General features: G+C 41.6%; 2 protein-coding genes and 1 long non-coding RNA gene across 5 annotated transcripts; 1 reads left to right on the top strand and 2 right to left on the bottom strand.

Annotated features, from left to right (window-relative positions):
• The first annotated feature begins 1754 nt into the window (after positions 1–1754).
• RNF13 (ring finger protein 13) lies at positions 1755–58858 on the top strand. Of its 3 annotated transcripts, XM_063132113.1 has the most exons (11): positions 1767–1842; positions 9816–9943; positions 13287–13413; positions 15859–15939; positions 25609–25734; positions 35215–35302; positions 38243–38333; positions 40516–40621; positions 43961–44054; positions 54982–55062; positions 57428–58858. In XM_063132113.1, coding segments are annotated over exons 2-11 (1167 nt in total). In that variant the 5' UTR covers positions 1767–1842; positions 9816–9941; the 3' UTR covers positions 57799–58858. The 3 variants fall into 3 exon arrangements, with proteins under 3 accessions (XP_062988184.1, XP_062988183.1, XP_062988185.1); XM_063132114.1 differs by lacking the exon at positions 9816–9943 and having other exon boundaries at positions 1755–1842; XM_063132115.1 differs by lacking the exons at positions 1767–1842; positions 9816–9943; positions 13287–13413; positions 15859–15939; positions 25609–25734 and having other exon boundaries at positions 35261–35312.
• Positions 22083–52129, bottom strand: LOC134402584 (uncharacterized). Its single transcript, XR_010025721.1, has 3 exons — positions 52030–52129; positions 23671–23762; positions 22083–22946 (listed from the first exon to the last, which is right to left on the bottom strand). It is a non-coding gene; the product is annotated as an uncharacterized LOC134402584 (long non-coding RNA).
• Positions 58859–65255: 6397 nt separating the features above from the next.
• On the bottom strand, positions 65256–71910 carry PFN2 (profilin 2). The gene is made up of 3 exons (XM_063132076.1): positions 71603–71910; positions 68576–68768; positions 65256–67292 (listed from the first exon to the last, which is right to left on the bottom strand). Exons 1-3 carry the CDS (start codon positions 71732–71734, stop codon positions 67195–67197), a joined length of 423 nt encoding a protein of 140 aa, XP_062988146.1. The 5' UTR covers positions 71735–71910; the 3' UTR covers positions 65256–67194.
• Positions 71911–121896: the final 49986 nt, after the last annotated feature.

Here is a 121896-nt window from a genome sequence, read left to right as displayed (position 1 = left end):
CTAAAAAACAGATATGGCGGAGCTGGACAAAGTGCAGAAAAGAGCCACTAAAACAATCAAGAGGCTGGAGCATCTTCCCTATGAGGGAAGGTTATTACAGCTGGGATTGTTTAGATTGGAAAAAGACATGATAGAGGTGCACAGAATTATGCATGGTGTGGAAAACATAGATTGGGAGACATTTTTCTCCCTCATTGAAAATACTAGAACCCAGGGTCATCCCATGAAGCGAATTGGTGGGAGATTCAGGACAGATAAAAGAAAGCACAGCCCACATAGTTAAACTATGGAATTCCCAGCCACAAGATGTAGTGATGGCTTGAAATTTGGACGGCTTGAAAAAAGGGGTTAGATATATTCCTGGAGGAGAAGGCTATGAATGGCTACTAGTCCTGATGTCTATGTGCTACCTCTTGTAACATGGGTAGTATGCCTATGTACACCAGTTGCTGAGGGACATCAATGGGAGGGTACTGTTACACTTGTGTCCTGCTTATGGGTTTCCTGTGGGTAGTTGGTGGCCACTGTGTGAACATAGTGCTGAACTAGATGGTCCCTTGGTCTAAACCAGCATGGCTTGTACATTCTTAAGATCCTCCGCATCTCAGTGATCTTCAACAGCATCACTGCAATGGGTTGGAGGCTTTAACTGTATCCCCATCCCACCAATACTACTCAATATTGATGGGATGGGGGAGGCTAAAGCTTTCTCTCTGCACCTCTGGAACCTGCAGGAGGATTTGAGCTGTGTGTAAACTGTACGTGTGTGCACATATGTGCCACATGCAGGTGTGCAGCCCCCACCTACCTATCCAATACATCCCTCAACCTGAGGGAAGTTTCTTATCCGTGCTCCAAAATATTTACTTTCTTAATATATAGCAGCCTTCCCCAACCTGGTGACCTCCAGATGTGTGGGGCTGCAATTCCCCATACCTGCTAGTTGGGGATTATGAAAGATGTAGTCCCTCACATTTCAAAGGCACCAGAATGGGAAGGCTACTCTACATTTTCAGTTGCACCTGTTTCCACTCCTAATTTTCTGGATTCTAAACTTTAGCTTGTTCTCTTGCTACTGCTGCACTCATCAGCATTTCCATCCCCATGTTACCACTTTCCCCAGCATCCATTCCTCTTTGCTCCTACAACTGCTCTATCAGTAATCTCCTCCCCTACACTTGACCTAGCTTAATTTCTAGAAGTTGCTTGTGGCTTAAGACACCGTTTTTCAGCTGGAAGCAGGGCTTCCTAATCCCATATACCTTGAGAGACAAGCAGGATGGTGATTTCCTTGACAAAACACTCTGCACATGCTCAAAAAGCCAGTATTATTGGTTTATATTAAAATACTGCATATAATAAATAATTATACTGCATATACTAATAAGATCCTGAGGATTAAATAATAAAAATAAATAAATCCATATCACTGTGTTCCAGGATTAAACTTCTGGCATCGAAAAAGAGGCTTCGGAGGCAGCTCACCTTAAGCTTAACAGCCTCCCTTTCGTCCCTTCTCCCTGTGCCGCCGCCGCCTCCCTACAGCCGCGTCCTTCTCCCAGGGCCCGCCCCTGGGTAGCCGCGCCTTCCCTCTAGCTCCGCCCATCCCCAGCAGCCATCACGTGCGGGAAGCCGTGCTCAAACAGCGCCCACCCCGCGAGTGGCGGCGGAGCGGGCCAATCCACACCGCCCGCTTCGTCCTCTCCGCCTATGCGAACGCGGCGAGGGTGGGCGGGATTTCCGCAGCTCCTGGGCTGGCTCGCTGACGGGCCGGGAGAGGTCTTGGTTATGGATTCCGCCTGAGGTGGGCTTTAGTCCTTCTGGCTCTTGGCTCCCTTTCAGGTAAGAGGCGGTGAGCCTTCCCGGCCTGGCGCTTTGTGGCTGGGGACCGGCGAAGGCGGGCGACTTCAGGACTCCTCTCATGGGCTGGGGGGGGGGTTCCCTTGAGCCCGTTGTTGGGGGAGCCAACGGATCGGTTGCCTTTAACGGCGTGACCTTGTTGCCGCTTTCCCTCCTCCCACCCGCGTCACTCTCCTCGCTGAACCATCTGGAGGGTGGGGGTCACTGCAAAACGCGGGCTGTGCGCACGTCTGAATAGGCTGAAGGGATGGGTCAGCGTTGCCAGCCCGCGTATCGAGAAGTGTTTGAGTTGGCCACTCTCGCTTCACCTTTCTTTTGCTTTCGTCTCTTTCTTGGCCTCGTTTCCCGTTTTCTTGCGGTTGACGTCGAAACCCGCGAGTAACAATCACGAGTTTCACGACGCTGCTCGACACAGCAGCATTTCCAAAGATCCTCTGATACGCAACCCTTAAATCACTTCCTCGGGATTGCCGAGCTTTCGCAGCGTGTAGGTGGTGGTCTTCTCTTCCTTGTTGTTGTTGCTGTTGCTAAAGGGTCCCGCACGCGGCTGCTGGTGTGGTGCTGGCTGGGTTTGTGATGTAAGGAATGCTTGTCATGACTTGACTTCGTTTTCAGACCTTTTATTGGGTTTAACAGATGCGGGATATTAGGTGTGGACGCACTTCATATATCGTGTCAAGCGGTGGCAAATGAGGCTCGCAGCTGCTCCTGCAATGCTTAGCTGTGTGCAGGCCCGTTGGCTGCCGAGTTCCGTGCTTGCGCTTTCGTCATGCCAAACGGAGAGCAAGTTAAAAATTTAGGGTAAAATCCAACCTCAGCCTTACTTAAAGTAGTTCAATTGGACTGAATGGGACTTGAGTTAATCATGGCTAGCTTACCCTTAATGTAGTTTATTTGTGGCTCCTCGTTTCTTCCCACCCTACATAGCTATTCACGTGTAAAGTTCATTTGTTCTCAGCATTATGGTAGGTACCCAAGAATCTCACACATATGGCTTGATTTCTGGTGCCTGTGACCTGAATCGGTTGTGTGTGCACACACCCAAGGTTAGGGTCTATGAAGTGTGGCTTCAGAGCTGTAAAGTGGTCTACATGAGGCTGCACTTGGTGCCTTTAGGAAGTGCTGGCTGGTGTAAATTGCATCCTAATAAGGAGGTTGAATTGTACTGTAGTGCAGCTGTCCTCAACTTGGTGCTCTAGGGATGTATTGGACTGCAACTCCCATAATTCCCAGCCAGCATAGCCAGTGGCATAGTGTTTGTACTGCCATCCTGTTGTCTGTCAGGCATGACTGAAACTACTAGTTTTGACCTATAGCTTCCTAAATAGCTTGAGGTCAGCTATTACGGAGTGCTTTCTCCTATGTGTTTTTTCAAGAGTAACTGAGAATGTCCTCTTAACAGTACTATTTTATGTACAGTTTGGCAGCAAGGGTATTTAGACTAGTATTTTAGGTGACTGCTCTGGAAGTATCAAATTTCCTCTTTGGAAATTTGGTAAAACCTGAGCCTGTGTATCTTGGCTGAGTCTCCAAGCTTTTTCTGGTCAGGCGCATTTGAAGTGGATAGGGTTATAGCTAAACCAATACATTAGGGTGGTTACTTTTTTTTTTTTTTTTTAAAAAAAGATGCTTAGTTATACTGGGATAACTTGAGTCCTTATTCTGATGTTTATCCTGAGCCTGTGAGATGGGCTTGGTTATTAGGTTCTAATCCTTACTTGGGAGCAGTATCATTGGATTCAGTGGACTAACTTCTGACTAGACAAACATAGGATTGCATTGTGTATGACAAATTTCACCTTGCAATTTTGTTGTTAGAGCCCCATAACCCTTTAACATGCTTTATAAGAGGGTAACTTCTTGTACCGACTACATTGTTACATTACCAGCATAGATGCATGTTACACCAAAATATTGGCCATTCTTTTCTGGGGTGATGAGTTCATTAATTCATTTATTATATGTCTATAACACCCAACAGCCAAATCTCTCTAGGTGGTTCACAGTATGATTAAACACAATCCAAACCCTTTAATGTTCAGAAATTTAAAAATGTTTAAAAACAAGCTAAAACCAATTGACAATAAAACTACCAGGGCCTTCCATTGCTAAGAATCCCACCACCTGATCACTGAAAAAATGTCTACAGACTCTTGTTTTCATGGCATAGTAGATATTATATGTATAGTAGATTTCTCTCTACAACTAGACATTTGTTTTATACTGGAGCCACATCCTAAAAATGTCATTTGGCTATACAATTTTTCTTGGAAATGTTTTTTTAAAATATTTATTATTATTGATTTATAAGTTGCCTAATATTTACTAAGTGCTCTACAAAGGTTACAAACAAGACCTGAATCCCTGCCCTCAGGCTTACAGTAAAATACGTGACAGAAAAGGGAAAAAAGGATAGGGCGGGAAGGGAAATTAGCAAATTTAGAGTACCTGTTCTTAAAAGTTATAATAGTTCTTATAATGATTAGCTTGAATTTAAACACTTCACCTAGGGGAAGAACCAAAACATAGTTGTGCTCTCTGCTGAACTGGTGAAGTAGACTATGCTATCTTAGCTCTTCTGCTGCACATTCCAAATTATAGTAGTTTAATAAGATTTAAACAACAGTAACACTGAATTCACTAGACTCTGAAAGCATTGAAGAAATCAAGCACAGAGTGTTTTTGATTTGCAGTGTCCTACAATTAAATACTTGAAGGTAATAAAAGCACCCATCACAATAAGAATGTAATCAGAATTTAAATCACTTACTTCCTAGATGAGTTTCCAAGCAATTTCAAATTCTAGGCTGTATTTCTATACACATAGAAAAAACTATATAAATTGTTACTCAGTAAAGGAAGGAAGGGTGCTGAGAGACACTGACATTGACCCATTATGTTACAAACAGATGTAGACTGTTGTAGGTATTTATTATTTCACATGATCAGCATGACTAACATTTTTTAAATGTATCTTAGAGTGCAAAAGTCAAGAACTCTTCATTTAAGTTCATTTAATGAAGAACTCTTCCTTCATAAAGAGCCAACATTTTACTTGGTTTTCCCAAGTTTAAGTGGTTGTCAAATTAAGCTTCTGCCTTTGAATACCGTATTTCTTCGATTGTAAGACGCCATCGATTGTAAGACGCACACTAATTTCAGTACCACCAACAGGAAAAAAAAACACCTAAGACACACCTGCGATTCTAAGACGCACCCCATTTTTACAGATATTTATATGGGAAAGAAAGTGCATCTTAGAATCGAAGAAATAGGGTAAGTGTTCTCCCTAAACATAGTGGAGTTATTTTCCTAAACAAGGTGATATTGTTTTGTACTATATGGCTATAGCATGTGGATGGATGTTGCTCGTTAAGTATTGCTGGAATATTGACCAAACCAAGGGGGAATTCCTCCCAACCGTGATCTGAATATTTTCGCACAGGCTCACGGATCTGTGCGAACATATCAACATATCAGGAGTATTATCACTGGTAGGGGAGTTCCAATGTGGGAAAACTATCAGTGGCAGGCAATGAAGGATAAGACAGAAATTGAGAAAAACAAAGGTCAGAGCCAATTATGTAGCCAATGAGATACACAAGAAGAGGAAACATTCTGTGACTGCAATCAGGTATTTAGAGGCTAGATAGTACTTCTGTCGTTGAATCAGGTACCATCGTGAAGCAGGGAATTGGGACATGTTCCTCAGAACAAGGATTCAAGACCAATAGGGCTCCAGGTGACATTCCCTTCTCTTGAGCAATCCACACTACTGCTTTGTTACCTGCTTCCTAGGCAGCTTGAAGCAACTTAGCCTGAATCAGGAGGGTGTGGTGCAGGGGCAGGATTTTTGACTTACCATAACATCACTTGAATAGCAAGTGGCTAGAGGTTGTTCCCTTGCAGGAGTATGTAAGGTATCAGAGATATTGGCAATCATTGCCTCTTGATTGAGAACCTCCATATCTAAGCCCCAAGCAATCTGAAGACTTGTATACTCCTCTGTGTTCAAGGTCAATGATTTCTTGATAATAACAACATTTAGCACTTACGTAATGCTTTTTGTGTGTAAAAAGCACATCACATACATTATCTGCCTGTGCAATACACAAATGGACTTGTAAGGGAAGATAGTCTTATCCCCAAATTTAAGATAGTTAATGACTTATTGAAGGCCACCCAGTGAATTCATGCGTGCTAAAAGACAAACTGGGAACTTGCTCACAATACTCCTACCTAGTGTGATATACCTCTGCAGGCTGTCGGGTCTGGCAGCATCTAAGTAAAACATACAAATGTTTTTTTAAACTGTTGGGTTTTTTTCTTTTTTAGCTAAGATCATTATAGTTCAATGTTGCAAATCACTGTTCAGGGAGTAGTTGCTCTTTCCTTGCTTTTGCCTGTGCTACTTCCACTTTCCCCCTCATCTTCCTCCTATTATTGCTAATTACCTTTCTACTGCTAGATGCCTGGTAGTAGAGGGGAAAGAGATATACGCACAACAGCCACAGCGCTGCACTGTGTTGCTCTCAGTGACACGGTTCGGATGATCAAATTTTGGGTTGTCAGTATATGCATACACTTTGTGCACCAGCATCAGCCCCTTTGGCTCCACTTTGCAAGCAGGAAAAAAAGCCAGCAAGCAACAGTTAACCATAGCTTCCTGTTATGTCTGGACTGGGAAACTATTTAATGGCCTCCAAACAAGCAAGGATCTGAAGCCATGGTTTAAAGTTGGCTTGTTATACTGTTTTTGATGCCAGGTGAAGACCTTTTTATTTTCCCAGTATTTTAACAGTTTATCATCTTAGTCTTTTAACGTTGTTGTTTTAAATCAACTTAATACTCTGAGTTTAAAAAAGCCATAAAGACTTATCTTTTCTGGCAGGCCTACCCAGATGAATTTTAAGATGTTGGATTGTTATTTTAATATTGTATCAGTTGTATATGTTTTTTAATCAGTTTCATGCATTTTATTATATTTTTGAATTTAATGTTTTTCCCTGCCTCAATGCAGAGGGAGAGGCCAGTAAGAAATCATCCATCATCATCATCATCTTCATCTGTATTTTAAATCTGTATAAATCTCTGAATTGCTGCTTAGATTTATCCTGGTTGTACTTTTATATTGTGTTTTTATACTGTGGTTTTTTTTTATACCTTCAGTTATACTTGCTGGTTTTAATTTTTGTGAACTGCCCAGAGAGCTTTGGCTATTGGGCGGTGTAGAAATTTAATAAAATAAATAAATAAAAAGAATAAATAAAAAGAAATTCTACTGTATTGAATAGGACTTTCTCCCTATACATGTGGTTAGGATTACAGTCAAAGATGTTTTAAGCATGATAAATAAATACCTCATTTTGGAAATGTTTTCATTATACAGATAGACATGGTAGGTAATTGTGGGTTAATTAACTCAATATTAGCCACAGCGTGTGCAGACTGTATGCCGCCACTGTTTTGAATATGCAACCTCCAATCAACAGCAGGAATTGCGGCCAGTCATGTGAACTTGGCCATTCTGGGTTTATTGAAGGTTAAACAATCCACAACGAACTACCAGTTAAGGGATAAGTGTGGGTTATTTAATCCTTCATTAATCCAGGATTGCTGGGTTCACATGATATGCCACACATCCAATCACCCCCGATGGGAGGTTGCATCAGGGCTGATTAATTTACCCACAATAAGCTGCCGTGTCATGTGAACCAGCCTATTTATTTTTTAAGAAGCTAGGCTTCTTAAGTCTGCCCAGGGAATGGCAAAAAGATGTGGGTGGTGGTCTTACTTTCCTGGTAAGAGCTTTTTATCAGTTATTTAGCAAACATCTTTGAGAGCAGGTTCATTCATCTGGTTAGAGTAAGCTGATATTTCAGTTGCCGTGAGCATATCCTAATGCAATTTGTAGTGCACAGGCTTGGTCTGATCTAGTTTCAGAAGAGGCCTGTCTGATGAGTAAGTATCAGAGCTGCCTGGCCTTCTATATGGGGCACGCATATTATAGTTGTATTCTTTGCTTTGCCTTAGGGAAAGGTGTATAGAGAAGCAGGAAGTTGTCACACCCCTATATTACGAGGCTGGGAGAAATAATGCCCCTAGTTTTACAAGATTGCACAGTGTTCCTTCCTCTGAGACATATAAGAACTTCCTTTGTGTGGTAAAATTAGGTGTGATGGAGTTTTATATTCCAATGGTGGATGGCCAAAGGCAAAAATGGTGGAGCCAAAAATACCAGTATATTTTAGCTTAAAGAACATAAGACCATGCTGGATCAGACCAAGGGTCCATCTAGTCCAGTACTCTGTTCACACAATAAAACTCTTCTGCCAGTAACTAAGCCTTAAGAGAGATGTTTCAAGCTTTTGAAAAGTGGGGAGAAAGAGAGAGATGCACAAAAGCCAGGGAAGAGCATGGCCATCTGTAGAACCACAGACTGCCAGATTTGGCCCCTGGGCCTGAGGTTCTGCACCCCTGCTCTTAGTATAGACAGTCTCCAAAAATGGTACAGGAGCTAGCCACATCACTTTATAGCATACTAGTCTACAAGTTTTGTTTAGTTTTCATTAAAAATCTAATGTAAAATTTAAATTAGGTAGGGAACCTGGTGAACACTAATACAGGTACCCTAAAGCACATATACTCCCCTGGTTTGCCTCTGCATGTTTTTACCTCCATTTCATAAGTGCGGCAAGCGTTCCTCTGTTTTACGATAGTTGCTATACTGGTGAAATCTCTTTTCACTTGTTTGTTCTGCTGCTGCTATTGCGCCTGCCCTGCCCCGCGTCTTCTCCTTCCCCCTCCAGTTCATTGGTTCTTGTCATTGATGGACATTGTGATCAAGTGGCAGCCTTCCCTTCTTACTCATTGGAGTGCCAACTTTGTGTTCCTTTTGGTGCCTCCTGAAAACATCATTGTTCCAGGAAGATTCTACATGTCAACTGTCTTTTGTATAGAAATGAATTGTTCTGCGATTCAAGCTCATCTGACTTGTGGTTTTCCTTCTCATGTGCTTCCTCAAGTTTCAGAACCTTCTGAGGCTTAGCAGTTTTATGGGACTTCATATATTTATTTATTTATAATATAAAGTGGAATAATTAAGTTAATGACTTTGCTTGTGTTAAGCATTAGATGGTACTGTCTAGCAACATTTTCCCTTACATTACTGTCACTGGACTAGGGGGACGACTTAAAGATTCAGAAAACTAATCTATAGAAGAATGTGAAAAGAAGGGCAGGAGGTGGGTCGTGTTTTGGGACTCCTTTCAGAATATCATTTAAGCTGTTCCAGAGTCAACAGGGGTTTTAAAAAGGTAACATTTGATAGTAGTTGTCTGTCAAAGTGAAGAAGCTACTCCTACTTTTAACTGAGAAATTTGCCACAGTATAAGAAGAACTAGGGTGATTGGATGACTGAGCATTTGACTTGCGGGTAAGTGATGATTACTTCAGGATGAGAATATCCATTAAGGATGTCATCCTATGCATATTTAGACAGAAATAAGTCCTACAGCTCCCAGGATCCCCCAGCCAGCCATGCAGACTGGGGATCGCTGGGAGTTGTAGGATTTATTTTTTGTCTAAGCTTTTATAGGGTTGCACTCTAAGCTGCTGCTAGTTAGTAAGCTTAAGGGGGGATGAAATTTGGAAAGATAAGCTAAGTTTAGATGGACCAATTCATTCCAATCCAGGCAGGTTCCGATACTCATGATGACGACTGGGATTGTGGCCTTGGTAGCCATGGGCAATAATTTCCTCAGGAGTGCAAACGTGGGAGTAAAGATGTCCACCCAACATTTGGATTAATTGTAGCTTAAACTCCTGTAGCTTACAACCAACCAGTGCTTGTCTATATAGCTGCTTTTATTCCAGTGTTCTGCCCTGTCTATGTGATTAAAAACTCCCCAAGGGCAAGTTCAGTCTTCTGAGATGGAGTTTTTTTTTCCCTACAGTCAGTATAGCTGGACTGCCAGTGTGTGACCAGAATAAGAAGCTTCAACAGATGGGAAAGACTGATTCCTTGCTTTCAAAATCCAGGGGGTGGAGAAAGGGAAAAGAATCAAATATTGATCGCTCAAATGTATGTATAATGTGTGCTTTGGACACTGTAGCCCTGTGGGTAGACAATGCAACTGTAGATGTCTGGCCTGCAGCTTGCTTTTGAAACCTCTTGAAAAAAGTTAATGAATGAGAGCCAAAAAAAAAAAACCCAAAAAAGAGGGAGGGGGGGAGTCAGTATTGCTATTACCTGCTTTCAGTAAGACTGAATAGTCATAACTATTAATTATTAAAATCTACTAAAACTCCCCAATTGGCATCTCTTATTATGTGGCTAGCTGGGCAGTATTGGGTGAAGAGACCATTGCAGTGTTACAGAATTCTTTTTAAAATCAGGAGAAGGTGATTATTTCGCCATGGTTCCTCCCGCCCCCCCCCCCCCCCATAATTAGATGGAAGTGTATTTTCGTTCAGAGAGGGTTTTTCCTAAAACACCAAATGCACACCTGTGGCTCTTCACCAGAAGAAGAGCAGTAGTGGTGGGCAAGTTGTTGTCTTCTGGAAGCTGTGAAAAGGTGGGGGACCCCATATCTTTACTTTTTGGAGTTTTGCTGGAGTCTTGGGGACTGGGGGAAAGGATGACACTGACAAGTGTCAGTTCAACACTTAAAAGTGAGAGAATTACATTACCAAATGGAAGATACTGTCCCCTCCCATTTTTGGTGCACTTACTATGTTAGTCTCGCTTCACCCCACCCCACTTTCAGGGTTTTTGAACTGTGCTACTGAGTCCTTTTCTCTTACAATTTTCTCTCCCCCACCCTGTGTGCACGAATTAGTCTATATGCAGCCTTATCTTGTCAATTTCCTTGTATGTGAGGCTTCAGTTGCATACAAGCACATTGATGAAGCAAGAATACACATACTGGACAGGCAAAAGTGCAGTCTTGTGCATTTGTGAAAGAATGGGAAAATAACAATAAAATTGCAAACACATTTGCATGATTCCCGAAGCACACACCCACACACCCAAAAGGTGACAAACAATTGAAGAAGGGAGCTGGCCGGGACAAGGAGACAAGATGAATTCTGCTGCAAAGGCACCTGGGATATGTGCTAGAGCTGGCTGGAGGACTGAAGGGGAAGGAAGGGGAGAACAAGCCATAGCACAGCCAATTGCCTGTCCAGGGTACCATAGGTTGTTCAGCAAACAACCAAACTACTGTGGCTTATTTGTAAGGTGCCTTAATGTGAACTGCGAACTCACCCTCTACATCAGCCACACTCCAGTTAGGCAAGAGTATTTGGATGTAGTCCCTGAATAGTGCTAAATTTACTATTGGCTTGCATGTGACTGCCTCTGTGCATGGCACCAGTGGCTGGAAGTTAGTGCAAGACACAGTTGCCACACTGTGTATAGTCATGAGAATTGAAATGGAGTTCATTCATGATTTCGACCTCAAAATGTTTTGTAAACTAAAATTTAGGATGGACCATCTATCCCATTGCAGTTTGTCTCTCAGACGTTTTCAGCTTTGCTGTTTGCTGCAGGCCGACCAGCTTTAGTTCAGTTCCGCAGTGATTTGTGGTAATGTGGACAGTGTACAAATCTTAGGTAGTGAAGCAGATGGTAGCAGAGCACTGCAATTTCTTGAAGCTTCAGTGATTCTATTACCATGAGTAGATTTCTTTTAATAAAGCAATATTCAGAAGACTGAAGCCATTAGTCTATATGAAAGCAGAAGGGTGGTGAAGTGTATATCATTTGACTGTTAAGTGCCATGATAAACTTAGTTTACAAGCCAGTTTGCATAGAGAGCAGTTGGCTTGCCTATCTGCAAAAGCTGGTTTGTTATAACTTCTTTAGGAATCCTAAGCAAAAGAAACACACACACACCTTGCAGGAGTTGAAATTCTAAATGATTGATTATTGCATCTTAATAAAATGAAATATTTATTTCAACATATTTTTGGCTGACTCTCTTTTTATGGCCTTGTTTCTATATTTTATGGCCTTGTTTCTACTCACTGTGAAGCTCATTCTTATCAAAACATTCAGCTTTTTCCCTGTGTTGTCATTTGGCTTGGTATTTGCATTAATTGAAAAGGAGAGAATGGTGCTACTCTGTGTGCAGTTTATTTAATTATTTATTTATTAGATGTTTATACTGCCCAATTGAAAAATGCCCTTGGAATGGTTTACAATAATAAAACAAAACAACAACGATAACAATAAAGCAACAAAAATAATAACACAATATATATAGCATTTAAAACATTGAGGAGCAAGCAGTAAAATTAATAATCAAGCCACAGTTTAAAGATTAAATGTCTGCTTAAAAAGGAAGGTGTTACCCTAAATACAATGAAGATGCCAGGTGGATCTCCCTCAGTAGGACATTCCACAGACAGGAGGGTCACGACAGATAAGGCTTTTTCCTTGGTAGCCACCCATCACACCATTGTCCTTGTACCCACCCTTAATGTGATGGAGCAATCCTATGTGGATCCACAGGTCAGGTAGTGTGTGGAATGAGAGCGAGGAGGATGCGGAATGTGGCAGCTCACACTCCCTGAGCATTTCATCAACACAAATCTATGTGCCTGACATATTGTTGTAAATAAGACTTTAACAGAAGGGCTTCAAATAATAATTAGCCAGAAAGGTAATTTTGCTCTATTTGCCTTCCATAGGACGAGGTTAAATTTTAATAAGTCTGTGTTGCAATGCTTCTTATGAATTCATTGCAACACTACCACATGTGAATGATTCAATGTACACAATCCCACTGCTATGTCTGCATGTGAAGGATTAGGGGTCCTTATGGTCTCATTAATAACACTGCAATAAATGTACTTGCTTTGCTTATCCCTACATTTCTGCTGCTGTCGTCCAATTCTTAAATATCCCAATAGCTGGATATAAGTATTAGCAGGGGTGCAGAACTCCTGGCCTGTGGGCCTAATATGGCACAAAGGGCACCCTAATTTGGCTTGTGCGACCTCTTGGGATTCCTTCAGGGGGCAGCGCTTAGGCTCAAAGCCCCACCCCCTTGGAGGAAGCCCCTCGGAGGGCATACCACTTTTGGCTCTGACTGGAGATAGTGGAAGGGATGTCCCATGGCAAGGATTAGCACTCACCCACATGTGGGGAACAGCAGCTGCCTTTCCCAATGTGTGGGTGAGTCCGGCCGCCTCTCATCCCTGCTGTTACCTCCGATCTTGGGACTCACTCTAGGCATAAGACAAACAGATTGATAAAATAAATATATTTATTTAAAACTTGATTTACATTGTAATAGATTGCATTTTGTAACTAGCTGTGCTCAAGCCACTTTATGCACTGTGGTGGCTATATATATCTATTACATCAGGGTGGGAATTCATGTTGCATGTCCTAACTTCCTTTTGTTTTTTTCTTGCAGGAATTTAATTAAAATGCTGCTGTCAATAGGAATGTTAATGCTGTCTGCCACTCAGATTTACACCATTCTCACAGTTCAGCTGTTTGCTTTCTTAAACCTGTTGCCTGTGGAGGCAGACATCTTAGCAGTAAGTGTTGTAAAAAAACTTGTGCCTGTGTATAAAATATTCCTAAAGAAATGGGATTGTCAAAGGGAATTCAACAAAGAGACCTGGTTCGCACAATCACTGCAGCCTACCATGGCTTATTTAAGGCACAGTGGGTTGTAGTGCCTATGCCAACCAGGTTGCTGATTTATGCCCCTGTCGCAGCTTCATATGTCATCTGAACCCAGCAAGGGTGGCTTTTTGGTTGGTTAACAAACCATCTCACAGCTCAATAATAATAATAATAATAATAATAATAATAATAATAATAATAATAATATTTCTTACCCGCCACTCCCTTTGGATCGAGGCGGGGAACAACATTAGTACAGGAATCAATACATCTTAAAAATTATTGATTTTACATTGATCTGGATAGGCCTGCGGGAAAAGGCTAGTCTTTAAAGCTGCCTTAAAATCACAGAGAGAGTTAATTTTACGAATCTCCCCCGGCAGGCCATTCCACAATCCGGGGGTGACAGAAGAAAAGGTCCTCTGGGAAACTGATGTCAGCCTAGTCTTGGCTGACTGAAGTAAGTTCTCCCCAGAGGACCTGAGTGTGTGGGGTGGACTGTATGGGAGAAGGCGATCCCGCAGGTAACCTGGACCCAAACCATTTAGGGCTTTAAAGGTAATGACCAACACTTTGTACTTTGCCCGGAAACTAATTAGCAACCAGTGGAGTGATTTTAATGTTGGGGTTCTGAGTTGTTTGTTAACGACCCCAAAAAGCCACTCTCACTGGGTTCAGATGTCACAAGAAGCCACACCTGGCAAGGGTAATTGGAGAAATGAGCTGACCTGTCACACATGGGTTTGGTTAACAAGCCACTGTGGCTTATTAACCACCCTTGTGTCATACAAACAGGGCCAGAATTTTGTGGCACTGTAAAGACTAACAAATATATTTATTCTGGCATAAGCTTTTGTGGACACTGTCCACTTCATCAATTACATCTTTAAGGGCCCTCAACACTCTCCATTGTTTGCTGCCACAGACTAACATGGCTACCCCTCTGGAAATCGTCAAAGGAAATTGGCGCTCAACCCTTTAAAATTAACTGCATACAAATATCATTTCCTAAGCTTTTTTAAAAACAACAACAACTCAGCTGGCTTTTAGGCAGCAAACCGGGATGGCAATTAATCTTAGGCATGTTTTAATTACCATGGATGATTGCCCATTTATGGTGGAAAGGCGGGGTATAAATTAAATAAATAATACATAAATTAGGCAACAGTTAATTTCCTTCCCTGTACAAAAAGTCTACTCTAGGTTCTCCTTTCACCTCCTGGTCTCTGATGCACCCTGTATTAATGGCAAGGTTTCATTGCCACAAATGCATTACAATGTAAGATCTCAACTGTTTCTAGTTTTATTTCTCCAGATTGTGGGTTTTCTCCCCTGCAAAATCTTGAAAGCATCATACATAATTTTAATCTCACTTGACTGGATTATAAATCACTCTTCATTTCCTATGGTCAGAAGCAGTGGAAAGAACACATGGAACAAATGACTCCGGATTGCACAACTTTACATCTGTTCCATAATTCTTACATGTGTAGATTCTGAACTTCATAAAAAAGGAAACATTTTACAACTTTTCTGAATTTAAAAATTGATGGGCTGAGGAGATGTAAACATCTGTCCTAAGAATGAAAAACAAAACACACTTTGCCTGTCTGATGCATTTCAAAATTTTAAAATCAGAAGTGTCTTGGTTTTACTTCCTAACAGTTTCCAGCAGGGTAGCTGTGTTGGTCTGTTGCAGTAAAACCAACTAAGGGTAAAATCTTATACCTGACAGAAAAAAGTCCTATAACTCTTGGGAAAAAAATCCTACAATATGCCAGGAGTTGTAGGACTTTTTCCTGTCTGAACATGCATAGGATTGTGTCCTTAGACTCTTATGGCACCTTAAAAACACTTACAATTGTACTATGGCATAAGCTTTTGTGGACTAATCTTTAATGTGCCAGAGATTTTTCCCCCTACCTGGGTTCACTTTTTCTCCCCCCAGTGGAAGCAGACTTTATGGTGAAATTTTAGAAGGAATGAAAGTATTTTCTAACAGTTGTATAGAAGTGTGCTGATCACAAGGTACCATTTCCTACTTGGATTAGGAAAACAAAGGGGAGAAACTTGAGGGTTTAAATATAGATGAGCCGTGTAAAAGTTGAAACTGAAATGAATTGGTAGGTGCATAAAGGTGCTGGGCTTGGTCTGTTTGGTCCTTTGAGCATAAGGTGGGGCATACAATAGAACTTTCTTGACTTCAGGAGGAAGAGTCTAAAGTGTAGCTTTCAGGAATTGAATATTGTTGAACTCAGGAGTGTGCTATAATTTATCAGTTGTGTACAAATGGTTTTATGAGCCCCTTGTCAACTAGCACGTAATATATGGTTTCATATTTCTTTTGCATTTAGTTTAATTTTGAAAATGCAACACAGACATTTGATGACCTGCCAGCAAGGTTTGGCTACAGGCTGCCAACAGAAGGCTTGAAGGTAAGAAGCAGCAGCAACTAACAGAATGGGAATAAATACCAATTTAATTTGGCACTTTGTGAAGGCTTAATGTAAATCTTTTTCTTTCATGAAGGTATTAAATACATAGAGATGGTTCAGACTAAATCCGCTGAAAGAAATTTAGTCACCACTGTGGTTGGGGAAAGCTAGACAGAATTTCTGTCAAGCTCACAACTTCTAAGGTATAAAGCCCCTATCAGGGCAGGGTGGTAGTGGAGGTGGTATCTCTAGGTTATAGTTTACCTGTGTTTTGATTCCATATGATTTCTCTTAAAATAGATTCACATATTTAGAATTTCCTGGGTGGATTAGGAAAGCAATCTGTTGCCCCAGCTGGAGATCTTTTTTAAATTCTCACCCTCACACTTTCTTCATGCGTTGTATCTCATATTTGTGCCTTGTATGGGAATCCATCTTCAAAAAGCACTTCTGTAAAACTGGAGAAGTGTAGTAAGTCCTCTGACACCCCTTAAAAGCTGTAATCTACAAAGAGGGATAAGGGCTGATCCACTTGATCCAGATTTTTTTGAAAACTCATATGCACAGTGGAGTGCAGACAAATGTCTTTCCATAATGTGTTCATTGGACAGTATGTGCTGATGTCAGTATATCCAATTGCAATGATCATATGTCAAAAAACAGTATAAAAATTGGGCAGTATTTGGATATATGGCATGTAGGCATTGACATTTGTGCTTCATAAGCATATGGCATTCTAGAAGCATGAAATTGCTTAAGAGCCCTTGAATTACTCCAGAAGTCCAGAATCAGCTTAATACATGCAGACCTCTTTGCATTTGCACCACTACCATCAGGTCTATAAACACATTCTAATCTGTAGAAGTGTGAATCCTTGCAGGCAATACAATAATGTTCTTGCTAGGCTGCAGGCAGCTTGAAAGCCATGTTTTTCAGCTATATTCAAAAACTCTTATTTAGTATTGCAGAACAGATCTATATGTTCAGGAAAGCAGTTGGTACAGCCCTTTTTGAGACCATCCATGGTTTCTCCATATAGGAAATTGGGAGCAGGTTTAGGCTAAGAAGGTTAGGCTAGAATCCATCTCCCTGATGTGCTGGTTTTTCCACATCAGTCACATTTTGATGAGGCTTCCCTATCCACAGATCACTTTCCCCTATTCAGTTATTAAATAAATAAAATAAAGTATTATTTCCCACTTGCATTCTAAGGGGTGCATGTCTAGGAGGGCTGTGCCACATATTTTTTCTGAATGAGTAATTGGTTCCAAGACTAAATTCATTGAGTTCACCATTTGACAAAGGGATCATAGCGGAATAACGGTATTATGCAATATGAAGAACACAAGGCAGGGACATAGAGGTCAGCTTCACAAGAAAAAAACTATGCCTTGTTGGGGCCCTGTGGGACCAAGCCTACTGTCTTGAGACTGTTCACTGCCTCTGTGTTGTTCAATTTACAAAACAATCCAGCAATGCCCCTTTCCTGGATTGTTTGCTGCAACATCCAATCATGGCAATCTGGGTTGTTGAGAAGGAAATAATCCCTCCGGTATCAGAGGCAGTAAGCCAGTATACACTACGTTGTTGGGGAACATGGGTGGGAGGGTGCTGTTGCACCATGTCCTACTTATGGTTCCCTGGTCGACAGCTGGTTGGCCTCTGTGTGAACAGAGTGCTGGACTAGATGGACCCTTGGTTTGATCTTGCATGGCTCTTCTTATGTTCTTAACTCATGGTTTGTTGTTGGATTAAACCCCTGGGTTGTTTCTTCCTCAACAACCTAGAACACTGGGTTCGGACATTGCAGCAAACAACACAGGAAAAAGGCATTCCTGGGTTGTCTTGTAAATTGGAAACAAAGTGGTGAGTAGTTGTGAGTGTGACCAAATCTGTCAGATCTAGGATGATTGGTCCCATCAAACCTGGGATCTGAAAAGAGTTGGAGTAATGAGGTGGCACACAAGAGCTCTTCTAACCTTAAATTGCTTTATTGATTACACCAATAGCATATATAGAGTTTGTACTTCAAATCACAGGTATCCTATACAAATGGAGTTTGGTACCTATCCAATCATACCACTCACTGCAATAGGAGGCCAGCAATACTCATGGAGACTTTGCTTCAGAAGTTGCTTCAGAAGGTTTCATGATGCACACCTTCCTGATGTTATGAGTACTCCAATTTGGAATATTCTGAGACCTACTCTTATATCGATTAGCCCAACATCACTGCATTATTTCCCAGATGGTTTGGCCATTGACCCATATCCATTAATCCAGAGTCACTGTATTGCCTCACAGATGTTTAGCTTTCAACTCCCAATCAACAGACTGTCTTACTGCTGAGGGTGCACTGTTCTGGAGTGAGCTGGCCTATTTGTTATTCCACAGGATGTTACAATTGCTACTTTGAGCTGTTGTCCTACAGGATGCTGTAACTGTTGACACTGCAATTGCTGATCTCCGACTGTAAAGGCCTTTTCATCCAGTTTTCAGAAGTGCTTATGACATGATTTTGGAGATCACCAATGCGATGCTTAGTCTCACATGAGACAATGTGCTTGTTTGTGGTCCTGACAATCTGTGGGTTAAACAACCATAGGTGGTTGTTACATGCAAACTGGGTAAGAGGGAAGAAAAGATAGAAAAAGATGAGCCTTTTCAGTCCAAACTATCCCCCTTGCCAAGCTTTACTAAAGAAGGTTTTCTTTGTGTTATGTCTGTATCATCTTCAACCTCTTCCTTTCCTTCAAAATATCCTTTATTTTTTTTAAAAAAATAATAATCCCCAGTTTGCTTCCTGTATACTTCCATGTATTGGCTCTTGACCTTGTATTTCCTATTCCTTCTTCAAGGATATCTAATTTAAAGCTCCCTCCAGTTATGTGTTTCCTATTATCCAAGAAAGTGGTTTGCTAGTTGGAGAAAGAGTACCAACAGAAACCTAGATATAAATTTATTTTTTTATTTTATTACATTTATATACCACCCCATAGCTGAAGCTCTCTGGACGGTTTACAAAAGTTAAAAACAATGAACATTAAAAACAGATATACAAAAATTTAAAATCATCAAAGGCATAAAAACAATATCTATTTAAAAACAATATTGATTTAAAACCTTTATAAAGGGAATGAGGAATGCTTACTCTTTACAGCTAAGTTAATATAGAACTATCCAGACTTCTCTGGATAAGCATGACTCAAACTAGAATTATATCAAGAATTTCCAGTTGCAAGAGAGTATCGGAAAGACTTTGGGTCAAGTGAACAAAGATCAGTACTACAAGGAAAATGGCACTCAAGGAGGCTGTATGTGATGTATCAGAGACTCTAATGAAGGAAGCTTTAATGGCTGGTATTGAGTTATATTTGACACCTATATGAAGTTGCCATATTGAGTTGGACCATTGGTCTGTCTGTCCAGTACTATATTCTTACTATCAAGAGCTCTTCAAAACCTCAGATGGGGATCTTTCCCGATTTTGTTTCCTTTTAAGTTTGGATGTTTGGGATTGAGCCAGGGATGAACCTTCTGCTTCGCCACAGAGCTGTGGGACTTCCCCATTTATTTCTCCTCTTCACAACCCTTTTCTCCAATAAATACATTTGAGGAGTTGTCCTAATACAACTGATTAATTCTGGCAAACAATAGGTTTCTGGGCAAGGAACCGAGTTTAGCCCAATCTAAAATGAATGTGTCTCTTTCTATTGACGCCACAAGTTTTACGGCTTATGCTGCAATCCCAAGCACACCAGTTTGGGAGTAAGCTCCCCTGAACTTAGTGCAATTGAATCCTGAGAAAACCTGCATGTGTTTGGCCTTTTAGTAAATGATTGCACTTCTTCTCATAATACATCTGATATGCAACTATTTCTCAATACTGAGGCTTGGATAAGCTATCATTTACTGCGGCAGCATGAACTTTAAAACAACCATGTTTGAAGATTCTGCCTGAAAAGAACCTTAGCATAAATAATCAGGCTGTAACAGACCATATATTAATGCATGCTTGAAGTTCTTACCTTGTTTATAGTTCTGCATTCATTTCACAAAAGTTGTAAACTTGAAATGGCCCAACATCCCTGATACTTCTTCTGCCTTGATTGCCTGAGGCAGAAACCTTGCAATGACTCCCATACTCTGGCAGTAACGTCTTGAGCATTCAAACCGTGCTCTGCAAGGTTTACAGTCTGCTACCAAAGGAAGTGTGGGGTATTCTCTGTTAGTCGAATATAAAAGGCTTCTGCAGTTTGGGGGCTCTCTTTAGTTTGGCACTCTCTGGTGATGCAGCCTTGTCCAGGAGAAGTGAGTGAGTTGTCCCTTGAGGTTTTGGGCTGATTTTTAACAGTTGAAATAAGTTGAAGGATGCTTTCCTTGCCTTAATGCCTTCATCCTGCCACATCCTGGATACTTACAAAATGCTTTTGTAGAGGCCCTTAGGCTATTGGATTTGGTAGGATAATCACAACTTTTAAGCCAATTATACTGAGTAAAATAAATTCCCTTAGCATATTTATATGGATAAACAATTCTGTATATTGCCATTAAATTAAAAGTTCTTAGTCGTGGTTGCTGGTTTGAGTGCAAACTGTTGTAGAGAAGTAGGAAATAATAATGATAATAATTGATAATAATGGCAGATATTATTTGATTTGTGCTCTGCTTTTCCACCAAAAAAAAAGAAGCACTCAAGACAGCCAAAATAGCAGTCAAAATGGGCTGTGTTGCTGCAGTCTTAGTGCAGAGAACATGTAGTCAAGGTGCTCAAGACTAGGGTGAGGACAGGGGGCAAAGATGCAGGTTGCAGTATTGGACCTACTTTGTAAATGCCATCAAAGGCAGTATAACTTGTTCTGAGAATAAGTGGTTTGGGTAGTCTCTGTGCCAAGACTACCCACAACATTGATCTCCCTTGGATGTCTGCAGCTCCTACAGTTGAATTGCCACAAAATTTAATGCAAAAACTTCCAGAACTTGATTATGTTTATAATATCTGGCATAAGCAAGTCACAGTACTATATACTGTTACATATTTGTACTGTAATGCATTTTGAAAAAATCTTGGTTTCTCTGGATATTGGCTCCCATGCCTTCTAATGTAATTGCAGCAAGCTTCAGCAGTCAGTATCTCAAGGTTAAATATTTAACACATGCTAGTTGCAAATACCAACTCGTGCCACTATTACTGCTGTGATGTGAATGATAAATGTTAGTCTTGGCAACATTTTTCAAGCCTCAGCTGCTGAGAATCTTGTACAGTGCTTTTCTGTTAGTGATGCTTTTTTTTTAAAGCTACAACTTCAAATTTTAGGAGCTATGCTAAATGAGTCTAAAATGCAATTTATGACAGGAATAGTATTCTATGTCTAATGGTCAGGAAGGTGGTGGAAAGTATGGCAAGGAAGTAATTGGGAGTAGTTTGGGCAGAAGGGAAGTGACTTCTGTGGGGGTGGTATTGAATCCAATTTCATTTCAAAATGAGAGCAACTGACAACCAATTGCTATTGGTTTAATACTTGTTTTATATATCTATATAATTAGTACCAGCATTTATTCAGCTTTGCAAGCCCTGCTATTAAGTAGGGGAATGGTTTGAAAAGAAATAGGTAATGCCATTGATGTAGCACTAGTGTTACCATCCTTTAGTTTATGCCAATAGCATAAATTGGCATGACGGTTTCCCCTTGAAAACACTGTCAGCTTATGTTTTGGTGTATTGCTAGAGGTTGCTTTTGCTAGTGGTTCGTCAGTTGTTTAAGCAGAATGTCGATGTTCGATACTGCCCAAGTTGTATATCACATCCATATTGCATTAATCAAATAGCAGGACTTCTGAATGTCCAGTAGGTTGGATATAAAGTATGTAACTTTATAAGAACACCTTGCTCTATCATGAAATTGTTAGGCATCTGGAAGACATTTTCCTTTTTTTGCAAATGGGAATTTTAGGACATCATCTGAGATGCTTGTCCACCACAGAGACTGCTTATGGAAGCAAGTGCTCTGATGTAAGAACTTATTAGTATAGGCAGACTTTCCACTTTGTTTTTGTTTTTTTTGTTTAAAGATTTTTTTATTGTGAATATCAGCAAACAGAATAGAAAATACATCATGAAAACGGAAAAAACCCATACATTGTATATAGAATTGTCATAATTTCCATCGTATGTACCGTTCCCCTCCAAAAGGGAGAATTATACAAAGGTTACAAGAAAAGCAGACCAGATATCCATATATTTATCCTCTTGTAAGTTGTGTCTATATAACACTCATTCAAAAGTTGATAATGTTATTATGTCCTCAATCCATTGCATTTATGGGAGGTGTGAATTTGTCTTTCCAATGTGATAATATAAGTCTTTTGGCTCTCATAAGGGCTCTGAAGATCCATCTGCACTGACCATGTGTTAACTTCCAAGAAGCCAGTAGGTAATTTAGGAGGAGATTGACATTATTCCATATTATAGATTGTTTCAGTACAAAGTTCATCCTTATTATAACCTCTTCCCAAAAGGGGGCAACTACTGGGCATTGCCAAAACATATGAGTTAAAGAAGCATTAGATGCTTCTAATGCATGCACTCGTTTAAGTGAATATGGAAACTGAGTTATGGAAGAGAATCCAGTACATATAGGAATCGGGGCAGATGTCTCTGTCTTACAAATAATTACAAATAATTGGCACTGGCTTAGAGCCAGACTTGGTTGCATTCTTTCAAAACTACTGAACAAAACACTGATAATTACACGACTTGTTTACCATTTGTTCTGAATTCAACACTTACAATTCCATATATACTGATCCACAAAAGCTACCCACCTTCAAATCAATAATATAAAGATTATTTAATCTGTACATAAGCCTCCATGGAGTAGGTTTTATTACTCCAACTGTATATACCGAAGGTTAGGTACACTTATTTTGAGAAATAACTTTTACCTATTTAATGCATTTTTATTTTGCACTTCAGCCAAAACGTCCCCAAAAAGCTTATGCACAATCTAAAAGACAAGACACAAAAGGGAAAAGTGATGGGGAGAGAAGAGAAAAAAGCAAATTCAAGCACCAATTTTTAAAGTTAAATGGTTCTTAAACTGACCGTCTGGAAACAGTTGGGAGAGAAGAGCAGTCTTATCTGTGTTAAGCAACCTTGATCATTATTGAATATTTAATCTGATCGCTATCAATATTGTAGTTGAGCAGAGATCCCTTAGAGAGACAAAATCCTAAATAATTTGAGGAATTAATGCAAATTTTAAAGGTTTGCTTAGGCAAGGATGTGTACAAAATGCAAGATGATTAAAATGAATGTTACTCAGTACCTACCATGTTTAATATTAATGTCATCCCCTACAATTATGCTACTGAAAGTACCTGAAACGTGCAATTACTGAAATTCTGCTTTTAAAACTGTAAAGGTGGCAGGCTTCACTCCAATAAAACACTTTAAGATACATTTAACTTGAACCTTTAGCTTTCATGAGACTGTGTCTATCTTAAAACTAAGTACACACTTAAGTGCTTTGTTGGATTAATGCCCAGGTGAAGTAGAGCTGGAAAAATAACTCATTTATACTTCAGAAGTTGTCATTACAAGTTACATTGTACTTTGGTATTTGATGACTATTTTAGTCTGGATGGGAAGCTTATTTGAATAATGGTTTCTTCCTTTCCTCATGTCAGAGGCTGATACAATGACGCTATATATATGCCACAATAACTTACTGCTTAGATGACTTCAGTAGATGATCTCTGCTTAGATAAAACTTCTGTCATGCTTTTAATCTTAGAGGTAGAACATCCATCTCGAAAGGTAGCTAAGAAAAACAAAAAAGTAAAATAACTTAAACAGATATAAGTAAAATGTGGCTTGGCTTTTGCAATCCAAATTATACATCAACTGAAAATGATTTCATTATCAAGTGAACAAGCAACAAATATTTTTCACCTATATGGAATAAGTAGGGTAGAATTGGCCAGCTTCCCTGCCTTTCTACAGCCTGTATATCCTAGCTGATAGGAATTCAAGTAGCTGATGTCTAAAGCGTGAGGTTGCTTGATTCACAATGGATGAACCAATAGCAATAGTTCTGCAGCTAATTGGGGGTTGACCTATTTTTTGAATTAGCCCTTATGAAAATATCTTTCCAAATTCCATGTTGTGCATTAGAAATCTTGTAGCCTATATCCTAAAAACCTGATGTACCCCATGAAAACAGAAGGAATGCTCCTTCTCTTCCATTATATATAGTATGGGATATTTCTCATAGAAAAGTGGTAAGTAACTTGAGGAAGGACCATCCCAACAACTTATACCAGCAATATTTTAGACGGAGTAACTTCATGAAAAGTTCCACAACTGATTGGTGTTGCAAGGGCATTTTCCTCACTTATATGGGAACGAATGAGGGAGAATATCCTATCAGTTGAGGAGAATAAGCCAAAGCCCCCCTCCCCCCAAATCTGGAACCAAGTACAAGGTTGGAGTATTGGCCACTAGAGGTCAGTATAAGAACTCCTATAAAACGAGACCAATATAGAAATTTTGAGTGAAGCAATGTGTTTGGGTAGCTTCTGTGTACACCCATAGCTTTCTTTAGCAAGGCTGAGATTGTGTAGATTCCAAACAGTAGAATAACTATTTAATGAGCTTTTTAGCCTCTCTTAAACTTGGGTTAGAGAGTTGCTATTCGCATTTGCTTTAAAAATATTATATTTGTAGTAGACAAATGTAGAATGCAGGTCCTGAAGTGCCGTTATGACAAGTCATTAAAGTCAGAGATGATAGTGCAGTGGCATATACATGGTGATGTGCAGGGAATACTGTAGAGCAAGGGATTTCAGGCAGGAGGACTCCTGAAAGATTTCCTGCCTCTTTAGCAGCTCATTGGCTGTGAATGATAAAGCGGCAAGCGCTCCTGTTAACCCAGCAGCTTAACGAAAGATTAAAATAAAATTGTGCACTTTGTGTTAATAACACAAAAATTGGTATATACAGAGTATCTATGAGGCTCAAATTAAAACAGGCATTTCAAAAATTCCCGAACTTGAAGATGGACATGAAATCTTTGGAATAGACCTGTCAATATATTGTGTTTGTTGGGAAAGCTTTGGAATAAACCTGTAGTCATCCAAAGGGGCTAAAATACATTTGAAACTAATGTTCTTCCAACTCTAGCTGAGAACTACTTATGTCTTTGTCTTGTCTAATGGAGAAAAAAATCTCCCTTAGTTGGAATATAAATGTAATAAATAAATTCAAAAGCTTGCATAGTTCTGCACTGTCAGAAGTTAATAAACAGCCAGACGTTATATTTTGTAGCTTGGGCCACTGTCAAATACATTCTGCAGAGGAAGGAAGTTCTATTACTAAGTTTCCTTTTTACATAATTGCTGTGCAGGAATGCAAATGTATATTCAGATGCTCCTGTTTTTTCTTTAAAACAGAGAAGAATTCAAAATCATGAATCTCTCACTGGCAGCCTGACATAATCGCTACAGATATATGTATGGTCAGCCCCCAATTTGATAAAAATGCAAATTACTTTTACTGTCTAATTTTTGTAGCATGCTTTGGAATTCAAAACCAAGAACCTTCTACTGATTCTGCCATTTTATGCCTAAGAACTAATGAAACACTTTTCATTCCCCCCCCCCCCCCAGGGTTTTCTAGTAAATTCAAAACCTGAGAATGCATGTGAACCCATAACCCCTCCACCTCTGAGGGACAACTCCTCCCATGAATTCATTGTATTAATCAGAAGACTTGATTGCAACTTTGATATAAAGGTAAGTGATGTTTTGTTTGCGTAGTCTCTGAAAATATAGACCCTGTTTACAAAAACACAGCATGGTTAATAAGGCACAATGGCTTGTTAACTACCCTGCATGTGCCCACTGTGTGCTGTTGGGGGGGGGGGATTAGGGTAATCATCCTCAGCAGTAGGGCCTCTTATGACTTGAGAACCTGGCCAACGCGACGTGTTGCCATGAATAACAAGCCATCCAGGACCCTACAACAGGCAATGGGTTCTGGGTCATTTACTACACACAGCAACAAGCCACCCTGAGTGAGTTTACACAACATGGTAAGCCACACTGCTGAAGGTAGTTATACAAATCCTCCCAACATTGTGGAGGACTGTGTGGGGGATCATCCCCTCCCTGCTCAACTTCGGTTTTGCATCACTGATGTAGACGTTGCCTTCTCTTAACCAGACCAGCCTTGCAATTGCAGATGCAAAATTCAAACATTGGAGTAATCTAGAAATTTAAATAATTGAAATAAATGCACTTTATTAGTTGCTGAATGGGACTTTAATTAGAAGAGGACTGGTCCCAATTTATGAAAACTTACTTTAATGACAGACATTTCTTTCAGAAACTTTTTAACTTTGTGTAGCATTGTCCTTTCTGCTTCTTGGCACTGAATCCCATTAATGTCATGGTATGGTATTCATTACTTAATATGTTTCTGCTTCCCATACTCCTTGTGAACCGCCCAGAGAGCTTCGGCTATTGGGCGGTATAGAAATGCAATAAATAAATTAAATAAATAAATAAAAATTGTTTTTTAAAAGTGAACCACTTTGAAGCTGGAACAGTCTTGGAATAAATCTACACTAGTAGCTAAAGAATAAATAGCATACGTTTTTATGGTAAGAGGTTTGGAAGCCTTCAGATTGCTTTGTTAGATGGAATGAATTATTCCATTAGAGCAATTTTACAATCTTCTTCCAGAGTGACATTAGGAAGGCAAAACATCATAGTCATATCAGAGTCTGGAAGACAGGGCATCGGTGGGGAAGTAAGTTATAGATTATGGGGCATGCCTGCACAATTGGTGACCCAGCAAACTGAATGAAGGCAAACAACCTTGTATGTTAACCTATCACAGTCTCAGGCCTCATCTACACCAAGCAGGATATTCTACTATGAAAGCGGTATATAAAAGGCAGGAGCCACACTTTATAATGCTACTGAAGTGCACTGACAACTGTTGGGGTCCATGGCACATCTACACCAAGCAAGGATATAACACTAGGAAAGTGGTATGAAAATTACTATGTTTGCATGTGACCGATTATTTGGGCACGAAATCTTGTTTATTTTGGAAGTATTAAACATAGCTGGTTCTCACAGAATGCTAAACCATGGCTTAGCATTACATGCATAAGATGCAATGAGCCTGCATTGCTGGAAGAAGGATTTTGACAGAATTTAGTTCCACTTTCTACAAAAGCTGGCTTGTAAAGTATGAACTGCAGGTTGTAGTTTAAAACAAGCTCTGGTCAGTTTCTTAAATGGGTCAACTTCAAACCATGGGTTATTTTGATTTATTTTAAGCCACAATCTCTTGTTTGCACATAACGACACACCACCTTTCAGAGGAAATTAAACTAAACTCTGCCAAAGTCATCCTCACCTTGCAGGAGTAGCACTAAATGGGTTTAGCTTTGTATGTAAAGCAGCCTAGTAGACTGAATCCAAAGGTTCCTTGGGTGGTAGAAGGGAACCTTTGAATCATTTGTTGTGTTCTGTATAGTCACTACATGAATAGCCTGTTACGTTTCTGGTTATATTCAGATAGGCTAATCTTAAAATTCACTCAGACCTTCTGTTGTACAAACCTGAAAAAAAAGAGAACAGATTTCACAGAAATTTCACAGCTGAATGCAGTAATAAAGGCTAGAGCTCTTTTCCTTTAGTCTGCTGCTGCAGTAGGAAAGTGAGCTTAGGCAACAAATGACAAGCTTTTTCTATGCAGTATCCAGAACTATATAACCTATGCAGCCCTCAAAGGATTTGGATACTTGTAGCAACAAAAGCTGCAGGAATGCAAATGCAGGTTTCCTTTAGGAGAGATAATTGCTGTGACCTTGGACAATGGTGACACAAACTGCAGTGTGGTTAACCTACTGTAACAGAAGAGGCACCAATGTAGGACAGATTCTAAGGATGGATCTAGTTAGACACCACATGCTTAAAAGCTGTTGACTTTACAGGGCACAGTTACAAACAGAATTGAGTTATTTATGCTTGAGAGATGCCTGCTGAACCCCGGGCAGGTCGTAAATTATCTGCTAATAGGATATGTAACAGGAGATTGGGGAGGACCTAGCACTTGGGTATTAAGATGTCTGCTGAAGTGGTGAGTCTGCTAACTAAAACAATAGTTTGGGTGATGACTGCATTTGCTTCTGGTTCTTGAATGGAAAGTCTGTATGATTTTTAGAGGCAGTGCACAATTCTGCATAGTATTGTTTTAGATCTCTTTGAATCTCTTGATGGGAAATATTGGCAGCTGTTCAGAAAACACATTTGGGGAAGATAATTGCCAGATGTACAAGCTGGGTTTAGAAAAGGCAGAGGAACTAGAGACCAAATTGCCAATATCCGCTGGATAATGGAGAAAGCCAGGGAGTTCCAGAAAAACATCTATTTCTGTTTTATTGACTATTCTAAAGCCTTTGACTGTGTGAATCATAACAAACTGTGGCAAGTTCTTGGTGGTATGGGGATACCAAGTCATCTTGTCTGCCTCCTGAGGAATCTGTATAACGAACAAGTAGCAACGGTAAGAACAGACCACGGAACAACGGACTGGTTTAAGATTGGGAAAGGAGTACGGCAGGGTTGTATACTCTCACCTTACCTATTCAACTTGTATGCAGAACACATCATGTGACGTGCTGGGCTTGACGAATCCAAGGCTGGAGTTAAAATCGCAGGAAGAAACATTAACAATCTCAGATATGCAGATGACACCACTTTGATGGCTGAAAGCGAGGAGGAGCTGAGGAGCCTTATGACGAAGGTGAAAGAAGAAAATGCAAAAGCTGGGTTGCAGTTAAACCTCAAAAAAACCAAGATTATGGCAACCAGCTTGATTGATAAGTGGCAAATAGAGGGAGAAAACGTGGAGGCAGTGACAGACTTTGTATTTCTGGGCGCAAAGATTACTGCAGACGCTGACTGCAGCCAGGAAATCAGAAGACGTTTACTTCTTGGGAGGAGAGCAATGACAAATCTTGATAAAATAGTTAAGAGCAGAGAAACCACACTGACAACAAAGGTCCGCATAGTTAAAGCAATGGTATTCCCCGTAGTAACCCATGGCTGCGAGAGCTGGACCATAAAGAAAGCTGAGCGAAGGAAGATAGATGCTTTTGAACTGTGGTGTTGGAGGAAAATTCTGAGAGTGCCTTGGACTGCAAGAAGATCAAACCAGTCCATACTCCAGGAAATAAAGCCAGACTGCTCACTTGAGGGAATGGTATTAAAGGCAAAACTGAAGTACTTTGGCCACATAATAGAAGACAGGATACCCTGGAGAAGAGGCCGATGCTAGGGAAAGTGGAAGGCAAAAGGAAGAGGGGCAGACCAAGGGCAAGATGGATGGATGATATCCTGGAGGTGACAGACTTGACCTTGGGGGAGCTAGGGGTGGCAACGGCCGACAGAAAGCTCTGGCATGGGCTGGTCCATGAAGTCATGAAGAGTCGGAAACGACTGAAGGAAAAACAACAAGTACAGAAGTGCTTTTTTGTTACATCCCCCCTTAAGATTATATGACAATACATACCTTTCCACATTATTTGTATATCAGATAATTGTTTAGACATCAACATATCTAAGCAGTTTGGTGGTGTGTGTGTATTCACACAGACAGACACGTGCACACACAGAGTCTGTATGTTTTGATACTAATGCACCTCTGATTTCTGTTGATTTATTGTAATACTTTTGCTTTAATAGACTTTGACTTTAATTGGTTTAGATTGATACATTTTAATACTACCATATTTCTTCAATTCTAAGACGCACTTTTTCCTCCATATAAACATCTCTAAAAACAGGGTGCATTTTAGAATCGTGGGTGTGTCTTAGGGTTTTTTTTCTGTTGGTGGTACTGAAATTAGTGTGCGTCTTACAATCGATGGCGTCTTACAATCGAAGAAATACGGTAATGTATTTTTGCAGCTGATACTTAGTGATTTGGTTTGGTTAAATGTGGATGGTTTTTTTGTTGAAAGGAATGTTTCATAAATGTTTATGAAAAGAATGTTTCATAAAAATGATTTTTTAATTACATTTTTTTTCGCTTGCTAATGTGGATATAAGTATTGGGTTGGATCCAGATTTAGTCAGGCTTGGAACAGAGCAATTTAAAACAGTGGGACTTAAGTTAGTCATGGCTTAGTTAAGTTCCATTGATTTCAGTTGGTCTATTTGCAGTATGACTAGCTATGGATCCTGTCATGATCCCCAGCTTTCAGACTTTCCAGTGTGCAGCAGAATATTTTGAGAGGATGAGGCAAAGCTTACTACCTCAAGGGTAGGACTCCTTATTCAGTTCCCTCCTGGGCAAAGGACTCAGCACTGCCATTGTCCTCTGGTTCAGAGGATGAGGCCCTAGCTGAACCTCCATCTCCCCAGCCTCACAGAAGTCTCAGGGTATAAAATCAGGTAAGGGCAGTCCACTCAGCTCCTCCAGGAAGAGCAGAATGCTACCAGTTAGCAGCCTGCATAATGCTTCATTTGGTTTTAGTTTCCTGCTGAGACAACATCCTTTCGTTGTATTGTATTAGGGGAGATTCCAGCCACTGAGGAACCACTTGGAGTTCCCTTGATATTCATAATTTGCTTAACAGTTCCATAAAAGATTCACCACCATTAAACATGCACATTTTGACATGAGCATCAATACTGATGAAAATTCAGCTCGACTTTAATAGTATCCAGATAAGTTTATTAAGCAACCACTTACAGGTTATAACCAAAGAGGTTATAGACAAATAGGATCTAGACAAATCAAACTTTTGCAATATGTAAATCAAACATCAGAGACAATGTCCTTAGACCAAAACATTAGCCTCATAAGCTTACCTGAGTTAGGAGGCTTTCACCACAAATTTGGCTGCTTTACAACTGGCTTAACTATGCTAGACAACAGTTGTTTGATTTTATCCATATCACTTCTTATTCTATACTTTTCTTCAGGTATTTTCCTTTAGAGTATCATATAATTCTTATGATGTTATCCATATCAGTACTTAAACTCTTCTTCAGGTATTTTTCCCTTGGAGTATTATATAATTTACAGTATAACATATAATCATAGAATCATACAATAGTAGAGTTGGAAGGGGCCTAAAAGGCCATCGAGTCCAACCCCCTGCTCAATGCAGGAATCCACCCTACAGCGTACTTGAGAAATGGTTGTCCAGCTGCCTCTTGAAAGCCTCTAGTGTGGGAGAGCCCACAACCTCCCTAGGTAACTGATTCCATTGTTGTACTGCTCTAACAGTCAGGAAGTTTTTCCTGATGTCCAACCGGAATCTGGCTTATTGTAACTTGAGCCCATTATTCCATGTCCTGCACTCTGGGATGATCGAGAAGAGATCCTGGCCCTCCTCTATGTGACAACCTTTTAAGTATTTGAAGAGTGCTATCATGTCTGTGTGGTATCCTCAACCATCTGGCATCTGCAAATATAGAAGAGTGATTGTATATCTCTGGTGATTTTCATGTATCTCCCTTCCCAAAAGTTAGTTTTTATTGTTTGAAAATGCAGGCCAAAAAAAGCCTTGCAGAGGAAGGATAAAGTAAGCTCAGATAAATATTTTTCTTCCCCATGAATTGCTTCAAGATCCAGGCTTGCAAATAATTCCTGAAGCCACTCTTTAATGCTTTTCCAGCTAGATTGTATATCAGCCGCTGTAAGGGCCAAGGGGTCAAATTGAAATTTCCTCAGAATTAATTTGTAGCTATTTATCCAGGTGTTTTTTGGGGGGGTGGGAGGGTGGAGGCTGAATTTATCAGCTCTAGTACACATTGTTTCACCAGTTTGTTTACTAAATGTTTCAATTTTATAAACTGAAAGAATAAAGTATAATATTAACTTTAGGCTCACTTCTGACCGAATGTAAGCAGCAGGAGTGCATGGCGATAGGCCCAGTAGGATCTGCATGAATTTATTCTGCAACATCTCCAGATTATTTGGCTCTTAAAATGCCCCAAATCTCAGCCCTATATGTCATCTGAAGAATAACCTTCGTGGCAGAGATGCTTAAGGCCATTAATAGATTTCTATGTATAACTCTAGGAAATTTTAGAACTAAATATATACATTTTTGAGCTTTCAGTGTACTGGATGACCAATAACTATAACTTGAGCAAACCATACTCACAAGTAGTTAAATTTATTGGACTGTTTCAGTTGGCACCCATCCAGTATCCATCTTTGTTTTGTGGAGCAAGTACAAAACAGCTTTGGTCTTTGAATAATTCAGTAGAGCTGTTTCTTTGGTGTGTGCTTTCCCAAATACTTCCAACAATCCCCTCATACCAATTTGGGTCTAGGTACAGTATAGAAGTATATCATATGCATACAGCAATATGTTCAGTTTCTGCATGCCTACAGAGACTGGGAAGTTGGATTTGGCAGATAGTTGGACATATCATTCACATATATATGGTATCGCACACCAATACAGCTGGCGCATATTACCTTAACATGCAGCCTCCTTTGTTGAAGAGGCTGCGGGGTTAAAGGCACACATTTTCATTTAGAGTGGACTTGTCCACATATACAGGGATTCTGGATGTTACTGCATAGAGAAATAATGGTTATTACTAAAGAAATGATTGTATATGGTCCAGTATTATTTTTACTATGAATACACAAAGGATTTAATGTAAGTTTGAAATGTAAAGATTTATTATTATTTTTGCTAATTGCTGCTCGCCACACAGCAGTGGAAAAAATGGGATAATCTGAATTTACCCACATGGTACCGAAATATATGGTCTGTAGTAATATCAGAAAAAATAACTCATGATTTGCTTCTAATCCAAGGAAAAACAGAACCGCTAGCATTTTATGCTATATGGTGGAGATTCATTCATCATACGTCACAACCAGTCTTAAAACAATATATGCCCACTTCTGCTTTGAGCGTTTGGACATTATAACAACAAAGGAAGACCACATAGCACACTTAATAGTTTATTTATCTTCTTTCTTTCTTTCGACTTGATTTCCCCCTTAAATTGTATTAACCAACTTCTCTGTAACAGCTGTTTAAATCCCAATTGACTGTTCTATTTTTGTTTGTTATATCTAAAATAAAACTTTTTTAAAATGTAAAAAATTAAGAAAAAAATATTCCCCCCCCCCAAAATGCCAACAGACAACCTTGTTTTACACCTTTTATTGATAGAATTTCTTCTGACAACTGGCCTTCCCTGCTACTCTTATTTGCATTGCAGTTCCTGTATTCAGGTTCTTAAACAGAATTAGCAAGCACCTATCTATCTCAAGCTTCCTTTGTACCAAAGCTTCCCCCTATTTATCCTGTCAAAGGCTGAAGTCACATCTACATAAACAGCATGTAAGTGGTTCTTAGAGGCACCTGCATATTTCTCTCTTAGATCATTTAAAACAAAGCACTGACCTATGGTGGGCTTTCCATGACAGAAGCCTGCATGTTCATCCCCAGTTATGTTTTGGTTCACCCAATCCTCAACTTTGCACAATAATATATACATCCGAGCTATATTTAGTTTCCTTAAACATGCAGGCCACTAGTTGCCAAAATTTTCTTAAATCATAACTAGCCTTCTAGCACAGCAAAAAGGCTAGTTAAGGGCAGGTTATTTGAGCAAAAAGTGCCTAGGTGTTTCAGAAATTAGGAATCTCTGCCCCCAGAAGTCTAGCACTAAGATTCATCATCTGTTCAATTAATAGGGCCTCCTCTACTTTTGACTGTATATTAAAGTCCCATTTCAGTCTGCATTTCCCTTGTTGTACATAGGGGTCTTGACCCATCCCCCTCAAAATAACCTGAAATTCCAACATCTCCATAAGCAAAGGCTGGTGGATCAACTTCAAAAAAATGTATGCAAGAGTCACACTTGTACATCATCAAAAATAATCTATGACTCTTCTGCCATTTAAGGAGAAAATGTGAAATTTCCTGAAGTATTGCCATAGGCAGTGCTGTTACAAAAAAATAGCATAAACTTATATATTAACTCTAATAACCAAATGCCAGTGTGATTTGTTGATTTATCCATAGATTTCCTGATTAGGAGATGTGCTGAATCTTCCATACACACGCCAGTCTTTTCTTTTGCTATTACATCTTCTTCACCCAGTCTTGCATTAAAGTCCCCCATTGTGATCATTAGACATGAGGAAAACTGCTGATTAATTGCTTCCAGGTGGAATTCTGTAGTGTCCCATATATCAGAGTTCTAAATTTTGGAACCTCTTCATGGAAAATACACATTCATTCAGATTGATTTAATTCCCTTCGAGCTGGACCAAATGAATTATTTGTAGGCAAGATTATTTGGTTGGCTCTAATAGTAGATATGAGACTGCCATTATTTTGGGAAGTGTCATGGAGAGAGAATTTGCTGGCTTTGGGCAGATTGTGAGAGTATATTTCTGCCCCAAAGGCTCCCCCCCCCGGGGCAATATGAAACTTTAAAACCTTTCAAAAACCAGGCTAAATAAAAAGTCCCCACTCCTGCATTCCTAATATGGATAGCAAGCGATTGACACCTGTACCAATTTTCTGTACCTACAGCATAAAAGACTACACTTGCAGAGGCTTCCCCTTCCCAGAGAAAGAATGATGATGGCGGGGGTCACTGCTTAGTGTTTTAAACTTGCAGTCTAGAATCAAGTATGCTAAATTTATTATTATTATTATTTTGTATCCCGCCTTTTTCCCAATACTGGTCCTCAGGGCAGCTTTACAAAATTAAAACATATACAATTAAAACATGTAAATAGAAATATGCAAAAGTTAAAAATATAACTAAATGTGCTTCAATATTAAAACTTTTAAAATACAAATAACAATTTTAAAGAAGTCCAATGCATAAACAGAAGTCCAGACTATTCGCCAAAGTTTTTGCCTGCCTCTGGAAGCACACCAAGGAGGGAGCCAGTCTAGCTTCCCTGGGAAGGGAGTTTCAGAGCCCTGGAGCAGCCACCGAGAAGGCCATCTCCCACGTTTCCACCAGGCATGCCTGTGATGGTGGTGGGACAGAGAAGGGCCTCCCCTGAAGATCTTAAAGCACTGGCAGGCTTATAAGAGAGGATATGGCCTTTCAGATAGCCTTTTTAGGTCATAACCAGCACTTTGAATTGTTAAATTGCTAATACATGCATAAAGTGTTCTGGTGGAGGGAAGTGTTAGTCTCACAACTCTAAGCAGTTGTTTATTAACAAGCATTTTGTTTGGCTTGCAGGTTTTGAATGCGCAAAGAGCCGGCTATAAAGCAGCCATAGTTCACAATGTTGATTCCGATGACCTCATTAGCATGGGATCTCAAGACAGTAAGTACAGGTATTACTTCTCTCCTGTTTGAGACATTCTCTTTCTCTGGTTCAGAATCTATTCAATTTAAATGAAAATTCTTCTGTGCTCAATAAGAATTCCAATTCAGGAAGAATAACTTATCAAAACCAAATACCAAACACATTACATAGCTGACACGATACAAATGCAGATGTATTATGCCAACGGTATAATAAAGATGCTATTAAACCTTTCATGCCTGGAATGTCAGCTCTGTTCTGTTTAGTAAATATAATGTAAGGCAGCCACATCTTCAAAGATACTAGAACTATCCACACTGCTACAGATAGAGATTTAATGCTCTTCCACTGTGCAGTGATCAAAAAATTGATGCTTTAAGCAAAACATAATATGAGAAGAGTCCTGCTGGCTTGTCCAGTCCAGCATTCTGTTCCACGGTAGCCAATGAGATGCTTATGGGAAGCCCACAAGCAGAATATGAGTGCAGTAGAACATGAGTACTCATGTTCCTCAGCAACTGGTATGAAGCAGGTGATTGATCAGATCCCTACTCAGAGCTGGTACATGTAGCTAGTATAAGTCACATAACAGTGCCTCTAGAAGGTTCACAGGAATAGCATAGCTGGTAATGGATTTTTATAAATTGCAAAATCCTAGCCAAAAATGAGCAGATTTACGGGCATTATCACTCAGTACAAAAATGCAATCACTTGGCCTCACATTGATGTCAGCAGAGCAGCTAACATTCAGAAGGTGTTGAATGTCAGGCGATTGATTACAGCTTGGCACCACCTTGAAGTCCAATTTTCTGACATTCAGTAAGGAGATGCTGAAAGAAGATTGTTAAAATCTTGGACCAGGGTGTGCCATCTACCTTGAGACCCATATTTTTTGAACACCTACAACTATAGGAGGAGTCTCTTAGACTTCTGAATTTTATAGTTTACACAGAAGACATGACACCTCTAAAACGTGACACCTGGCTCAATACAACCAGTTCAAAATGATTACGATTCCATGTCACTTGACTACAGGCTGCCATAGAGTTTACTGGCTTTGAAGGAATCGAGACCAGGGGAGAACTAGATGCTCTTACTTAGATTGTAACTCTGCTTTGGCAAACAGCATCACATCATCAAATCTCACCCTTCTTCCATTCTTCAAACGCAATTTTGGAAACAGGAACAAGGAAACCCATATAGCATTGCCATCTTTTGCAAGGAGAAGTGGAAATATGTGAGACATGACATACGAGATGAGGAAGTGGAAACATAAGAGACATGCTTTAAGTCCACCCTTCTCTTTGCATGTCCCATCACATTTGAAGTCACTTTGAATCAAGTTCAGACATTACTGTTCCTACTTGCCCATCACTGAAAAGGCCTTTCTTATGGTGGCTGCACAAGCAATGGCACTTGAATGCCTGTTACCCACTGCAGTGCATAGTTGTATGCAAATAAGCTGCAGCATATCCCTGGCAAAAGCAGTGTTGGCATTCATACTGTGCAAGTGATTGTGTGGGCTAAGGAGCATATCAATTTTACTGTTGCCATGTGAAGCAGCACTGCAGGGAAGGGTTTTGTTGACAACACACACACACACACACACACACACACACACACACACACACACACGAACAGTAATTTCTAAAGGCTTCTGGAATGCCCTCCCAAGGGATATTTGCCTTGCACAAATTGTGTATACTTTTAGGAGCCATGTTAAAAGCTTTTTTATTTGATAGGCCATTTTTAATTGGTTCTTAATGTTGTGGCATGGTTAAGCTGGTTAATGAATCATTTTTATCTCTCATGTTTGCACTGATATTTTATTGTATTGTTGATGTTATACTCTTGTCTTTGTACACAAAAACAGAATATAAACCAAAATCACTTACGAAATTGAAAGTGCAAATGCAAATCAGCCTCTAGCAAAAGAGGTACCTTAAGGAACCCTTTGTCAAACGTAGAAATGAAGCATTGGGGGGCTGAGCTAGGGAATTAAAGAGGGATGGACGGGAAATATTGTGAGGAAGAGAAGAGAGCTGTGAATGAGCTTGCAGAAGAGAATTTAGAACTATCTTTAGATTTTCTTAAAATGCTTAGTAGGTATAGTCCAAGATGAAGGGAATTATTTTGTATTACATACATCAAAGCATGTGTTATATTTTCTCTAGTTTCAGGGGGTGGGGGAATATTCTGAGCATCTGATTGCACACAGATGCCTCCAGAAACTGTATTAATAGTAGAAATATTTTTCAGATGGATAATTTATCTACTAAAAACACACATTGTATGAATCCATTGAAGTGTACCTCACATACTATGGATCAAGTCCAGATTTAGTCAGAGTAGAGCCATTGGAATCATGATTAATTTCCCACTGATTATAGTGGGTCTACTCTATGTTTGACTATTTGGATCCAACCTTGAGAAACCTCTATGTTAAAGGTGATTTAGGGCTTAATCCTATTGATTGCATCCTTGATGCTCATAAACTACCGATCTCAAGAGACTCAATGCAGAATGGAAGTCATGGTGGAGGCAATCCTCCTCCGCCATGCTTCTTGCTCTACATTTCAGCTAGATGGTCTTTTTCACCTGTTTAGCTGGAGGAAAGAGGCCGGAGAAGCTTTGGGATACTGTGTAAGCCGGCCTTTCCAGTCCCTTCCCCTCCTCACCCACTGGAATGCCCCTTCTACTGCCTCTCATAACGCTTTGCCGTTGTGGTTTTCTCCGCACTGGCTGTGAAGGGGTGGGGAGCACAGATTCCTGGGTCCAAGGTTGGAGTGCTGTCTCCAACCTCAGATCCAGGAATCCAAAGTATCCTATGGCCCCAGAGACACTGTCTAGGCGCCATAGGGTTGCGTCCCCCTTACATTCAGCAATTGTAACTAATAGCATACCCATAAATTAGTTCTATGCATTATTGCTAGTCATCTTTTCTCTCTCTTTAAACAGTTGTTATTTTAAAGAAGATTGACATTCCATCTGTCTTTATCAGTGAAGCATCTGCTAAGTCTCTTAAAGAAGAATTCACCTATGAGAAGGGGTATGCAAAGGTTTACTTTAATTTTAGTAATTTGTGAAGTGTTGTGATCCATCCAGTGGTTGACAACCACTACAACCTTTGGTAGATGAAATTTTGTCATTGTCGGTAAAATTTGGCACAACACTTTTGAGAAAGAATGTGGTTATAGGAAGTCCATGAGTGTGCTTTGTATTCACCTACCAGAAAATTGATTTGCCAATTCTTAACACAGAAGTCCTTTTCTAATATGTATTATGCAATCGTGACTTAGTCAAAGCTGTTTTTTGAGAATTCTATAGACCAGTACTAGGGATAGAGGAGAAATTCATTCAGTGTGTATTTAAATGCAGACTTACCTAATTTTGCACTTTTAAGCCAATAAGTGAACCGATACTCAATTGTCTATCAAAATTCACACTCCCCTGCTCCTACCTCTGATCTCAGATTGCTGATAGTAGCAAGAGTGTGGGGCGGTCTGAGCTTTCCCCATGCTGCATGAAAGCACAATTCCATTCCTCCTTCCAGTGCAAAGAAAAATGGGGGTGACGTAGGGAGAATGCCCCTGATGTGATGTCAGGGGTGGTACCACACCCCCAAGGTTATCCATCCTGTGGGATGGGGGATATCCAGCCCCGCACCCCAAAACAGCTTTACACCCATGTATTAGGAGAAATGTGCTGAAAAATGCATGAGTTTTCATGCAGACTTTTTTTTTGGGGGGGGGGGAGAGAGTTAAAATGCAGGACAAACCAAACTTAAGCTTGGAAAAATGAGAAACTGAAAACTGGCAGATTCATCCTCTTCTAACCAGTACTATAAATGGGTGACAATTCTGGACAATTTTACCAGATTTGCTGCCTGATTCTATGTCTGTGTATTTAGAAGCAAGTCCTACAGAATGCAACGAGACTTGCTATTAACTTATAGCATACTATAGCAATTCAAAATGAAAATTAATTTTTAATTATCCAAGTGTATGCAACGTTCATCTATAAGGAAGTTTATTATTGGGAATGAAAGGGGAACAGTAGGCGAAAAGAAAATAGACAAAGGAGCAGGAGAATCAGTGCTGCAAATAATTTTTTCAGGGGCTATCTAATGACACCCAGCTCTGCCTCCTGCTGCTGTTCCAATAGTTCTGCTTTACTTTTGAGCTTCAGAGTCCAGCAATACTGAAACGGCAAAGGGCAATGAAAGTTGCTCTAATCTTTGGGCTTGATGCAGCAGATGAATAATATAACTATTGATTTGCTTATTTAAAATTGTCTGTGAAAACTGCTTCACAGTTTAAGGATGTCTTGGGGGAGTATTCCCAAAGGGTGGCTATCAGATAAATATCATCAGATAAATGATATTGCAAATCATCAGATAAATATTATGTGCTAAATGTGCATTCAAACCTCTACCTCCAATTGGTGCATTGCTGTTTGTACAGCCCTATTGTTTACCATTACAATTTTCCTTCATGCTACTAAGAGTATATTAATAATTAGTGTTCTTACTTTTCTGGCAGACAAATACCTGGATTTGACAAATATGTTTCCCATGTGTTGTGTGCCAGGGGTGCCAGATACTGAGTTATTGTTGTATCTGTTCCCTTTTAACATACTATTAATAGTTGGATGCCACCCTTTTGCCTTACAACTTCAAGGGGAAAAAGGCAGCCAAAAATACCTTCAGTGTATTATCAATCAAAAAAAGAGGAAAATTACAAGTTGACATATTTCTAGTTTTTCCTTGTTCATTGTTCGATACATTATAAGAATTGTTCTTTTCATAATGGCGAGGATTCTTTTGGGTTTTTGAACTAACTGCCACCACAATGAACTTTCTATATGCACTTGCTCATGAGTAATCTAATATATGTATGGTAGCTACTGAACTAATGCCACAGAATAAGTTTTATAGTGACGGTGCAGAAATTTGAACGTTCTCCATTCAGCTATATTTTTACAGGTCCCTGTTGTGGAGCCTGGACTATATTGTAATAATAATGTTAACCTTTTTGTTGTGCGTTAGTGAATTAAAGACATGGTTGAATGTTTTAATAGTCTAATAAATTACTATTTGACTTGTTATGGCCAAAGATTCTGACTTCAATCTTGATATTGCATCTCTGAAAGTTATTTTGTTGAAGTTTAAACAATTTTAATAGAGGTTAACCCATTTTAAAATCAATTGTCTTCCTTTTTCTCTTTCACAGAGGCCATATTTTGTTAATCCCAGAGTTCAGCCTTCCTTTGGAGTACTATCTAATCCCGTTCCTGATTATTGTGGGAATCTGTCTTATCCTTATAGTTATTTTTATGGTAGGTATAACTGTCTCTCATGCTCCTCCCTCAACAAGTTTTTCATTATTATTTATATACACATGCAATGTTGTATTGCTGGAATCAGTTTGGCCTAATGGTTGCTTCCTTAAATAATGAAAGAAATAAAATATTTCTGTGGCATGAGAGTTTAAAACTCAAGATGTGCTCTCAGAAATAGAGAAAAATATATATATTTTTACTGTTATCCCACTCAAAATCCCTGTGTATGCATCAGTTCAAGGAGAACTTCTGTGTGGATCGGCAATCATATTTAGTTTTGACAGACTTGGAGATGGATGGCTAATTTTCAGCTTGTGCAGTTTTTGGATATTGACAAGCTATTTGGAGGATTGAGGCCTACCACCGGCTCTTTAGACTTTGTCCTTCTTGGCTAATGACGTCTGCCAGGGGTGGGCTTACAGTGTAGATATCAGAAATGCTTCATTAATGGACCGGATATTTCTGGCAGTCCTTGAGTAATAAAACCACAGTTGAAGAAGCCAGTTCTAGATCCCTTGGCTATTGAGAGTGATCAACCAGTTTTGAATTTATCATTGGTGAGCAAGGTTTTAGAGCAGTTGTGTCATGTCAAGTCCAGGAAGTTTTGGATGACACTGACTATTTAGATCCAGTCCAGAATGGACTCGGGACAGAAACTGCTTTGATTGCTCTGATCGATGATTTATGCTGGGGAGCAAATAGAGGGAGTGTGTCCTGATTGGTTCTCGCAGAACACTTAGTGACTTTCACTACCATTAACCATGGTATCTTCCTAGACCATCTCTGTGTGGTGGGACTTGGGGGACACAGTGTTGTAATGGCCCCAGAAGATTGTGCTGAGGGACTTTTGTTCCACCTGTTGGCAGGTGATATTTGGGGTGCCTCAAGGTTCATCCTCCTCCAGGGATTTTAATATCTACATGAAACCACTGGAAGAAGTCATCCATAGGTTTGGGACTTGATGTCATCAACTGAACTAAATCTCAGCAGCATCCGCTAACACTTGTATAGTTTTTGCTTAACAGAAGCCTGTGCTATAGAACAGAGAAATTCAAGGAGATTTAGAGATTTCATTCCATATTTGTTACCACATGTTTTTTTTTTAATGTTGCAAATCTGAATCTGGTTGAGAATTTACCTAGAGTTTTAGTGGCTAAAAATATTTTTAGGCAGCTTTTGTAGAGTTTCTTCCCCCAAATTTATTATCCTGTCATTTTTGTAGGAGGCTTTGATACTTCCCTTTTTGGCATCATATTTATTTATTTGTAACATTTGAATCTCTTCTTCTCTGCCAAATCATTGCCGAGTAGGAAAGACACGTTCTAGCTCTCTATGTATGGTAGCAAGATCAATTCTTAATAGGAGCTGTTGTAGAACAAAATTAATAACATTGCCCCTCTGCATCAACTACAGGAGAAAGTTTCAAATATTTGTATGGTTAAGCATTATGACTGAATATTTAAACCATTGTTAAGAAATAGCCCACCTTCTTGTAGCTCCAGTGCTCTTATTGGCTGCACAAGGAAGTGTCTGATTGGCTTAGCTTCTTGACACTCACGCTCAGGGAGAAATCATTCAGATTATAAAAAGGCCTGTGGCTGCAACCTTGAGCTAGCTGGCACAGTACTTTACTTTGCAATGTGTGCTGGCAGCAGCCGCCTTTTCAGCCAAGAAGAAGGGGAAGAGCACCACTGCCCAAAGGTAAAAATGGCATCAGTGGAATAGTGGAGCAGGCAGGGAGAAGGAGGGTGGCAGAGGCAGGGAGAAATCAAACTTGAGTTGCCCCAAAAAAGTTTTTTAAAAATTGAGAAGAGTGAGCAGCTGTGGGAGTGGGAGACTTCAGGAAACACCTTGTCTGGGGACCCTTCGAATGTGGCAGCACCACTGAAACTGTAGGACATTGCTCACAGAAGAGAAATGGTCAAAACTAGCAGAATTTAAAGTCCCATGCTGTTATTTACAGAGCATAATTTCTCTGTTACCATTTGCATCCTTGCAGTGCTGTCCAGTTGAACTTTTCTGAATGGTTTGGTGCCTTCACCATCTTGATCCATCAGGAGATGTGAAGGAACCATCAGAGGGTTGCTATGGCATGTTTCCAAAGCACCTCAAGATAGGATTGCTCACATCAGCTGCAACCTGGGTGCCAGTATTTATTTAATTTCATTTGTCACATTTCTATACTACCTGATAGCCAAAGCTCTTTGGGCAGTTTACAGAGATTAAAAACCTTAAAAATACAATATTATTCATGTATAAAAATTGTTTACATATAAACGGACAGCACACACACACACACGTGTATGTGTCTATGTACATATAAACAAAAGTTCAATCTGTTGATGTGTCCAGAGCTCTGTCTAGCCCAGTTTTTTGGACGAGACAGTTCAGAGTTCTAGGACGAGTGTGTTCTGTATGCTTGCAACAAGTATTCATTTGTTGTCAATAACCCTTTCCATGGCAAGGTGTTGAGTTGATGCTTGCTATGCAACTCCAGAACCTCTTGGATTAAATTGAAATGGATGTTGGTAATCAGTCTGGTTTTAGGCCTGGTTTTGTCTTGGAAATTGCATTGGTTATCTGATAGATCATCTATGCCAGAAGAGAGACAGGGAACTGTGACCATCTTAGTTTCCGTGGACCTCTCAGTGGTTTTTGATACTATCAGCCATGATTTCCTTCTGAATACACTGTATGGATTGGGGACACTGTATTGTAGTGGTTCTGCTGTTACCTAGATGGCCTGTCCCTGTGTCAAGATCATGTCATTTAATAGGTCAAACAACTCAAAGTTAACCCGAGAATAAACCGTGGAATGCCACTGTTACATACAAACAGCCGCATATAGCCACATGAGGCACTAAATTCTTTTGTGGTCCATCCTCCACAGCACTGAGAAACTTTTGCAGGCAATGCCTGTAAATTTTCAAACATCTCTCTGATTAGAGATATTTTATATTTTTGACTTCTAGCTCCTCAACAAGGGATTTTGAGTAGTGTGAAATTAGCTTGTATTTAGCCTTCTAAATACATTAGGTAGATTTCCTGGATGACATAGGGGAACAATGGTAAAGTGCATGGCTTCTTCACTAGCTACACAAGATCAGCCCAGTACAATGACTTTAGAGAAGATGTTATAGCCTTTGAGATATAGGTGTTTTGGATTTGAATGTGCAAGTAGGTTTCTCAGTCCCACTATTAGCCATGTTTTCTATGTGGCTTATTATTCCTTTCATCTTTGGGATAACTGTTCTCAGAATAAAAGGAAATTTAGTTGTTCTGTATCTTGTTTTAGTCTCAACTTGCCATATTCTATTTTTGTCCCTATTGTTCAAGATCACAAAATTTGTCCAGGACAGACATAGAGCAAGAAGGAATCGGCTTCAAAAAGATCAGCTTAAGAAGCTTCCAGTACATAAGTTCAAGAAAGGTAAGTGTGGCTTTTTAAAATTGATTAAACAATCTATGCAAGCTGGTTTTAAATGCATCTTAGAGTCACAGAGGACATAGGGTAATGTATCAAAAATACTGAAAAGCTCTCCAGAGCTTTCAAACCTGAGCAGCTTTAATGCAGAGTGCATGGCTGCTGGTATTAAAAAAAAACCCAACCCCTGGCTGAGATCCAGATTATTTATTTATTTATTTTACTGGGCCTCAAGGCGGTATTACAAAGTTTAAAAACATACATTTTAAAACATAGGAAAAGAAATGTTTAAAATACACAACAAAATTATAAGTCAGTAGGGGGAGAAAACAAAACAAACGAACAAGGGGACAGGACCTCGCCTTGGTGTCGCCCCCTTTGGAGGCAACCCCGCTGGTGGCGGACCCGCCCCCAAAGGAGCCTGCCTCTTAAGCTCTCAGTCTCCAAAAGTTGCTGCAGCTGGGGGTGAGATGGTTCTGTGCTGGGAGCCTGAGTCTGCTAGGAGGCAGTTGGAAGGTTCTGCAGACTAGGCAAACCCCCAAGGCAGGACAACAGCAGCTGCTGATTGGCCCCTTGCTTTGTAGGTTTCCTCTCCTGCCTGGATCAGATGGACAGTATCCCCCAGGTAGCAGGAGCCTGCCTCTTAAGCGCCCAGTCCCAAAAAGATGTTTCAGCTGGGGGTTATCAAAATGTATCTCTTGAGTAGAACTCCTCATGGGATATTCTTGCTGAATGAAGTGGGAGGGCAAAAAGGCAATTCCCCCCCCCCCCCGGCAGCCCCCTATGCCAACCCCAAGTTTCTCTTGGAGAGTCAAGGGCATGCCAGAACAGCATGGAAGGTGACATAGTGGGGAACTAGGAAGTTGCGAAACACACCTCCGCCCCCCCCCCCCCCCCGGTCTCCAGCAGGAGCCTCCACTGCCTCTTAGTCGCTCCCTTTCTGATTGTAGAAGGGCAAGTCTGGTTCTAACCCCCTGTATTCAGTTCCCAGCCTCTCCAGTTAAGCCTCTCCAGATAACAGGGTGGGGAAAACCTTGAGTAGCTGAGTTACAGATCTGCTGATAGTCTGAGAGCCAGTTGATGACAATTAGTAAGAGAGTTGTTGACGCGTTTCCAGAAGTTGGAACAAACTTTTCAGTAACTACTCATATCTGAGTTGTGTCATGGGATATAAGCCATGCACATGAACAGTGTAATGTTAGAAGAGACTTCCATAACATTGAGGATTTTTTCAATGATTCTCTGAATTAGGACAGCATAGCCATGTTCTTCTGTCATGTACTCCCACATTACACTCTTTGCACGAGCAGTTTATTTGCAAGCTAGCTAATTTTAGTAATGTATGAACAGATTCACAGTACAAATAAATCCGCTCCTTTGCCTTTCACATGAAGAATGAAGCCTAATGAATTGGACTGCTGAGGACACTGAAGCCTTGATTTTTGCTTTTAAAAAGAGAAAATGTTTGCTGTACACACTGTGCGTATTTAAAATCAATTGTTAGACAAGAACTGAATAGGGTCTGTCTTTGGCCTGTGCTTGAATTGGATAATGAGTTAGGCATAATCTGTAACCCCTACCCCAGCGTCAGCATTTTTTGAAACAATTTGAAGCATTACAGTTTTCAGGACAAATGTGTCTTTTTGCTAATGTTTTTGCTTCATGATTTTGCATAATGCAATGGATGTTTTCCGCCTTAACTTGTAGCATACAGATAGTTAATATAACTGCAGCAGTGTCATTGGCAGCATGAAGAATATGTGAGGCTTACAGACAGGCATGGATGTGGGGGCAGACCTGCATCCTACGTGCCATTTGCCCTTGATAACAAGTCTTGCATTATTGATGATATTGCTAGTAAAACTACCTGCAAAGCAGATGTTCATCTGAAAAGTGCACACTGTGTCATATGCAAAGTTAGTTTCTCATAAAAAAATTAATGAGGCTTTACCTCTGCAAGACTGACTGATCTTTGCTGAATATTTTTGTTTCTCTGGGGCTTTGAATTGACTATAAAGTAGTGATTTTGCATCAAGAAGGCCAAGGTTAATTTCCCTCCCTGTTACAGGATTTCTGATGGAAACTAATTAAGAGGAGAAATATATAAAGAGTATTATTTTGTTCTCGTGTTGAAATATATCTCAGTGTTTCTTTACGCATATTATTTCACTGAGTTTGCATGTATTCCTTATTTAAAGTTTGTGAGTGAGATATACAAATAACTGTGGCATCCATGTATCTTTTTAGAGGAATTGAGTTTTAATTGTTTCATAGAATGAAGGCTATCAATGACTACTAGCCCTGATGGTTGTGTGCTATCTCCAGTATCTGAGGCAGTAAACCTGTGTGCACCAGTTCCTGGGGAACATGGGTGAAAGGGTACTGTTGCACCATGTCCTGCCTTGTTGGTCCATGGTCGACAGCTGGTTGGCCACTGTCTGAACAGAGTGCTGGACTAGATGGACCCTCGTTCTGATCCAGCATGGCACTTATGTTCTTAAGATAGAGTTGGAAGGGATCAAGCAGATCATGTTATCAAACCCAAACCTGGCATTGGTAGGTGGCATCCTTGAGCAGCTGTCAAGGGCCCACTGCTCCTGCCCCTGCTGCTCCAGGCCCTCTTTCCAAGAGCCCTAGTGAGTTCCAGGCAGCCACTGTTGTAATCAAATGTCCACAATGCCATGCAGCAGCACTATGTTGCTGTTCAGCATTGGGGACAATTATAATGTAAGCTGTCTGGCACTGAGTAGAGATGTGTGCCACCATCATTATTCTCAGAATAAAAGCCTGGCTCTCTCTCTGCCCCCCCGCCCACCCAAATGGGTCACTGTGAAAATAAGTAAGAGTGGAGCCTCTTATTGATATTAGGAAGCAGTAGAGCCACTCAAAACTTTGTTTGAAGACGGGACATCTTATTCGAACCTTTTCTTGACCATCCTCAATAGAAGACATCCCACTACTAAGGGCCAGTTTGCACATTACAGCTGCTGTGTGGAGCCACAGAGATGAACCATTCTTCTTCCTCAGTAGCATATCATATGTTTTGCAATTATAGAACACTGCCCCCAATGTGCAGGAGAATTGAGCTTTAGAGTACACACTGATTTTGACAGCTATATAAGTCCATGAAATCATATAATCATAGAATAATAGAGCTGGAAGGGGATCTGTAAAGCCATTGAGTCCAACCCCCTGGTCAATGCAGGAATTGCCTCAATTTTTGTGAACCGCCCAGAGAGCTTCGGCTATTGGGCGGTATTAAAATGTAACAAATAAATAAATCCACCTTAAAGCATACCTGACAGATGGCTGTCCAGCTGCATCTTGAATGCCTCTGGTGTGGGAGAGCCCGCAAGCTCCCTAGGTAATTGGTTCCATGGTGGGTGCTTACCATAAGAAGTAAAATCTTTGCCTATGAATTGAATGAAGAAAGCAAGGGGGAAGGAAGACAAAGTATAAGGCTACTCAGGCTCAGAAACATGTCTGATATTTAATTTTTTGGAGGCAGAAACGTGCACACTTGAGATAAGCAAACATGATGTCAGAAGAGTAACACGTGTATCCATTTCTCCATTGGTTTTGATGGAAATGCACACTGCATTTGGGGAAGGTATTTTCATCAGGAAAAATGACTCAATCTCCTCCTCACCTAATGTAAATTGCCTCGGCTTTCAATTTAACTCCTTTCCCTTGGACTACCCATGATGAAGCAGTAAAATTGAGAAGTGGAAGTATTTGCCATCCTCATCCTCTTGTTTTCCCTTGCCCGGAAAGGGAATTCAAAGATTCCTCTTCATCCTAAGGGCCTCAACTAGATGTGATGTCAAGGAATCTGTGATTGGCTCCTCCACCATTTCTTTAAACAGTATAATATTGGCAGTGGGAGGAAGAGGGAATGAGTCCAAGCTAATTAGGACTGCAAGACTGGGAGAGAGAGAGAGAGAGGAGGTTTGCCCTTCCGTCATGACACTTTCCTGATGAAATGTCTCCCTCAAAAGTGATTTTAATCAGGGAAATTGTTTGAGGGAGGAGTTATCTCCCCCCCTCCAGCACTGCAGGCATGTGTGTTTTTTGCCCTACAGGGGAAATAGTAGATTTAGTGGTGTAAAAAGTGGCATGGAGGAAAGGGTTAAACACACACACATCCAGTGATCAGATTTGGCATCCCTGGCAGCTGCCTTTAAAGTTAAGGGGGGAAACAAAGCAGGAGATCCAATGACAGATTTCTCAGTGTCACATCTAGTTTGGCCCTAAACAGCTGGGGCTACTGCAAGGAGATGTGAAGGGTATAACTCTTTCCCTTCCTAATCACTGACGAGAACAGTGCTCCTTTCACAGTGACAGGCTTTCCACTACTTAATGGGCTGGACTCCAGGCCATTCTTGGCTATGTGCTACTTTCAGGCACATATAAGCTGCTGTATTAGCTGTTCCCATGAACACAGCCACAGGCTTATAAAAGTGTGCCAGCTCTTTTTATTATTTCTCCTTTATTTAAAAGGTTTGTACTCCACTTCTTGTTTCCAAACCAAACGTCTTCCCAAATACTACAAAATCTGAAATCCAGTAGATTATGACAACTAATAAAATAGGTTTTACTGTGCTTAGACATTTTGTAGTCTTTGGAGGGAAATGACAACAACCCAGAAATCCTTCCTAACTCCTATTAAAGTTCTCAAGCTTTTCCATTGCTTTCCATTCTTCATCTTTTCTTGAGGACTTGTAAACAACTGGCTTTTGGTTTTTATTGGAAATGCTATTACTAATACTAATTAATTACACTGAAGCTCTCCAGTCCATTTGTACTCAAAACTACTCCCAAACTATTGTTTAGATGTACAAACCGCTGGAAAAGTGATAAATATTTGATCAAGGGGCCTTTGCTGAAACCACGGAGTGGGTGTTGTGTTGAATCCATTATTTATGGAGACTGAAGGATGGCGCTCTTCCTCCTGGTATTGCATTATAGGCAGAATCAGAACTAAACCTATCCCTATCCCATCAGTCTTTCAAAGGTTTGGAAGAGAATTTGAATCTTTAAGATGAATGCTCCCTAGTCTTTCCCATCACAAAAAAGCCAGAGAACCCGCAGAGATCTTAGCTACTTGAGACATCAACATGCTAGATGAAAAGAACAGTAAAGCACGAAAAGAATAGACCAGTGCTCCTCTTAGACTAGGGGCAGGGCACCCTTTTTCTGTCAAGGACATTGCCTTGGGAATAATCTGCTAGGGTCGCATGTCAGTGGTGGCTGGGCCAGAGCCGAAAATGGGAAGGACCACGCTTTCCTCTCTCTCTTTTCTTTTCTACCTGCTCACTGTACAGCTGATCAGCAGCGGGTTGAGGAACAGGAAGGAATACCTGGCTCCCTAATGTTTTCCAAGTTATTTTAATTTAAAAAATATATTTTTAAAGGGGGCAGAGTGGAGAGATTTGTAGGCACCATTGGAAGTCCCTCCGGGTGCTGCACTGGGACCCCTGACTTAAGAGCTTGAATGTGCCATGGCATTTGTGGTTGGTTTTCCTGCCACAGTGGACTTGTGAAAGTTCAGATTCAGAAGGAGTTTATTTCTGGTACAAGCGGTTGGTGTTAGAACAAGAAACCACAACTCTGAAAGCCCACTAAGGTAGTTGGCTGGAATTAGCAGGTCATTTCATTAGATCTTAACTGGCTACACTTCTGAAATACAAATTTGTTAGTGTGGTTTGTGAAATTGGGGCATTAAATTGGATGCAGTTTACTCTCACTGTAAAAAGGCTTTTGATGCCACTGTGAATAAAAGTGCCTAGGAGAACTAGAGTGGTATTTTGCAATCTTAAATAATGCATGTGTATGGGTATTGTTGTTGCATGTTTATGAAACTAGTGCACATGCTGAGATATGTGCCATTTGCCCCCTTGTTAGTTTTAGCTTTTCGTATGTAGAGCTGAACATATTTCTTACTATTTCTTGGTATTTTCAGGGTTGCTTCTACCCACTCTGGAAAACAACTCTCTTTAGCTTTTTCAAGCTGCTTTAGTTCAAAAGCATCAAGGCTGAATTAGTATTCCACTAGTAGTCTAGCTGAGTTATTAATGCTAAGATATCAGCTAAGTTTCACGTAAAACAGTGTGTGATAACTTCCTAGAAGCGCAAGAAAAAGCAACCCCTGAACCTAGGAGAAAAACAGGGCACAGTAAGATTTCAGTCTAATTATTCTTCAAAGCTCCTTTAAACAAAGGGATTGCCATGAGTGTGCTGGCGTCTAGACAGAGCAAGCCTGAGATAGCCCTGGTGTTGCCTGCATGGGTGAACTTGCCCCATGGACAAATCTAGCTCAGAATTAGCTCTTTGTCAGATTTGGCAAGAGAGGAATCAAAATGGCTTGATTGATGGCCCTTGTTGGAAGATAAGATTTCCCAGGGCACTAATGCAAAATCCATTAGCACCCATAACAACAGCTTCAGCCATGTTGATACCAAAGGATTAACCTTTTAGGGCTTTCCTGTACTCATTTGGATGGGAAATAGAGCAGTAGCTCCAGAGGATTGTAATCTTGGTATTAGGCATTCCTCAATTCTCTTTCAACTGCAGCCCATTTTGATTGCCTACAAGCTTTGTGTCATTCTTTCCATTCAGATGAGACTAATTAGTAAACTTTTTTTAAAAAAGGAGATCCTCCCATCCCTTAAATGAATTTTTGCTTTAAATCTGAGCCAAACAGGTTTTGCATTTGGCATAAGGGGTAGCTGCACTGGGGGGGAAATGCTGTTCACCTGTGCCACAATAGTGACAAAAGGGAATTGGGCCTAAGACTGGACTACTGTAATGTGCTGCGCTGCACGTGGGGCTACCTTTGAAAAGTGCCCAGAATTTTCAACTACTGCAGGGTGCTACATCTCAAACACTGACTGGGCTCAAACTTTACATCAGGGTTGCAGAATCCCAGGCCAGGGGTCTCAATCCAATCCTCTGGGGGTTTTCAGATAGCCATGCCCCTTTTTCCGGCTTTAACTCCTTTTTTGTCAAATGCTAATTGTTTGGTGGCTTTTTGGTGTAAAAGGTTGAAATGCTGACTGGCTGGAAGAGCTTTAATCTAAGATATACCGGTATTTTGCCCCAGCCGATTTGCCTTTGGCCCCGCCCACTACCAGAATATGGCCTCCGAGTACTTTCTTCAAAATGGAATTTGGCCTTTGGCTGAAAGAGGTTCTGCTCTCCTGCTTTAGATCATGTGATGCCTTTCCTGCTCCAGCTGTATTGGCTAACAATACACATCTGGTTGCAATTCAGATGGCTGGTTTTCTGCTTTAAAGGTCTAAATACCTAAAGGGCTTCCCTCCATATGAGCTTTCCTGGCTATGCACAGAGCATAAGTTCATTTTTAATATTTAGCATATACATCTGTCTCCTTTTAATTTTGAATTAAGTGATTCTTTTATTATGCTATATTGTTAATTTGATGAATTGTTTTGTTTACTTTTTTATGAGCCACCTTGAGCACTGTATAGCTGAGGTGTAAGCAGTGTGGTGTGCCCAGATGCAGCAATGCACTCCTAGATAGCTTTCTTAGTGCTCACCAAGGTGTCCTACGCCTCCCACTTAAAAACAGTTTAAAAATAACACATTTTCTGAAAATTGGTTTCAACTAAGTTTTTTAGTATGCTGGGGCTCAGATTCCACTGCTGCCATGTACTCAGCCTTTTAGGCACATTACTTGTTCTTTGCCATACCTCTGATGGCAGCCATTTTGTGGTGGCATCCAGGACAGCTTCTCAAATGGCCAAATGTCTTCACAGCCCCAAAATATGCCTACACCGGGTATAGCAGAAAGGTGGTATACAAATATTCTTAATAGAGACATTACAAACATCCAAATTGGCTGATATTTGTTCCAATACAGAGATCCATGTGCACAGAAAGTTCTTCTTAACATGCCACCCTCTTTTCAACAGAGGGAGATGTTCTGCACAAATAAAAGAACATGCACATAGATAGTCACCTGTAGAGAGATGGTAGGGAGGCCATTCTGAGCTGGGTTCATGGTTGAGACGTACACCTGGAGTAGGGTTGGGGAGCATGTTTGAAGGTATTCTAAATGCTCTGGATTAGGATGGCAAAGAATTGGTTAATTTTATGCTACATAATCCTTACATTATGAGAAAGGGACGGTTACTATGCTAAAATACAGAATGCAGTGCAACATGGTAATGGTAAATAAAACTAGAAAAAAGGTTGAATGCCATTTATTCTGTCATATGGCAATCATATTAAGGATGCTGACAAGGAAGAACAATGATTTGTATACCATTTGCATTATTAAGTAATGTAAGTACAGGTATACTATTTACTAGGTATTTATAAATTGATTTATTCCTTCAAATGGGATTGCCCCTTGATCTAATTAGCCCATCTGTCTGGCTCCATAATGGAGTATAAGCCCTCATATGGTCCACCAAAGTCATAATTTTAGTTCAGCAGCTGCCATTCTTGGTACCTTAAACACTTCAGTTGTACAGACAATTGTTAAGAATATAGCAAGTTCATTACACTGTGACCAGATTCAGATGACACACTATGGCTCATTGTGGTTTATTTAACCCACAATGAGCTGTAGCACCCGTAGGCAGTAGGTTGCATATTCAATGCCCACTTGGGATCTGTCATGTCATGTGAACATGTTTGCAGACCATGGTGTAACCATGGTTTGGTTTAACCCTCATAATACCCAGGCTTGCCAGGATCTCACACTAACCCTGAATGGGGTTTACATATTCAAAATGGCAGCCCCACATACCGCAGCCTCACTGTGGGTTAAGTAACCCACAGCCCCTATGTGTTACTGTCAACCCTGCCTGCTAACCAAAGGATTAGTAATAGCACCATATCAAATTAATTTCAATAAAACATGTATTCACATTATTTTGTCCAAGACGTTTAGTTTTGTGGTGTTGGATGCCAGCATCCAAATGGAGAATAGGGGCAGCAGCAGATTAAATTGTAGGATACTCATGCCATTGGTGCAATTAATTGGTGCTCTAAGAAGTGTTTCAACACCTGTTGAAAATTACATCAAGATGGAACGGTAGAAACTGACTAAACTAAACATTCCCACTTTTAAATAAGGCAGTTCAATCTTTCGTTCTAGAGTTAACTTCTTAGAAAAAGGATTACTAACCCTAACCTCATGTATTAGCAGTATATCTCACTGAGCTAACTAGTTTTACACATTTCATTTACACCCAAAATCACTATATGTGTGCATCTTTACTTTTGATTACGTATTAGAAGAGCACACACACCAAGGCATTAACAGTGCAATTCAATGAATGTTTACTCAACATTAAGTGCAGAATCCTAATACAAACACCTCTGTGTCGATGGCTGGAAGATTGCACACTGTTGGTTCTCTGCCAGTGGAGAGAAGCACCACTGGGAATGGGGGAGGACACTCCACAGGCTCGGAATTATAGTCCCAACACATACGGAGGGTGCTTAGGTTAGGGAAGGCTGAAATAGGGGCAAGAAAAACTATTGCATATAGATATGATGAGCTTCCATGCCTATTAAAAAAAATGTTGGCTTGGGGTGCAAGTCTTTACATGTCTAAGGATGCACAAGTCCTGGTCTCAATATGTTAAAAGAATCTGTAGTAGTACATTTCAAAAATAATGCAAAATGTAATAATTTACATGGGGTTGAATCCAGCGTCAGTCACATTTCTGGTAGAGCTGTTGAAATCAATGTGACTTGTTAGTGATGACTTAAGTCCCATTGATTTCAATGGGTCTATTCGAAGTATGACTAACTGGATTTAATCCATGGAAAATATATTTCCACGTGCATACATAATCATAATGCATTTTCCCTTTCATTCTGTATTTTCGTGATGTGATCCTTGATGTATTTGCATTTTATATTACATTGGGTTCTTCCAGGCAGATGACTCATAAGACATTGCACACCTATTCCATCTTTTAATGGATTTGTGGAAAGAACCCCCTTGTAAAATTCTGTGAATGGGGCAGGGTGATTGCATGATTAAAGCCTTGTCTGGATGCACCCAGTCATGTTACTATTATTTTAATGAACCATGAGTCCAGCAGTGAATAAATTACTTGCTGTTCTGTTCTAAATCTAGTAACCAGAAACTCTAGATGTATTTGATTGCTTTGTCTGTTAACTTCATAGAATAGTAGAGTTGGAAGGGGCCAACCCTCTGCTCAGTGCAGGGATCCACCTTAAAGCATCCCTGACAGACGGCTATCCAGCTGCCTCTTGAAGGCCTCTAGTGTGGGAGAGCCCACGACCTCCCTTTGTAATTGGTTCCATTGTCGTACTGCTCTAACAGTCAGGAAGGTTTTCCTGATGTCCAGCTGGAATCCGGCTTCCTGTTACTTGAGCCCATTATTCTGTAGTTATTTCCAAAACTACAGCTTCCCTTTCCAACTACAAATGATATTCTTTTTCTGACAGGAAAAAAGAGAGAAATAGCTGTTGTTGCAGGTAGTTTCTCAAGCTTCTAATGAAATGAGAGCTCAAGCTTTCATACTGGCTAGCATTTATTTATGGCTGATTAAGTATGGCAAGTTATTAAAGTTCACAAAGCTTTCTGATTTTCTGACTGTTACTTTCTACTATGTTTGGAGTCATGTTAACCAACCATTTCTTTTATACCTTGCCCTAATTGGGATTGGAAGCTGGCTTATAGCGAATCAGAACATTGGTCCATCTAGCTCAGTATTGTTTAATCAAAAGCAGGGACACAGAATCTCTGGCCCATGAAGCCGCCTTATCTGGCCCTCAGGTGTCGCCTCCAACTGCTCTGCCGGTTATATTTGAGGTGGCCAAATGTTTTTCTCTTTGCCCATACTGCCTGTAGAGCTTTTGTTCCACAAATGTACTTTGACTTCCATTGTTGTACTCAACTTTTATTCAATATTTTATACCGCAGGAGATGAGCATGATGTTTGTGCCATTTGTCTGGATGAATATGAGGATGGAGACAAGCTCAGAATCCTTCCTTGTTCTCATGGCAAGTAATTACTTTTGTGCTTGGTGTTAAAATGCAAGGTTTCAAAATGGTATTTGTTATTAAATATAGCTTTTATAATTGGTCTTAGCTAAGACAATAATATAATGTGCATCATTGGGACTTCTAGAGTCGCAAAACAAAACACTCCTTGCTATTTTTATGCAGGTGTCAGGAGTTGACCATCTTAATTAGCATCATCTAGCTATCTGTTCATATTTGGTTTTAAGAGATGACCAGGTTAAGCATTAAACTGTAGTATTTGTTCAGCTAACTTCAGATTTCCATAGCAGTACAGATGGAATGACAGCTTTTCCAAGCCACCTAATGCTAATGGTAATCTACACTAGGGATGTACAGATTCTGTAAAATCTGTACCATCTGTGTTTCGCTGGTTGTTGGTGCCTTTTATTTTGTCGTCCACTCAATGACAAAATTGTATTTTTTCAATTTCACAAATTTGCACTTGCACAAATCTGCCACCAAAATGTGCATTTTCATGCCTTAGAAATGCACATTTTTCAGCTGGAATTTTATTTTGTGTATTTTTCTATAACTAAATTTGCAGAAAATTCCAGGTGGTTAAAAAAAAGAAATGATCCACATGCCTGCGGAATCCACACTACTCAGGTTAAGCCAGTTCACTGCAGAATCCGTGGGTCAGATCCATAGAAATCCAAACTCATTCCATTCCATTGCAGGATTATTATTATTATTATTATTATTAATTTATTTATTTATATAGCACCATCAATGTACATGGTGCTGTACAGAGTAAAACAGTAAATAGCAAGACCCTGCCGCATAGATTTCCCCGACATTCCTAATATAGTTTGCAATGCAGCAGACGGTACACTTCCCCTGGGGCTTGTACCACTGCTTGAAGGATGGAAAGAAGTTTTGCATGTGCTGTCTGATTGCTCTCCCATGTCAACATTCCTCATCTGTGGGAAAAAATGGGCATGTCAGGGAAACATGTAACTAATTTATGGATTTTAGGTGTAGCATTGGCTATCAGCAATAGCCAAGTGGAACTCCCACCAATTGAAGAAGTATACTTCTAGGGACCAGATGCTAATTTATGACCAAGATAGCCAAGGTCATGTGCTTGATTGTGAACGTAAACGAAACTGATGCTGTCACTGGAAAAGGAATGGCTATGTTATACTGATGTAACAAGGCATTTTTTTAATTACGCTTTCTCTATTGCTGACTGTGCATTGACTCAGGCCCAGGGGCCAGATCCAGCCCTCTTTGGGCTCCAGTCTGGACTGGCCCCATACCTTTCCCTGGCTTTTATGCCGCCTTACTTCATTTTGAAAGGTTGAAATGCCTCTCCTGAGTTTTACTTACTAGGAGTAAGATCTTTAAGCTAAAATATACTGGTATTTAGCCCCATGAGCTTTTTCTGAATGGTAATCTGAGGAGTCCTATGCCCTGTGCATTAGTGAAATGGGTAGATTAAACTCAAAACCATATAGAATGCTGCGTACATCATGTCTTGATTGTTAGAAACTGCTGTAGTTTGTAGTTAGGTAAACTGCTCACTTTGATTTGACTTTTGCTACCTGCTACTTTGTTTTACTGTATTTACTTATTTCAGATTGCCACTACAATAGGCTGAGCTCTACATCTGAACTGCATGTAGCATATGTTATCAAGCCTGTAGATGGGCCCCCTTTCACTTTTAGTTCAACAGCTTCTTGTTTTAAGCACTTTACTATATTAATATGTTCCTGATATGTACTCTCAACTGAAGAGTGTGGGAACAGTGATTTCCCCCCCCTTCACACTTGACACTTTGTCAATGAAGCATGAAAAAACATCCCATTAGCTGCCATTGGGGATAATGCATGAACAGCAGGCTGTTGTTGGTTTTTTAAATCCGAACACTATAAGTAACATCTAAGGTTTTAGTCAGAATTGGGGGGGGGGGGGGGCGCTCAACTAGGTTTTCTGGACAGAGTATCTTATATGTGGGAACCCCAAAGAGATTCACTTGGCACCTACTCTACTGTACATTGTTTTCTTTCCAACTTTATTTTCTCAGTATTTTAACACCTAACTTAAATTTAAGCTTTGCTGTTTTAATCTCATATTTTAACTTACATTAATTTTTATTCTGGTTTTATTCTGGTTGTGCTTTTTATATTGTATTTTGTATTTGTGTTTTAAATTTGTTGGTTGTTTTTATGCTCTTCATGGTTTTATTTTTTGTGAACTGCCCAGAGAGCTTCGGCTATTGAGTGTTATAAAAATGTAATAAACAAACAAACAAATGTTATCATAAAACACATTGAAATCCACTACTACTATAGCTGTACCTCCTCCAGTCTAAGTTAAATGTCTCTTTTCCTTTTTCTGACAGCATACCACTGCAAGTGTGTGGATCCCTGGCTGACTAAAACTAAGAAAACATGCCCTGTCTGTAAACAGAAAGTGGTTCCTTCCCAGGGAGATTCAGATTCTGAAACAGACACTAGTCAGGAAGAGAATGAAGTCTCCGAGAACACCCCATTGCTTCGTCCACTTGCTTCGGCTAGCACTCAGTCCTTTGGGGCATTGTCAGAGTCTTACTCTCATCCAAACATGACGGAGTCTTCAGACTATGAGGACGAAGATGATGACAATGAAGATATTGACAGTAGTGATGCAGAGAATGGAATGACTGAAGAGAGTGTAGTAGTCCAACTACAGCCCAATGAAGAACAGGATTACAGAGTGGCAAATACTGTTTGAAACAAGTGGTGTTACATGAACTGCTCTGTCCAAGAGAGCTTGACTCTTATGTACAAGTACATAGGGGAAGCACATTGTGACCCTCCTGTTGCTTCAGTAGAAGCAGCTGTTCATATAGTGTTCTATATTGTTTAATCTCATTACCGGTTTCTTTTTTTGTTCGTTTCATTTGTCTTTTGAAGGCAAACGTTCTAACTGGACTTCACAATCGTAACAAGAGGCACTCCCATCACTAGAGACTATGCACACAGAATAGAGATGCTATTTCAGTGTCTTGTTAAAATCGATTCTAGCCACGACACTAAAAAAATTTCCTGCTTACAAGTGTGTAAAGTAAGTAGAGATTATATTGATAAAGTTATTTATTTACATGTATGGTAAGTACTACCCTACAAACCCAGCCAAAAAGTATATAGGTGTATGTCTGTGAGGGCTTTCCTAGAACAGCCAGCACCATTGCAAGAACAAGGTAGGCCTGTTTAGTATTCATCTCCAACAGATGAGGGGAACATAGGCTTTGATCTCCATAGCAAAGCAATTTAGCTACATTTTCTATTATGCTGTTGTGCTCGCAAGAACAGGTAAAAGTGGTAAAGGAAGTTTCAGCATCACTTCAGCTTAAACATCTGAAGAAAATCAGGATAATATATTCATTGGCACAACTTGCTAACAGCAGCTCAGCTCATTTCTTACGACAGGAACGGGGACCAATGCAGAACGGCAAAATCAAACCATCACATATATAGAAACACTGACCATTGTGTGCTGTTGATTCACAAATGAGATATACCTCTTAATACAGAGCATATGAAGATGCATTTGTCTGCTAAAACTATGCACATAGAAAAATCAAACTAAGTATTGGGATTTGAAAATGAATGCTTATAAATATCTAACAGGATTCTACTGACAATATATCATGAAAAGGCTAAATTATATACAATTGTAACTATGTAGAAATTAGCCACACATCTGTATAATTAAACTGCAAAGATTTTTTTAATATGGCCTTGTACAGGGAAGTTTGAAAGGAGGTTAATAAACATGTTTTCCACTTTAATGGTTATTTTCAGTGTATGTGTAAGAACAATGTAATTGGTATGTTAAGAATTTAAAGACACGGGCTGAACTAAAATGCAAACTCCCATCCATCCCACCTTTCAACATGATGTGCAAAAGGGGGCAAAAAAGTGTTCATGCTGTATGAGCACTCCTCCCCATCAATACCTGTCCTTTCAGGAAACAACGATCTAAAGAGTGAGCTTTTGAAATCCCAGTTAGCTCTTACTTCAGTGTTTATTTGAAAGTAAAGACTGTCATTGCCACTTATCTCCCCGTCCCCCACCCCAACAGGCTGCGAGCCAGCATGAAATAGGTATGTTCTGGGGAACTTTTGAGAAACCCCTGCATACACCAAAAAAGTATTAGCTTCTGCCCATTTAGCTCAGCACAACCAAAAACTTTTACACACATTAAGCTTCCATAGGTATTCACCTATATTGTAGCAAATTAAACTTGGGATGCAATCCAAGAATTTCCTGTGCAAGCCCCACTGAAATAGGAGCCACGTTCTCTTGCATGAACGAAGCTTCTTGGCTTTATGTGCAATAATAAACACAGGACTAAGGAAGTGAGCAATGTAAATATGCTCTAAATATTCCAAATGACTCACACTACAGCTTCTATGCTAGGTTTTGTACAATTAAGAGCCCAACATAAGTCTCTAAAGCACATTTTATGCCCTCATATTATTTATTTATTTTAAGCATTTTTATGCCACCATTCAGCCAAAAAAGGCTCTCACGGCAGCTTACATAAGTATTTGACAGATATTCAAATCTTGTCCTACAGAAGACCCTGCCAACACAAATGTCAGTTTTTTGCCTATCAGTTCTGAGATTGGATTGCAATCCCCATTTCATTAGAGCTTAGTAAGCCTAAGAAATAGCTAACTGTGTCATCACTGTGCAAATGATCAAAAATAATTTCAAAATGGTCAATATAAGTAGCAGAATAGCCACAATCTTGTGCACATCAAGGATGGGGAACTCCCAGCCTGTGGAAGTTCTGTCTCACCCACCCCTAACTCTTTTGTCAGGCTCTGCCTCCTTTTTGCTGCTCTTGAGCTAGGAAGTCCAGCTCTTCTCTCCGATCAGTAATGGAAGTTTAGAGTTGGGGTTTCCTGCAGCTCTGAGCTAGAGAGGTATACAATGATTAAATATTGAAATAAGGTGATAAGAGTACATATAACGAAGAACAACCTTGCATACAGCTCAGTGTAAAAGTGTGGGAGAGAATGTACAGTGTGATGGCTGATGAGGAACAGCAGCAGGTATTAAGTGGGGGTGGGTGGCAGGGGAAGAAACTACTGCAAATTGTGAACTAAAACCAGATTACTTCAACTAAGGGAGGTTAACTTTCAGATCACAAGGGGCCAAGAACAAGCTAGGTGAAGGTTTCTTGTTTTAAAGTGAGGAAAGGGGAAAGGGCAGAATGCAGTTTATGCTAACACTCATATAGGGCACTCTGCTGAACAAGAAACTCAGTAGATGCAAGGTTACTAAAATATTGGTTAATGCAATATACCATGTGATGGAAAATCACCACAAAGCAAAGACCAGTATGATAAAAGGAGAAGTACCTACTTCCAGTGTAGTTGCTGTTATATATTAGAAACTGGATGATAAAAAAGAAACTATGGTGGCTGCTGTTTTATCCCTTAGGAGATCTGGAACACAGTAGCAGGGATGTTTGCAAAACCAAGTTTTTATACCTGATTTATCTACACAGATATATGGTCCCCCTCCCCATACTTTCTCAGTACATATTGCCCCCTGCCTTTTACTGTTCTCTACATACACTATGAACGTGCATCTTATTATAGCTGAACACATAACAATGTCATCCTATAGATATCTATGCAGAAGTCTTTCTGTATATATCTATGCAGATTGTTGCTTCTGGATAAATTGCATCCTAGGTCACACATGCATGTTCACTTCCCTCAGACCAATTTGTATTTGTAAGTCAAGTTTAGAACCATGTGGTTGTAGCCTCCTCAACATTTTAGGCGTCTTCCCTGAACTTCCAGTTTGTTTGTTTTTTTAAAAAAGAGGGGGAAATATTTCTAACATTTCCACTTACTGGAATTCAAGGAAAAGCTAGTAGACAGTATTCTACCCAAATTGTTCAGTAAGTAGTCCTGACCAATGAATACAGACAGTGAGATGATCAAGCATGCTACATTTGGGCTTTAAGATACAAAGGTGTTACTAATTCAGCATTGATTTCCAAGGCCACCCATTGAGGCAGGGCGTGTTGGTTGTTACAAGAAATAAAGAGTTGCTTTGTCTTATTGTCGCCTCTCCCCCATACCTAGGTCCAGGCATGAAGCAACCATATCTACTGAAAATAGTTCCTGCAATTGCCATTTTCACTGTTTACCTCTCACTGCCAAGTCCCCTGCCATAGTTCACAATGATTGTGATGTTCTTTTCAATATGATAGCTAAAAGGTGCGTATTGGCTGAAAAGTGGAGCTCTGATTGTAAACTAGGGAAACTAATGGTTTCCATGCACAGAAATACCTGAACCACAACATTTGCTCTTTTGGGAGGGTAAGCCGCCCAGAGAGCTTCGGCTTTGGGGCAGTATATAAATGTAATAAAATAAATAAATAAGCAATTCTATGGGCCATAGGCATGGCATGGACCTAGCTATTTAGGTTTTTGGGGTGGGTAGGTAAGGATATAATGTTAAGTTTTTATGTTTTGGGGAAAACAGCAGGATGACCCCTTTTAAATGGAGACTCACTGAGCTATTTCCAAAACTAGTGATCCTTTTGCTCATCTACACGGTGTAGCAGACATAAATAAGCATAAGAAATGGCAGTTATTGGAACAAAACATCTCCCAATATTACACAACAGCAGGTTGAGAGGGATCATAGTTTAGGTTACAGTTTTCCATTTTATCATTTGCTCCACAGTGAAGACAAAATTGTTCCATAGCATTATATTGCAGCAGCTTACATAGTAAGGTAACTATAAACATTAGCTAGACCTGTACAGGGCTTTAAAACATATACTACCATTTTTAACCCTGCTCTAAATCTTCGAGACTCTAGATGCCACACTTCTAGGGACCAGAGCAATGCACTTTTTACAGGACTCTACTTGAAGGTAACAGATGAAAGACTGGTGAACACTCTCAGTGAAGCCCAGGTGTTTGGAGGGTGGGGAGGAATGTACAAGCGTGCAAACACATCTAATATTTAAATGAAACTTTTGAGAGATATGCCATACAGACACATGATGTTTGAACAGCAACCAATACACAACATTGACCAAAACATGAGCTGATACTGGCATTGTTGTAGACTGACATTTTTAATTGAGCCATCAAGTGTGTGGCTGCTATGGCAAAGGCAACTTCCACAGTCTGATCATTAAGAACAGAATAAACAAAAATGCCAATATAATAATATGCCTTTATACAACTTTATGGTGTGACCACTCACTTGGGATACCATGTACAGTTCTAGTCACACATTGGAAAGGATATTAAAGAGCTAGAAAAGGTGCAAAAAAGCACAACTACAACAGTTAAGGGGCTGGAGCAATTCCCCTGTGAGGAAAGGTTGCAGTGCTTGGGCTTTATAGCTTAGGAAAAAAGGCAAGTGAGATATGGAATAGGTGTGTAAAATTGTGCATGGTGTGGAGAAGTGGTTGATTTTTTTCTCACAATAAAAGGTAGGGGAGTGGTCATCCAACGAAGCTAAATGGAGCTTCAAGACAGATAAAAGTACTTCTTTACAGTGCATAGTCCAACTGTAGAATTAGCTACTACAAGATGTAGAGATGGCCACCACCTTGAAAGGCTTTAAAAATGGATTAAACAAATTTCTGGAAGGTAAGGTTATCAATGGCTACTAGTCATAATAGATGTATTTATTACTTCCATTATCAGAGGCAGTATACCTCTCAGTACCAGTTGCTAGGAAACACGAGCACAAAAGTGCTACTGCATTCATGTCCTGCTTGTGGGCATCTGGTTGGCCACTTGTAGCAACATAATGCTGGACTAGATAGACCTTTGGACTGAGTTATGTTATTGTTTAGGACTTGGGTATCACTGGGCACTTGGAAGTTCTCCCTGGCATCTGCATGTAGAGTTGGGAGAAGAAAAGAATTAAAAATTCTCTTTTTAAAATGTTACTATTGTTCATTGTGGTTTTATTATTTTTGTTACTTGTAAACTGCTTTGATAAGATCTGCATTATAAAAGGCAGCATTCTGAGTACTGTTGTATTTAATGTTCCCGGCCTCAATCCAGAGGGAGAAGTGGGTAAGAAATAAATATATTAGTAGCAGCAGCAAATAAATAAATAAATATTAAGCTTGGCAGAACTATATACGAGTAATGAGTATGAGATTAACATTGACAGAACGAAGATTTTTGACTAGAGGTACAAGTCAAGTTTCACAACAGTAGAGAATAGACTGTTAAACCACCTTGTAAAAACTCTTGATGAGACAGGCAGATTTAAAACCAGGATTCATATTCTTGAGAGAGACAGGGCAATTATTTATGTATCATCAAGGTTGTCACAGACAACCTTATCCTCCTGTCTAAACAGTTTCATAGATGACCCCAGCATTTTTCTAAAATATTTAAAATTCATCTCTCTCTCTTTTTGGGGAAAAATCATTTTAGAACTTGTGCTGCAACATTAAGGGCACAATCCTTTGGTCCCTGGGAGGGAATAGGATACTGTGGACCTTGTTCATAACAAACAAAAAAGATCCACTGTGGAGATCCCTCCCTTGACCGTCAGCAGAAACCTTCACTGCTGTAGCTGTCCCATGAGCACTAGGGGGTGTTATGGAGCAGATCACAACCCTCCTTGATTCCGAGACACAAGCCAACAATGGGGAGGGGGGAGCTATACCATCCCTGGAGCTGACGTAAGTTATTTTCACTCACACTGGGGAAAAATGCAAAGGAAAATTAAAAGAAAAATCAACGAAGGAAAAAAAAAACTGAAAAAGGTAAAAAGCTGCTCCCACTCATTAAGCAGGGCTAAGTGAATGGACTTTCCTTTGCCATGGATTCCTTCGCCCCAGACCTCTATAGGATCACTCTACTACTGACTAAAAAGGAGCCTGGATTAAAGACATACACAAAACAAATGCATATAAAAACTGCAGACAACAAGCACTAACTTGAGAACCTCCCCTCTCTCCAGAGGGAATGCTACCTCCAAGTAATGCCTGTTACAACACATGTGTTCATCTAAAGACAAAAAGGTGTATGTGGGGGTTTGCTTCAGAACTATTTCCATATGCAAATTTAATCAACTGTTTGTAAGAATCAATTAGGATTCTTAATCAGGGAACAGTCCTATTAAAACAAAGCAAAACAATTCATAAGACCACTTCAAGAATATTCAAGATGTGGTAATTTTCCCAGCCCTGCTTTAACATGCATTATGAAGTAGTTCCAGATTTTCTGTAACACTACAAGACTGGTATCAGGACACGTAATTGCAGACCATACACACGAGTTCAGTCCATCCTGTTAAATCACCGTGGAGAAAACAAAACCAACAAGAATTATACAGAATTATGAGAGAGCTGAGATGAAGATTTGTAATCTAGCTTTTGTCTATGGTAAATTGCCTCCAAATGCTATGGAGATATGAGTTAAACCCATATCTCTGTAGTACTGCTCTGCATCAATAAAGGATTGCACCATGATGACTGCATGTACAACTGCAATTCTTCCTTCCAAATAGCTCTGGGGCAACAAGGAAGAAAAACCTCCATATGCATTTTTCACAACTACTTTGGACTAGAGAGAGGCTAAATTATATACCAGAAATACATCTAGAATGGCCTTACAGCAATTTGGAGGAACAAATGGAAGAAAGAGGGGAAACCCACAGAATTTTGCTTTCAAAGATCCTTTAAATAGGCATAGCTAGAGGGAATGGCAGCCTATAGTTTTCTCCTTTACACGAGAAAGCATTCAGCAGAGACAACACCTTTCTAGGTAACTCTCACTCAAGCAATAACCTTGTCTAGGTTTTTGTTTTGCTATGTTACCGAAGGTATTCATTTTGCTTCAGGGTACTCCCTGTAACATGTAGATCTTAAGTCTTAACTGGTATAAGAATGTCTCAAGCTTTACTACTGAAAGCTAGTGAAGTAATTTCACAGCCCAAGTAGTAATATTTATAATGCTGAACCTATAAAGAGCTACACTCAAAGTCATATGCCAAAGTAGACCATTATGATCAATGAGCTGTTCTGAAATAATACAAGCCATGGCCCAGGAATGTCTAACACAGCATTTCATCCATCCCCACCAGTCAAGTCACTATGAGGTGCTATAACATGACAAATCTTCAGAAGGGGGGGCGGGGAGAATCAGAACCACATAACACACTAACTCATACTTTTATTTGGTTGGAATAAATTTATTTCATCTGTCTGTAAACAAGGTGTTTAATAGTTATGGCATTTTTTGAAATGCATATTAAATCAGATGAGTTAGACTGTATCCCAGATGTAACAAAGTGCAGGGAAATAAATGGACAAATCAGCAACAAGAATTTGTTTTAAGTCTGTACATTATCCACAAGGCCTGAACAATAGAAGCAAAATACTAGAGTGTCCCTAAAGTAGTGCCATTCAGAAGAAGCCATTCTTGTCAGTTAAAATCCATCTCACAATAGCAACAGTTCCATTTTTTTTAAAACATTAGTATGGCACAGAATACATATTAAAAATTTATCACAAGACAGCCAACTCAGTTATTCCAACCAAGACCTTCTCCCATTTTCTCTTTTGTATACAGAGTTCTGCAGTTCTCTTTTAAATGAACATACAAGTTAGTACCGTGCTCAAACTGACAATTTGGTTACACATGTTTCAGATGACTAGTGCACAAGGCAGTTACTCCACAATTTCTGCAGCAAGGGCATGGCAGGCCAAATGAAGATTAGATTTAAAATGGTGTTTGTTTCAACTGCTTTATCATACAACTACCAACCTTCAAAACATACATTGGTATCAGAGCAGTAAGTCTTATTTCCCAGTTAATGATCTGACAAACCGATGTCAGTCTATGCTACCTGTATAGCTGAAAGTGGTAGTTTGTTGACAGAGACACTGCAGTTTCATGTAAAACCCAAGCTGCAAATCAAAATTGGTCCTATGAAAAAATGAAACCGGACACACTCCAGATGGTTACACTGGGATATCGAAGTCCATGATGGCAGCCTTTTTACAGTTCAACTACAGAACAGGAGCTGGCAAAAAATAATAATATACGTGCCTGAGCTATTGCAGTGATGGAATGTCCCTGGGGATTCATTCAAGATGGTGATGGCGGTGGTAAGGTGAGGGGAGAAGTGCATCGGCACCTTTTCATAGTTTTGCAGTTACCCTTTTAAAAGCAGGATGTGCTTCAGACACCATGAAGAGTTTTGCAAGTCTACACAGAAGAGCAACAACAAAACTAGAGCAACACTTGTAACAGCTTTCAAGCGGCAAATTGGTTAAACAAACCAGGCACTGTATTTTTTAAAAAATGTATATATAGATAGAAGATGGAAGCAAAAAAAAAAAAAAGGAGTGGATGAGAGATGAGGACAAGGGGGAGGAAAGTAGAGATATGCATGCACTTTTTCCCTCCCAACCATGCTCTACAAAAGGAAGACTAATGAGCTGTGTAAATGCTCAAAGTGCTGAAGAGGCATTGATCAATCTGGATTGTACGATCGGCACCTTATTTCATTTAATTTAAATTGGTTTAGTTCTCATGTCACATTAATTGCTAAGACAAAGCAAAGCCTGGACTTGGCATGATTCTCCTCTCAAGGCTTCAACGTATCATGCATATCATCTTTGTGTTGCAATAGATGGTGCCAGATACAGAACATGGATACAACAGTGATTAACATACAAACAAAAAGGGTAACTGGAGCCATGACGTTAGGGAAAAGATGTGTAAATAAATCGCCATCTATCGGCTGACAGTACTCTGAACACAAGAGGGTGGTGATGAAGACAGTTGCTATGTGGATGGGGAGAGGCTGCTTAGATGTCAGACCTCCTCAGGTATAAACCCAGTTCATTAGCTTTCTTGTTGAGTGTCCCTCCACGGACACCTTTCCTTTCCCATGACCATAACCAATGCTGGAGTACACAAGGAAACAAGGATGAACAGAATTAAAGAAAGAGTAACACCTTTCCCCACCAACAGAGGAATACAAAGGAGACACAGGTTCATACCCCATCACCCTGCATTGCTAATAAAGTTTCCACAATGTAGCTTTCTGCCAGGAAAGTTTAATAGCAATTTTCCCTAATACTTAACAGTCTGCCTAGCAACTAGAACCCAGAGTCTCTCAAGTATTTTGCCATTGAGTATGCCTTCTTATTCAATCCGCCTCCATGGACCCCTTCTTTGCCCATTACAAAGACCAAGACTGAAAGAGAAAAGAAAAGAAGTTTTACAAAGGAGTGTGTTAGACAAGGAACTATTCCAAGTTTTAATAAAGCAGTGCAATAAACATATTCAAATACTGCATATTTGAAGTTATCTACCTAGCATTACTGTCTTGTTTTGAACATAAATCTTTTTAAAATAGATTTTATATGAAAAAATGTTTAGCAGACACATATGCTAAATATGACCAAACCTTTCTGTTTTTAATAAGAATCATGGAGCATATTTTGGGCCAGAAACTTCTGGCTACATCTCCTTGCAAGTTAAACAAAACAGATGGCAGCACACGTTACGATACAGAATTTATAGCTGGAATAAATGGAATGAGCTCATTGCATCATCTTCACTTGGTCCAATAGTTTGGCAGTCAAGACTTGTTCACAGTTCAAAAAGTAACCCAGATGTATTTATGGCAAAAAAGCAGAGTCAGGAAGACCTTTAGCAATATAATCATATGCATGTACAGTTACTTGCCAGCAGGTGTCACTAAAATGTATACTAGTTCTGAGCTCAGGACAATTTTATATTCTCAGAGTATATTAGTATCCATTTATAGATACATCTATCTCTTCTGTATGAGCTGAACCCTTAAAATAGATTTGCCTCAAAGCAACTTGCAATTAAAGTTAGCCCAGTCCAAAAGGCAAATTTTTCATCTAAGGAAGAAATCAAAAACATAGATAACGGTTAGTTTAAAGAAAATGTTTTTCATGAATTAACTTGGTACCCTAACAATTGGCTGTTCCAAAAGAATACTGTATAGGATCAGGTTGTTCGAGAAGCTTCCTTTAGAACACCATCCAGCATGCATTTCATAGTTATGGAAGAAATGCATAACACTTAGACAAGCTGTTTGTCTGCCATCTTGAAGTCTGAGGCTGAAAAGCAACATATATTCTTAGTTTATAAAGTGATCTATGATGTTATTGGAATAACTCTTGAGCTGAACAGGAGTTATCTATGCACTATTTAGCTAAGCAATAAGATGTACATATTCCCCTAATTCCACATTATGTTCCAAAAATTAGATGATCTAGCTTGCATTTTAGTCTACCTGGAACTATTCATTTCAATTGCCAAGTCATTTACATCCTAAATGCCTGGCCTTAAGCATGGCATTCTATTCTCCACAAAGTTAAGACTGGATCATTTCATAGACAGATATGTTGGGCAGATCAACCAAGGTAATTTAAGGCCTGCATGTTTTCTACTATTTAAAAAACAAAAACACCAGATCAAATACTAGTGGAATTTCACGCTTACCTCGACCAGCTCTGCCTACAGCAACATTATACGTTGGCTCGCCACCTTGGCTCTTTGTCCTGATGTCCATTGTACAGTCACCATCCACATAGAGGCTATCTCTGATCACAGAGCACTTCTTCCCACCAAGAGTTAGACCATTGGTGAAGAAACCCTCACGGTCTTTTCCTACAATCATATCTATTTCTGCAGGCTGTTAAGAAGAGAAGTCCAGAGAGTTTAAAATCAAGCTCTCATACTCAGCTTTTGAAGAATCTATATACACACTGAACTCAATGTAATAGTAACAAGGGAACTGTAATCTAGCAGAAAGAACAAAAGTGGCTCCAAGGACTCATCCTTGGAAGTCTGCTGCTATATAAGGTTAATGAAATAGTTTTGAGTGATGAAGAATGATACCCAAGTACAACCACCACCTAGGTTTTTATTAAGTATACAATACATCAGAAAGCACCAACTTTAGAGTGATTATACATTTATGAACATATGTTTGAGGGAGAGAAGATTAACAGAAGTTATAAGGCTTCATGCTGTCTGTAGAACACTTTCTATTATGTGCCATGCAACTCGAGCTTTAAGGCAGAAGGCACGAGCCTATTAAATGCATGATGGACACAAAATGCAGAATAACCTCTCAATGACTTATATCAATGGGCTGTATGAAGGTTTCAGGAACACTATTAAGCCATGGTCTTACAATAAAATGTGCTGAAGATTGTTCCCACTGCTATATATTCCTGCTATTTCCCAAGCAAATTACAAAGTCTGTATTTCAGCTACTCCAAGGCTAACGAGGCCATTCAGATAGAAAATGTATAAGCCTTGCTGAACCCCAAAAACTGGTTTTGGGAGTGCAATGCTACACAAGCATGGGGTTTAATGAAACAATTCAGTATGTAGCAGCAGTTGGGAGACAGAGGGAGCGGTCTGGCTACATATTAGCCCCTTTTCTCTGGGTTAATATGTGTTCATACAGTATAGGGCTTAGGAATGGGAAAAGGCAGCCTGGCAGGAAAACATGTTCCCCAACACAGTATGATGGAAAAGGCGTCTCCTTTCCAGTAGAACTGCAGAGTCATAGCAGGCCCCAGCTATTCCCAACCACAAGACAGGAGTCGACCCACCAATATCATAGCACCAGAGACTCTAGCTCAGCAGCTACCAAGGGCACTGCTTTTAACCCATTCCTATGCCTATTGCAGATAGGACAAGGCTAAGCCATGTTTTAACACTGGCCATACCCATGGCAGAAACTTCGGAATCATTCTGAAGAGAGAGCACTGACAAAAGGGGAGAAGAGTGCCTTTTAGTAGGAGGGAACTTCATTTTCAGTATGGTCTGCCTATGTACATAAGCAGCCAGAATGGCATTTTGGAGGGGGAAAGGGTAAAGATAGCCAGTCACCATCCCAACTGAAATACAAGATCAAATGCACTGGCAATGAAAGTGGGAAGCTCTGTAAGCACTTACATAAACCCAATATACATTTCAGTACTCCCTGCCTGCAGAAACGATCCAGCTGGGTCAAGCAAGGGAACACACAATATGGAACCTTCTTACAGGGATTCCCCCCTCCCCCTCCCTTTTTATAAGCTCTACCTCTATTTACCAGAACAGTTTCTGGCACGCATAAGCATAAAGGGTGGGGTGAGAAGGTAGGGAGGATAAAAGACAAGGAGAAAGACTGCAGTGCAGAATCAGGGGTGATTAATATCTCGGGAGAGAAGAGAGAAAGAGAGGGGTTAAAAAAAACAGCGGCAGTGCGCCATCTTGGAAATGAAAAACATGGAGCCAGCGGCGAGGAATGGATTCACAAAAGCCTCCTACGCTAGATTCGCAAATCCCTCCCCAGCAGTGCGGACCAGAGCTAAGGGAATCCTACGCAAAGCCTCTCCAAGAACCATGCATTCACCCCGCCTTTCCCCGTACCCGGCCTTTTCCCTCCTCGTCGTCCCGCTGTATTGCCATCTATTGCTTAGCTCAACACCGGCAATTAAGCAGCCCCCATACAAAATGGTCCCCCAAGGAGCTTCGCCTCGGGCCTTGGGAAACTGGGGAGCCTGAAACTGGGGAGGCAGCCCCAAAGTAGTCTTGCAGTAAGGGAACTAACACGCGAGGCTTCTCTCTTCCCTCTTGCCTCTCTCAGCCTCCAGATAAAGGGCTTTTTCTTTTATCCTCCTGCCTCCATCGCTACTCAGCAGGGATAAAGAGTGGGTAGCTACCCTACAGCAGAGCCCGGGCCTAATTAGCGCAGGCTGCCTTCTGCCCAGAGGACCCTTCCCATTAAAGGCGCTTTTACGGCCGTCATAAGCTTGGTCGGCGCCCTCGTTGCCATTCACACCTTCACCCCGCTGGGCCTCCCCTGCCATCTCCTTTCCTCGACCCCTTTCCGTGGGGTGTGGGAGTGTGTGGAAGCTGATCAGGGGAGCCAATAGCCGTGGCCAAAAGCGTGTCGTTGAGGGAAGAAGAGAGCAAGCGGCAGCACTTGCACGAGGGCGGCCCCCGCCCCTCACCCGGGATGTCTTGCCTTAGCACCAGTCTTGAAAGCATTTATTTAGAAAATTAAAGGGGGGGGGGAGAGAGCGAGAGAAGACCGAGAAATGCAGGAACAGGGCAGCAGCAGAGGCAGTTCTTCCCACTGGAACCGCGGGAGAAAGAGTCCTCCACACGCGGGGTGTGTGTGTGTGTGCATGCAAGGGATATAAAGAGAGGAAGAGGAGGCGGAGAGAGAGAGAGAGAAAGGGCTGCGTTTGCAATCCCTCGTGGGATTAGGTGCATCTCTGCAACTCTGGTCTCCTACATCTCAGGCTCTATTAACTCCCCTACCACCACCAATCTCAAGCTTAGCCTCCCGCCTCCCTCTCTTCCCGGGGGTTAGTGCGCCCACCCAGTTCTGCCCCTCCTTTTAAGTCAGCGGCTATTCTTCATCATCCCCCCTCCCTTCCCTTCCTCCAAGGAACCCAATGGCTTCTCTGCTCGCCCCCTCCCCTCCCCTCTTCTTCCCGGGCCCCGCTCGCCTTCCCTTACCGTAATGCTCTGAAAGATGCCCGCGGCCGTCGCTGCCCAGACGTACTTGGCGTCACAGTAGCCGACAATGGCGGCCTCCTGGCAGCAGCCATCGCACATCAGGTTATCCACGTAGCTCTGCCAGCCTGCCATCTTCGGCTTGCGCCTGGCGGGTTGGGGGGGATAGGGGGAGGAAGCCGGGACTCGTCAGGCAAGGCAGCCGGGCGGGCGGGCAAGGGAAGGAAGGAAGGGAAGGAAGGAGAAGGATGAGAGGGAAGGAGCAGGCAGGCAGCGGCGAGCAGCCCCGCGGCAGGCAAATTCTCTGCCTGACGGATGGAAAGGCGGCGAAGAAGGAAGGGAGCGAGCGAAAAGGCAGGCAGGCAGGCAGGCGGGGGAGGGGACCGAGGGGGTGGGTCCACCTGAGGCGCTTGCGGCGGCGACTGCCGCGATGGCCGCCCGCCTGCTTTTTAATGGCAGCTCCCCACAGGCAGGCAAAGCCGAGGCCACTAGGCAGAGCCCAACCGACCCCGCAGCGACGAACGGCGACAGGAGAGCGCGAGCCGTGGGGGGAAAGGTGGGGGGGGAGAGGGCAGCCAAAGAGTGCGGGCGGCCGCCGCTTGCTCGCTCACTCGCTGCTTTAGCCGCGGAGGCTTCTCTTGCGAGAATCCCTCCGCCACCGGCTGCTGCTGCCGCCGCTACTGTTCGCTACTGGCGTTGGGCGGAGGGATACGTTGCGCTGGCGTAGTCCTAGTGCAAGGCGCGAGGGGAGAGCGCGCGCGCGCGCCAGAAAGGAGGAGGGGGACTCGCTGCTGCTGCTGCTGTTGTTATTAGTGGGGACTGCTGGACACCAGCTGGCGCCTTCTTCGCTATGGCCGCGCGTGTGGGCTTCGGCGGGTGAGGATTCGTGGCAGCTGCTGAGCAAGGGTATGTGCGTGGGGTGGAAGAGGGGAGAGAGAAATATTGCACGGCCCCGCTTTCCTTCTGTAGGTCTCAGGCTGCTTCAGCTGGGTTCCCATGTTTTCCTAGACAATTCTCTCCCCACCCCACTTCTTATTTTATTAAGAAGTTTTTTGTTGCCGTTGTTCTCGTTCTTTTGGAAGGGTTTCTCTACCCTTTGACAATCGGACGGCAAGGCAAAATTCAATACCACTTGCTGCTTTTCCCCAGTAGGGTCATATGCAAGTGATGGAGGACACTTCACCTGTTGATTTTTCTGCCTGTCGAGCAGCTGTTAAAGCAGATGAGCCCTGCCCGGCAGCTGGGAAGAAAGGCGTGTTAATATTATTCCGGGTAATAATTACGATTACCATGGGACTAGTGCCAAGGCTGCACTATTGTAGACCAGAATAAGCCCATTTGAACTCTGCAACGCTTGCTGAGGATTGTGCTGTGTAGAAAGATGCTTGCTCCTAGCTTTGCCACGCGTGTGCATGGGGAAGAGAGACTTGTCTGAATTTATTAAGTTGCTTGTGGCACAGGCTAATCTTGTCGACAATATATTGACCTGGAAGTAACTTATTTTAGTGGTAAGTTGGGCTTTAGGTCAGGATTTCTGCCATTCGTTGCAAGCCTTCAACATGTTTACTCAGTCAAATTCAGTTCAATGCCATTTCCTTCCAAGAGCACATAAGGATGCTTCCTAAGGCACTGAATCTGAAGTCATCTCTGAGAACTTCAAAGAGACTGCTTCTAAAGCAAGTCATTTGTAAATGGAAGCCTCTATCAGACTTGACCTTGGGGGAGCTAGGGGTGGCGACAGCCGACAGAAAGCTCTGGCGTGGGCTGGTCCATGAAGTCACGAAGAGTCGGAAGCGACTGAACGAATAAACAACAACAAAATCATCTTCTTGGCTGGGATCACTAGATGGTTATTTGAGCGTACTATAACTTTGGAGCAGAAGAGGGAAAGGTAGCATGCTCCAATGGGTTATGGGTCTTGCTTACTTGTGGAACTTTTCAGTCATATGAAGCACCTCCCAGATGGAAGGACAATCATGGCTTGGGACATTCGGTTTTATCAGTTTTGCTCTAGCTGAAATGTTTCAGCCTGAGTAAGAACCAGCCCAGAATTTTCAATGCTTGTGAAACTTGAAATTGTACGTGGGTTTTGTTTTGGGCACACATTTGGAGAAGAGCATCCATTGAATTACCCCAGAGTAATGTGAATGCCCTCAGCTTCTTACTTTGAAAATGTCAAGAAAATAAACTGAATTATTTGTTACATTTCTTGCCCCACTTTTCCTCAGAGCAGTCCCACAAACAATTATGGTAGACTCTACAGCTCAACAATAACAGTGAGGATTCCTTGGGGGTGAGTGGAATTCCTCCGGGGGATGGGGCTTGGAGGAACCTGAGGAGGCTCCGCATGCCAGATGCAGAACCTCATTGGGCCGGAGGTTCTGCATCCCTGATGTAGAGCAATCCCAGAGAAGATCGCAGCTTTCAGTGAAACTTGGGTGGACTATTTCAGACTAAGTGGCAGGGTGGATAAAAATCAATGATTTTTAATATATCTAGATAGATAGATAGATATCATTTTTTTTAATTTAAATTGGATTTTTTTTAATAAAATGCTTTTTGAGGAAAAATCTAAAGATAGTTTTCTATTTAAGATACATTATAGTCCAAAGGTTATTCATCATGAAATAAGGATTAGTTTTTAATTATGTAGCATGAGGCTGTATATTCATGCAGTGTTTAAATTTTTTGGTAAATGAATTCCATTACTCCATTCACAATGTCATGCTCTTCCAGAGGTTTCTGTAAGATTATTGGGCAGTTTTTCTATCTAGAAGATATTATCATAGATTCTTGGTTTTACAGTTCTCAAAACTGTGAATTTGTGTCTGCAGAGATCACAATCCCATTGTTCCTTTGCAAAATCTATGTACACTAGGGTGACCATATGAAAAGGAGGACAGGGCTCCTGTACCTTTAACAGTTGCATAGAAAAGGGAATTTCAGCAGGTGTCATTTGTATATATGGAGAACCTGGTGAAACTCCCTCTTCATCACAACTGTTAAAGTTCAGGAGCTATACTAGAGTGACCAGATTTAAAAGAGGGCAGGGCACCTGCAGCTTTAACTGTTGTGATGAAGAGGAAATTTCACCAGGTTCCCCATATATACAAATGACATCTGCTGAAATTCACTTTTCAATACATCTGTTAAAGATACAGGAGCCCTGTCCTCCTTTTCTTATGGTCACCCTAAGTGCTAAGTTTCAAAAAAATTAATGAATAGATTGTTGGGAGTGGAATAGATCTGCACAAGAAGCTAAGATTAAAACTAATCTGAAAAGTTGTTATTCTAAAAATTAAACCTTCATCTGGATGTAAATATTAAGATTATACCAGCAAGAATGAGTCTTTGGTAACTCTGAGTTGTGTAAAATATAGCAAGGAAGAGTGCACTTTTGGGGGCACTTTAGTCACATGATTAAATCGAGTCTTTCTGAATAGTGATTTAAATCGTGATTTAAATCATGATGTAAATCAAATTGATTTAAATCAAATCCACCCTGCTAAGTGGGTTGTGCTTTTAATGTTTTGATACTTAGTTGGCAAAGAATCCCATTGAAATTAACAAGATTTATTTCCAAGCCTCAATTCTTTATCAAAGTGATGCATACAGTGGGGTCCCTAAACCATTTAAACTACCATACTGTCTTGTGAGGAGTCCACTTGATGTGATGCTGGGAGCTGCGTCCAAAACCTCAGAGGGCTGCACCTTTTCAGAATTTCATAGAAGTGAGCATATCCGTAGTTAGAACTTTCCCCATCACTGTCCTGAAGTGACAGCAGAAGCCACCAGATTTACAATGCAATCCTGTATCTCTCTCTGCTCAGAAGTCCAATTGAGTTCAATGGAGCTTACTCCCAAGTTAGTAGGTATAGGATTTCAGCCTTAAGAGCTCCTTCTATTCAGCTCTTAAGTGTACAGGGATCTGGTTTAATTTTGGGCTTGGCAACCCTATTTCATAGCACTTGCAATATACTAATTTCTATTAGTTAGCTTTGCGTTGGAAGCATGCTCCAAGATATTGGGCTGTTCTGTCCTGGGCAGTTCTTCTCTCTGAAGATATTTGTCCATTGCTTCTGTTTTCTTCCTAGATCCTTCTCCAGGGCTTATTTCTGGAATCTATTTTTAGTGCCTGTTCACATGGCCTTGAACATGGCAAATAAGAATAAGTTGAGGTACCTTTTCAGTTATGTGGACAAGACCACTGAATAACGCCACCCCACAATGTCTGGAGATAGTGAGCAAACCTAACATCATGGAGTGTGATTTCCAACCAGGCTTGAATTGCTTTTGCCTCTCATTTTGGAAAAACAAAAAAACATAACTACTTGTCTTCCAGAGCTGATCATATATGAGAGGGGAAGATGATTCTCTCCAGATGGTAGATTCTGGGATACCATTAAAGGCTATCCTTTTATTTATTTTTACCACAATGCAGGACCCCACTTGAATTTTCTGCATGAAGCAACAAAACATCCTGAGTTGTTTCTTCCCATCCTCCTAAGTCTCTTTCAAGAATTGTCCAATTATGTAGCTTGTAAATGGATATCTTTGGTATGTTTTGTGCCAGAGTGGGCAACTTGGTGCCTCCCAGATGTTTTGGATGACAACTCCCATAATCCCTGACCATTGGCTATACTGCCTGTGGCTTATGGGAGCTGTAGTCCAAAAAATCTGGAGGGTACCAGGTTCTTTACTCCTGTTCTGTGTTATATCTCATCATGCAACGTCTTTGAGTGCATCACCTAAAATTTAAAAAGCAACGTTACTGACTAAAGCAAATGCAGTCTTTTTTGTCATATTTAATGATCAGATGCAGCTCTTAGTTGAAATTGTCCCTAATCATGAAGCAACATCATAACTGGAGAAACTCAAGTTATTTGGGGATGTTGCTTTCGTTTGGCTATGGATGCCTTGTGTCTACCACTTTTAATAAGGTTCTGAAGGCTGAGTATTAACTACTGAATATTTAGAAGAAGTCACCTGCCTTCAATGCAAAATTGTTGCAATCCTAGTTCAAGGACTTTTCTTAGTGACTTTATAATTAATGGTCTGGGAATACCTGATGATGAAGCATTGGTAAAGTTGAGCAAGTTTGATAAGCACCTGGATGGCAGAGCACTGGAGCCTTAGGCAAGGGAGCTTCCTAAAAGCAGTGTGACATTTAAGTACGTGCACATGAAGCTGCCTTATTGAGTCAGACCACTGGTCCATCTAGCTCAGTATTGTCAACGCCGCTTGGCAGCACACAGTTTCAGGCAGGAGTCTTTTCTCACCTCACAAAGAGATGCCTGGGATTGAACTTGGGATCTTGTGCATGCAAAGTGTGAGCTTTGTCAACCTGGTTTGCACATAATGACAGCCCAGAATTTGTGCTGAGGATGGATTAATGAATTCTGGATTGTCATTATGTGTGAACAGAGAACTGTGCTTTAACCATGAACCTGGGAAGAGAACCCATGATTTGTTTTTGGGTTGCGACTCTGGATTGTTTTAACTATGGGTTGTTATATGTAAACCCAGAACCATGGGTTGTTTTGTTAGGCTACGGCTCAGTTCAGAAAATGCGTTAGTCAAACAGTGTAAAAACTCCACTCAACAGTTGCGTTTTTAAGGGGGTACTCCCCACACAACATGTTCCAATTCCACTTTTGTGTGAATGTGGGCTACCGTGGAGTTGGGTAAAATCCATCATGATGTTTGATTGACAGTTCCTCCACCCTCTCTCCTCCCGATGGTATCCCATCAGCCATTGCTGCAAATAAAACAAACCCGGTGACTCTCCTAGAGCAGCACTCACTCCTTTTGCCGCTCTTGCCAGGGAACTCTCTACCCGGTGGGAAAAGTCAACTCAACGCAATGGAAAACTCCACGCAACACAACAGTTATGCAGGAACTCTCCTCTGCACAGTGTGGATATTCTTCATGGAGTGTTTTCCAAAAAAAACCCCACGCAACAGTGGAGTAAAAACCACCGTGGAGTTCTAAAACAATCGTTGAATAACATGTTGTCTGAATTGAGCGTATAGAGGCAGCAGGCACAAAAAAATTAAAATCAATTTGGCCTCTCTACATGCTAGTATTAAAGCACCGTAAAGGCATTTGAGATACAGGGAGCGAGCAGGCAAAAGAGGAGGGAATCAACCAACCCAGGAATTGAAAAAACAACGTGCAATTTGCATGATCGTCTGACAGACAAATCATGGGTAAACTCTGGTAAGGCAACAACCCATATTCTGGGTTGTGAACCAGGTCTGTTATAGTCCTTCCCAATAATAATGTCGTTTGAGAGTTTTGTAATGTAGTAGGGAAGAATGTGAGCTGGGAAGGTTCATCCTGTCTTCCTCATCTACCATGTGGAGACAGTACTGACGTATCTTAACAGGTTTGTTGTAAGAATTACGAAGATAATAGCTGTCCTTTAAAGGCCGCAAAATAAGCTCAATAGATCTTTTTTTCTTTCAGTTGCTTGCACAGGCATGCACTAGTGATGTGGGTTTTCCAGAAAACTTTGTGTTGGAAAAGTTTCATATGCAACTTCCAGCATTCCTGACCATTGTCCATACTGGCGGGGGCTGATGGGAGTTGGTCCCAAACATTTGGAGGGCACAAAGCTGGGAAAGGCTGCCCTAGAGAGTGATCTGATTAAGCAGGTTTGTTTCACTTGTATTTGGTAAACAATAAAACTATAAAAAAGTACTCCAGGTTAATGTTTTGTCCCAATACACCACAAGCATTTGACCTGAAATATTTGAAGGGGAAAATTAAAACACCCTTAATGTAATTTAAATGCTATAATACATAGACATTTGAATTGGTATATTTATAAACATGTAAAGACAATAACATGTACTTCCCTTACATTGTTTAAGTTTAAGGGGGAAAACAGTACTGAAAATTATTAACACACGAATAGATTTTAGCAGTCCAAAGAACTGTGCATGATATGCTGACACCCACACATCTACAACTTTGAACCTGCCAACCTTGCCCAATATTGTATTTGCAGTTGGCATCCATTCATAGTTACTAACAAACTTATGAAATGGAAAACGTTCCATGGAAAAAGAAAGCAAATTTCCTTCCATAAATTAACCTAGTTTCTGGAGGAAAAATCTACCCCACATCACTGGAATGCACAGAGGCAATGCAAAGGAGCACAGTGGGAAATGAAAAGTCCTTCTCCAATATCATCTGTACGCCGATGATACACAACTATATCTGTCATCTCCGGAACTTTCTCCTGATGTTCACGATCGTATCTCGGCATGTCTTTCAGATATCTCAGCTTGGCTGCTTCATCGTCGCTTGAAGCTTAACATGGCAAAGACTGAATTGCTTGTTTTTCCTCCTAAACCTTCTCCTCATCTCTCATTCTCTCTTACTGTCAATGATGTTACGCTTACTCCGGTCAAGGAAGCTCGTAGCCTTGGCTTTATCTTCGACTCCTCGCTCTCCTTTATTCCTCATATTGAGGCAGTAGCTAAATCTTGTCGATTTTTACTGTATAATATTGCCAGGATTCGATCATTTTTGTCTGTCTCTTCTGCCAAGACGCTTGTTCATGCACTGGTTATTTCACGGTTGGACTACTGCAACCTTCTTCTCTCTGGCCTTCCTTCTTCTCACATCAGCCCGTTGGTTTCTGTTCACCACTCTGCCGCAAAGATCATCTTCTTAGCACGCCGCTCCGACCATGTTACTCCGCTTCTGAAATCTCTTCATTGGCTTCCAATTCACTTCAGAATCCAATATAAACTTCTCCTGTTAACCTTCAAAGCTTTTCACGGTCTAGCTCCTTCCTATCTCTCCTCTCTCATCTCACACTATTGCCCCGCTCGTGCTCTTCGCTCCTCTGATGCCATGTTTCTCGCCTGCCCAAGGGCCTCTACTTCCCTTGCTCGGCTTCGTCCATTTTCGTCTGCTGCCCCTTACGCCTGGAACGCTCTTTCAGAACATTTGAGAACTACAAGTTCAACCACAGCTTTTAAAGCTCAACTAAAAACTTTTCTTTTTCCTAAAGCTTTTAAAACTTGATGTTGTGCAGACTTCTACTGTTACTTTCTACTGTTAGTTTTTCCCTACCCTGTGCCTGCTTACCCTTCCCTGTACCTGTTGGCATTCTCTTCCCCTCCTTATTGTTTTACTATGATTTTATTAGATTGTAAGCCTATGCGGCAGAGTCTTGCTATTTACTGTTTTACTCTGTACAGCACCATGTACATTGATGGTGCTATATAAATAAATAATAATAATAATAATAATAATTATATCCACAGTTGGCCCTCTTCACATGTGCTGTGCAAGTCACTCTTGCTCCAGAGTACTGGTTCACACAATTGCTGCTGCAGCCCACCATAGCTTATTTAAGTCATGGTGGATTGTGGCATGTACTGGCAGCCATTTGAATATTCAAGCTGTTGGGCGGTGGTTGCGGCTTATTGTGTCATCCAAATCTGGTAAGTGTGGGTTGTTGGCATGATTAATAAACCACCTACAACCCATGGGCTGTTTAGCATTGTGAGTGGATGATTAACTACGCCAACAACCCACTTTCACTAGGTTTAGACAACACTATAAACCACAGCGGCCACCTGCTGTGGCTTGAATATTCAAAATGGCTGCTGGCAAGTGTTATAACCTACCATGGCTTAAATAAGCCATCGTGGACTGCAGTGATCAAGCGAAACGGGTCTATGAGTAACTTGCATAGCGCAGAAACAGGGATGGATTCAGTCCCTGGATTCTCCAATTAGAGCTTAGAAAGAGTCTTGTCTGAAAACCTGGAGAGATGCTGCCACTAAATAGTACTGAGCTACATGGACCAACGTTTTGACTCGGTTTAGGCACCTTCCTAGGCACCTATTGAGCCCTGTGGAGCTCTTGGCTTTGTACCTGCAGATAACTGGCTTGAACTCTTTTCATTTATATCCTGCCTTCCTTTTTCAATGTTGTAATTTAAAATATTTAACAAAGTAAAAAAATAAAATTCAGATGGGTCCAAACAGGCCAGTTGGAAGGGGTCTCCCTCACCCTCCATCTCCTGCGGAGTAATGACTGACACTTCTTTGTCTCTTGCCTCCATTCCTGAAAGAGACCGGAGCTGCCGCTCAGTAGAACTGGCAGGATAACTAGCTAGAAGCAGAAATGGAGACTGAACTGTGGACAGAATAGTGAAGTCTAGAAGTTTATTTAAAATCCCACCCAAGGAGTCACCGGAGTCTCAATGATAAGGATAGCTGGAAAGGAAAGGAAAAAGAAGCAATGGAACGGAGAAAGGTATTGGTTTTGGGTGTTCAGAAAAAGAAAAGAAAATGGGATGGAGAAATCCACTAAAAATATTGTCTGAGCCCATTCTACAGAAAGTTCAGGTGGGTGGCTGAGTGGGTGGAGGGGAACAGGCAGAAAACTGGTGGCGATGCCTCAGGATTTATTTCTAATTTGGTATATCAACAAAGTTATTTCAACAATCCTTTGCAAACCCATGCTTCAAGAGGAGGCTTTTAAATCTGTGGTCATGCCACACCTCTGTGTTTGCCATAGTTACAGCTGTTGTGTGTGATGCACTTAAAAAAAACACGAAGAAACTCCTTTGGATGTGTGTTGTGTTTATTCCGGTTATATATTTTTAAAAGCCTTAAAGTATTCACAGTGCCTTTCGAAAGCATGCTTTTGCAAGTGGTGCTGTTCAAGTAACCTAATTCAAGGAGAAAGAAAACATGGCCTGGAAGAGAGGGCATGAAAGTCAGTGCCTACAGAGCCAGAGAGATACATAAATGAGCACTTCCCCCAAAAGCAATTTTTGAGGGCAATGCCAAAACTCAGTGAGTAAGAAAAGAGGTATAAATGTAAGTGCATAATATAGTGCAATGAGCTATATATAAAATGCCATTGATGTTTAAAAGCAATCTTGAATCAAGGCAATGAACCTTTTTGTTAAGTTGAATTTCAGATATGTGTGCTTTCTTTAGATATGGGTCTGGGAGGGTATTGTGACTTATTTTCAAGCTGATCTCATTTTTTTCCTTTTACTAAAGAAGTTTAAAAGCGAACCGTAGCTTCCAACATTTTGATGGAGAGACGCTAACACAAAGGAATTCAGGAAATTCCACACTTGTAGAGCTGTTTGGGTTGCTGCTATTCATTTAATGATATGATGCCTTTAAGCCGGGGTAGGGAAACTATTTTAGACTAGGAGAACTTGTAGCCAATTTTAAATTGGCCAATAAGATTTTCAAAAACTAACAAAACCACCCACGGATCTGTGCTCATTTTCACACGTACATATTTTCTTCTTTGCACACATGTATACATATGCAAGAATGCTGACATAAACATCTCAATAGTTCCCTACAGTTTGTCCCCATGCGCATGCATGCACACAATGCACTGTCCAAACATACACAAGGTAATGATTAAAAAATGCTCTATTCCCCCAAAAGCAGGAGCTACTTTTACCCTTGCTGACTTCCAGCAGCAGTTTTCCTTCTTTGAGAGCTTTGCTTGAAAATGCTCTTGAGACTTAAAAGTCACTTTGCACATTTCTTAGTTGTGGAGCATGCAAACGCATAAGTGTTTTATGTGTTTTATGCTTGATGTTGTTCCCCGCCTCGATCCAATCGGAGAGGCGGGTAAGAAATAAATTATTATTATTTTTATTACTTCTTATTCACCTCTTCTGATGTTATTGAGGTGACATCTCAACCCAGCCAAGACCTACAAATCCCTACTTTAGATTATACATCTGAAGTAAGGAATCACGTAAGTGACGTGTGCTTCTACAACCCTGGAAAGAAGCAATGAACATGTGAATTGGCTTTTATGGTGCATGGCCAGCTGGGGAATGCTAGGAGTTGTAGAACTTTTTTTCCTGTCTAAACATGCCTTAGATACTCAGGGCTCATCTACACCAAGCAGAATATTCCACTATGAAAGCGGCATGAAAGCAGTGTATAAAAGGTAAGAGCCACACTACTGCTTTATAGTGGTATTAAAGTGCACTGACAACTGTTACATAAGAACATAAGTGTCATGCTGGATCAGACCAAGGGTCCATCTAGTCCAGCACTCTGTTCACACAGTGGCTAACCAGCCATCGGCCAGGGATGATCAAGCAGGACATGGTACAATAGCACCCTGCCACCCATGTTCCCCAGCAACTGGTGCACACAGGCTGATTGCCTCGAATACTGGAGATAGCACACAACCATCAGGGCTAGTAGCCATTGATAGCCTTAGCTATCACTACATGTAGCCATCCACTACATCTTGTGGTAGTGAGTTCCATAATTTAACTATGCACTGTGTGAAGAAGTACTTCCTTTTATTGTTCCTGGATCTCCCACCAATCAGTTTCATGGGATGACCCTAGGTTCTAGTATTTGGGGAGAGGGAGAAATATGTCTCCCTATCCACATTCTCCATACCATGATAACCTCTATCATGTCTCCCCTTAGCCTCCTTTTTTCCAAGCTAAAGAATCCCAGTTGATGTAACCTTCCCTTGTAGGGGAGATGTTCCAGCCTCTTAATAATTTTAGTTGCTCTTTTCTGCACTTTTTCCAGCTCTATAATATCCTTTTCAGGTGTGGTGACCAGAATTGTACACAGTATTCTAAGTGTGGTCGCAACATAGATTTGTATAAGGGCAGTATGATACTTACAGTTTTATTCTCAATTCCTTTTCATTGGCACATAAACCACTTTCATAGTGTTATATCCTGCTTGCTGTAGATGTGTCATGGGCCCCAACAGTTGTCATTGCACTTCAGTACCATTATAAAGTAGTAGTGTAGATCCTGTAGTGTACTTCAATACCATAATAAAGCAGTAGTGTGGCTCCTGCCTTTTATATACTGCTTTCATACTGCTTTCATAGTGGAATATCCTGCTTGATGTAGATGAGCCCTGAGTAATAATGTGGAGTCTACTGGAAACAAGGCCAATCTTGAAGTTTTTGGCTCTCCTGTAATCAGGGTGATAAATTTGGGGATCGTATAGAGAGAGAGAGAGGGAGAGAGAGAGGGAGAGAGAAAACAGTCCAGAGAGGCTTGGGTGCCTCGAGAGATCATAGACAAGCAGGAGCCCTGTGGTATCTCTACATACTTTATCGCTCTCCTACTTGTCCTTAAGGGTTGAGTGAAGGAGTGGGCTGGTATTAAGCAGATGTTTAGCAATGACCCCCCTTTAGTGTTTTCTGCCTGTTTCCCAAGGGGAGAAGAGGTAAGTTTCAGAATTCACAACCTTCATGGCTGGGTACTTTTTTCATCCTATATATATGAATAGCAAACTTATTCTCTCAGTGCTGATCCATAGGTAGCCAAGACAGCATCATCTATATAAATAAAAATGGAAAAGACCGTTCGTTACTGTCGTTATATCTCCGAAAGTTCTTCACCGATTGCTTTGAAATTTTGACACAGCGTTGCGTTCGAATACGCGAGCGTTGTTATGTAACTATGTTCTTTATGGGGTCAAAGGTTTGTCTTAAAATCGAAGAAACAGGCCTCCTCAAAACCAGTCCTGCTGATCATTGTGTCATCACCAACCAGTAGGTCAATCCGCTGCCTCTGCCTCCTCTCCTATTTGCATATTCTCTCGCAATTGGCTGAGTGAATATAGATGTCACACCTGTGACAGTTACACGTTCTGAAGAAAGGTAACTGCCAGGAGTTTCCAGTAATCTCCTCACCATAAAAACATGCTTTTATATCTCCGAAAGTTCTTCACCGATTGCTTTGAAATTTTGACACAGCGTTGCGTTCGAATACACGAGCGTTGTTATGTAACTATTTTCTCTATGGGGTCAAAGGTTTGTCTTAAAATCGAAGAAATAGGCCTCCTCAAAACCAGTCCTGCTGATCATTGTGACATCACCAACCAGTAGGCCAATCCGCTGCCTCTGCCTCCTCTCCTATTTGCATGTACTCTCGCAATTGGCTGAGTGAATATAGATGTCACACCTGTGACAGTTACACGTTCTGAAGAAAGGTAACTGCCAGGAGTTTCCAGTAACCTCCTCACCGTAAAAACATGCTTTTATATCTCCGAAAGTTCTTCACCGATTGCTTTGAAATTTTGACACAGCGTTGCGTTCGAATACGCGAGCGTTGTTATGTAACTATGTTCTCTATGGGGTCAAAGGTTTGTCTTAAAATCGAAGAAATAGGCCTCCTCAAAACCAGTCCTGCTGATCATTGTGACATCGCCAACCAGTAGGTCAATCCGCTGCCTCTGCCTCCTCTCCTATTTGCATGTACTCTCGCAATTGGATGAGTGAATATAGATGTCACACCTGTGACAGTTACACGTTCTGAAGAAAGGTAACTGCCAGGAGTTTCCAGTAACCTCCTCACCGTAAAAACATGCTTTTATATCTCCGAAAGTTCTTCACCGATTGCTTTGAAATTTTGACACAGCGTTGCGTTCGAATACGCGAGCATTGTTATATAACTATGTTCTCTATGGGGTCAAAGGTTTGTCTTAAAATTGAAGAAATAAGCCTCCTCAAAACCCGTCCTGCTGATCATTGTGACATCGCCAACCAGTAGGCCAATCCGCTGCCTCTGCCTTCTCTCCTATTTGCATGTTCTCTCCTATTTGCTCTTATATGTCATTGTGACATCGCCAACCAGTAGGCCAATCCACTGCCTCTGCCTTCTCTCCTATTTGCATGTTCTCTCACAATTGGCTGAGTGAATATAGATGTCACCCCTGTGGCAGTTACACGTTCTGAAGAAAGGTAACTTCCAGGAGTTTCCACTAACCTCCTCACCGTAAAAACATCCTTTTTAAAAAACCAAACAGTAGGCCAGTCCACTGCCTCTGCTTCCTCTCCTATTTGCATGTTCTCTCCTATTTGCTCTTATAGGTTATTGTGACATCGCCAACCAGTAGGCCAATCCACTGCCTCTGCCTCCTCTCCTATTTGCATGTTCTCTCACAATTGGCTGAGTGAATATAGATGTCACACCTGTGACAGTTACACGTTCTGAAGAAAGGTAACTGCCAGGAGTTTCCACTAACCTCCTCACTGTAAAAACATCCTTTTTTAAAATCCAAACTGTAGGCCAATCCACTGCCTCTGCCTCCTCTCCTATTTGCATGTTCACTCACAAAACTTTGCAATGGCACGCGGCTTGCAGTAAAAAAATTACTGAGCAACATCATAGAAGGAGCAATCTTGACAGGACCTTTCAAAGGTGAAGATGTCCTCATTCCTATGATTCCAACAGATATGCCATTTCAATTTAAGAGATTGCAATTCCCAATTCGATTGGCATTTGCAATCACCATCAACAAAGCTCAGGGCCAATCTTTAGAATTGTGCGGTTTAGATCTAGACACAGATTGCTTCTCACATGGACAATTATATGTTGCGTGTTCTAGAGTCGGTAAACCAGACAATCTCTATATCTACACAGACAATGGAACAACTAAAAATATTGTATATCCACAAGCATTGTGAAATTAAACATATTAGAAACATCCGCTTTGTCTTTTCTTTCTTTTCAGTTTAACCAGACTGTGCCACAGCAACGCGTGGCAGGGTACAGCTAGTCTACATATAAAAATGGAGGTTTCAACAGACTTATGGGGAGTCCTTGTGTTTGAAGAAGTACAAGCAACCATTAGGGGAGGAAAGCCCTTGGCTGTGGGGAAAAGGAAAGGAACCTCTCATGCAAGCACTGAGTCATTACTGACTCTTGGAGGGATGCCAGCTTTCGCTGACGTTTCCTTGGCAGGCCTTATAGCGGGGTGGTTTGCCATTGCCTTCCCCGGCCATTATTACCTTTCCCCCAGCTAACTGGGTACTCATTTTACTGACCTCGGGAGGATGGAAGGCTGAGTCGACCCGAGCCGGCTGCCCGAAACCAGCTTCCGCTGGGGTCGAAAGGCCGTGGGGAGAGTTTCAGCTGCAGAAACTGCTGCTTTGCTGCTCTGCAAAACACCTCCATGAGGATTGGACATGCTCAGATGGCACAGAATGCTCATTGGCTGGTGTGGGAGTAGATTGACCATGTGGGAGCAGGAATGAAATGTAGTAACCTGTAAAGGGGCATGACTGGCTGGAACCCTGAACTGGAGTACTTCTCACTGCAATATTTTGTTATAGATCCCACTTGTTATGAATGTAACATGATGAACAAAAAATGACTGCTTCTCCACATACCTTCAATCACTTCAATAGAAAGTGAATAAGAAAACATAAGTCTTTAAAATATGGACCCTCTAGTGTTTTTACAAATGATTGTAAAGCAGTAGTGCTTTACAAAGGCTGCCAACACAGGTTTTCAGGAACACTTTTGCGTAACCAAGGTTTCCCCCCACCTTTTTTTGTTTTTTGTTTGTTAACTGCCCTTTCTCCCTCAATCTTTAACCAATCTTCCTGAAATTTTCAGGTTAGAACAACCCCCCCCCCCTCACTGATTTCCATTTTACCTTATGGAACCCTTATTTTTCTGATCATTTTATTATTGGCGCCACAACTCTGGCTCCAATAGTTAGGTCAAATTGCATACAAAAATTTGTATATTAAGAGAAATATATACAAAAATTCATATGAATTTTCATACAGACATTTCACCTCAAAATGTGCAGGCCTATGTCAAAATGGGATGGAACAAACATTGCTCAAAAAAACTGATAAGTTCCATTATATGAAACAAACAAGTTCATCTATCCCTATGTTACATATCATGGTGTCAAATGCGCTAACCATCCCTATTCCCCATGGATTTTCCTAGTAAATCACTGTGCCTGTTTTGCCTTTAAGGGAGATGCCATCTTAAAATCTTTATAGTGTGTACACCAGGGTCTAGTTTTTTTCCTTATGTTTCTAGACATTAAATATTTCTAATAATATTTAATATTTAATCTTATTTATACTTGCTGATCTCTAGTGCTGGCAGAGACCAATAAACAAAGACACTTAAAGTAAACTAAAACAGTGTTTTCTATTACTGAAATGGAAGTTAGTGTAAAAAGTGTATTTGGAGACTGAAATTCATTCTGCCCTCTCAGGGGGCAAATATAATTAACAGCATTCTGTAAGTCGTGGTATCAGTGCATCAGCTAGCATGTTGGAAGGAAAACACCATTTTCTTTCATTAAATATTTATCATTGTATTCATTTTCTAGGAGTTACATTGCAATTATAAGACATTGACACTAATATGTTTGTGAACTATAACTGAACTGGTTCAAAATGTCTGAACAGGAACGGATAGAAAGGGTTTAAAAATACTGGTGAATCTGAGCCAGAACTGTGGGATATGCCCCACAGAAGTAGAGTTGAAGCCAACTAATGACAAGGTAAAATCAAAATAATTGAAGTAGTCAGATGGCTTTTGGAAAACCTGATTTGGCCCGTGGTCGTGAGGTTTCCCACCCCTTGCTTTTAAGCCAAAATATTTCCAGTTTTGCTTCATTATTTCCTCTATTAGTTTGTGGTATTGCTTTTGATACTCCTTTCTAGACCACATTGTGTTTCCTGTTTCCTAAGTATTCTTTACCACAAGCATTTTTTTTTAAAATGTGATGGTTGAAACCGATTTAAACGACTGTGCAAGTTTGTGCTTTCACTGTAATGACTTTGCTTTATAGTGGTTGCAATCTCATTCAGGAGTGATATTAATTTAATGCTGTTGAAGAAGATTCTGTGTGTCTAATTACATAATTAAGGGCTGTTACGTTAGGCCTGGAAGCAAAACTTAAGAGAGGAAATTACTTGAGTTGGACTAAACTTTTTAAAATGCAAAGACAGTAAATTGCAATGTTCAGAAGGTTTCGCTTCAAGTAAATATTACATAATGTATTTTGAATCTTTCATCCCTGAAAAGTAGTTGGGAGTGGAGCTGGTATTCAATCTTATACATGTATTGTTTTACTATAATTTCTCATAGCTCAGGGGAGATTTTGGAAAGGTTTGGCATACTGGCTGCATTCAGATGTAACTAATAACCACAGATTGTCATTATGAGTATGAGCAAACCCTCTTCTGGGCACCACACTTCAAGAAGGATGCAGACAAGCTGGAGGGACTTCAGAGGAGGGCAACGAGGATGATCAGGAGTCTGGAAACAAAGCCCTATGAGGAGAGACTGAAAGAACTGAAAGATTGAGGGGAGACATGATAGCACTCTTGAAAGTTTGTCACACAGAGGAGGGCCAGGATCTCTTCTTGATCATGCCAGAGTGCAGGACATGGAACAATGCACTCAAGTTACAGGAAGCCAGATTCCAGCTGGACGTCAGAAAAAACTTCCTGACTGTTAGAGCAGTACAGTAATGGAACCAATTACCTAGGCAGGACTAGGGCTCTCCCACACTAGAGGCATTCAAGAAGCAGCTGGACAACCATCTGTTGGGGATGCTTTAAGGTGGATTCCTGCATTGAGCAGGGGGTTGGACTCGATGACCTTATAGGCCACTTGCAACTCTACTATTCTATGATTCCCCATTCCTGCACACGAGTGGAGATTAGAAGCTTCCATTCCTGGTTTGTGGCAAACCATAGTTTTCTGTTCATCTAAACAAGCAATTGATGGTTTGCCACAAAACAGGAATGGCAGCTTCTAATCTTCTGTCTTCGAGTATGATAAGCTGTGATTTGTTGTTACATCTGAATGCAGCCAGTGTATGTCAAGCCTTCCTGTCCGCCTTGAAAGTATGTACAGGGATCAAGACACAGTTCAAAGTTGAAACATAGAAATTGAGTCCAGAATGTGCATACTCCTTTTCATTTCATTATCTCATTCTTCAAGGTAGAGATCACATATTTGTGTGTTTTTTTAAAATTTTTTTTATTGATTTTAAAAATGACTGTTCTGAAACTGTTTAAACCACTTCCATTCTTGCCCAAATATAGCACAAGACATCCCCTTTGACTGGCTCTAATCAACTTAATTTATTTAGAACTGCAAAATCCAATAACCTAATATACCACTATCTAATCTTGGATTTGTTTAAATTTCCAGTATTTTGCATATACTACTTTAGTGGCATCAATCATGTGATAAAGGAGTGTTTCCTCATCCTTATTTATGCTTTAATAAAAAAAATCTTAGCATCAAGAAGTATTTTTTTGCGACTGTCCCCTCCCCCTTGAAAATGGATGTGGATGGGAGTTCAGTTGATATTCATACTTGAAACACAGAATTATGTCCTGAATATGTGTACCGAATTCATTCAGATATCTTGATGTTCAAGAGAGAGATTATATTACAAGTAAAAATACATACACAAACAGAGAATGATGAAGAGGCAAATTAAACCGAAGGGCTTGTTTCTCTTTGGGAATGAAATGGTGGCTGGTGAGTGTCTATGCTGGAAGTGTACTTAACATAAGAACAGCCATGCTGGATCAGACCAAGGGTCCATTTAGTCCAGCACTCTCTTCACACAGTGGCCAATTTCATGCCCTCTCATCTTATTTTGAATCCATATTCAAGTAGTCACTCACAGACCTTTGTAATGAAAGAAATGATGTCCCATAGTCAGGGGCCATCATCTATACTACTAATTGGGAGTGTTGTAGAATGCCATTTGCTGCTGTTTGCTTTCCCAACCTTGTCCTAAGAAGGGTGGTGAAAATAAAGCTTCCAGAGCACTTTATATATTAAAAGTTGTACCTAAACATTCATGGTTTTTTTTCCAATTATAAGGAAAGTTAATACCACCATTAATCTGGTTACCAATAACACTTAATCAACTACTGTACTGTGTTACCAGCCCTGTAAACTGAGATGATAATGTTGCCAGCTTCTGTTTCCCATTGGTGAAGACCAGTTGGTATAGGCAGTTACCCACAATCACCATGTGTAGCAAGGGTACAAAAGCTCTTTCTGCCCAAGGGCCAAATGCCATATCAAAGAACCTCTTAGGGCCTGCACTCCAGTGGTGGGTGGTGCCAAAGGCAAAAGGGGATGGCCAAAAGCAAAGAATACCAGCATACTTTGGCTTAAAGCTCTTCTAAGCCTTAGGAGAGGCATTTCAACCTTTTGGCATGAGGGAAAATTTGCACAAAAGCTGTGAAGCCACTAAAGGATTGGTGGTTAGGAGAAGAGAATGTGGCCTCCTGAAGAGCCCTGGAGGGCAACATTATGCACCTCCCGCCCCCGCCGCCTGATGTATAATATATACTTCGGGGGGGGGGGGGATCTTATTATGGTTGCCATTGAGGTACTGAGCAGAGTGCATGCATTAGCTATTAGATTATCTATTCTGTGGCATGATGTTTGCACTATAAAACATTACATATGGAAAGTTCTGTTTCTTTAACTAATTAAAATGTCCATTTTAATTACAAAACGTTTCATAGGCAGTGGTAGCGCTAAATATCTTCGGTTGGGAAAGAAAACAGGCACACAGTTATCTTTTTAGATTTTTGATAGCTTCTCATTTTAAATGGGAGGCATTTAAACAGGATTGTATGCATACCCAAGTGAAATTGTTTTCTTAGGGCGACATTCTGTTGTTGTTTCTCTCCCAGCAACCTTGCTGATGTTAACAGAGCTGCAAAAGTATTGAAAATAAAGGAGAGACTCTGTCAACATTCATTTCACAATATGTTGAGTAGAAATTGCTAGAGGAATTCTCCATTTCCTTGAGCAATGTAACTGAGCAATCTTTTTGTAGGCACGTGATAATTCAGAAGCCCTTATTACACCGTTGGGTCATGTGCTCCTCCCTTCCTTTTGCCTCAGATTCTTTTATTCGTTAAAACCATGTTTCTAGGCCTCATTATTACTGAGATAATGCAGACAAATATTCAATGAACAAAAAACCTACGGTTTATAAAACAATGTTAAGGCCCTACACTTTTCCACCAAGCACCAAAAAGCGGGGAAATTGGGAGTTAAGGCTCGCCAGCCTTAACGCCACATCCTCCCTAAGGAGGCAGAAAGTACCAGTGAAATTCTCATTCTGCCAAAGCAGATAAACCATGAGGACAGGATGGAGAATAGGATATGCAGAGGTGACTGTGGGGTTGTGGAAAACTGATGACGAACAACTTAGAGCCACCTACTTCTTTTTTTGTTTAGAGCAGCCCTTCCCCAACCTGGTGCCCTCCAAAGGTGTTGGACTGCAACGATTGATCATTGCAAGTCAGTATGTCCCATGGTCAGGAATGCTGGGACAGCAGGATGGGGAACGTAGGGCGGCGCCTCCAGGCAAGCCCCCCCCCCCACCTCACCCTGCTTACCTGCTCTGTCGTCGTTGGGCCCGGCCTTGAACAGAGTGCCCTGGTGCACCCAGAAGCAAGGCCACACTTGCAGCCTTGCTTCTGGGTGGACCCAGGGGCTCAATTCAAGCCTGGGCCAGGTGACGACGGAGCAGGTAAGAACCCCACACACACACCTGGCCCCTTACCTGGACCTGCTGCCACCGCTGCACTAAGTGCAGCAGCTCCAGCCAACCCCCCTTCTGCCTGGCCCCTTACCTGGAGCTGCCACTGCACAAACTGTCGCACCCCACAACTTGCCTTCTCCGTCATGGCCTGACCCATGCTTGAATTGAGCCCCTGAGTCCACCCAGAAGCAAGGCTGCAGGTGCAGACTTGCTTCCGGGTGGACCAGGGCACTCGATTCAAGCCGGCGCCCAGCGACAACGGAGCAGGTAAGTGGGGTGGGCTGGGGTGGGGGCTTGCCTGGAGCCGTTGCTGCAGTTTGCACAGCAGTGGCAGTGGGTCTAGGTAAGGGGCAAGGCAGGAGGGGGTTGCTTACCTGCTCCATCGTCCCCAGGCCCAGGCTTGAATTGAGGTTCTGGATGGACCAGGGTGCTCAGTTCAAGTCCAGGCCCAGTGACGATGGAACACGTAAGTGGGTTGGGGCTTACCTGGCAGCAGAGCCAGGCAGGAGGGGGTGGGGTTTCTTACCTGCTCCGTCGTCGCAGTCCAACATCTTTGGAGGGCACCAGGTTGGGGAAGGGCTGCTCTAAACAAAAAAAGAAGTAGGTGGCTCTAAGTTGTTCGTCATCAGTTTTCCACAACCCCACAGTCACCTCTGCATATCCTATTCTCCATCCTGTCCTCATGGTTTATCTGCTTTGGCAGAATGAGAATTTCACTGGTACTTTCTGCCTCCTTAGGGAGGATGTGGCGTTAAGGCTGGCGAGCCTTAACTCCCAATTTCCCCGCTTTTTGGTGCTTGGTGGAAAAGTGTAGGGCCTTAACATTGTTTTATAAACCGTAGGTTTTTTGTTCATTGAATTTCATGGCTTTTTGTAAAGGATAATGAGCCCTTCCCTCTTTTAAATGCGGTTACTTTAGTATAGCTCCTGCAGCTTTCACTGTTGTGATGAAAAGGAGATTTCACCAGGTTCTCCATATATACAAATGACACCTGGTGAAATTCCCTTTTCATCAGAACAGTGCACGCTGCAAGAGCTATACTAGAGTAATCAGATACAAAAGAGGTCACGGCTTCTGCAGCTTGCACTGTTGTGATGAAGAGGGGATTTCACCAGGTTCTCCATATATACAAATGACAACTGCTGAAATTCTCTTTTCTATGCAACTGTTAAAGATACAGGAGCCCTGTGCTCCTTTTCATATGGTCACGGGCAGGGGGCTGGTGACTCCGATGTCAGTGAATCCATGGGTACATAAATCCTACAATCCTATGCAAGGTTAGACATAAAATCCTACAATTCTATGCATATACCTACGGATTCATAGAGCCACTGACATCGGAGTCACCAGCCCCACCTTGTGACCATATGCAAAGGAGTACAGGGCTCCTGTATCTTTTACAGTTGCATAGAAAAGGGAATTTCAGCAGGTGTCACTTGTATTCATGCAGCACCTGGTGAAATTCCCTCTTCATCACAGCAGTGAAATCTGCAGGAGCTGTACTAGAGTGACTCCATTTAAAAGAGGGCAAGGCTCCTGCAGCTTTCACTGTTGTGATGAAGAGGAAATTTCACCAGGTTCTCCATATATACAAATGATATCTGCTGAAATTTATATTTATAAATATAACTGTAAAAAATTTATATTTTTTACTTAATTAACATTAAAGAATGCACAACCATTGTGCATTCTTTAATGTTAATTAAGTAAAAAATATATTTTTCTCCTGCACCTTTAACTGGTGTGATGAAGAGGGAACTTCACCAGGTTCCCCTCTGCTGAAATTCCCTTTTCTATGCAACTGTTAAAGATACAGGAGCCCTGTGCTCCTTTTCATATGGTCACAGGGGCAGGGGGCTGGTGACTCCAATGTCGGTGGGGCTATGAATCTGTGGGTACATAAATCCTACAATCCTATGCAAGGTTAGACATAAAATCCTACAATCCTATGCATATACCACGGATTCATAGACCCACTGACATCGGAGTCACCAGCCCCACCTTGTGACCATATGCAAAGGAGTACAAGGCTCCTGCCTCTTTTACAGTTGCATAGAAAAGGGAATTTCAGCAGGTGTCATTTGTATGCATGCACCTCCTGGTGAAATTCTCTCTTCATCACAACATTTAAAGCTGCAGGAGCCCTGCCCTCTTGACCAGACACAAAAGAGGCAAGGCTCCTGTGACTTTAAATGTTGTGATGAATCCCAGGTGGATTCCTGCATTAAGAAGTGGGATGGACTAGATGCCCTCATAGGCCCCCTTTTCAACTCTGCTATTCTACGATTCTATGAACATGGGCAGAGTGCATTGCCTGTGGCTGATGTGAGCCAAACATGCAACGATAACTGGAGGGAGGAAGTTCTCCCTAACTGCCAGCTAAATTCCTGCATTAAGAAGGGGGTTGGACTAGATGCCCTCATAGGCCCCCTTTTCAACTCTGCTATTCTACGATTCTATGAACATGAGCAGAGTGCATTGCCTGTTGCTGATGTGAGCCAAACATGCAACGATAACTGGAGGGAGGAAGTTCTCCCTAACTGCCAGCTAAATTCCTGCATTAAGAAGTGGGATGGACTAGATGCCCTCATAGGCCCCCTTTTCAACTCTGCTATTCTACGATTCTATGAACATGGGCAGAGTGCATTGCCTGTGGCTGATGTGAGCCAAACATGCAACGATAACTGGAGGGAGGAAGTTCTCCCTAACTGCCAGCTAAATTCCTGCATTAAGAAGTGGGATGGACTAGATGCCCTCATAGGCCCCCTTTTCAACTCTGCTATTCTACGATTCTATGAACATGGGCAGAGTGCATTGCCTGTGGCTGATGTGAGCCAAACATGCAACGATAACTGGAGGGAGGAAGTTCTCCCTAACTGCCAGCTAAATTCCTGCATTAAGAAGTGGGATGGACTAGATGCCCTCATAGGCCCCCTTTTCAACTCTGCTATTCTACGATTCTATGAACATGGGCAGAGTGCATTGCCTGTGGCTGATGTGAGCCAAACATGCAACGATAACTGGAGGGAGGAAGTTCTCCCTAACTGCCAGCTAAATTCCTGCATTAAGAAGTGGGATGGACTAGATGCCCTCATAGGCCCCCTTTTCAACTCTGCTATTCTACGATTCTATGAACATGGGCAGAGTGCATTGCCTGTGGCTGATGTGAGCCAAACATGCAACGATAACTGGAGGGAGGAAGTTCTCCCTAACTGCCAGCTAAATTCCTGCATTAAGAAGTGGGATGGACTAGATGCCCTCATAGGCCCCCTTTTCAACTCTGCTATTCTACGATTCTATGAACATGGGCAGAGTGCATTGCCTGTGGCTGATGTGAGCCAAACATGCAACGATAACTGGAGGGAGGAAGTTCTACCAAACTGCCAGCTAAATTCCTGCATTAAGAAGTGGGATGGACTAGATGCCCTCATAGGCCCCCTTTTCAACTCTGCTATTCTACGATTCTATGAACATGGGCAGAGTGCATTGCCTGTGGCTGATATGAGCCAAACATGCAACGATAACTGGAGGGAGGAAGTTCTCCCTAACTGCCAGCTAAATTCCTGCATTAAGAAGTGGGATGGACTAGATGCCCTCATAGGCCCCCTTTTCAACTCTGCTATTCTACGATTCTATGAACATGGGCAGAGTGCATTGCCTGTGGCTGATGTGAGCCAAACATGCAACGATAACTGGAGGGAGGAAGTTCTCCCTAACTGCCAGCTAAATTCCTGCATTAAGAAGGGGGTTGGACTAGATGCCCTCATAGGCCCCCTTTTCAACTCTGCTATTCTATGATTCTATGAACATGAGCAGAGTGCATTGCCTGTGGCTGATGTGAGCCAAACATGCAACGATAACTGGAGGGAGGAAGTTCTCCCTAACTGCCAGCTAAATTCCTGCATTAAGAAGTGGGATGGACTAGATGCCCTCATAGGCCCCCTTTTCAACTCTGCTATTCTACGATTCTATGAACATGGGCAGAGTGCATTGCCTGTGGCTGATGTGAGCCAAACATGCAACGATAACTGGAGGGAGGAAGTTCTCCCTAACTGCCAGCTAAATTCCTGCATTAAGAAGGGGGTTGGACTAGATGCCCTCATAGGCCCCCTTTTCAACTCTGCTATTCTACGATTCTATGAACATGAGCAGAGTGCATTGCCTGTGGCTGATGTGAGCCAAACATGCAACGATAACTGGAGGGAGGAAGTTCTCCCTAACTGCCAGCTAAATTCCTGCATTAAGAAGTGGGATGGACTAGATGCCCTCATAGGCCCCCTTTTCAACTCTGCTATTCTACGATTCTATGAACATGGGCAGAGTGCATTGCCTGTGGCTGATGTGAGCCAAACATGCAACGATAACTGGAGGGAGGAAGTTCTCCCTAACTGCCAGCTAAATTCCTGCATTAAGAAGTGGGATGGACTAGATGCCCTCATAGGCCCCCTTTTCAACTCTGCTATTCTACGATTCTATGAACATGGGCAGAGTGCATTGCCTGTGGCTGATGTGAGCCAAACATGCAACGATAACTGGAGGGAGGAAGTTCTCCCTAACTGCCAGCTAAATTCCTGCATTAAGAAGTGGGATGGACTAGATGCCCTCATAGGCCCCCTTTTCAACTCTGCTATTCTACGATTCTATGAACATGGGCAGAGTGCATTGCCTGTGGCTGATGTGAGCCAAACATGCAACGATAACTGGAGGGAGGAAGTTCTCCCTAACTGCCAGCTAAATTCCTGCATTAAGAAGTGGGATGGACTAGATGCCCTCATAGGCACCCTTTTCAACTCTGCTATTCTACGATTCTATGAACATGGGCAGAGTGCATTGCCTGTGGCTGATGTGAGCCAAACATGCAACGATAACTGGAGGGAGGAAGTTCTCCCTAACTGCCAGCTAAATTCCTGCATTAAGAAGTGGGATGGACTAGATGCCCTCATAGGCCCCCTTTTCAACTCTGCTATTCTACGATTCTATGAACATGGGCAGAGTGCATTGCCTGTGGCTGATGTGAGCCAAACATGCAACGATAACTGGAGGGAGGAAGTTCTCCCTAACTGCCAGCTAAATTCCTGCATTAAGAAGTGGGATGGACTAGATGCCCTCATAGGCCCCCTTTTCAACTCTGCTATTCTACGATTCTATGAACATGGGCAGAGTGCATTGCCTGTGGCTGATATGAGCCAAACATGCAACGATAACTGGAGGGAGGAAGTTCTCCCTAACTGCCAGCTAAATTCCTGCATTAAGAAGTGGGATGGACTAGATGCCCTCATAGGCCCCCTTTTCAACTCTGCTATTCTACGATTCTATGAACATGGGCAGAGTGCATTGCCTGTGGCTGATGTGAGCCAAACATGCAACGATAACTGGAGGGAGGAAGTTCTCCCTAACTGCCAGCTAAATTCCTGCATTAAGAAGTGGGATGGACTAGATGCCCTCATAGGCCCCCTTTTCAACTCTGCTATTCTACGATTCTATGAACATGGGCAGAGTGCATTGCCTAGAAAAGGGAATTTCAGCAGGTGTCATTTGTATGCATGTAGCACCTGGTGAAATTCTCTCTTCATCACAATGTTTAAAGTCACAGGAGCCTTGCCTCTTTTGTATCTGGTCAAGATGGCAGGGTTCCTGCAGCTTTAACTGTTGTGACGAAGAGGGAATTTCACCAGGTTCTCCATATATACAAATGACACCTGCTGAAATCCCCTTTTCTAGGCAACTGTTAAAAATGCAGGAGCCCTGTCTTCCTTTTCATGTGGCTAGGGAGGCCATATGCAAAAGAGTACAGGGCTCCTGTTTGCTTAATAGTTGCATAGAAAAGGGAATTTCAGCAGGTGTCATTTGTATGCATGTAGCACCTGGTGAAATTCTCTCTTCAACACAACATTTAAAGTCGCAGGAGCCTTGCCTCTTTTGTATCTGGTCAAGATGGCAGGGTTCCTGCAGCTTTAACTGTTGTGACGAAGAGGGGATTTCACCAGGTTCTCCACACCCCCCACCCACACACACACTCCACACACACCCACACCCCACACACCCACACACACACCTCCACCCACACACACCACACACCCCCCCCCCCACATCCCCCACCCACACCCACACATCCACCCCCCCACACCCCACCCCACCCCACACACACCCCACACACACACACACACCCACATCCCACACACCCACACACACCCACACCCCACACACCCACACACCCCACCCCCACACCCCACCCCCACCCCCACCCACACACACACACCCCACCCACACACACACCCCACACACACACCCCACACACCCCACCCACCCACACCCCCCACCCACACACACACTCCACACACACACACACCTCACCCACCCACCCACACACCTCCACCCACACACACCACACACCCCACCCCCCCACATCCCCCACCCACACCCACACATCCACCCCCCCACACCCCACCCCACCCCACACACACACCCACACCCCACACACCCACACCCACCCCACCCACACCCACCCCCACACCCCACCCCCACACCCCCCACACCCCACCCACACACACCACCCCCACACACCCCACACCCACACACACACTCCACACACACACGCACCACCCACCCACACACACACCTCCACCCACACACACCACACACACCACCCCCCCACATCCCCCACACACACCCACACATCCACCCCCCCACACCCCACCCCACCCCACACACACCTCCACCCACACACACACCCCCACACACCTCCCCACCCCCCCACACACCCCACACACACCCCACACACACACTCCACCCCCCACACACACCCCACACACCCACCCACACACACACAACACCCCCAACACTCCCCCACACCCCCCCCCCCCACACACACACACACGCGCGCGCGCGCCGTGGGAGAGGAAGGACTTCCCTTACCTTCCTCTTGCTGCTCTGGTGGGGAAATGGGCTTCCCTGCCGGAAACAGAAGTGCCGTCACTTCCGTTTCCGTCGGGGAAGCCCATTTCCCCACCAGAGCAGCAAGAGGAAGGTAAGGGAAGTCCTTCCTCTTCTTCCCCCTCTCCCCCGCCCAAGTCGGCTGCGTGTGTGTGTGAGTGAGTGAGTGAGTGATTGACTCCCTAGCCTCCGGCCGCTGCCGCGGTTGGCAGCAGCGGAGACCAGGGAATCAATCTCTCTCTCTCTCTCACACACACACACACACACACACCAGCGGCGCGGCTCTTCCCTGCCCTCGCCGCCGCAGTTCGAGCTGCGGCGAGGCTAGGGAAGGTCCCCCCCGCACCCCCACCCCAGCGACGCGGGGGCCCCTCTCCTCCCCCCCCTCCGCCCAAGTCGACTGCAGCCCGGGGTTTCAAGTGAGCGCCCGGCTTGCTTTCGGGTGCAGCCGGGCGCTCAATTGAAACCCCGGGCTGCAGCCGACGGACAAGGTGAAACCGGGGGGTGGGGGGCGACTTCTCCCCCCCCCGATTTTCCCCCCCCCCCGCTACGCCTGGGCCCGCCGCTGCACGAATGCAGCAGCGGCTCCAGGCAAGCTCCCCTAACCCCACTTACCTGGCCCGTCGCGCTCTCCCTGCTCTCCGTTTCCCTCTGGGGATTCTGATGCTCACGCGCATGCGTGAGCTTATCAGATTCCCCATTGAGAAACATGGGGATTTTAAAAATTAATTAAAAATTGATGGAACGGTCTTTTGAAAAAAGAAAGGCCATTCCATCAATCGGATGGATAGGGGAATTTAATCCTGTTTTTGGATTCCACCGGGAGGCTTCCCCTTTTGCGCTACGAGTGCGCAAAAAAAAAGTCGCCACCCCCCGAGAAAAACAAAGCAGATTGTGACGGACAGAGTTTCTCTCCCTTTTTCTCCTTTAAACTCCCACCCAGACCTCAATATTTCAGGAATCTCCCTGAAACGCGCAGGGAATGTAAAGCCAGCATTTCTTTCTGGCAGTACCCCGCGTTTCAGAAAGATTCCTGAAATATTTTTCATTTTAGGGTCCTAGGTTCCCCTCCCCCCCCCGCTAAATAAATATAATGGTGGAATGCTCAACTTACTCATCGGCCTTAACAACAGGAATCACTACAGTGATTCCTGTAATATATTGACAGTAGGCCAGAAAGGTCATAAATAGTCTTCATGTTTAACTTTTTAAATCTCATTATTTTGAGAGGTTCATTAAGAAATCTAATAAAGGGACCTTAATTAATAAAGCACAGGACCAGTTCCCGAGGGTGACCAGGTTAGCCATGCATTGTCCCAACAGTGCTGCCATTTTCACATTAAATGGGACAGTCCAGAAACTCACAGGCAGCATGAGAGAATTCTCAGTTTCCATGCAGAAGCTTAGTTTGCACCTCCAGGTTGGGATGAGAAAGCCCAAAGTCCAAAACTTTGGAGAGGCTGCCAGCCCAATCTAAGTTAATAGAACTAGATGTACTAATGACCTAACTCAGTACAGCTCATGCTGTCTGTGGATGATGGAACTTGTAGTCCAAGACATCCGTGGGTTGCTGGCTAAAGCTATACCAAGATTCAAGGGATGGAGAATCATGTATGTGGAGGAGGAAACAGGGAAGTATCAAGTGATATCAAAGGCATTCCATGGTGGGTTGAGCAAGAGGTTCCTAGGGTAGCATCCAATGTTATTCCTACTTAGAGTAGACCCATTGAAATGAATGGGACTTAGATTAGTCATGACTAATTGAACTCCCATTCATTTTAATTGGTCTGCTCTCAGTAGAACTAACATTGGATACTATCCCTAGCAGTAACTCGGTTGCTTGAAGCACATTATGTTTGCTCACACTTTAGTACTATAAGGGCGAATAAATGGATTCAGGCATCTTACTTTTGTTTGAACAGCTGGCTAAGTTTTGCCAACAAATTGGTGTAACTATGAAATAAAAACACTTCTGGGTACTCTTCTTGATATGCTAGCTTGGCTCACCATCATACACCTAGCTGCATTTCTCTGCCTGTGTTTTCCCTGCTCACGAGAGACATTTGCTGTATATTAGGTGGATGAAAAGCGCTGTGAAGCTCTTCCTTGGATATGTAATTAAGTTTTATTGAATGAAGATAATGTCAGATTCCAATCAGATTTTCTGCTTGCAATTCAGAGTAGGTTTTTTTTGGTTTTTTTAAAGGCATCTTTACAGATCATTATGCTTATTTACCACAGCTAATGCAGTTCTGTTCAGCCTTGCTGAAACCAACAATTCATTTCTAATCAGTCAGTCAACATTCCCAACTCACATTTAGCTTAAAGAACAAGAGCTGTAATAAGTTTTTATGGCTACTCAGATGTTTAGTATTGCTCAATCAGTGTCCCCTCTGACTGTCTTATGCAGCAGGGGTGGAAAAGGCTAGTAAAGTGAGCAGAGGTATATTGTTGCGTATAATTTCAAGTGATGAAATGCTAGCCCAGCCGTAGCCATGGTTCAAATCACTGGGGCATTGAATGGGTTGCTTACTGCGGTGCTCTATTTCTGTTGTGTTGCTTTTCCATTTGATTAAATGGTTAAAATCTCGCCTGTAAGTAAATCTGTACTTGGGAGAAACCACAAGCCATATTCTCCTGCAGCCAGAATAAAAACACTTAATAATAAAAAGCACATCTTACATCTCCACAGTCTGTTCTGCAATGACCGTCTGAGTTAGTGATCTGTTGAGTGCTTCAGTTCCTGCTGAATTAATTCTCTTCTCAACACTTGATATTAAAACAAATCCTATGCAAGTTTACTTGAAAGTAATTCTTACTAAGTTTCCAAGATGGGCTGCAGTCCTATGCATATTTAGATGGGAGTATGCCCATTGAATATAGTGGGGCTTACTTCTGAGTAAATACGTATAGGATTCCAGCCTGTGTTTTGTGAGTCTCTTTTAATTAAAGATAGAAACTGTTCAGGTCTTTCAGATGTAATTCTAATTCAAGCATGCAAGCAGAGCAAAGAATCCAGGAAGCAAAATATGTTTGCAAAACTGTTTGTCACTTGCACCATGAGTCAAACTCTGTGGGAAGACACCTGCACAGCATTGATTGGGAAGGTGACTTGAGTATGGGCCTGCACTTCTGCTCTTGGCCTAAAGAAGGCATCTGTTTACATCAGACTTTGAGATCTTGGTTCCTTGTCTACCATTTGTTAGGGAGGTCTCCCTCCCACTTTGCAAACCAGTAGCCATTTTATTTCCACCTACTTTCTATATGGACTCCTGCAGATTGTTCTGGGTAGATCCATTCTCATACACATAAACTCTGATTGTGTCTTCATCTAGAATGGTTTTTAAAAACTTAGTAGTTGGGTTGAGTAAGAGATAAATAAGTAACTTGAAAGTGGCCTAGGGAATACTCTGTCTTTGGTAGACTTCTGTGTTGATGGGGAAGTGGGAAGAGTCACTAAAAAACCAGTGTGGTGTAATGGTTACAGTGTTTACCAGGGACTCAGGAGATCTGATTTCAGGTGCTCACTTGACCATGAAGCTCACTGGATGACTTTTGGCCCATCACTTATTCCCAGTATAATCTACCTCACAGGGTTGTTAAAATGATAAAGTGGAGAGGAGGAGGACTATGTAAGCCACCTTGGGAACCTTGCAAGAGATGGGAGGTGGGGGAAGCAGGATATAAATGTAATAAATACATTAAAAAGTCTTATCACATGGGTATTGTTTGCATGTTTTCGAGGCAGCACAGATTTTAGCTTCTTGGACAAGCCATTCTGCTGTAACGTGGTGGGCAATGTGTGGTCCTCCAGATATTTTGGCCTGCAACTCCCATAATCCCTGACTACACTGATGAAAGTTGCGGCCTTCCAGATGTTTTGGCCTACAAGTTGCCTACCTGAACTATAACCAATCCCTCTGGAAATGCCATCTCTTCCTGTTCAACTGTCTGTGCTTTTGTTAGAAGATCTGGGTTGCATTTATATCACTAGTAAATAGTCCTTTTGCAGAGGTTTGTCCTGGATCATGCACCTTATTTTATCTATTTTATTGTATGCACATCTCGGAAAACATGAGTTGTGGAGCACATGCTTTGTATGCAGAGGGTCTCACATTCAATCCTTGGCATCTCCAGTGCTGACAAAACTGACCTAGGTGGACCAATGATGTGACTCGGTAGAAGGCAGCTTATATTTTTGCTCTAAGCATATTTTTCCACCTATCAGATTTTTTGAAGAAGTATGGACAGTCAAAAGTAATTTATTCTTACTATCACATCTTAAAGTACAAGTAGCCATACTCTCTGGGGTACAGAGGCTTTCTAAAAAAGGAGAATAGCTGGTCTTATTTTTGTAATGTTCATCACGGTGCTACATATGCATCATTTGCTCTGTTTACATGCAGTACATTTGAGCTGGTAGCTGTGTTTCAATCACTGCCCTTGGTCTGGCTCTTGAATAGAGGTAGGAGAGGGCCATAACTGCTAGGAAGAGCAATGTTGCTTCTTGTTCTCTGCACTTCACTTTAAATCTGTTTTCACACCTCACCCCCAGACAGTGAGATGTGAATGCATCTCATGCAGGGATGGCTATGCTCAAACATATTTGCATGTTGTGGTTAATATCAAACATCTGATTCAGTTTAATAAATCAGTACAACACCATCCAAAAACTATGATCTACGTTATTCTTATTGTTTTATTTGATGATAAGACGTTCCATAGTTCTTTTCTCTCTCATGTCACATTGTGGATGAAGGTAAGCAAATTTAAATGAGAAGCACATTTCAGAAATATTTGGTATTCATTGTTGCAAGAAGATCCTCCTTTACAAACTATCAATTTCATATATCTAATGCTCACCGCTAAGGTTTATGGTAGTATTTGATAAGTACACCTACCTCTTAGTGACTTGATTTAATACTTTCAGACTCTCTATTTTGTATTACTTGTATGGTTAATACTGCATTTGTTGATTGTCAATAGCATATATTTGTGACGTCAACCATGATATATAGACATGTCTGTTTTGCGGATTATGCTCATATTCCTTTATTTGTGATACTTTGGTGAGCTTATTTAAATGAGTTTTCATAATTTAGGATACATTCCCTTCTTGTATAGTCCTATACATGTCTGCTTAGAAGTAAGTTTACTGTAGCATGCAAAACCAGATCTTATACTTGCTTGTTTAGACCATAAAAAAGTCCTCTAACAATTGTGATGAACTCACTTAAAATGTTAGACATGTTCCATTAAATGATACAATCACTTACTTTGCTTCTCCTTTCTTTTTTAGAGTTTCCCCTTTTACTGAGACTGTGGTAGAGGAAAAAAAGACCCTCCAATTTCAAGAAGGGTTTGGCAATGCAAGTGACAAATGTTCTCCATATTCATTTGATGTGTGTGTGTGTGTGTGTGTGTGTGTGTTTCCAGATCATCCTGTTTCATTGCTTAAACATTTCTGGAATAGTTTTGAAAAAAATCAAATTCACAAATAAGTTTAAATCCCATTCAGTTCAAAGCTGGCTTGATTTACTCACCTGTTGCACAAAATAAAATTAAGTTCAACGATAACTATAAGTATGACTCATTCTTGGATTATGATTTGCACTGCTTCATCTGTCAATGTCACCATTGTAACATCCCTGTAACCACGGTATAGCACCTTGTTTCATGAGCATAGCTCTTTCATGAGCATAGCATCTTATTCATGTGTGCTGGTTTAGCAAGTTATAGAACAGAGCAGTAAGGAAGAGCTCTGCAACAAACCGCATAAACCTTGGAGTGGAACGAGATGTTCAAAGTGGGGCCTACAACAAAACTGTATTGTGGAATGTTGATGTTCAGGATTCCAGCCACCTCAGTCTATTATCCTCTCCAAGAGGCCGTCAACATTCCATTTTTTAAAAAAGATCTTTTGTACTTCTTGGGGTTCCCTGAAATCTGCAAATATCTTCCTCTTGTGTATGGGCAGTGCCATTCTGGCTACATAAGAATCAGCAACGCAGAACCTCAACTTCAAAAATAGAAGACATCAAAAATAGAAGGAACGATGAGGGAAATTCATTGTTTCACTCATAAGAACATAAGAATTGCCCTGCTGAATCAGACCAAGGGTCCATCTAGTCCAGCACTCTGTTCACACAGTGGCCAACCAGCCATCGGCTAGAGATGAGCAAGCAGGACATGGTGCAACAACACCCTCCCACCCATGTTCCCCAGCAACTGGTGCACACAGACTTACTACCTCGAATACTGGAGATAGCACACAACCATCAGGGCTAGTAGCCATTGATAGCCTTCACCTCCAGGAATTTATCCAACCCCCTTTTAAAGCTATCCAAATTGGTGTCCATCACTACATCTTGTGGTAGCGAGTTCCATAATTTAACTATGTACTGTGTGAAGAAGTACTTCCTTTTATTTGTCCTGGATCTCCCACCAATCAGCTTCATGGGATGACCCGGGTTCTAGTATTTTGTAAGAGGGAGAAAAATGTCTCCCTATCCACACTCATAAGACACGTGTGTGTGTGTGGGGGGGGTACTTGCAGGGCAAAATAAACAGGAAGAAGATTGTACTTAACCCTTTTCTTGTCTGCAGATTGCCAGTGTTTCAGATGAGGTTTAAAAGTATCCCATTTCTAGGGCCATGGTAATTGTGGTGTCTTGGACTATGGTGTATCCCAAATTTCAGCTATCTCTTGCAGAAGTACACTATTCGTTTTGAGAGACGTGTGACTTAGCTGGCCAGTCAGGGAGGACTTGACTTGAGATTTCAGGACTCTATAAATGTTTGCTGTTGTCAAATACTCTCCAATCAAGTCTAAACTTCATCTGGATGTTGCTCAGCCTTGCAAGAGAGTTGCAGATAAAGGTGCATCAGTAGCAATACAAAATGAAATGCTTTTGTAGAAGAGACTGCGCTAGTGCTTTCCCTCTTTGCTTTTAGAACATTACTCAGCTTTCCCCTTTGAGAAATGAGGAATCTAAGGCCCCAACCCTCAAACCATGTAACTTGAAACACTTCCTTTACTTCAAGTCAATAAAGTTACTTTTGCAATGAATGATTCATGTTTAAGTTTTGGAAAGAATAAAAACTATTTAAAAAAATGCAATGAATGATTCAAAGTCTATGGCCTGAGGTACAGGTAATTTTTTTAAAAAATGCTTAGTGTCATAAAATGACTCACTGTGAAAGTTTTAGGTCTAACTCTCAGTCTAGTATCCTATAAGTCATCCATATCCTGTCTCCAGATATATGAATAATGATGGTGAACTTTTTTTTTTTAAGCTTTAGGCTTTAAAAAATAAATCATTCCCTCTAATAGAAAACTCAGGTAGTGAGTGCCAACGGGATTGAAGATAAAGGAGGACCACCAAGAAACAAGAGGGAGGCATCAGCATAGCTCGGGGAACCCCATGGTCTGCAGAAGTGCAAAGACCTTTTAAAAAGCTTAAGGGGGCAACGCACACACCCTCAGCAAGAAACAACAACTGCACAACCCAAGAGGGCTGAGCACGCTTAGTAGCCGTATGTTGCTCAGAAAGTTGACTGTCAGTTTGGGGGGTGGGATGCAGAAAACTGAAGGCGAGGGGAGTGTAGCGTATCCTACTCAAGTCTCCAACAGCTTATAGTATCCTGGAGGAGGGCACCTCTTTTACTATACTCTTTTTGTGCTAGTGTTTTCTTGCTGATTGTAAGCTGCTCCTTAATGTTTGTTTGTTTAAAGGAAAGTATTGTATACATGAATTAGTATTATTGACATCAGATATCTCCACAATAAGCTGAGTGCCTTTTAACAATTGCACATTTGCCAAGCGCCAAATGATGTTTTATACAAACATCCTCAGTGGGAGCCATTTTTTGGTTGTGCCCACAGCAGTTTTTCAAATTCTCAGATTTGTCCATAGGTCCAAAAAAGTTGGGGACTCCTGAACTAGACCAAAGCATTATGGAGTTTAGTCCCAATGGGAAAAAGTAGCATGAACTGCAAATATTGCCTGAGATAGCTTATGAGAAGAAGCATCAAAGTGATTGTGCCTTACATGTGGCTGGATGGTCCTGATAGGTTTTGTTATACATCTACTGCCCAAAGTGGATACACAACAAATGTTTGCATTCAGACATACACATATTTCTGCAAAGCTCAAGTGATGGCTGTTGGATTTATCACCTGAGAAATCTAAACAGTCTTTTATAGCCTGAGCCCAAACTTAATTACATCAAAACAACTCCCACTGACTTCATTAGATCCAAGTGTGGTTATTAAAGAGATACTAACCACAATATAAATGGTCTAGACAAACATTTAATGACATCCCTCTTTCTGGACATAGTTTTGCCCCCCAGTGCTCATTAGGAAAGCTTTTTTTTTAATGGTGAATAAGCTCTATTACATTTAGTCACTCATTTATTTTAGCGGAACCTAAACTCAAGGTTTCCCACATGTGCACAAAATGCTGCATCACATTTGTTGGAGGATTAGCCATGCTTGTGCAAAATCAGCTTTTAGCACTGTTAACTTTTGAACTGAGCCCCCCCTGTAACCATCCCTTTAATAGCAGTTTGATCTGCAGCAATAAGCAGGCCATAAATGTTTCACTCCATGTTATGAAAAGTTTCTAAACGTGTACAAAATTATGCATGGTGTGGAGAATGTGGATAAGGAGACATTCTCTCTCTCTCTCTCTCTCTCTCTCAATACTAGAACCTGGGATCATCCCATGAACCTGATTTGTGGGAGAGTCAGGAGAGATAAAAGGAAGTGCTTCTTCACACAGTGCATAGTTAAACTATGGAGTTCGCTATCACAAGACATAGTGATGGCCAGCAATTTGAATGGCTTGAAAAGGGGGTTAGATAAATTCCTGGAGGAGAAGGCTATCAATGACTACTAGTCCTGGTGGCTATGTGCTACCTCTAGTAGCAGAGGGAGTAAATCTATGTACACCAGTTGCTGGGGAACATGCATGTGTGGGTCCTGTTGCACTCATGATCTGCTTGTGGCTTTCCCGTGGGCAGATGGTTGGCCACTGTATGAACAGAGTGCTGGACTAGATAGACTCTTGGTCTCATCCAGCATGGATCTTCTTGTGTTCTATCACTTGGTACCTTGATTTTATTACATAGAACAGCATCTATAATTACCTTCTGCTTTGTTAATATAAAGACTGCCCAATTTCTCTCTGTGATCCACCAGCAAAAGGAACCCATGTGCTTCAACCTGGTTGGAGAACACTTCTGAGAATAGCTAGACTTTATATTCCCCTAAATGGAGGATCTAACATCCTCCCCCTCCACCTGTTCTTCCCACCAGAAGGAGAGAGCAGAACCTTCCTCTAGCCATCTCATCACCTGCTGAGTTGCAGATTCCTCCTCCCATCTTGGGACTAGTCTAGAGTTGGACTTGCAGACAGTGACCTGCTTTGCACATAAGGACAACCCACAGTACTAAACAATCTAGTCACCTTCTCCCTATCTCAATCCCCCCACCTTTTATAACATCTTGCCTGAAGAAGAGATTCAAGGATCTCGAATGCTTGCTCAGTTTTTGGGGCTGATCTTTTTATTGGCCTTATAAATGTATCACATCAACATGGATATTATAAGGAAAATATTTAAAAGCTGTGGCCCACAATATCTAGACATGAGATGGATGGAAGGATAAAGTATGTCTGTAAAATACAGCAAGATTATTTTGAGGACTATGATATGGGTCGAAGGTGTTTGTCTGGATGTGTGTGCAAGCTAGAAGAAATTATGGCAACACAGATCCAAAGAAAGAAACTTGTGATTAAAACCTCAATTTACCTCTCTTTTTTATGTGTGACCTTGGGTTTTCATTCCAGTTAAGCTATTAAGTGGTAAAGGATGGGGTGGGAGGTGAAAGGACATTGGATCTATATTTAGTGGTTTGTTTATTCTTTAAACATGTTTAAAGAACCATCAAGGGAAGAACAAATGTGTAAGACGAGAATAAACCTGGAGGTCATTCAATCTTGTGCTGTTCAGCTTCAAGAGTCAATCGGGGCTAGTCATACAGGATATAAACCAGTGTTCCTCAATCGGGTGTCCTCAAGATATTTAGGACTTCAGCACCCATCACCCCTAGCCAGCATGGTCAGGAATGCTAGGAATCTTAGTCCAAAACATCTGGAAGACACCAGGTTAGAAAATGCTGATATAAGCCAATAATACACACAGGGATAGGGAATCCTCTAAATCCCCCCAATGATTTGAGTGATGTTTTTAGGCCAATTCCTCCATGTCTGCTCTGCTGCCAGCATAGAGTTCAACAGTTCTCCAGTCTGGACTAGGTAGGATCAACAAAGGATTCACAAAGGGGTTGCATCCTTTGCAGGTCTCGGAATCACTGACTGGCTGCTTCTGACTGATACTAAAAATCACCTTTAGTGTGTTGTACTTTTGTAGCAATCTTGATTATGAAGTTATATTCCTCTTGGCCTGTCAAGCTTGCATCAGGTCAAAAGGTTACAATTTCAATACAAAGCTGTCTTTTGTATATTGATGTGTTGGTGCCAATTTATTAGTTTGCCCTAAAAATAGCTGTCCTTCATGATGGACATCAATGTGAATATTCATGGAGATGTGAATGATAGTGTTAATCTGATTTTAACCAGGCTTTCTTGCCTACCATCTTCTGGTCTATCAGTAGTATATTAATTAACCCATTGTTAACTGGAAAGACTTAAGACAGTAACTTGGTTGGGTCTTTCAATGTGACATCACTCTGGATCAAAGAATTTTGTCCACAGGGGGAACAAAACCCAGGGTATCATTGTCAAGCTGGCATAAACAAACCAAAACAGGTCAAGCTGGTTTTCTTAGCTGGCCCACCCAGTTCTCTGATATACTGCCTGAGGGACACAGACAGGCTTTTCTCTTTTAGAAAGGCTTTGGGTAATATTAGACAACATTTGTTGATGTTTACATCTTATCTTGTGCAAGGGTATTATTCATACTGCTATTTTCTTTTCCTTCTTTAAAAAGTAAAGAAAGAAATATTGCTTGTATTCTTGGTTTCCAGGAGTTAACATAAGAATGCAAGAAGAGCTGTACTGGATCACACCAGAGGCCTGTACAGTCCAGTATTCTATTCCCACACTGGCCAACCAGATGCCTATGGGAGGCCTACAAGCAGGACATAAGGGCAATAGTGTCCCTTCCCCCTGTAAATGGAACTGAGAAGCATACTGCCTCTGAACCCCTCAACACCTTCAATGACATAAACAGGTGGGCATTTTGTACATTAGTCGCTTTTTTCTATGCTTCTCCTCCCCCCTTGGCTCCTATGTTCTTAACTGCTTCACCACAAGGAGATATTCAGCAGGTTCAGCAGTCCCTATCATTACTTCTCAATGCAAAGAAGGCTGTATCTGTTGAGCTTGGACTCAAGTCTATTATAACACACGTTGAAACACACACCGTCTCTCTACTCCAGAGAGATCGAGGTGGAATATTTATTTCTTATTTGCAATTTGTCTTTTGTTATGCCTTGTAGAGTTTCTTCTGGCTCTACTGAACCTTCCTTCCCACTCAATGTTCTATGAAAAGGCTCTTGCAAAGTTTAGTCTAAAATGGACTCTATCCAAACCTTTTGTTCTTTAGTAAAAAGCAAATTACAGAGAGTAGATTCTGAACTGTTTTGCTTAATAGGTAGAAGTTTCTCTTGATTCAAAGAACACTCAAATAACTCTAGGCCACTTGTTATTTAAAGTGGTTCATTACTTGAAAAGAGAGGCTGCTTCTATTTGAAGGGAATATTTTCTTTTGGGGCCCTTTCTTCCTCTTGTTTCAGCCCTGTTTGAACACTACTTACTTGGTTCTCTGACAAACCTCACGCTGTGGTTGATTTTTCCTCCCACTCCAGAGCAGTTCGAGGGGAACCCCAGCGAAGTTAATTGAGCTAAACCGGTCTAAACCTAGAATGAGAGAAATTGCTGGGAGCTTTGCTTTTGCTCGGAGCAACCTTCCAACTGTTGCTTCTTAAAATTGTGACATATAAATTATAGACCATGGGTTACAGGAGAAAACAGGAATTGAGGGCTGTTCAGTTTCTATTCCTGGCCTTGAAGAGAGTGTGTTCTCTAGGCAGAGCCAAGAGTTCCAGTTTTGAGAGGTCAACGCATGTGTCGATCTGGTATCTCCTAGTCTTTGGAAACCAAAGCCACCTTCACTGTTTAACCTCACATGTGTAGTCTGTCAGTGCATGGAGGGGGACTCCACCTGAAGTGGTGGTCCCAGCTTGAGTACTGAATAAAATGCCTGCAAATGAGTGCATGCCCCATTACTGGTAGTTCTAGTACTTGTGTGCACCTTTTGGCAAATGCCCCTCTAAATGTACCCATGGAGAGGTTGACCTGTGAAGAGGGTTTGCAGCTAGAAACAAACCATTTGGGTTTGGAGGTTTTTCTTTACAGAGAGGAGGAAGATGAGAGGCATCCTTGCGAGTGCGTGTGCGCATTCATCCAACTATCATCCCTGTTCAGGGTTCTCTTTTACAAAAGATAGTCCTGTATTTGGAGGGCTGACCTAGGACTGTCCTCTCTTTTGAAGGCATCCTCTATTTGAAGTCCAAGTCCAGTAAAATGCTAAAGATCCATGAGAAGTTAGAGGTGGGCCTGGAAGTTGCTCATCAATCAAACCTGAACAGCAGACTGAGAGGGACACACAGGTCACCTGTTCACAGTCATCCACACTATGGTGATAATATGTACTAATACTCTATTTCTAAGTTTGCATCTATACATATAAATTAGCACTTGCATATTTTATGCAAATTGGTAACATCTTTTTTGGTTATAGAATCATAGAATAGTAGAGTTGGAAGGGGGCTATAAGGCCATTGAGTCCAGCCCCTTGCTCAATGGAGGAATCCACCTTAAAGCATCCCTGACAGATGGCTGTCCAGCTGCATCTTGAAGGCCTCTAGTGTGGGAGAGCCCACGACCTCCCTTTGTAATTGGTTCCATTGTTGTACTGCTCTGACAGTCAGGAAGTTTTTGCTGATGTCCAGCTGGAATCTGGCTTCCTGTAACTTGAGCCCATTATTCCATGTCCTTAATGTTTCCTCTTTTTGTGGAGGTGGGTGGGTGGGTGGGTTGATTCTTAACTGGTCCCATTCACAGATTTTGCAGGGTTTTGTTGTGCTTCCAAACCTTAAAACCCCCTTTGACAGTGGAACAAAATAAATGAGTATGTCCACCGTGTAAATTAATTCATCTATCATTCCACTGTATGTGTTTGTTGGTTTGTATGTTCAAAACATTTACGCTCCAACTCTCCATTACCATGCTTAACATGGGCAGGTCCTCTTAGAGATCAGTAATTGGTTAAATTACAGGAAGCTGAGAGTAGACACAAATGGACAGTTTTCACAATGGAAGGATGTAAGAAGTGGGTTCCCCCAAGGAAACTTGTTCATAAACGATCTGAAGTTAGGGGGTGAGCAGTTAAGTGGCCGAGTTTGTTGATGACAGCAAATCACTGAAAGTGGTAAAAACAAAAAGGGGTTGCAAAGTGCTACTTCTGACTTTCTTCACATTGAAGATACCAATCCAGTGCATTCTTCTAGGCATAGGAGCTACACAGGATTTACATATAGAGTCACCAGAGCTCTCCATTCTTTTGAGAATTGAGCTCCACACACATGCTCTTTTTGCATCTGAAGCGGCTTCCCTAATGAAATTAAACCATGCCAATAGCACATGGGTGTGGGTTATGCACAGATGAATTCCTCCCCCCAGGGTTCAGGATCAGAGAAAAGAAGCTCCATTTGTGTCAAGAAATTGGCAAGCAACTGCTAGAGCCAGCTTACTGGGTTAAAAGAACTGTTGTTGTCAACTCAGAAAAGATGCTTGAAGTTGGGACTTTCATTCTTTGTCCTGATGGAAGCAAGTAAAGTTCAGGCTTTTCAAACACCTCTCTCTCTCTCTCTCTCTCTCTCTCTCTCTCTCTCTCTCTCTCTCTCTCACACACACACACACACACACACACACACACACAGCTAAACAGGACTAAAAGGCTGAATCATCGGTGCAGTAGACACTAGAGCGTTCAGGCCTCAAGTATTCTGGGGCATCTTTATTCATTTTAAATTGGTTCTAATAAATGTTTGAAGTGCCAGGAGGGAGATATACTTCTGTTTTGTTTGCTTTTAACCATTTCCTTGGGGATGTCAAATTGAGAGGATTAATTATGTAATTCACAGGTCCTGATCTGCATGCTTATTTCACAGTAATTGCAGTGGCCCGAAGGAACCTTAGCAACCAAGCCACAAATAGCAAATAGAACCTAATTAATTGGGCACGTCCATTTTTCTCAAGCTTCTATCACTTCAGTATATAACCTTTCTCTATAGTTGATAATCTCTTTTCCCTGCTCTGTTTATGCTGATAAAGAATTCTGTGTAGCTGACAAACTTGCACATTACCACCTTAATGACAGCTGACAAACTTGCACATTACCACCTTAATGACAGCTATCACCTTAGTGGATAAAAGTGTGGATTCCCCACCCACCCACCACTACAAATGGTGATATTTTTGTATCCTGTGATCATCATTTATGTTCTGTTAACTGCGCCAATGCGCCATCCTATAATATCAAACCATTTAATCACATCCTGGAGTATGTAATAATTCACTGAGGCACATCGAGTCAGAAAACATGCTGTAACTTTGTCTAAAACAGCATCACCTTTTCTGTAGCCAGGGGAGAGAGAGCGTGACTCACAGCTGTTCCAGGAATAAACCGAGCATTCGTCTTTGTATTTCAAGCTTACCCAGCCATGCTATCAATAGTGGGATTATTCAAATTCTCTCCGCTGGGACAGAATAAATGAGCCTTTTGGTGATAACCCTTTAAATATTAGTTTAAACAAATGAGGATCTTCTTTCTTGTCACTTGTTTAATGGAACCAATTATCTAAAGGGAGGTCCTCACTGGAGGTCTTCCAGCAGAGGTTGGACCGCCATCTGTTGGGGAAGCCATAGCTCTGCATTTCCTGCACCAAACAGGGGAGGGGGCTGTACTAGATGGCTTACACCAAGAGGTGGGCATTGGGCAGATTTTAGGCTTGTGGGATCTCTTTTGTTTTTTTACTAGATCTCTGAGAGCCACCAACTGGAGCTGAGAGTTTGCATCATGGCTCAGTGGGGCAGACTTACACTTTGAATTAAAGAAGGGTAAAGGGTACTGCCATGACACAGGCTCTGAACACCAGGCCTGGCCACGGTTACTCCCTGCTCAGGCCAAGCACCACCACTTGATATGCCTGAGGCGAGGGACAAACACCGCCTTTCTCCAAACTATGTGGAGAAAGGAGTTAAATGGAGATGGATTTCAACAATAAAATAATGCGCTGTGAACTATATATGCTGAGGTGAATTATTGTCAGAGTGGGTGCTAAATGTATAGATGATAAATGCCAAACAGACACGTGGGATTTTTGTGGTAGTTAAAACAAAATGATTAAAATTTGTTTTTAAAAGTTCACAAGCTTTGTTTCAAATTAAAACATTTCAAAACCTTTTTGAAACCTTTCATCCAATCCTTTCACTCATTCACATACACACTTTCCTTTCTCTCACACATTCACTCCTGAACTTTCTTTATTATCAGTATTGATTAATATACACTAACTATCAGCACTCCACCCCCAAAAGACACCACTCTCTACACTGAACCTCAAATTCTCCAGAACCCAAGTACTCTACACACCAAGAGCTAAAGCACTAAAGGCTAAAGACTCTAAGAGTACCTAAAAGTCTCCCTCAATCCCCTCAGTCATTCCCTTATATATCACTCCTCCCCCTCCCAAGACATTCTAACTCCACCCACTCAGGCCAACATTCTAAACACACCGCAGACTTACCAATACAGACATACATTAGGGAACTGACTTGTGGGGTGTAATGCCACAGGTACCTCTGGACATGTGCTCAGTCCTGAAATGGGCTTCCAATGAGAGAACTGAGTTCTCAGCTTTTTCACACATAACCCCCTGATTCCCCAACCCAACCCCACCCCACCCTCCAGGTCTCCCCATCATCACCACCACTTTTCTGACTTTTAGTGATTGGAGATAGACAAATGGACAGACTTTTAGTTGTTGCTATTGTTAAAGAGTTGGAAGTTAAAAGTTCTTGTTGATCTACTGCAAGTCATGCAGTAGATCCCAACCTACTTTATTGATGTATTTTTTTAAAAAAAATCTTCCCGACCTTTCTACCAAAATATGGCACTCAAGTTCCACTCCTGGCATGCCCCGTTCCAACTCTACTATTCTGTCCTGTGCATTTTCCTTTATTACTTCTAGCTTTAGGCTAAGGATATTGCTGCTGCATCAACCATGACTCACATCCCTTCAGGCGTAACAGCTGCCTCCCTCTTTGGGCGTGGATTTTTAAAGGATAAAACCAATTCATCCTTACTGTTGCACTCAGTGTCGAGAACTACAGAACCAGTGCTTGTTCTCTCTCTCTCTCTCTCTCCCTCCCTCCCCCCCCTATTTAACATTTCAGGGAAAGACCTATAATTAAAGGCTAGGAGGGAGGCATTAACTTTTAAAACTGGCACCACCAACTTTTCCAAGAAAATATTCAGTTACATTTTCTTTTTCACTTTCAATAGTTTTGGGTCCAAGTTACTTGATGGACTTGGACTTGCTTTCATCCATACTAGCTTGCCTGCACTCAAAGGTCATTAATAGAGCCCCTTCTCAGCCAAGAGAGGTTAGTTTGGGGAGTACAAAGGAGAAGGTCTTTTCAATAGTGGCCCTGCACCTCTGGAATAACTTTCTATCACATTTGTCAGGCCTCTTCTTTGCAGGACTTCAGGAAAGCCATGGAGATCCACATCTTTGTGCTGGATGTTTCTGATTCTATCAAAAGCAGCTGGTTCAAATTACAACAAAGGGGATTTCGACTATACATCAGGAAGAGCTTCCTGGCAGGTCAAGCTTTTTGACAGTTTCAAATGCTGCCCTGTTAGGTGGTAGCATCTCCTGCATTAGAGCCAAAGCACATATTATTTTAAACACATAGGTAGTAGGACAAAAGGGAATTATCAGCAGGTTTGGGGAAGCATCAAAATTTGCAGATTTACGTTTTAGTTAAACGTGTAATCTTAAGGTGAGGGAACCCCTGAAAACAGCCTAAAAGGATTGAATATGATCACTCTGGGACAGGTGGAGATGGAAAAGTGGGGGACATTGAATGTAGTGGCTAAGACCCTGAAGAGGGAGCACTTCATGCTGCAACATTTTGTTGTAGGTCCCACTTGTCCATGACGATTAGGCATGGTGATGGGATAGGACATTCCATGTTATGGAGCAGCTTGCTTTTGATTGCAAAATAAAAGGAGTAGAAATCAAGAGAGGTTTTTCCCCACCAAGTTCTACACGTGAACTACCCAAGGGTATCTGGAGATAGTACTGGACCCGGTGGGCTTTTGAGCTGATCCAGCAACGTAATTCCTAGGCCACATGTAGTGGCGAATCTTGAAGTCAGTGGAAGCTGGTGGCTCCAATGTCAGTGGCACAGTGAGTCCATTCCGGATTCTGACTGAAACCTGGAGCAGATTCACCGCCCCACTGACATTGGAGCCACCACACTCTACTGCTTGAAGCGAAGGCATTCATTATGACAGTCCCCATCATCATCCTTCCTGCTATTTAAAAAGTCCCTGATCTTCAGTCCTGCAATCCTTTGCACCACTACACTCCTGGTCACATGCTTATTCCTAAGGTTGCTTCTGGCATCTTTAGGCCATGGCTAGACCAGGCCTATATCCCGGGATTGTCCCGGGATCATCCCTGTACATCCAAATGACACACAGGGGATACCGGGAGCAGGCAGGGACGACCCCTCTATTTGCCTGGGATAATCCTTAGGTCTAGTTAAGGCCTTAACCAGTCATTCAGTTACACTGTGACTGTTAGCTCCTTCATATCTCTTCTTATGCTGCAGTCCTGTACATATTTATCTGGGAGTAAACACTACTAAACTCAGTGGGATTTACATCTGAGTAGATATACTTAGGACTGTGCTGTTAATGCTTTGAACTCACTACATGAGCTCCCAGGATCAGCTGCCTCTGTAGTTTTCATAGTTTCCTGCAGTGTAAGAATTATGGAAGACATTGATTTGGCAAAGGGGTTATTATGACATGTTTTAGGTTGGAAGAATGTAATGAAAAGCAGACTGTCTAATAAGGCATCTTTAAAAAAAACACCCAGAAGCATTGCTTGGGCAGGATGGAAATTGATATTTATCCTTTTGGCTTTTCAAATAGCACTGGTATGAATCTTTCTTCCACCTAGCTTTCAAGATCTTGGGTAGGTGCTTTCTAAACTTTAATTATGAAAGCTTTCTAAACTTCTGAGCTGCCAAATCCTATCTTTGGCATACTGCGGGCCAAGATGCAGGAAAAAATACTTAGAAAAATGACATCACTGAATCCTAAATGATACACAGTAGTATTAACAGTGTCAATATTTAATTTGTTGAAAGCCTCTGCCTGTGACAGATTGTTCCCTATCTTTCAGGCTGCAGATTCTAGCACGGGTGGCTTTGTGAAAACTAGATTTTATATTGTGGAATGCAAGGGGCTGGATTTAACATCCGCCTTCTGCTGACGGAAGGGCTCTGTACACAAAGGTGCCTCTCCTGGTTTCCAGGGGGGGCTCGCCCTGCCCCACAGTTCAGCCCTGCCCCTCTGGAGGGGCTGCTCTGGGGAGGAAGACGGAAGTCCACTTCCACCAACCCAGTTGCATGTGCCCAAATCTGGATCCGGCCCAAGGTCCATCGAGAGGAATGCTCCCCATGCCCATTAGCAGTGAAAAGTTCCAGGAGTGGTGCAACCAGGAGTTGGGTTACCTTTGGAGAAAAGAACACTAGAGACTTATGGCGGTTTTGTAATATTTGCTTTATTGACAAATATCGAAACAGAGCGTAAGTGGAGGCAGGCAATAGGCACTCCACCATCCCACATCAGATCTACAGAGTGAGGCCACTAAACCAACCTTCGCCAACTCGGTCCTCTCCAGATGAGTTGGACTACAACTCCCATGATACATAAACAGCACAACCATGCTGTCTTGGAATGATGCAAGTTGTAGTCCAACACATCTGGGAAAGTTTGCCCTGTACCACTGAAATGCTCTCAGTTTTCATCTTTCTCTCTCGCTGTAGTTCTGGATTTTTCTCTTTCTATTCCCCAAATTTCTGTTTCTTCATGCACAATCTGCCAAGCACAACTCTCCAAACCCCATCCCTGCAGCTGAATTGCCCATCCAGGGACCCCCCACAGCCATTCACATGTTAATTTCTTTATTTTAATCCCAGATTTTGTTTCAGTATTGTACCTTCTCACAATAATCAGATCACAAAGTCATGAGTTATGCAAGGAATGGAAGATTGCTGGGAGAACAGATTCTACCTCTCTTGGGTTGGGAGTGCTACAAAGGCAACAGAAATTGATGTATGTGTGGAGTAAAACATGAGTGGCAGTGAAATTGTGTCAGGGCTGGTATTCGTGTAGCCCAATCCTGAACATATCTAAGTAGTAAGCTCTGCTGAGCTACTAAGGAAAGGGCCATTTCAGTGGTGGCACCCCTGTTGTAGAATGCCCACTCCAGAGAGGCTCACCTGATGCCTACATTGTGAGCATTTCTACATGAGGCTTTTATCCCACACCTTTACTGAGGCTTCTGCTTCCAGATTCTTTGCAAGATTAAGATTGGCTTCTTTACACACTTTTCTCCAGAGGGTTTTTTCCTCTGCTTTTCTATGTGTTTCATTACACAATCACTAGATGGCAATGTGGTATAGCACAATTGTGTAATTACACTATACTCTCATTCTGCCATTTCTAAATAATTGCAGTCTTTCATCCTCACAAACAAACAAAAAAATACTATAATGGTTGCAAAGCATGGGGGAGGCCCTGAGTATGATGGTGTTATGTAAAGTAATTTCAAACTACACGAGTGAGCAATCACCACCACTCAAAAGAGCCTTACATACAAAGGCTCGCTGTCCTTTCAGTGCCGGGTGCAGACTTTTAAATTTTCACAGGCTTTTTAGTCCTTCTGTTTTGTTTTTGAATGTGTTGTGTTTTAAGATATTTATACTGCTGCTGGCTTTTACTCTGATTTTTACTTTGGCTTTATTCAGTTCAACTTTTAAAGGTTTTGTATTTTACCATTTTTTTATTTTGGGGTGGGGGTTAATTTTTTGTGAACTACCCAGACAGCTTTGGCTATTGGGCAATATAGAAATGCAGTCATTAAATAAGCAAGTATGTAAGTAAGTAAAATACTTGCACACAGTGGTGGCTCCAATGTCAGTGGGGATGTGAATCTGCTCTGGGTTTCAGTCAGAACCAGTTTGACCCCTAAAGGAGCTATCCAAGGTGCTGAACCTAGGGTGACCATATGGAAAGGAGGACAGGGCTCCTGTATCTTTCATAGTTGTATTGAAAGGGACATTCAGCAGGTGTCATCTGTATGCATGCAGCACCAGGTTTAATTCCCTCTCCATCACAACCATTAAAGCTGCAGGATCTGGTCATGCTAAGCAGGGCACCTGCAGCTTTAACTGTTGTAATGAAGAGGGAATTTCACCAGGTGCTGCATGCACACAAATGACACCTGCTGAAATTCCCTTTTCAATATAACTTTTAAAGAAACAGGAACCCAGTCCTCCTTTTGATATGGTCACCCTACTGAACTCAGCCTGCAAACTAGGTTCAGCACCTTGGACAGCTCTGGGCTCATGTGGTGGTTCCTGCACATTGCACACATCGGGTGGGAAACCTGTGGCCCTCCAGATGCTGTTGGACTGTGTATATGTGCGGGTGGGGGACTGAGAAGTAGCTTCCAGTTAAATTACCCAAACCTACCACTCATTGCTAGATGGAAAGGCAACCCCATAGGAACTTTGAAACGGTCCTCATCCCTCCATATTTCTGTGGCAAACCAAAGTGGAAAGATGTACTTTCCACGGGTGTCAGGAACAAGGCGAGGGTTGCACCCCCTGTGAATTTATATTATATTAATTATCCCTGTTATGCTTCCCAATTGTCTCGTGCTAGTGAAGCACTTAATTTCATGAAAATTGATCCTTAATGAATTAAATAGGCACCATCTCTGGCGCTAAATTAGTTTCTCCCCCTCAGCGACTTCTGTCCTGTTGCAACCCACATCGTTGGAAGCAGATCGTTTGAGCCATTCTAATTTTCCTAAGCAATTAGAAGTGGCAGGCTTGGGCAATAATGCTGATGAATGACACCCTTCAGATGTCTTGCAAGGGATATGGACAAGCACTTCGTTCCTGTTCTGCTTCGGTTGTATCGGTTTCCATTACTCCATGGCCTCTACGGATGGGGAGACAGGTTTGGCAAAAGGAAACGTAGCACTTAATCAGAAGAAAGTTGTCCTCTCAAACCATTCGGGCTGCATAAGAAATGCCCTTATGAAAATTAGCTCAGCTGGGCTACAGGCTGAAATGGTGCCAAGGGAACGATATAGCTGCAATTGTTGAGGAAACTATCTGAATGTCAGAAGCTGCCTTCAGTTGAAAGGGACCATTGGTCTACGTAGCCCAGAATTGCTGACACTGACCAGCATCAGCTAGTGGAGGCTGGAGGCTCTGATTTCAGTGGGGCTGTGAATCCACTCTGAGTTTCAGTCAGAACCAGTCAGGACTCTGAAGCAGTTATTTAAGGTGCTGAACCCTACTCCCAAAATAGATTCAACACACTGGATAGCTCCTTTAGTGTTCTGGCTGGTTCTGACTGAAACCCAGAAAGGATTTACCGCTCCACTGAAATCGGAGCCCACCAGCCTTCATTGATAGGCGTATAAACAGGAGGGTATCTAGGATTCTATTTTTCAGGGCTGGTGGCTCTGATTTGGGTGGAGCTCTGAATCCATTCTGGGTTTCAGTCAAAAGCAGTCAGAACTATGAACAAATTTGCACATGTAGATCCAATCACAATCACTCTTTCTTGAAAATGGGAACTGATGTACATTTCCCTCGTAGTAGTAGTAGTAGTAATAATAATTAAACATTAGCTTTATTTTGCCAGTTTTATACCTGAAGATCAACTGTCTGTACTATTTGTTTCAGCTGAGGAATGGAGAGTTAAATTGATTGCTTGTGGCAGGTACTGCCCAAGCCTAGGCCACAGGCACTCACCTGAGTCACTCCCCTGCCCCCCAAAAAAATCTACTGTAGGGATAGAGAGACTCACATCTGATATCAGCAACATGGGTGCAATCAGATGAGAATGTCTCTCTGCTTCTGAATGTATAGGTGAATGGCTGTTATTTGTGAGTTTAGAAGATTTATATCCCTTCTTTTAATCTTCAATGATTCTCAAGATGGCGTGCAACAAATTGTTATAATGCACACACACTTTTATGAGGGCTGTGCCCTAAAGTTATTTGTTTATGGAGGTATTTTTAGAGCTCCTTTTAGGGCTTAAAAGGTGGCCTAAAATACCTAAATAAATACTGCCCAAACCCACACAGTGGTGCAGCTAGGACTGACCATGGGGCTGAAGTCCAGGGCCCAGGTGACTCACAAATGACCACCCAGAGAGCAGCAAGTGATGATGGTAGCAGAAGCAAGCTCCATTTTATTCCCATAGTTCTGATAGTGCTTTTATTTAAGTGAGTTTAAAATGCAAAACTGCACAGTGGCTTGGCGCTTTAAAACCAGGGTCGGCAAAGAGTTTTGCTGCTGTTGTTCTAGCACGTTAGGAAGAAGAAGAGAAATGTTAGTTGCGTGCTTCACAACTGAAGTGAATGAATGTGAATTAGGGGGGAACCCCATCCCAATAAGATCATTAGGCCTGGAATCTAAATTTACCTTGCTGCACCACTGAACCACACAAGCCAGCAGATTTCTTTGTGGCGGATGAGGCCCCAGTGTGTTTTCTTTCAGGTGTGCAGTCTCAGGGCAATGGAGAGCTGG

Source organism: Elgaria multicarinata, chromosome 8, assembly GCF_023053635.1.
Source record: "Elgaria multicarinata webbii isolate HBS135686 ecotype San Diego chromosome 8, rElgMul1.1.pri, whole genome shotgun sequence".
Taxonomy (NCBI): domain Eukaryota; kingdom Metazoa; phylum Chordata; class Lepidosauria; order Squamata; family Anguidae; genus Elgaria; species Elgaria multicarinata.
Note: the sequence above shows the minus strand (reverse complement) of the source record. Positions and strands in the feature narration are given on the sequence as shown.

Excerpts from the sequence above, each read along its gene's own strand:
- RNF13 (XM_063132113.1), top strand. Across the intron at positions 13,414-15,858 it reads TGGAGGCAGACATCTTAGCA|TTTAATTTTGAAAATGCAAC; the intron begins GTAAGTGTTGTA and ends TTTTGCATTTAG. Across the intron at positions 40,622-43,960 it reads TCCTTATAGTTATTTTTATG|ATCACAAAATTTGTCCAGGA; the intron begins GTAGGTATAACT and ends CTATTGTTCAAG.
- PFN2 (XM_063132076.1), bottom strand. The coding sequence starts at position 71,734 with ATGGCAGGCTGGCAGAGCTACGTGGATAACCTGATGTGCGATGGCTGC. Across the intron at positions 68,769-71,602 it reads GCATCTTTCAGAGCATTACG|CCTGCAGAAATAGATATGAT; the intron begins GTAAGGGAAGGC and ends TCTTCTTAACAG. Across the intron at positions 67,293-68,575 it reads TGTAGGCAGAGCTGGTCGAG|TCTTGGTCTTTGTAATGGGC; the intron begins GTAAGCGTGAAA and ends TTTCTCTTTCAG.